At 46.0% G+C, this 144179-nt stretch overlaps 1 protein-coding gene across 1 annotated transcript; it reads left to right on the forward strand.

The window, feature by feature from the left end:
* Positions 1-20556: 20556 nt before the first annotated feature.
* Positions 20557-119729, forward strand: LOC147663738 (phospholipase A2 inhibitor and Ly6/PLAUR domain-containing protein-like). The gene is made up of 5 exons (XM_086950239.1): positions 20557-20644; positions 70899-71015; positions 71603-71758; positions 77013-77162; positions 119608-119729. The coding sequence occupies exons 1-5, from the start codon at positions 20593-20595 to the stop codon at positions 119727-119729; spliced, it is 597 nt and encodes a 198-aa protein (XP_086806365.1). The 5' UTR covers positions 20557-20592.
* Positions 119730-144179: the final 24450 nt, after the last annotated feature.

The following is a 144179-nucleotide window of genomic DNA, read 5'->3' on the forward strand; positions in this document are numbered from 1 at the left end:
TCAACTGTCTGCTCACAGAATACCTGGAGAAAAACAACCTGCTAGACCACTCCCAATTGATTTCTGAGCCAATCACTGCACAAAGACCGTTGCCACAGATGACATCCACACCCCACTTGACTGAGGAGAATTAACAACCTTGACCCTTCTTCACCTGTTGGCAGCCTTCAACATTGTGTACCACCACACCCTCATCAAATGACAGCACCAGATTGGAATCAAATGAGACGTACTCAGGTGGATAGCATGATTCCTTACTGGATGCACGCAACGAGTCCAACTCCCCCCCTTCACCACCCAACCCAAGAGCACGATCTATGGTGTCCCTGAAGGTTCATCCCTTAGCTACCCCCCGTTCAAAATCTACTTGACGCAGCTAACCAGCATCATCAGAACCCACAACATCAATATCATATCACAAATAGATGACACCCATCTCCTCCTTTCGCTCTCAGCGGAACGCAATAAAACAAAGTCCAACTTCCACAATTCCATGAATAATGTTGAAGCCTGGAAGAAGGACAACTGTCTAAAGCTCATCATAGAGAAGACCAAAGGTTTGCTCTTTGGCAACCATACATTGCCACTTCCCAGTAAAAAGACTGATATTCCAGGCTCTTGTCCTATCACGTCTTTATTACAGAAATGTGCTTTACTTTTGCTCCCCCTAATTGTGACCAATAGGCTTCAGATTATACAAAACCTGGCCGCCCAGATATTGATGAACCTTCCCAGGCATCAATCAGCAGAAAAGGCACTGCATACCCTTTGTTGCCTTTCTATGAGGCAACACATTCAATTCAACATACTTATGTATTTTGCATAAGTCACTCCAGAATCGAGGCCCCACTTTGTTAAGATTGTTGACGTCTCTGCATAGTACTGAAAGACTACTCGGATCCTCCTCTGCTCATTTGTAAAATGTTCCAAAAGTAAGAATATCTTTTTAAGGGGGTATGTTTTATCTATATTGCCGATAAACTTTGGAACACACTTCCTCTTGATCTACGCAATGTACATTCTGAACTCCTTTTTCACAAGTCCTTGAAAACCTGGCATTATTTAAGATAGCTCTTCAATGTATGTTGGTATACCGTTCTGTTCTAGTGCTGGGAAGCCTTTCGACAGCCATCCGCAGTGTAAAACCCCCTGAATTGAATTCAATTTTGATCTGGAATGACACCTGATGACCCTCTGAACTCGGACCCAGTCCCACATCAAAAGATCACACCTGCAACCTCGTCACCATCCTGAAGTGCAAACTCACCATGAAACAACAGATCAACACAGTCTCCTCAGTCTGTTTCCACAATGTCTGCATGCTCTGGAGACTCTTCATATAGCTCTCCAGGATGACCAGAAAACAGTCATGCAAGCCCTTATCACAAGCTGTCTGGACTACCACAAAGCAATGTAAGCAGCAACCACCAATAATTCATTAAAAGGCTCTAGATGATACAGACCTCAGTGGACAGAATGATCCTCCACCTGCCCAAATGGACCCACATCACTTGCACCTAAGGTACCTTCACTGGCTTCACACCCAGAAAAGAGGCCAATTTAATCTACTGACACGTGCCTGCAAAGTCCTCCATGATCAAAGACAAGCATTCATGAACCACTGCCCCAACTTGCCCCTACCTTCCAGAAACCTCCACTCTGCCTCCTTTGCCCTGGCACAGACGCCACGCATCCACCGGAGCCACAGCGGAGGACGCTCCTTCTGCCATCTCACTACCAAGACCTGGACCCCCCTCCTCCTCCACCTCCAAACAGCACCCTCCCTGATGGACTTCAGGAACAAAACTCTAGCTTTGCTCCTTAACCAAGTCTAGCAACCCAGCTCCTGGATATCCTCATGGGTGATAAGCCACGCTCTACAAATAGTGATTGATTGAATGATTGATTGATTGATTGATTGATTGATTTACAAAGGTAAACTTGCAGGTTGATGTAAGTGCGCTATTTTTGGGAATTCACAAACTGTGCACGTAATTTTTGAAAATGTATTGTTATGACTGCTTAGATGCTGCAGTTGTGGCAAAGAACTCGGCACATAAAAGGATAGGAGAGTTCAATCGGTATACGCTCTGAGTTTAGTAAAATTGAACTTGCAGTATGTGCTTATCAATCATAATGGGAAACTCAATCAAAAGTGTCATTTTACATTTGTGAATCTGGACCATAGTTGTGAAAACTGAGTAAATATGTAGGCGAGGACTGCTCTCTTCTCTTTCCTTGAATACTCCATCAGTTTGGCTGATGACAGCTGGGTGCAAAACCTTGAATCTCTTTGTATCTCTGTTGTTGGGGCTCTAGAAAAGCTGGAACTGTCCTGAATAAATGCAAATCAGGCCTGTTGAGAAGCGCCCATACGGTTCCGCATAGAACATCACAGCCTTGCCAAGGAGGCCTTCTTCTGGTCCAATTAAAGTACCATAAAAAGTGTCCAGTACAACTGGAGCACCTCTGACAGCTCTGATAGTTCTATCACATTCAAACTATGGGAGCGGGGCAGGAAGGTGAAAAAGCTTACCTTACTAAGCCACCAGTTCTGAAGTGGTGGTACTGTCCAGTTTAACTTCAAATGTAGGAAGGAGAAACCCTTATTGAAAAGGGAGGGGGTTCTGAACATACAAATAAAACACAAATTCCCTTTTCATGTGGTCTAGGAGAGGAGACTTGAGTCTCTGGGCGTTTGAAGGAGCTTGGGGTGAACCAACACACGTTTTAAAGTTGTTAGGGGATCGACAAATTCACAATCAAATTCAATATCCCTTAGAAAACATCATTTTACCTCTCTGAACATAGCATAAGATAATGAGGATGTAAACACTATTTGTATAAAAAGAGAAATTTTTGTTTATTGTTATATATAATGTTTTCTGTTCATACCATCTTATCGAACAAATGCATACATCTATTCATTTAAAAATATATATTAAAAACATTTAGTATAGCATTTTATTTCACAGAAGTCAAAATTACAGTTTAAAACAGTTCTTTCAATGTAGCAAATTTATCACACAAACAAAAAATGTCGACGCGGCGTTTCGGTGATATTATGTTGTCACCTTCTTCAGGACAGTGTGTAAGTTAACATCACTCCAATTAAGCTGTTGATTGATCACTTGCTTTTTAAAAAAAAAGAAATTGGCCATATGTGACCGTATCGGAGTTCTCGATTTCTTTCTCCGATAAGGTTTTCTCTCTAATGGAGTGGGGCAATATTATACCTCTGCTCCGTTGTTGTTTAAAATCATCATGCCTGGGATTCTTCACAGGCAGGTCTTTAGCATAGGATGGTATCACTTCTCGTCACCCGGTCTGTTGGTCAGATTTATTGTCTTAAAGAAGCTTGGCGCTTCGCAAGTGTGTCATAGGCAGAGGACGATCTTCCTTTTCTGTTGCCAGGTATTTTGGTCAGATTTTTGTTTTTAACCTTTGATCATTTTTTTATCGAAGCTCGCACTTGCTTTAGGGGCGAAGCTTGTCTTTAAAAACACGGGAGTAATTCTTATTTTCTTTGAAGTTTTCCTCCTCGCGTTTTCCGGGTGTCCACCTTAGCCGTCTTGCACCTCTGACAGCTCTGATAGTTCTATCACATTCAAAGTATGGGAGCTGTGCAGGAAGGTGAAAAAGATTACCTTACTAAGCCACCAGTTCTGAAGTGGTGGTACTGTCCAGTTTAATGCATAGTAGCACTGAAATGAAGCCATGTATTTATGTATATGCATATGTTGTTATCTTGATATAGCCTGAATCTAGTTAGGATCCAAAGTGTCATATTTTTCTTTTGTCTGTTCTCTTGCAGTCTTGATTTCTGGCTTTTAGATCTGGGGGTCCCTAGTTGGCATAGGTAGGTACCTGTGACAAATAGGGACCATTGTGTTTAATCAAGGTAAGGGGGCACACTCCTAAAATAACACCTTGGTAACTTGGCACAAGCATGCAGGCTTATCTCGGAGGCAGTGTGTAAAGCACTACAGAACCAAGTTGTATATTAAAAATAAGTATGTTTTTTATATATTTAATGCAATACCACAAACAACAAAAATCCACAATACTATACTTAAAATGGTGGAATTAGCTTTCTTTAGATCTTAAAATGTGACTCTTGTAGTCAATGTACTGCAATACAACAAAAGTGTTGCAGAAAAGGTGATGTGTTGGTTCCTTACGGCACTTCCGTGGCGATGTGGTGAGCAAAGCTCTGATGCGATGAAGTTTTGGTGCAAAGAGATAAAGTTATTGTCCTCTTCTTAGGGCGATACAATGCAAATCGCGACAGACCCTGCGACACGCTTCTCAGTGATGCGGCGGCGTCTGCTCCGATGTCGATCATCGATGCACGGTGCTTCAAAAACAATACGAGCCGCGACAAGGCCTGCGACACGCCTTCCGGTGATGTGGTGGCGTCTGCTGCGTGGTTGATCCTCTTCTCTGGCGATGCACAGTGCTTCAACAACAATGCGAGCCGTGACAGGCCCTAAGACATGCTTCCAGGTGATGTGGCGGCATCTGCTGAAACGTTGAACCTCTTATCCGGCAATGCGAGGTGCTTCATGGGCCCTGCAATGACTCAACTTTACTTATGGGCAACAACAGGTCCTACAACATGCTTCCTGGTGATGGCATGGTGAGCAAAAAAACGATGGAACTAAGCCCAGATTTCTGTACTGGGGTGAATGTATGACATAGTTCTGCACTCTGTCCATCAACTGCTGTTTTTGAAATCCCCCAAGCAACACTTCAGCTTAGGGATAGTCTCTCCTCAGTCTCCCTGGTTCCATTTCTCAGCAACGGTTCCTTCTTGTTGTCCAAAGTAATCTAAAGTTATGGGGTTTGGGTCCCCTATTTTATACACAGTTCTCTTTGTTTTGCCTAGTTCAAACTAGTTCTGGTCAGCCCTGGAGCCCTCCCCTTTGTTTACATGACTCCTTATTTCCTTTCACAGTGCAGTGCAGAGACACCAGACACACCACAGGAGGTGGAACCAACATTGTAGAGGGAAAGCAAAGCCCTATTCAGGTCCCAGGTGCAACTACTCCCTCCCATTTAGATGCAGATCTCTCTATTCAGCACTGGGCTGACTCACCCTGTCTCCTGGAACCCCCCAGCCCCTGTCACTCAAACTCCAGACAAGGAATACACAACCTAGCAGAGGCAGGCTTGGATAGTTAGACAAGAACATATCTACTTTCTAAAAGTGGTATTTTCAAATACAGAATGTTAAAACCAACTTTACTAAAATATGTATTTTATCATTCTGAGTTCAGGCATACTAAACTTGAATTTCTACCTAGTTCCCTGAGTCAGTTAGGATTATAAGATGTAATAATCAAACTGCCCATTGTGGCCTATGGGGAATAGGTAGCCTTGCAAAAGAGAAACACGAAAATGTCTGTAATTCACTATTAGGACATGCCACACACATCAGGGCTTATCCTACACTATACTTACAATGCACCCTGCCTTGGGCTACCATAGGGGTGTCTGACATGAAAAGAAGGGAAGGTTTAGTGACTGGCAGGTGGGTCAGGCAAATCCAAGCAATGTCCAGGCACAATAAAGACATGATTCAGGGTGGTTCTGGTACAGGCCAGGCACAGTTAAGACACAGTTATTTGGGAGAGTTTTGATAAAGTTCAAGCACATACTAATTTCAGTCCAGATGCTGCAAGTCAACTGTCATAGCCAGTTCTGCAGGGTAGGGTAGTTGGCCTAACAGCTAGGGTGGTTGACCTCGAATCTGGGGAACTGGGTTTGAGTCTTGGCTATGATGCTGAACATCATGTGATTCTGGGCAAATCACTTAATCTCCCTGTTCCTAACAAAAAAAAAATGATTATGTCTCCTTATGTAACGCAACTGGTGCTATGTAAAGCGCTCTGATACCCGATATCTTTGGGTCAAGTTCACATATATATAAAACTCTGTAAAATTAAAAAATATAAATGAATATTAAAAAAAAAAATAGAGAACATTATCCTGGAGTACCCAACGAAGCCTTGATTACAAGTCGGGTGAAGCAGAATCACACAGTGGAATTCCACTCTCCCTGAACACCACTAGCCATGTGCTCCACTTTTTACCAATTGGAAATTCCAGCTGGTAATATTTGTAAAATGTCTTAAGGCTTTAATAGAAATAGCAGCCAGGCCTTGAAACCCGCCTCGGCACAACTCTTTTTCTGCCATGCAATTCCCTTCCCTCCTCTCCTTACCCTCATTTATTTATTCCTGTCCCTCACAAAAGCCCCAGGACACATTTACCACATGCTCAAATCCATGGCCAAGTTGCTAACAGGCAAAATACGTGGTATCACAAGGACAACATGCATATTCATGTATTTGACAGAACTAGAAAAAGAAAACAATATACAAATTACTTAAGATTGTTAAGAGTCACATGATTTCCTGACATGAATTATGGATCAAATCTATTTCTGATGCTCTTACAATGAGCGACGTTGGGTTGCATTATTGAAGTGGAAAATAATGTCTTTAAAATAGAGTCCCTTAAAATAAATACCTTTTATTCAAACCATGGTTAGTAGATGGAAAACTGCAAGGAATTCTTAACTTCCTGCATCTGCCTGCCCCTGATTGAAAAAGGATCAAGAATGCTGGTGAAATAATGAGAATTCTTCCTTTCAGCCATTGTTAATCACTTGGGCTGCATCCCAGTCACTGTTCTTTTTGTCTACCATGCCCCTTCAGTTTCGATTCAGACCTTCACAAATCAGTCTTGGTCATGATCTCTTAGGAGCAGTCCAGACCGACCTTACACAAATCTGTATTGAATCAAGTGATCAGCCACTTAGCAATAGAAGATGAATGGATCTTGGGAGCTTGCACAAACTATGAACAGGCTGCAGAGCTTTCTTCAGCAGCTTGTTTAAATTAGTGAATTATGGGCACATCCTTTTAGTTGGGGCTTTGTGTACTACGGACAGTCACTACTCAAAAGTTTACACCTGAGGGGATGTGCATCAAGGACCAGCTGTCAGTGGCAAAATGTCCTTTAAATATTCTTCTTACATTCAATCGCATTTGTAGTCCCACGTCGTATTTAGCCTTTACCCCAATGCCTCACTAAGAGCACTCAAAGTACTAGTACAAGAAAGCAAATAAAAGAAAAATGCATTACTTCTATTGACTAATCCATTAGTCATGAATCAGGAATATTAGCTGTTAGGCAAAGATGGCTTCTTATTCTGTGAATTGAGCAAAATATCATTGGTGGTTGAATTTTTCAATTCCACCTGTGGAGATGGATGAGTTTAGTGATCCTGCGTTACTCCTGTAATGTAAAATTATTAATAAATTCTCTTGATCCACCAGTAAAATTTATCAGCTCTGTAATTGGTATTTCAACAGGGCTGGAAGAGGGAGCTGTCCCTCTTGGTTAAAAACCAATGCAGATTAAACTTTAATCTGAAGGTTTAAGCGTAAAGGGACGTTGCCCCCTCTTACAGCCCTGTTTAAAACAGTTCAATGCAGTACATAACCCTCGGTGATCCCAACCCCTGACAAATGAAATGTAATCTGTCACTAGAGTATTTCATAAAATTCTACAATCAGAATGTATTCACTCTCTGGAAGAGAGTAGCCCCTCTCTCTTGGGTCCAGTGGATGAAGGTGCCTGCACATTGAACAGCTGGGTTCAAAATGCCTGCAATTAACCATCTCTGATTTCCTCATGCACCCCTTCAAAAATAAAAATAATTCCCCTACTTTAAATATAATATCAGGAACCTGAAGAAACATTGTAAAACTCTAGAGAGGCAATGGCAAAAAAACTACATGGCTGATGCCCAAATCAACCATCTATAAAACAGCTCTAAAAAGGACAATATATGAAGGTTAGGACAGCAAAAAGCATACTTTGAGGAGAGGATAGAGGAGGCAGGTAATAAAAACAAGGAAATCTTCAAAGTCATCAAAAACGTCATGTCCTCTGAGGCCTGAATTATATTGCACAACCCCACTGTAGAACAGTGCAACCAGTCGGCCTCCTATTTTCAAGATAAGATCACAACTTTTCAAGCCAGCCTAGTGTCAGGAATCCTGTCAGAGGAGACAATTTGCTCCAACTTAATCCCTACCACTTGGTCTCACTTTTACATTTTCAGCCTAACCCTTTGGTGGAATAATTGCCAGCCTTACGTTCCCCAAAATCAGGATTGGTAGCTGGCCCCTGCCCCCCAATCTCAAAGCGATAGTTGCAGCTGCCATTAATCTACTGGCCAATAGGGAATAATGCATCATTGTCCTCATCAATAATTCCGGTATCCTGGAAGCAGGCTAAAGGTTTGCCCCTGTTAAAAAATCCAGCAACGGACCTCACAGAGCAGTCTAGCTATACGCCAATTTCCTAGGGCAAGCATTGGCCAAGGTCCTGGATAAAGCTGTTAATCAACAAAAGTCTCAGTATATTGTAACTAATGTAATAAGACAGAATTAATTGAGATCCCAAAACATATTGGAGATACTTCGGATGTTTGGGAAGGCCATCCTGATTATGTTGGAGGACAGAAGGTAGGTAGTGTGGCTTTCCCTTTATGCTTCTGGAGAATTTGAGTTGACAGTGGACGTGCCATAAGGGTCAGCCCTGAACCCCACGTTGTTTAATATTTACCTTACCACTTTAGCACAGCTGACCAGGCCTTGGGGGCTAGGGTGACTCTGACAATACCCAGCTCCATAAATATCTGCCTTTCTTCCGTCGTTCACTGGATGACCTCCCATCAATTAAAATGTAATGCAGATAAGACCAACATGTTATCATATGGCCTCAATACTTCAGATTTGCAGACTTTGTGGCCTAAAGATGGCCCACCTCTAGATCTTCAGGGGAAATAGTCAAGATCTTGGGTATTTCATTTGGCAATACTTTATCTTTTCAGCCACATATTATGTTGATAATTGAAACATGCTTTGGCCTTCTGCAGACATTGACAACATGTGTACATTTTATCTACTTGTCTACAAAGATGGTCATCCAGGCACTCATAACATCACAGCTGGACTACAGAAGTGCCCTATATCTAGGAATCCTGGAAAATCTGCTTAACAAACTTCAAGTGGCCCAAAAGATGGCAGCCCACATTTTACTTAGCCTGCCCCAAGGACACACTTGATTTCACACTTCGATTCTTCCACTGCCGTCTGATGAAAAAAATAATTATATCACAAATATTAGTCCTCGTCCTTAGAGCGCTGCACCATCCTGGTGCAAGTTGTCTTGGAGCTAGAATCAGTTTCTACGCCCACACCAAAAAATTGCAGTCAGCCTGTTACCTTCTGGTAAGCATCCATAAGATCCAATTAGTGAGAATGTGTGGAAGGACCTTCTCCTATCTTGGATCATTGATTTAGAATAAACTCCTATTGGAGCTATGCTCTATAACTGCTACTGCTTTGTTAAAATAAGATGAAGACATGGCTTTTTCAAAAAGAAAAGATAATCGCACTGCATATCGCTTATTATAAATGGGGTTTCTAGTTAACAGAGGTTTGCGCTGTGTCCAACTAGGGACCACCACCCTAATCAAAATAACTCAGATACATACTCTAAATTAAACTATTCTCACCCTGTGGTAGCTTGGCACAGAGCAGTTAGGCTCAACTTATGAGGCAATGTGTAAAGTATTTGAGTAAGACTTAAATTGCAGAAACTCTATGAAAACACCTCAAAAAGACTCCACACAAGTTTAGAAAAATAGATAATAAATATCTTAGAAAAAGAAGACTAAAACGACAGAAATCAGTTGAAGTTGAGAGATGAATTTCATAGGAATAAATACAAAAATACAGCTCAGAAGGCAATTGCGATAAAGGCTTACTTGAGTTCGCACTAGACAAGGGTAAATCTGAAAAGTCAAGCCAACATCGATGGTGTGCAGGCTGTATACAGTTCCAAACAGGTCCCTTAGAAGTTTTACTGTTTTACTAAGAGTAGAACTTACAGAAGGCAGAGTCCACCAGCTCCAGCAGAATTGTAGGAAGTTGTTTGTACCTCTGAGACCTAAAAAACAGAAAGCAAGTCGGCATTCCATTTGAGTTACTCTGGGTTCAGTCCTTATACTCAGCGGGACGATTAACAAGCAACAGGGCAGCTCATCAAAGCAGAGAAGCAGTTCCTCAGAAAAGCCAGTCACAGCAGAGTGGCAATCCTTCAGCACAGCAGGCTTTACTCCAAAAGGAGTTCTTCCTAGGTCCCGTAGTGTACTGATTTGATAGAGCCAGAGACCTGGTACGAATAGCGAAAAGTGTCTTTGATGTAGAGGGTGACTTCAAAGCAGTTTTCTGAAGTGCACAAGAATCCCTTTCAACCCAGCCCTGGCTCTAGACTACCAGTGAGGGGTAAATCAGTCCTTTGTGTGAGGGAATGACACAACATATTCAGGAGAGAGGATGCAGCTTAATAGCTAGAGCGGACAAGCTTAGAGCTGGGGAACTGGGTATGAGTCTCGATAAGGACGTTCAACATCTTGTAATTCTGGGCAAATATCAAAATACATGTGTCCGTCTGTAATGTAACTCGTGCACATGTAAAGCACTCTGATACCTTCCGGTCGAGATCTGCACATTATAAAAAAAAACTTCCAAAAAGAAAGATGTGAGCCACCTCTCCTGCTTCCTGCCTAGTAAGGCTATCAGTATGTTATGTTATGTTATGTTAACAGTATTTTGTAAAGCGCACGGACACACAGGGGCTTCATGGCGCTGACTACCAGAGTATCCTGATGGAAGAGGGAAAATGCTCAAGCCAATGAAAAGAGCCAGGTCTTAAGCATTTTCCTGAATGCCAGTAGGTCGGTGCAGGAACGCATCCCCAAAGGAAGGGAATTCCAAAGTTCAGATGCAAGAGTAGCAAACCTGCGCCCGCCCTGGCGTTGCAGTTTGAATGTTGGCCTTACCAGAAGATGAAGATTAGCAGATTGAAGGTTGCGGGAAGGGATATACCTGGGCAGGAGAATATTAATAAATTGAGGGCTACGGACATGGAGGGATTTGAAGACCATACTGGCTGCTTTAAATTTTACTCGCTGAGCGAGAGGGAGCCAGTGGAGTTGTTTTAGCAGGGGCCTAGCTGACTCCCAGCGGGGCTGCTGGTGAATCAGTCTGGCAACCTGATTCAGAGCCAGTTGGAGAAGTTTACTCAGAATAAGAGGGAGGCCCAGATAGATGGCATTGGCATAATCCAGGTGGGACAGTACAAGTGCTATCGCCACCAGGATCAGGGCTGGCTGGGTCAGCATCCGGCTGATTTTCCTTATTCTGCGGAGTTGGTAAAAGCAGGAAGATACCACCAAGCTCACCTGGGCCTTCAATGACAGTTCACTGTCGATGATTACTCCCAGGCTTTTAACCAATGCGGAGGGAGTAGGCGTGAGACCTTATTCAAGGGGCCAGTAGTGTGGGGCCCAGAATATTTGGCTTTTATCATTAGGAATGAATTCTGTCCTGCCCGGATTCAGTTTTAAATGATTCAAGTCCATCCAGAGACCTATATGTAACATGGTTTCTCGAAATTCCCTGAAAGAATTGCCTCTTTGAAGGCTTTAGGGACCACACCCTGTGAGAGGGAGGCATTGAGAAGGGTCAGGAAGGGAGCAGGAAAGGCCAAAAGGATTTCTTTTTGAATATACGGGGGCAGCAATCCCTAGGGGAACCAGATGTTACCCTTGTGGATAATGTACGTAAGGAGTCAACATTGAGGTGTGGAAAGTGATCAAAAATGTGAACACTAGAGCACGAAGTTATAGTATTCAATTTAGGGCGAGTAGCTAGTATGCTGGCCTTTATTACAGAAATGTTATCCCGAAAAAATAAATTAAGGTAGTTGCATAAATCTTGGGTCGCAGTAGGTTTTGGGAGAGCTCTCTCCATATTTGATAGTAAGTTAAGATAGTATTATATAGTTTGTTGGAGAAGATGTCTTTGAACTTTTTTCCAGAATGGGTTATTATGTCGGAAAAATAAGATGCCTTGGATTGAGTAATTAGCTACCTTGTAAGCAGTGCGGGCAGCTATGTAAATAATTTTTGCATGAGGATAATATTTGCTCCTCCATTTAGGTTCTTTTTGGCGGGTGTCAAGTTTTTTTGCCCTCAAGTCCTCGGAGAATCATTTCTGGGAGTCCGGATGGCGGCTAATTTTAAATTCCTTCAAAGGGGCTTGTGAGTTGCTTGCTGCTAACAGCCAGTGAGAGGTATTAATTTCAGCCTGCTCAAGGTCTAAATTATCGGCTGGGATCGTGCTCACCAAGCTGTAAATGTAAATGTAAATGTAAATGTAATGTACAAAGCTGTCTAAAAAGGTGGTTTATTAAGGGTGCTCCATTTCCAAATGAGACCTCATGCCATAGCACAGGGTTTACTATCTGTTACAATAGAGATGGTAAATTTTATCAAAAAGTGGTCTGACCATATGCAGGGGCTTATGTTGGGAGTAGAGATGGTAAGATTGTTGTTCCACACCTGATCAAGAATATGGCCCTTGATATGCGTAGCAGATGTAATGTGATGGCAGAAATTGAGGCCAGATATTAGTTCCATGAGTTCGGAGGCCTGCGGGCCGCCTAGCTCATCATTACACCAATAGTTAAAATCTCCAAAAAGCAGTACTTTGGCATAGTCTGTGACTATGGTAGCCAATTGTTCACACAGGGTCAGGGCGGAGGAGGCCATAAATTGAGGGGGTCTGTAGATTAAGACACAGATAAGTGGACCAGATTTAGATTCAAGTTTAATTACTAAATTATCCGCTCCCGGAAGGGTTACGGTGGACAAAGAAGTAAAAACATGCTCTTTTCGAATAATTGCGGCTACTCCACCACCCGTCTTTCCTGGAGCCCGATCGACATGTAAGATGTAATAAGAATCTGGGAGAGCTGCCAGGATGTCCGGGGGGAGTCAATGCTGAGCCAAGTTTCCGTGATGAAAAATATGTCGGGTTTCTCATCAAGGAGAAGCAAAAAGGTGTCCAGTTGGTGTTTGGCCAGGGAGCGGGTATTGAGATATAAAATGCGAAGTTTTCTGTTGGAAGCCATGGTAGATGTGAACCTATGGCTGTGGCAGGGGATGGCAGGCAAAGGCTCGAGTATATTAGAGGAATCACGAAGGATATGTAGCTGATTTAAGTGATCCGAGATAGTGGAACAAAATGGAAGTCTTGCTTGGTATAATCTTCGTAAGTCCTCCAAGGAGTACGTGATCATTTGGGCAGGGGGACAGGCCCCAGGGCTCGTCCAGGCGTGGACGGACGCAGACAGTCTTGCCTTTGGCGCCCCTTCGGGGCGCCCGCTGCTCTCGTCCCCTGAGCGTCAGGGAGGATATGGCCATTTTATGCAGGGGAGTGCGGGAGGACGGAGCAACTGGTCCACTCGCTGTCTTCCTCACCTAAGATGGCGGCTGAGTAAAAACCCCAGGACAGCGCCTAATTGGCTGCGGTTGGGGCGAGGGGCAAGCAATGAGTGCAAAAGATGGCTTTTAGAGATTGCAGGTCAGTGGTAGATAAAACAAAATGAAAAGTACAATTTTTAAAATAATAAACCTACTGCTATGTGGCATTCCCGGCTTCCGCCTCTGGAATGATCGCGCTCTCTGTTGGTCTGCGTGCCTAAGGGAAAGCAAAGCTTTTATGCCAGTCAGTGCGGGAGGGCTGAGCAACTGGTCCGCTTGCTGTCTTCCTCAACTAAGATGGCGGCTGAGGAAACCCCAGGACAGCGCCTAATCGGCTGTGGTGGGGGCGAGGGGCAAGCAATGAGTGCGAAAGATGGCTTTTAGAGATTGCAGGTCAGTGGCAGATAAAACAAAATGAAAAATTCAATTTTGTTTTTAAATAACACTAACGCTATGTGGCATTCCCGGCTTCTGCCTCAGGAATGATCGTGCTCTCTGTTGGTCTGCGCGCGTAAGGGAAAGTTCAGCTTTTATGCCAGTGAGTGCGGGAGGGCCAAGCAACTGGTCTGCTTGCCGACTTCCTCACCTAAGATGGCGGCTGAGGAAACCCCAGGACAGCACCTAATCGGCTGCGGTGGGGGTGAGGGGCAAGCAATGAGTATGCAGATGACTGCAGGTGAATCGACCTGCCACACCCAACACTTCCTATGTTGCGGCTGTCTAGAGGACTGCACACAATTTAGTTGTCACCCTACCCAGAAATGTATTGGAGACAGGCTGCAGGCACAGAGAGCAGAGTTAAGAGCAGCAGAATCTCCAATTTCTAAAACTGGCATTTCTAAAATGGTAATGTCAAATCCAACTTTACCATTAAAGAGGATATGACACCACTAGGCCTAGGGTATTAAGCATGAAGAAGCTATACCTTTCTAATCAGGAATCACAGCTTAAAAAATGCTTTCATAAATACCCAAAGACCACCCTAAGGATGATAGTTCTAACATCGCTGTTGAGTGAAAGCTCAGCACTGTGACACTCCATGGAATAGTCATGCACAGTCCCATTTCATTCATTCATTCATATCTACCACTTCAAATCACATCTAGGAGCTTCCTTAGACCAGATACAAAGCTCACCGGTTATACGTCATGAGTCGTAACCAATAGCATGGTCTGACATGGACATGGCGCCGTTCCCATTTCTACCTATAATGCTTATATCAGAGTTTTCTAGGGTAAACAAACATCTATGAAGGGCCAGCTAAACTCTGTAACCTATTGAACTGCCACACCAATCCCACCAATGTTTTTATTTGATGTCATCTAGCCCACTTACCCTCTATAATTGATCGGTTTGGTTTTCCAGTGCAGTGGCATACCTATCTTTGAATAATGGTACCACTTGTCTTTTTTGTCGGTGGTACAGACAGCAGAGCTGTGGGTCTGTGGCATCTATATGCTTGGCGTCGCCTGTGTTAGTTTGGCAGTTATGCAGCCCCTGCCAGGCCCCCCTACCTGTGACCCCAGTGACCATGGTGAGGCAGGAGCAGGTGCTGAGTGGGAGGACTATCTAAACAGAGCACTGCAGAGCAGATGAAAGCTGGAGCTACAGGAAACGTGGAAGCCACAAGGAAAGAGTGGAGGAGTGAAGCGTAGATTAGTGAACCGGTGAAGGACAGCTGCCATGAGTCTGGACAGATATTGGCAAGTACACCAGGTTACGGGGCTAATTATTACCTTTATTTATTAATCACGCAGCTCAGCAAAATTGCCAGCTCCACGCTGTGAAAAATTCAGGCATTACTTCATATTAGAGTCTACTTACATGAGCATGAAGGAGACACCAGTCCAGGTTTTGTAGCTGGCAGAAAAAGGCGAGAACATCTGATGCGGAGTAAGGTATGGCAAGGCGTGTGTGCACAGAAAGGGGGAAGGAGTGATCAAGGTGTAGAGCTCTGGAGCTACTTTTAATAACAAACAAGGAAACATCCCATAGGAGGCATTGGTTGCAGTCCTACTCTTTTGCAAACACGAGAGTCATTAAGAGGAGAAGACGGAGGTGTTGATCTTCGGGAGCTGTCAGGATATCTGGTCCAATGACTGGTGGCCGGCTTCTCTCGGGGATTGCCCTCCCACCCGTCAGTTCGCCAAGAACCTAGGGGTCTGATGGACTCCGCACTCTCCTTAGACCGTCAAGTCAGCAGAATTGTCTCCACCTGTTGTGGCATCATCAAGGTCCTCAGAAAAATTGCTCACTACCTGTCCCCCGAGGCCCGGAAACTGGCTTCGAGGCTTGACTACTGTAATGCCCTCTACGTAGGCATTAATAAGAGTCTTATCTATGGCCTTCTGATGGTTCAGAACTCGGCTGCACTAATGGTTCTTAACTTCCCTAGACGTGCCTCGGCATCTGCAGCCCGTAAAAGTCTACATTGGCTTCCTATTCAATATAGGATTTCCTTTAAGATTGTTTGTCTTGCCTACAGGGCTCTCTATGGTACAGGTGCTAAGGGTCTTAGGTCACTTATACATCAGTATACTCCTTGTCGATCTCTTTGCTCCTCTAGCAAAATGGTTACACCTAGATTATGGAACTCCCTTCCCCCTGAGCTCTTGAGGCAACCCTCTCTTGCACTGTTTCGCAGAGCATTGAAAGCTTGTTTTTTCTCTGAAGCGTATCTGTAAGATCTCCCCTAGTCTACTATTCTCTACCTGACCTGTTTATGCGCCTTGACGCCCTTGGGCTAAGTTGCGTGTTAGAAGACTCCATTCATTCAAGTAGAAGTAGGACAAGAAAGAATCCACCTCAATCCATGAAAAGGAAAAGGAAAACCAAATTGGATGTAAAAAGTGTAGCCTCCCCCCAGAGTAGCGCAACCAAACCTCAGCAAAACCAAGGGAACAAGCTTATACCATCTTTTTATTCAATCTTTGGTTTAATGAATTCAACTGGCAAATTCACATTCTTAAAAGATCCAATTACAGCAATCTATACAATGCCCGAAAGGGTAAACGGCCTCACAAAACCATTGAAGCAGCAGATACTAAATTCACCTCAGACGGATGGGAAAATAAAAAATATCATGGCCACAAGAATGGCACATCCAGCGAACAGTGCCCCATGCAAACTGAAAAACAAGCACTAAAACAGAATAAATCAACTGTATGTGTGGATGAAAAGCCGCTTTGTGAGGTCAATAATATACATTTAATTCAAACACAAGCACAAGTACACACGGAACTGGGAGATAATGGTTTCACGGGCAAACAAGTACAGTGTAAAGACCAAGACAGTATCTCAGATAGTACATTGAAAAACATTGATGTTGAGGAAAAAGAAGTACAAATCATGTTAGAACAATTTTAACATCAACCTCGATCTGTGAAACCGTCATGGACCAACTCGGGGCAATAAAACATCAAAATAACCAAGATATATTATATGACATAGGCACAATAGTCAACAGTAACATGAACTGTACCTGCAAGGAAAATCCCAAAAATTACTCAACACCAAGACAACAAAGGAAGCCTCTTAGAAAAAAAATTCTTTTAACACAGACAATTTGTTTGACTCATGGATCGAGTCCCGATCACCATTAAATAACAAAGAGACACTGCAAGCAAAAAATGCTAAATTTAAACTCATCAAAGAAATAAAGAATAAATCATCATCAATATCTCAACTAGGAACACAGAAATCCACAGAAGAATTAATATGCACCTCAGCAAAGGTAACCTCAGGCGGAAGACAGTCAGCCAACGGTCATGTTCAATCGAATGAATATATTTCTAGCAAAGATGAAGCAAATTTGATAAGAGAAAGAAAATTTCAGAAAAACAATTCAACCAGCACCAGTATAGTACCAGTAATTGGCACATTAGATAAAACTGCGGAGAGGTTTATCTGATGGATAAATTCCAAGGCAAAAAATAATCCATAATTGAAATATCAAGTTCACTGAAACAGATAGAACAAGAGTACGATGAACCATTCATTAAATCGAGTAACGAAAGGGACGTAAACCCAGAACAGAGGGCTCACACAGATGGGGACAACAAGGTGGAAAATAAAAAAAACACAGTCAGCCCGCAAAATCACAGGATCGAGAGGGGTCATAATAATAACATACAAAACATAACAGAGGGAACGCTGGATGCTGATCACAATCTGGAATCCCTTACAAAGCTACATGTTGCTCTGGTTAATATAATAAAAACATCAATTAAAACAGTGAACATTCAGTCAGATAAACTAGACATTCAAAAAAACGTAATGAATATAATTGCGAACACATCTCAGGTATAAATATTAAATTAGACATAATGATAAACCAATTAGGACATATTCAGGATGGAAATTAAATATGGGCACAAGCCTTCCGCTGCCCCTGTTGTCCCATATTAAAAAAATTAAGGGACTCACCAACCCAACTAACAAGCATTTTACACGAATGCAAACGCACAAACTGTTCACTTGAAAACAAAGCTCCGAATAGCAAAAACTGCACCCAGGGAGGACATAATCATAACTCCGCTCCAACTACTAACAAAAAAGAAGAAAACAATAAAGAGAAAAATTGAGAGAAAACAAATCCCAAAATGCCGTATCAAGTGATATAGAAAAGTCTACTGAACAGCACACAGTAAGAGATGCAGATGAGGATGCAAATAAAGTAGATAACCCTGCCCTGAAACCAACCATTAGTTTACAGGTCCCTTGTATAGAAGCAAATCACCAAATGCATAAGCAGATGAACATAATAAACAATTCTCCACCTGTCTTAACAAAACAACAAAAAAACGAGCAAGGAAGGCTAGAAATCATTTACACATCAGTTATTCATCAAACCAACATAGTTTGGACAACTACCCAATCTTCAATCGTCAGAGTAGATGTAGATCCTCACAGGAATTGGGGAAAGACCACAAACAAGAGGTGTAAGAGGTAGGAAACCTATCCATTCATTCAATATCAACAGAAACATTGTATCAAACAAACAAGGTTGAGCTGGTATAAAATAGGCCAGCAGGGATTCAGGGTCGTGTGGGTTGTGATTTTGTTTCACCGACAATGCACACACTAAAGGGGCGACATACTATTGGGAGCACCAAAAGAAAAGAAAGTATAATGTCGCAGTATTTGCGGCTCTTGTAAAATTGCAAAATATTTTTTAAACTTGATATTAATTGTTCACCTTTTCATCTTTTTTATAGCATGTGAAGGTAATATATTGCATGTCTTGGAATATTGTAATGGTTTTAATTAACCACACAATAAACTATTTACTTACTTACTTACTTATGTGTCTTTTTCGTATAGTTCATAGTTTTGACCGCTTAATTCCTTATCAGGTCCACTAATGTCTGACCGCCAAGCAGAAAACATCAGGCCTTATTAATTTTATTTACCGAGATAACTTTCCATTTAACAATCAATGCTACCTTATTAACTTTAGTCTACTTTTGAGGAGCTCTTAAAGTGCCCCTCTTTTCGAGCAGCTTACAAAGCTTACTCTTATAGTGGGTTATTGTCACAACTCTGTATTGGCTGTCCACTCCTCAGTGTGAATCTAAAGTGGATAATATGAACAAGATACCGGAGAACAAGGAACACTGAAGAGAATATATATAAAAAAAATGCATGATAGAAGAGTGTGTTGGTATCTTCATTATACGTGTTGAATGAATTATCAAACGGTGGAATTCGTATTCAAGATGTTGTATTCCACTTGGCATATTTACTTAAAAGTTAATAATGTATGAATGACATAATGCACAAAAGTCAATGAACATCTGCACCATATCTGTCAGGAATTAAAACACATAGGCGGATGTAGTGGTTTAAGGTATCTAGCACACCTAGTAAACCTCCACAAGGGAGATATTTTCTAGTTTGCGTACATATCGCTCATTATTATTATTCCAATTATTAAACAGCATTTGTTAAGCACATAGCCACTTGAAGGCATCCAAGCGCTAGCAGCAATACAGAGAGAAGTTAAGTGCTTTAAAGAGAAGTGTTGGGGAACAGCCATGTTTTGAGGAGCTTTTGAAAAGGGAGGTGACGGGACTCTGACCGAAGAAGTACAGGCAGAGTTTTCCAGAGTCTGGCTATGTTGTATGTGAAGGACTTTCCTCCACATTTAACCCTTTTAACTTTGGGGTTTATGGCCAAATTTAAATTAGCTGACTGTAGACATTTCATGGGGTGATAGAAGGTGATGAGACACTCTTTAATTGAAGAGTCATTCCCCTATATGGTTTTGTGGGCTATGCACAGAGATTTGAACTTTATTCTATCTGAGATTGGAAACCAATGTAAGGTCTTCATGGCTGGCTTAGCCAACTGATTTTTGGACGTGCCAAGTAGTAGCCCAGAGGCACAGTTCTGAACGACTAAAAGTCTCCTTATCTTTGAGTTTGGGGCTCTCAAATAAAGGGAGTTCCCGTAGTCCAATCGAGAGAGTACTAAGGCATGGACCATGAGTCTTCTTACTTTCATGGGAAAGAGGGGTAGGATTTTCTACAGGAATATGAAAATGCCATAGTAGGCCCCTGCCAACATCACAGCTTAGTGGTCAAATTTAAAAGATTTGTCCAGCCAAACACCTAGGCTTTTGATTTTAATAGTGGCCCTGGTAATGTGGGAAAGTATGGGGATGCAGTATTAACCACTACAAATTCTTCGCGTTTTGCTTATTTTCCCTGATAAATTTCAGCTTCATTGACCATTCAAAATGTGTCTGCGGAAAACTGCCAGAGATGAGGTAATTTTCCTATGCAGCCAATTCCGTTTGTGAGTGAATACCCTAAGAAGAAAATTAATGTTACTCATAATTAAGGTTCTTGCACACATTTGTATTTGTAAAGGAACTCAAATTCAGCCCTGCACTTACAGTTGTGACGTCAGTACATTTTGGTATGAAATAATTTCACATTACATCACATCAAAAGATTTTGTTAGTATATCTCCAAGTGCATCCGTTCAGAGGGCATTCATAAATAAAAAGTTTAGCCACATTATGTTTTTTCCTGTGTACAGAGCTCAGGTATCCTGTGCCCCTCCTCTTCTGTGACAGTATAAAAGAAATGCCCTGGGCATGAGACGTACAAAGGACACAGGAAGGTGATCAGGTGCAGAGACTCCATCACCCTACTCCTTACTCTCCTAGCACCATGAGGACCATACTTGCAGCTGTCGCCATGCTCCAGGCACTGATCACTGGGGGTAAGATGGTCATAACCTTCTGTATTTTTGAAGTGTGTCAACGCGCAAAGGTGCACATTGATATGAAGAAGGAGTGTTCAGGATAGGGCTTACCTCTCTCCAGAAATCTGCTGTAAAGTGACATGGTTCAAGCTAGCTCTTACTACTATCACATTATTGCCATTTTCTCTTCCCCCTTTATTTGTATTCTTTAGCTCACACTCTTTAATTGCAATGGATGTCTCCAAACTTAAATGTGTGTGTTCTCTAGGCTCACTCTTGAAGCACTCTGGAGTAGGCTATGACTCAACCTTGTCTCAATGACTTGAAGTTCTCACAAGTCGTCCCACTTTACAGATGTTCTGCCCAGTTAAACATTGCTAAGATTTTGAGTTGCAGTAGCTGTACCCAGGGACTATTCCTGTATCTCTCTGTGACATCAGAGTCTATTGACCTCAAATAACTGAGCACTGTTTGCTAATGAATGTAAATCATCAATAACACGATTATGATTGTGTTTTCAATAATGATCCTAAACTTTGCAATAGGTGCAATGGAAGTATGATCACAATCCCCTTCAGAGAACCAGTTGTCATTGTGACCATTAGATGATCACTAACACAGTTTTGTCTTAAAGTTGAGTGTAAGATGGAGGATGGCTGCTGCCAGCAGAGAAACAACAGATTATGTAGTTTCACAACAACGTATTCCTGCCTCGTGATTGTTTGTCCCCAATGTATGATAGAGGGAAATACACAAGGGTCCCTCTATATTTATAGTGCGCTCTAGGAAGCGGAGTAAACATGCTCAGGTAGGACAGTCTGCTCGGAGTACATTGTTGGATATTTTAACTATTAAAATGGAACTAAACTGATTAGTAAATAGTCAAAACAAGAGAGATGCTTAATTTCCACACTGCTGTCTCGGAATAAACAACCTGTTTGCCTTTATTTCATTGTTGTATACCTTCCATTAGCTTTTCATTTTAAAACAGTGAGCCTGTTTCAATAACACATTAAACATAGTAGCTACTTTTGTGCAGATTTCTGATTTATACAAATTCACAAATGTTTCCAACAATACTGTTATAAACATGTAACATTAATATAGTACAGAGAAATCAGTTTGTACATTCTAAGCATGGGCGAATTTTGCGAATCTCGCGTTCCCGAATTTTGCGGATTAGCGAATTCGCAATCTGCAAAATCCGCGAATTCTCGCGAATTTGCGTTTTTTTTTTTTTGTGTTCGCAAGTGTTTCTGCCAGTTCGCGAGGATTTGGTACTAGTTCGCAATTGCGAACTTACTTGTCGGCTCGCAACGGTCGCGACTATGTTGTTTCTACGTCTGGTTCATCATCACAGCCTCCCAGCACCCTCTGTTTCACCACTGGCACCCTCTCTTTGACCCATGCCACCCTCTGTTACATCAATGCCACCCTCTGGTTCATCATCACTGTAGAAGATGGGGGGGAAAAGCAAGCCCACCTGCCCTGCTTGAACTGACATGAATTAATTTGGAGTTAGTTTATTAACAACACCTGCCCTGCCCCAACTGACAATAATGAATTAGGGGCTAATTAATGTGTCACTGAAAGAATTTGAAGTTCCAGCCTGGCACCTGCTTGTCTGCTCCTTTAGCTGTAAATCAGGACCTTTGTGGCATACAGTTAAGGTCAGAGCAGGGTCACACAATAGTTGCAAGCAGGCAACCGAATTCTGGAGGGCCCCCTCAGGAAGCACTACAGGGAATCGTTACAAATCATGAGGTTGACCTTTTGCACCTGCTCATTGCTTTTGCTAAAATCGTTTTTCGGTTTTTTCGCGCTATTCGCGGGGCTCGGCGTCGTGCGAAACCGACCGCGGAAGCCGCCAATTCGTGCGAATTAGCTTTTTATTTTTTTTGCGGCTTGTTGTTTCGCGAGTTTTTTTGCAGTATTCGCGAGCCGCTTGCAGCGCAACACGCAAATTTACCCCAAGGTCGAGTATGGGCGCGGCCATTTTGTTTGCGTGACGTATTTCCGTTTCCGCCCGCTATGTATAATCTCGCGCAGAAAGCGCATTGCGAGTAGAGGTTCGCACGAGATCGCGAGGGAAATCTAGAGGTTCGCACGAGATCGCGAGGGAAATCTCGCGCGAACTTACTTTCGCGCTCGTGAACGGGCGCCGGCCATCTTGTTTTTCATTCATTTCCTGTGTCTGGGCATGGTGTTTAATCCTCTTGGTATCTTTGCCATCCTTTGCTTGTTTTCAGTTTTTTTTTTACGATTTTGCTTCTTATCTATCCCTCTCTTTTCCTAGCTGTATATTTTTGTCTTTTCTGCTATTTTTCTTTACTTTTAAACTACTTTTTTAAACTCTTTTCTTTTCTTCTTCCCTATCCTATTCTTTCTTAATTTTCTACTTCTTCCTACCTTACCTGCCCAGACCATGGTCAAGCCAGGCGCCGTGAAGCTGCCCAGGCACTTGAGGGCCGCAGCGGCGGCGGGGAGTAGTACTGGACCCAGTGCCAGGACAGCATGCGGGAGATTGAGGGGGGGGCAGGTGACGCGACGGGAGATATTCAGCCCGGAGGAAGTGGGCGCGCTGGTCTACTTCGTCCAGCGCCGCCTGCCCAGGACCATCGCGGGAGGCGGCAGGATCGCGGCCGGCAGCTACAACATGCGGGAGCGCCGGAAGCGGTGGGAGAAGGTGTGCTGGGCCATATCCCACCTCTACGGGGTCCAGCGCACCTACAGCCAGGTCACCCATCGCTGGACGGACCTCCTGGACCGGGAGCGCGACCTGCTGGACCAGCTCGGCTTGGAGATCCCCGGGCTTGGTGAGTAGTAGTAGCCATTTCATCACTCACTACTATGATGTTTTCTCCTGCTCTGTGTTGTTGTATTGCAAATATTTGTTTTTTACATGGAGCAAGCCAATAATGCCGCTGATGACGATTACATTGTAGTTAAATTATATTTCAAAATCTTCTGTGCATTTCAGGTGCACTGCCCTCCTTCTCAGTGGCGTTGCTACTATGCTTATTTGTTTTCTATTTCGTGGTCTCATTGGCCTGAGTAACTATTATGTATGAGTGTACTTTACAGAACTGCGTAATGCTAGACACTAGGGGGCAGATTACACTTACAAGCCCCTTGCGCCACGTTTACATTGCCTTGCGTGACGCAACAGCGGCGTAAACGTGCCGCATCCCTGCGAGTCATTTACAGCATGACGCATCTAGGGAGATGCGTCACGTTATAAAGCCATGGGCCTGCACCACAATGGGTGCGTTCCTAGTACGCAGGGTGGGCGGTCCGGCGGCTGTGCGCCTCGCAAAATTGCCTGCGTGAAATCTACAAGATTTAACGCAGGCACTTCTGCGACGCTGCTACGTCAATTCAATTCCTTATGCCTGCTTGAAGCAGGCGAAAGGACTGACACAGCATGTTAAGTATTGGGTGGCCCTGAGCATTACTGGAGTTGCATTGCGTTGGCGACGTGACTCCAGCGATGCGCCGCTCTTACGTGACGAGATGCGTCACGCAAGTGCCTACCCTTGCGCCAGGGCGCGCCGCATTGTAAATGAGGCGCATCTGCCGTGTCGCAAGGGTAGTTTTGCGTGACGCATTTGATCTGGCGCATCTCTGGAGATGCGCCAGAACGCGTAAGTATGTATGCCCCTAAGGGGCAGAATTGCAATTACCGTCGCATCCCTGCAAAGTAGCAGGGATGCGCCATTAATTGTGCGGCCCGCTACCACCACCAAACATGGTGCGCCGTATTTGCAATGCGGTGCACCATGGGCCCAAAACGTCACCGAAGCTTTACTGCTGGAGTTGCGTCGCAACGATGGCGCAGCTCCAGCAATGCTCTGGGGTACCCTATCTCCCCAATGCTGGGTCAAGCCGTACGTCTGCTTCAAGCAGGTGCAGGGTTTGTGTGACGCATCATTGTCCTAAAGGTGACTGATTGAAATTTTGTAGATTTCCCTCAGCCACTTTTAGGATGTGTTCCAGCGCAGGAATGCCCTCCCTTGCGCCGGATCGCCCCCTGATGGCGCAGGGCTTTATAACGGGATGCATCTTTCAAATGCGTCACGTTGTTATAATATTATACGCCGCACCATGGCGCCCTTTTTTGTTTAGCTGCTGCGTCACAAAAGTCACGCAAGAACGGAGCAAAAGAGCCGCAAGGGGCTTAAATCTGCCCCTTCCTTTGTACCCCTGACAATAAGAAAAATAGTGGCGGTGGATTGATAGTTTGACTATTTAAATGACTGGTAATGTAGCAGGCAACTGTTAGTGTTGTCACTGATCTGACTGAAATCACAATAGAGTTTGTCTGTCACTTTGCGTCTTGCCTGCGGACTGCTGCCTGCCAGTCCTAGGTGAACCTTTCAGTACTTTGTTTAGTGAGTTACGTGACTTTCGAAGTCACAGGTCCGCAAATAAATGAAAACTAACCCTAATCAATATAATTTCGCGGAAATATTTTGTTATTGTTCTTTTGAAATGTTTGATGTAGTTGACATTGACAAGCAACAATCATCCATGTTTTCTGTTCTTTCTTTCATGTTGTACGTCAGCTCCCCCCAGGGGCGAGAGGAGGACACAGGAGCAGCAGGCGGCGGATGCTGTTCAACAGGGCCAGGATCGGGCAGGCGAGGGCTCCTTTGCTGGCCCCAGTAAGTTTTCATTTTAGACTAGTACCTATTTTTCCTAGCGTTCCTCATTTGACTTTTTTCAAAATTGTCTTTGATCTTCTTGTAGACTGTATCTAAATTCTTATCCTGCCTCTACTATGACTCCCTGTGGTATTACTAGATTATTCTTATTAGTCTGTCTGTGTAGCTAACTAAGATTGCACGGTTGGCGAAACTCCCATCATTCTAGTCAGCAATAGCTCTATCAACTTAGTGCAGTCCTCTGGGATTGTCCATAATGTCTTTTGAAGTGTTCTATCTGGACTCATGCTTGCAAAAATTGCAAAACCTTTCGCTCAGTCACAATAAAACTAAACGTGTAACTGATAGTGGAAAAGTGGTTAGTGCTGACGATTAATTGAAGACATTTCTTGTGGTCGAGCCGAGCTCTCACCTGGTTTCAACTTGATCTTGTTGTTAGAAGTCCATCTTCTGTCTGTGTGGAGAAAAATGGTGCGTGTTAAAAAACCAGCCTTCATCAGTTGCGCCAAAAAGTGCAGCAAGACAACCTTCCCTGGAAAAAGGGACATTTTTTTTAACTTTAAAGTAGATAGTCACAAATTACATTGTTTTCACATGTCTTCATTCCTAGACCAAAGACTAGTGAGTGCTTTATTCTAACATTCTTCAATGTACTTTGTAGGTGGAACATCTGGTGGCGGGGCCAGCGTGGAGGTGGTGGTGCTCGACACGGAGGCGGAGGGCGATTCTTCAGGGGAGGAGGCGGCGGCTGTGAGAGTTGAGACGGTGGTGGTGGCGGCCAGAGGTAAGCTCTTATATATTCCTTACTTATTGAGATTGAAGACTAGCTGGGAAGGCAAGAATATGAGATGCATGGCTGTGTGAATGATGAAGCAATGATGGGTGGAAGGACAACAGCCTGGGTGGGTGACACAGAAACTGTATGTGTCCATATACCTGGATCATGCTACTATCTGACTCTTAGATAGCATATGTGTATCTAGAGCAGGGGTACTCATAGTATGGCCCGCGGGCCGGTGGTGGCCCGGTAAGCCTTCCTTGGCGGTGCGCATACCTTGCAGACAATCACTGCTCCCCCGGCCACCACAGAGCAGAGGCTTTTTTGTATTTCACCTGTTAGCGCCCCTGCATCTCCACTCTGACAATCACTGCTCCCCCGGCCCCCACAGAGCAGAGTGGAGATGCAAGGCCACAAAGAGGTGAAATAGAACAAAGCCTCTGCTCTGTGGGGCCGGGCAAGCAGTGATTGTCAGGGTGGAGATGCAGGGGCGCTACAACAAACAAAGCCTCAATAATATGTTAATGGTCTTTTAAAGACCTGTTAAGTACTTTGGTGTTGTCTGTGTGTGCGCGTTGAGGAAGCGGTCTCAACCCGGGCTGAAGGCTGACACAGATAGACACACACGCAGTGAGATGACAGAGGGGGAGGGAGAGGGAGGGCAGGAGGGAGAGAGAGATGGAGAGGGAGGGCAGGAGGGAGAGCAGGAGGGAGAGAGATGTATGTAAATGCTGGGTCTGGTGGCTCAGTGGATGAAGGCATCTGTTGCAGGGACCTGTGTGCAACCTCATGGTCACAAGTTTTCGTTTTGCTTTAGCCCCGCCCCCTCTGACTCCGCCCCCACCAGTGCGGCCCTCGGCCACAAACTACACTGTAAATTTAGCCCCTGAGAGAAAGTTTGTGAGTACCCATGATCTAGAGAGAGTAGACGGTCAGTGGATGAACTAAGTGTAACTTTGAAGAGCATGTAACACTGCACACGCACGTCCGTTCCAGTGTAGGAAAGGCAAGGAAAAGAAGTTTTAATTTTGTCCAAATACTACCATCAATAGTAGCAGTAGTTTGTATTGCAAGCACAGCATAGATCCGGTTATTACGGTGGCCACTCCCTACCTTTCTTAATAAGTTTAGTAGTACTCAGTCATTCATGTGTGGATGTATCACTGGTCACTCAATAAAAAGCAAAGCACCTAAAGTCATCCCATATATAAGCAAAAACATCCCATGTGAAGTGATAGATAATCAGATTATTTATCTTCTTCAATTTTCCATTTCTAGTACTCAATTCCACTGTAGGGTGAAAGTTAAATTAATTAAGCAGTAGCCCTTGAGTTGTAACAGAGTATTCTCAGTGCCACCCGTAATAGAAAAGTAAGAGCTTCACCACCTGCATGTACTGGACGGGTACAGTAACGCAACGCAAGTCTAGGTCACTCCTCATGGCATGCGTCTCTTTTTATCGGGTGCAAGTTTACTGCGCTGGCATTATGCCGGCTTGCAGAAGATAACGTACCAATTTTCCTAAACAAGAGACAAGAAGAAGAATAAGACTGGTGTACTTTCCTAGTCGACTCCAATGGAAGTCCATAGTGCTCGTAGGATTTGTTCCTTAAACTCCCACTAATGTTAGAGCAAGGATGAAGAAGTGTGAGGTTAGATAGATATTGGCCTCAATAGTTATGTAATGCGCTTGCAATTAGCTAGTTGTAGTGCAACACAAATTTCTGCTGAATGATTGAGTTAATCTTAAAGAGCATTGGTTACAGACTATGTCTTTCTTTCTTCATATAGGTTCTCCTTCCAAACGAACAAGGAGGAAGGAGCTGGCTAGAGCGGCCCGGCAACGGAGGATCGATGCCACTGTGGCCGAATATCGGCGGCTGGTGGCCCTGGAGGACGAAGAAAGTGTGCAGTCGACCACAACAACTACGTCGTCTGCATCGGCCTCCGTGCCCCCACGGGCTGCCAGTGCCACCCAGCACAGTGGTCCACCCAGACTGAGCCGGGCTGCCAAAGCCAAACGCCACCGCCGAGTAGCAAGGACAACAGCTTCCTCTCACAGCCGTTGCACCTGCAAGGCATTGAAGGCACGCCTGCGCCGCAGTACCCTGATGGTGTCCCGCCTCCAGCAGGAGCTCCACCACTTTTCCAACCAGTTGGAGGGGCTCCGCGTAGAGCACGCCTTGCTCCGCCAGGAGCATGATGCCCTGGCCCAAAAAGTAGACAGCATCCACCCATAGTGTCCCTTGCCCCTTTTTTAGAGACTTTTGGGGGGTGGGAATTGGGAGTTGGGTTTTTGGGGACTTTTGAAGGACAATCGTTGGGGTTAGGGAGGGTCTTGCAGGAGAATATTTTGTTAGGGATGTAAATATATTTTTTCAAACTTTATCTGAGCATACCCGTTTCTTACTGCTTGCCTGGTGGGTGGGGGTTTAACAGTGACTTTGTTTTCCTGAAAGTTTAGTTCCATTTTCTTCCTTTAAGTGTAAATGCCCAAATGTTTTCAACACTAAGTGCCTCTCACAGAGTACGTGAAGTGAATCCAAGAGTCCTAGGACTTTAGTAGTACTACCGTCAGTCTCTCGTCTCTCCTACTAATACTCCATTATACCCCCAAACCACCAAACGCTTATCTTACCTGTAATTTGTGTTTGAAAGTAGGGCTAGACCCAGGGCTGGCTCCACGGGAAACAGCAAATAAGGTTGGCAATCTTGGTCGGATAAAATTTCCTCATAGCGGTGGTACTAGTGGTGTGACACAGTGGCAGTTGCATGCCTATGAAAGAAAAGAAAATGAAATCTGGTTTGTCCTCCTGAGCAATTCAACGGTACAACTGAGAATATAGCAGGTGACAGAAGTACACTAGAACAGTGCCACATTGTAGCCTAACAAATGGTAAAGTATAACTACTAATTCGGTTGAAGTTCTTTGACATTAGCCATGGGTCTTTGTCAAGCAGAGTAAGAATATATCCTCGGATTTCTTCACCAGCCTGTTGCTATCACCTTATCCTCCCCAGCAAGTGTGTGGATTTATTGCTGTAATTTAGTCACACATCAATCAAAACCACACAGCCCGGGGGAAGAGGGTTAGGGTTTGAAAAATGGATGGGTACGGGGGTTTTTGGGAAAGGTTTTGGGAGACAAGAAAAAAAGCACAGCATAGACAAACAATTGAACATAAACAATTCTTTGGGTACAAACCTATCCATCAATCTTTGAAAGTGCATGCACTACTGCATGCATGTCAGTGAAAAGTAAGTAGTACTTTCGACAACTGTGGAAGAAAGAATGCGACAGTACAGGGCCTGTGTAGAATTATTGATAACGATATTCAACATAAGGTCTCTGTAGCCAGATACCCGAGAGCCTTGCTGGTCACTATAAATCCATTCACAACAACACTCAATGGGGTTGGTCTGGAAGGTATAGTAGATAGAAAAGGAGAAATTGCTTTTTTTCTAGGTGTCCCCTCACTCACCCGGGTTGCCCCTTGGTGACATGCTTCATCATTGGGGCCATCCCAGTCCTCTACAGGCTGGGGCGTGCTGCGACTTGTGAATTACGTAGGAGCACTTACAAATGACTATGTGTGGTGCAGATGTGATAGTGGAGTGGACTAAGTGATGTGTTAAGGGATCAATTTAGAAGCAGAGAGAGATCCAAGAAATGCAGTCACAGTCAGAGAAAAAGGCAAGGGATACTGTATCTATGTGGTTGTAGTTGTCCTGTTGGAAGTGGTAAGTAAGTTGCCTGCAGAAAAAAAATCCTCTTATTAGCGGCACTCCTCCATTGCAGCCGACGCTTCGTCCATCGATGTTGGTCACCAGAAAACACCCTGTAAAAAAAAGCACAGCATAGACAAACAATTGAACATAAACAATTCTTTGGGTACAAACCTATCCATCAATCTTTGAAAGTGCATGCACTACTGCATGCATGTCAGTGAAAAGTAAGTAGTACTTTCGACAACTGTGGAAGAAAGAATGCGACAGTACAGGGCCTGTGTGGAATTATTTATAACGATATTCAACATAAGGTCTCTGTAGCCAGATACCCGAGAGCCTTGCTGGTCACTATAAATCCATTCACAACAACACTCAATGGGGTTGGTCTGGAAGGTATAGTAGATAGAAAAGGAGAAATTGCTTTTTTTCTAGGTGTCCCCTCACTCACCAGGGTTTCCCCTTGGTGACATGCTTCATCATTGGGGCCATCCCAGTCCTCTACGGGCTGGGGCGTGCTGCGACTTGCGAATTACGTAGGAGCACTTACAAATGACTATGTGTGGTGCAGATGTGATAGTGGAGTGGACTAAGTGATGTGTTAAGGGATAAATTTAGAAGCAGAGAGAGATCCAAGAAATGCAGTCACAGTCAGAGAAAAAGGCAAGGGATACTGTATCTATGTGGTTGTAGTTGTCCTGTTGGAAGTGGTAAGTAAGTTGCCTGCAGAAAAAAAATCCTCTTATTAGCGGCACTCCTCCATTGCAGCCGACGCTTCATCCATCGATGTTGGTCACCAGAAGACACCCTGTAAAAAAAAGCACAGCATAGACAAACAATTGAACATTAACAATTCTTTGAGTACAAACCTATCCATCAATCTTTGAAAGTGCATGCACTACTGCATGCATGTCAGTGAAAAGTAAGTAGTACTTTCGACAACTGTGGAAGAAAAAATGCGACAGTACAGGACCTGTGTGGAATTATTGATAACGATATTCAACATAAGGTCTCTGTAGCCAGATACCCGAGAGCCTTGCTGGTCACTATAAATCCATTCACAACAACACTCAATGGGGTTGGTCTGGAAGGTATAGTAGATAGAAAAGGAGAAATTGCTTTTTTTCTAGGTGTCCACTCACTCACCAGGGTTGCCCCTTGGTGACATGCTTCATCATTGGGGCCATCCCAGTCCTCTACGGGCTGGGGCGTGCTGCGACTTGCGAATTACGTAGGAGCACTTACAAATGACTATGTGTGGTGCAGATGTGATAGTGGAGTGGACTAAGTGATGTGTTAAGGGATCAATTTAGAAGCAGAGAGAGATCCAAGAAATGCAGTCACAGTCAGAGAAAAAGGCAAGGGATACTGTATCTATGTGGTTGTAGTTGTCCTGTTGGAAGTGGTAAGTAAGTTGCCTGCAGAAAAAAAATCCTCTTATTAGCGGCACTCCTCCATTGCAGCCGACGCTTCGTCCATCGATGTTGGTCACCAGAAAACACCCTGTAAAAAAAAGCACAGCATAGACAAACAATTGAACATAAACAATTCTTTGGGTACAAACCTATCCATCAATCTTTGAAAGTGCATGCACTACTGCATGCATGTCAGTGAAAAGTAAGTAGTACTTTCGACAACTGTGGAAGAAAGAATGCGACAGTACAGGGCCTGTGTGGAATTATTTATAACGATATTCAACATAAGGTCTCTGTAGCCAGATACCCGAGAGCCTTGCTGGTCACTATAAATCCATTCACAACAACACTCAATGGGGTTGGTCTGGAAGGTATAGTAGATAGAAAAGGAGAAATTGCTTTTTTTCTAGGTGTCCCCTCACTCACCAGGGTTTCCCCTTGGTGACATGCTTCATCATTGGGGCCATCCCAGTCCTCTACGGGCTGGGGCGTGCTGCGACTTGCGAATTACGTAGGAGCACTTACAAATGACTATGTGTGGTGCAGATGTGATAGTGGAGTGGACTAAGTGATGTGTTAAGGGATAAATTTAGAAGCAGAGAGAGATCCAAGAAATGCAGTCACAGTCAGAGAAAAAGGCAAGGGATACTGTATCTATGTGGTTGTAGTTGTCCTGTTGGAAGTGGTAAGTAAGTTGCCTGCAGAAAAAAAATCCTCTTATTAGCGGCACTCCTCCATTGCAGCCGACGCTTCATCCATCGATGTTGGTCACCAGAAGACACCCTGTAAAAAAAAGCACAGCATAGACAAACAATTGAACATTAACAATTCTTTGAGTACAAACCTATCCATCAATCTTTGAAAGTGCATGCACTACTGCATGCATGTCAGTGAAAAGTAAGTAGTACTTTCGACAACTGTGGAAGAAAAAATGCGACAGTACAGGACCTGTGTGGAATTATTGATAACGATATTCAACATAAGGTCTCTGTAGCCAGATACCCGAGAGCCTTGCTGGTCACTATAAATCCATTCACAACAACACTCAATGGGGTTGGTCTGGAAGGTATAGTAGATAGAAAAGGAGAAATTGCTTTTTTTCTAGGTGTCCACTCACTCACCAGGGTTGCCCCTTGGTGACATGCTTCATCATTGGGGCCATCCCAGTCCTCTACGGGCTGGGGCGTGCTGCGACTTGCGAATTACGTAGGAGCACTTACAAATGACTATGTGTGGTGCAGATGTGATAGTGGAGTGGACTAAGTGATGTGTTAAGGGATCAATTTAGAAGCAGAGAGAGATCCAAGAAATGCAGTCACAGTCAGAGAAAAAGGCAAGGGATACTGTATCTATGTGGTTGTAGTTGTCCTGTTGGAAGTGGTAAGTAAGTTGCCTGCAGAAAAAAAATCCTCTTATTAGCGCCACTCCTCCATTGCAGCCAACGCTTCGTCCATCGATGTTGGTCACCAGAAGACACCCTGTCCACTGCCTGCCTGATGCTGAATTGTGGCTCGCTACTGTGAAGCCTGACTCCATCCTTTTTTCCCCATTGCAGAGAGTGAAACCCGGCCTGTAATTATTCAACGAAAAACAGGAAGTGATATAATATTACAACACCACTGATAAATAAATATAAGGTATGTAGGCTGTGGAGTGCAAAAAGTCACAATTTGATTTTCCTAGTAGACAGTACAATATTTTTGAAAGTGCGTACTCTGTCTGAGTCACCTTTTGAAGGATAAATAAGTATGGGCAAATTAATGTAGCGGATCTTTCCCCTCAAGCTAGGTGTACTGTAAACTGTGTTTTAGAACAAAATTAGATCTTCCTAGCAGTGCTCCCACCCAGACCCTTACTAAAGCCAGTCGCAAAAATGTAGAAGACCCCCAATCAAATCTCAAAAAACGAGGCCTAGCAGAAAACTGGTGACAAAACTTACTTTGAAAGTAAAAGTAGGCCGAAGTACCCCCTTCCTAATTACCCCTTACCCACCGTGGATTGCATTCAAACCACTTGCAAGCAAAAGTAGCCATAGCCAGCATCCCTCCAAGACTCGAAATCCCCCCCACTCAAACACATGCAATAGAAATACTGCTAACCCTAACGAACCCTAAGTTAAGAATAGTGGCAAAGGCTTTCTTTAACTATGCCAAATCCCCCCTTTCCCACCATGGATTTTCTTCAAATGACTTGCAACCAAAATTAAACATTCTCACGAGTGCTCTAAGACCCCAGAACTCAGTTGCAAAAATCTAGAACACCCCGAAACACATGCAATCCTGCTGCTAGGGCTAACCCTAACGAACCCTAAGTTACAAAAAGGGCCAAAAGGCTTTTCCCCGAGGATTTTGTCCCAACCACTTCTACCCGGTATTAGACCTTCCCACGAATGCCCCAAGACCCACCAACCCAACCCACCCGCCAAGAAGCATAACACCCCCAAACAGGCCAAAAGCAAAATCTCATACTTGCAATATTTCTCGGCCTTCGGTCCAAACGCGCTGCGTAGCTAGGCCATAAGTCGGGGTTGCCACGACGGATTTCCTGAAAAGCAAATGCAATCAAGATTAGAGTGTCCCAGCAGTGCTCCCAGACCACGAAACTCACCCACAAACAGACGGAACCCCCCTAAAAGCACCTCAAAGGCAAACAAGTCATCGAAAACACAAAAAAATTTCCGCCTGGGATTTGGCCCAAAACACTTGTATCCGGTATTAGAGCTTCCCAGCAATGGCCCCAGAGCCGTCAACCCAGGAGAAAACGAGTAGAAGACCCCCAAACAGCCAAAGAGCAAAAGTACAAAAATGGGGACTTAGTCAATTTTTCACAAATTTCCCAAATCACTCCGCGCGCGCTCTGCAGCTAGGCCCTAACTCCCCTCTGCCACCATGGATTTGCTTCAAACCTCTTGCAAAATAAAGTATATATAGCCAGCAGTGCGCCCAGACCCCAAAACCCACCCACAAACACCAGGAAGCCCCCCAAACAGGCCCCAGAAAACGCTACATTGAGCAAAGTGTCAGAAATAGCCAAAAAGAAATCGGCCTGGATTTTGTCCCAACCACTTCTACCCGGTATTAGACCTTCCCAGGAATGCCCCAAGACCCGCCAACCCACCCGCCAAGAAGCATAACACCCCCAAACAGGCCAAAAGCAAAATCTCATACTTGCAATGTTTCTCGGCCTTCGGTCCAAACGCGCTGCGTAGCTAGGCCATAAGTCGGGGTTGCCACGACGGATTTCCTGAAAAGCAAATGCAATCAAGATTAGAGTGTCCCAGCAGTGCTCCCAGACCACGAAACTCACCCTGAAACAGACGGAACCCCCCCAAAGAGCACCTCAAAGGCAAGCAAGTCAGCAAAAACACAAAAAAATTTCCGCCTGGGATTTGGTCCAAAACACTTTTATCCGGTATTAGAGCTTCCCAACAATGGTCCCAGAGCCGTCAACTCACCTGCAAAGAGGTACAACAACACCCCCACAAATGCTGAGTCTTTCTTCATTGGGCGTAAACCAGCCCTCTGGTTTGATGGAAATAGGAGTCTGGAGGAGAAGGATAGAGGAGCATGTTCTTCTGAACTTGTGAACCTGAGGAATGCAGACTGCGGCAACTTCAAATCAATTAGCAAACCAGTGAAGACAGTTCTGCTGATGGGCTTGATTTTGTGATTATCTGATTAAAGTTTGAAATATATTAACTGTGCACAACAAAGAAAGACAGACACACAGGAATAAAAGTGAATAAGGACGAAAAAGAAAGTTATTGATTCGTTGTCTCATTTTCAGGGCTCTGTATCACGGTCCAGGAATAAGAATAAGGCTTCGTCATCATACTCTGCGAATTCAGGCAGGGTGAGCTCAGTGTCACCTGACAGAGTAGAAATTCCCTCATCTATGTTGCTGGCCACCTCCTCTTCATCCGGCACGCTTTCTTGTACTCTGAAATCTGGTGGTATGAGGTGCTGATTCATCTTGATCATTGTTAACCTCTCCACATTTTTGGGCGAGAGGCGACTCCGTTTGGGAGTTACAATGCCACCAGCAGCACTGAAAACCCGTTCAGAAGACACGCTTGCGAGTGGGCAAGACAAATAGTTTAAAGCCAGGTTGGTGATCTGTGGCCACAATTCTTTTTTCCCATGCCAATACGCCAATGGGTCAGAATTAACATAGACCTCTGTTGAGTCATTCAGATAGTCCTTCACCATCGACTCAAGGTCCTCATCCAAGGTTCCTCCACTTTGCTTAGCTCTTGCTGTGCCTCTGACCTTTTGAGAACCAAACCCACGCAGAGCTAGCCAATCCTCTTCAGCCTCCAATGTTTCTGTTGTGTTTCGTGCAGATGATCCGGTTGCCGGTGTCTTTAACGGCTGAGAGGTCACTTGTGCCACAGCCACAGGTGCAGAAGTGGATTGTTTTGACTGGGGATGGCCTGCTGATGTACTGCCATTTCCTTCAATTTCCAGCCGTTCTCTTTCAAACCTCTTGGCTGACAAGGCTAGCCACCGTTTGTACTTTGGAACATGTTCATCATCAAAAGGAAAGAATGCTTGGCCTGCCAGCGACTTTTTGTAGCGTGGATCCAGAATAGTAGCACAAATGTAATGCTATTCTGAGTGGATCTTTTTAAGACGCTCATCACCTTGTAGGAGCTCTAATAATTTCTCAGCCAGAAGCAAAGAGTCTTGGTTTTTGTCATCATCTGCAAACACAGAACACACCTCCTTCAGTTGGTCCTCCAGCATGTACAACAATGGGATAGCTTTTCCCAAATTAGAGTCCTCCTTGCTGACTGCACGCGTGAAGAACTCAAAAGGACGAAGCATGCGTGTCAGGCTTTGAACTATGTTCCATTGCGCCGCACCCATCCTCAGCTCCTCTGTACCCTCTGTAAGGAAATATTGATCGAGTTCCTTATACTGCTCATACAGACGCTCAAGCATGTAGAAGGTTGAGTTTCAACGTGTTACCACCTCCTGGATGAGTGCTTTCACTGGCATTTGATGTTAATATAGCAGGCTCCTCAGCTGCTTCCGGGCCTTAAAAGAATGGCTGAAATGCTTGCACATTTTTCGGCAGGTGTCCAATACACTGTTCGCTGCACTGCCTTTATTACCCAAGAATTTTTGGACAACCAGGTTTATACAGTGCGCCAAACACGGCACTCTGAAATAGTCACCGTCCCTCATGGCCTTAACTATATTGGCGCCATTGTCCGTGGAAACATAACCAACCTGGCGTTTTAGTGGGGACAGCCACTTAAGGACCTTTGTCTTAAAGACATCCAAAATGTTTTCTGCTGTGTGACATTTCTCCAAACCAAACATGGCTAGTGTTGCATGTTTCCGAGCAGCTTTAAAAACAATGTCCGTGTCAACACCTGTGTTTAGCTTTGCTTTAGCCCCTGAAAAAGAGACCCAGTGTGCAGTGATGCACATGTAATCAGCGCCTGCGCCACTGGTCCACATGTCTGTTGTCAGATGTATAGTGTGAACAGCACTCTTCTGCAAAGCTGCCCCAATCACCTTCAGAACATCTTCATGTAGTGCTGGAACCGCAACTCGGGCAAAATAGAACCGGCTAGGAACCTTCCATTTAGGGCAGAGCGCTGCCACTAATTCTAGAAAACCAACCCCTTCTACAAAAGAAAAAGAGAGAAGGTCCAGAGCTAGCATTTTAGCCAGCTTAGTGTTATACAGACGCGTCAGTGGGTGGTTGCGTTCATATTGCGTTTCTGTAAACAACATCTTTTTAATGTTGCCCTGGACCAAGGATTTACGGGATGATGATGATATCTTCGACCCAGTTACGCTCGCTGATGAACTTTTCCGCATTGATGTCTCACTCTCTCCCACACTCTTAGTGTGCCTCACATGGGGTGTGCTGCTGACAGGGGTAGTGGGTGTAAGTGAAGTGTTTGAATCGTCTTCTTCCTCCTCGTCATCATCAGATGAAAAATCAACGTTTTCATTACGTGCAATTCTGGCTTGCTTAAACGCCTCTAGGTGCAGAAACCATTGGACAGGGTGCGCTCTCTTAAGATGACCTCTCTGGCCTCCGGTACCATAGTTAGAACCAAGCTTACCACGACCAACTCGAACCTTACAAAGGCTACAAATGGCTACGTTTTCCATTTTTGGGAAAACACTAAAGAAGTCCCAAACTGGAGACTTGAAATGTCTTTGGGGGCCGGAGGAGGCGGCGATACTGGTGGTGGTGGTCCTGCTGCTAATGCCAGATGAAGTGGAGGATGTGGATTGCCGAACTTCAGTACGTTTTGCACTTTCACCACCACATATTGAGGTCAAGGTGGGTACCTTCTTGCGAGGAAGAAATATGGAAGCGGTAGGTTTTGGTGTACTACTTAACTCCAAATATAATGATTCCATTTCCATTGCCTCCTCGTCGACATCATCATCACGCTCAGCAGCTTCTCGGGATAGGGTCAAAATGTCTCTTTGCTGCATGCCCGGTGGGGCTGCAGTGACCTTTGTGATGACTGTCTCGTCGTCATCGTGAGAGGCTTCATCACCAGCAGTATCTGTCACTTCTTGTTGAGCCTCATCACACTCCATAGCTATGAGTTTTTCGACGACCTTCCTTTTACGCTTAGGTACCTTTGTCAGATCATGGTGTGCCTCACTCTCAGGCTGCGGTGATGGTACCCAATCGTCATCCAGATCATCAGTAGGAGGTGAGCTTGAAGAAGATGTAGACACCCCCCTTGATCTTTTCCTTGCTGGGGATATGGAAGACAGTGAATGATCATCAGGAGGAGTGGCTTCCAATGATACCTCGGCTTCATTGTCGATTTCCTGATGTGCCCCTACTTCGGGAGGAACAACTATTGTGGGCACTTGTGAACCTCCATGCACCTTTGCTTGCGCATCTCCTTTTGCTGCCTCTCCTTCCACATGTACTTGGGCGTGTACTTGCACATGGTGTTGTTGTTGTGGCTGTGGTTGTTCAACACTTGTCAGATGAGTTACAACAACCTGTGTTGATTCAGGGACATTGCTGCTACTTTCTTGCGATGAGCCAACATCACTGGTCGAAGGTGATTGGAGAAGTACACTGACTGCCTCTGAAGCACTCAAGGGCTTTGACTTAAGTTGGCGTGGTGGTGGAGGCACTGAACCCAATGGAGCAGGGGTGCTGCTCCCAGCTTGGTCCCCAGCAGATCCTGCTGCTGCAGGCGTACTTTTTTTTTTGCTCCCAAAAAACATGGCGGGTGGCACACCAGCCTCCTTGGTAACTTGCTTCTTCTGCTCCTTACTAGCAACTTTCTTGCTAGAGGAGCTACGGAGACCTTTTTTTGGGGCCATCTTCTTCAGAGCAGGTCAGACAGCAGGACGCAGTTGCACAAATTGTAGAGTTGTCTGAGGCCAGACGTGACGTCGCGTGACGTTATGCTGCACACACACACCGCTGCAGGACTTCTTCCTGGCACTGGTGGTTCTCTTGAGTCTTGTGCACCTAAAAACAATGGAAGACAGAGGAACATCAGTTCAGTTATACAGCACAAAAAAAATCGAAAAACACTGCAAAATCAGCACAATCCCAATCCATCCATGCCCTCCATGATGTTTAAGTTCAAGACAGCCCACAGAAAGACTAGGCCCATGCTAGACTCAAATACCCCTGGTGAAAAGGCCACAAGTACAGCCCCAAAAAACGAAAATCACTGAAAAATCAGCACAATCCCAATCCATCCATGCCCTCCATGATGTTTAAATTCAAGACAACCCACAGAAAGACTAGGCCCATGCAAGACTCACTACCCCTGGGCATAAATAAAGGTAGAAAAGTAGGCAAAATGGTTGCAGGCCTAACAACAAAGCCTGCATTCAAAATGGCCACTTGCCTGCCAGCACATGGCCAGTGCCTGTAGCTGCACTCAAAATGGCCACCAGCCACATGGCCTGTCCCTCCCCATGAACACCCCCAAAAATCGAAAAACAAAGCAAAATCAGCACAATCCCAATCCATTCATGCCCTCCATGATGTTTAAATTCAAGACAACCCACAGAAAGACTAGGCCCATGCAAGACTCACTACCCCTGGGCATAAATAAAGGTTGAAAAGTAGGCAAAATGGTTGCAGGCCTAACAACAAAGCCTGCATTCAAAATGGCCACTTGCCTGCCAGCACATGGCCAGTGCCTGTAGCTGCACTCAAAATGGCCACCAGCCACATGGCCTGTCCCTCCCCATGAACACCCCCAAAAATCGAAAAACACTGCAAAATCAGCACAATCCCATTCCATCCATGGCCTCCATGATGTTTAAGTTCAAGACAGCCCACAGAAAGACTAGGCCCACGCTAGACTCAAATACCCCTGGTGAAAAGGCCACAAGTACAGCCCCAAAAAACGAAAATAACTGAAAAATCAGCACAATCCCAATCCATCCATGCCCTCCGTGATGTTTAAATTCAAGACAACCTACAGAAAGACTAGGCCCATGCTAGACTCAAATACCCCTGGTGAAAAGGCCACAAGTACAGGCCTAAAAAAATCGAAAAACACTGAAAAATCAGCACAATCCCAATCCATCCATGCCCTCCATGATGTTTAAATTCAAGACAGCCCACAGAAAGACTAGGCCCATGCTAGACTCAAATACCCCTGGTGAAAAGGCCACAAGTACATCCCCAAAAAACGAAAATCACTGAAAAATCAGCACAATCCCAATCCATCCAGGCCCTCCATGATGTTTAAATTCAAGACAACCCACAGAAAGACTAGGCCCATGCAAGACTCACTACCCCTGGGCATAAATAAAGGTTGAAAAGTAGGCAAAATGGTTGCAGGCCTAACAACAAAGCCTGCATTCAAAATGGCCACTTGCCTGCCAGCACATGGCCAGTGCCTGTAGCTGCACTCAAAATGGCCACCAGCCAAATGGCCTGTCCCTCCCCATGAACACCCCCAAAAATCGAAAAACACTGCAAAATCAGCACAATCCCATTACATCCATGGCCTCCATGATGTTTAAGTTCAAGACAGCCCACAGAAAGACTAGGCCCATGCTAGACTCAAATACCCCTGGTGAAAAGGCCACAAGTACAGCCCCAAAAAACGAAAATCACTGAAAAATCAGCACAATCCCAATCCATCCATGCCCTCCATGATGTTTAAATTCAAGACAACCTACAGAAAGACTAGGCCCATGCTAGACTCAAATACCCCTGGTGAAAAGGCCACAAGTACAGGCCCAAAAAACGAAAATCACTGAAAAATCAGCACAATCCCAATCCCTCCATGCCCTCCATGATGTTTAAATTCAAGACAACCCACAGATAGACTAGGCCCATGCAAGACTCACTACCCCTGGGCATAAATAAAGGTTGAAAAGTAGGCAAAATGGTTGCAGGCCTAACAACAAAGCCTGCATTCAAAATGGCCACTTGCCTGCCAGCACATGGCCAGTGCCTGTAGCTGCACTTAAAATGGCCACCAGCCACATGGCCTGTCCCTCCCCATGAACACCCCCAAAAATCGAAAAACACTGCAAAATCAGCACAATCCCAATCCATCCATGCCCTCCATGATGTTTAAATTCAAGACAACCCACAGAAAGACTAGGCCCATGCAAGACTCACTACCCCTGGGCATAAATAAAGGTTGAAAAGTAGGCAAAATGGTTGCAGGCCTAACAACAAAGCCTGCATTCAAAATGGCCACTTGCCTGCCAGCACATGGCCAGTGCCTGTAGCTGCACTCAAAATGGCCACCAGCCACATGGCCTGTCCCTCCCCATGAACACCCCCAAAAATCGAAAAACACTGCAAAATCAGCACAATCCCATTCCATCCATGCCCTCCATGATGATTAAGTTCAAGACAGCCCACAGAAAGACTAGGCCCATGCTAGACTCAAATACCCCTGGTGAAAAGGCCACAAGTACAGCCCTAAAAAACGAAAATCACTGAAAAATCAGCACAATCCCATTCCATCCATGGCCTCCATGATGTTTAAGTTCAAGACAGCCCACAGAAAGACTAGGCCCATGCTAGACTCAAATACCCCTGGTGAAAAGGCCACAAGTACAGCCCCAAAAAACGAAAATCACTGAAAAATCAGCACAATCCCAATCCATCCATGCCCTCCATGATGTTTAAGTTCAAGACAACCCACAGAAAGACTCAGTCCACCCACCACTGAGTACCCCTGGGCAAAAGGCCCCAAAACAGCCCAAAAATCGAAAATTCCAAAATTTTAGTTGCAGCAACTGTAATGCCCCAAACAAACTTACTTGTAAAATTTCTAATCCAACAGTGATCCAAAGAAAGTCAAAAAGGCCTCAAATCCAAAGATCCAGCAGCATCCACAAAAAGTAATCCTTCCAGCTCCAGATCCAAATGAAAAGTGACCAGGAGATGGACAAAGCACTGGGAGGAGCCTGCTGAACAGGAACAGGAAGTTGAAGACTGTGGGGCACTTCCTTCCTCCCACCCCCCTCCCCCCTCCCCCCCTCCCCAAAATGGACTCCTCGCTAAAAAAAGTGCAGGCAAATGTCAACCTAAGGAGTTATTCAGATAAAAATCATCATTTCAAGAAGGTTTATGCTGCTTGCTGGTGGATTTCTTGTGCAGAATTGCAAATTTTATATTTTCGCTTGTGCGAGATTCTTGCTGCTCGCCGCATCTCAAATCTCGCAATTGCGAAGTACCGCGAGACGTGATCTCGCCGTACTCGCGTTGACAAACTATCGCTGGCAAGCCGCGATGACGTAATCGCGCTCGCCAATTCCCGCGGGATCACACAGCAAGATCCAAAATGGCGCAGCGCACGCAAACTATCGAGAAAAACAACTCGGCAAACGATGATAAACGCCGCGCGCCGCAAAAATTGTATCACCAACGCCGCGCGCCGCAAAAAAAATCCGCTGCGTGCGAATTTGCGGATTTTGCGGGAAATTCGCAAATCTCGCAGATTGCGAATTTCCCAAAAATCCGCAAAATCCGCGAGCGAAACGGATTTTCCGCCCATACTTAGTACATTCCAATTTTTCATCAGAAGCTATACATTCTTACGCATCTTCATAAGAAATGGCATTTATTACATTAATGTTTTGTTTTCTACATGAGTAAAACAAACAAATTCCAGATTCAACATGGCCTTGCGCTACTCTAAAGCAGCAGATGCTACCTTGGATCAGATGATATTGTGTCCTTCCAGACATAACTGATACATTTCAGAGGATTAAGATAGAGGAATGTCTACTTTCCACTGGTGAAGTAGTTCTCATCTGGTGACCACAGCTTCTTCAGCACCTTTTATGATCTCCATCTTGACAGACATGTCAAGGGTGTACGCTGGCTTCACTGGCAGGTATGTTGGAGTGTTAGTGCGTGTCTAGTGAAACTAGCCAATGGATAGGGTCTCGGTCCCCTCAGGGTCAGGACACAGCTGCAAACAACTGTTTTCACAACCTTCTGTCAGGCATATATGAGTCAGTAATGTCTTCATCTGTCCCAGGTAGTTTTAAGCGGTAAAACCAGTCGGCTTTGGCTGATAATGTTGAATGGAAAATAATTACAATTGTCAGGCTTTTCCACACAGAACTTGCATCAGTTTGACTCAGTTTGTTTCTGGTGAAATAAATCATATTGTCTCAATTAGCCGAGTAGTGAGTTGGTTAAATTGTGTTCCTGATTTTGGCTATTCAAATAACAACGATACCCCTTGTTGTAAATATTTTTGTCCACCCTAAGCGTGGAAGGGTATACTCAGATGTGAGTCCCTTGATCATTGCACCATCAGGATTCAAGCAAGCCGGGCCGAAGACGGCTGAAATGCCAGAAACCGGTCCCCGGTAGCTTGTTTCCTTCCCAGTGTAAGAATTGGCTTTTGTAGTTTGGTTTGCCCTGTTCCCATCATGCACTGGGACAGGAACAGACTAATTTGCATACAGCCAGGTTCCGAAAACTGGGATGGTGCAGTGAGCTAAAAAACGGTGTTGGATCTAGCCCTGATCTCTTGACTGGGTGAGAGTATTCTGTTTAATTCAGAGACTCTGTCCCTCACCACCCCTTGTTGTAAATATTTTTGTCCACCCTAAGCGTGGAAGGGTATACTCAGATGTGAGTCCCTTGCTCATTGCACCATCAGGATTCAAGCAAGCCGGGCCGAAGACGGCTGAAATGCCAGAAACCGGTCCCCGGTAGCTTGTTTCCTTCCCAGTGTAAGAATTGGCTTTTGTAGTTTGGTTTGCCCTGTTCCCATCATGCACTGGGACAGGAACAGACTAATTTGCATACAGCCAGGTTCCGAAAACTGGGATGGTGCAGTGAGCTAAAAAACGGTGTTGGATCTAGCCCTGATCTCTTGACTGGGTGAGAGTATTCTGTTTAATTCAGAGACTCTGTCCCTCACCACCCCTTGTTGTAAATATTTGTGTCCACCCTAAGCGTGGAAGGGTATACTCAGATGTGAGTCCCTTGCTCATTGCACCATCAGGATTCAAGCAAGCCGGGCCGAAGACGGCTGAAATGCCAGAAACCGGTCCCCGGTAGCTTGTTTCCTTCCCAGTGTAAGAATTGGCTTTTGTAGTTTGGTTTGCCCTGTTCCCATCATGCACTGGGACAGGAACAGACTAATTTGCATACAGCCAGGTTCCGAAAACTGGGATGGTGCAGTGAGCTAAAAAACGGTGTTGGATCTAGCCCTGATCTCTTGACTGGGTGAGAGTATTCTGTTTAATTCAGAGACTCTGTCCCTCACCACCCCTTGTTGTAAATATTTGTGTCCACCCTAAGCGTGGAAGGGTATACTCAGATGTGAGTCCCTTGCTCATTGCACCATCAGGATTCAAGCAAGCCGGGCCGAAGACGGCTGAAATGCCAGAAACCGGTCCCCGGTAGCTTGTTTCCTTCCCAGTGTAAGAATTGGCTTTTGTAGTTTGGTTTGCCCTGTTCCCATCATGCACTGGGACAGGAACAGACTAATTTGCATACAGCCAGGTTCCGAAAACTGGGATGGTGCAGTGAGCTAAAAAACAGTGTTGGATCTAGCCCTGATCTCTTGACTGGGTGAGAGTATTCTGTTTAATTCAGAGACTCTGTCCCTCACCACCCCTTGTTGTAAATATTTTTGTCCACCCTAAGCGTGGAAGGGTATACTCAGATGTGAGTCCCTTGCTCATTGCACCATCAGGATTCAAGCAAGCCGGGCCGAAGACGGCTGAAATGCCAGAAACCGGTCCCCGGTAGCTTGTTTCCTTCCCAGTGTAAGAATTGGCTTTTGTAGTTTGGTTTGCCCTGTTCCCATCATGCACTGGGACAGGAACAGACTAATTTGCATACAGCCAGGTTCCGAAAACTGGGATGGTGCAGTGAGCTAAAAAACGGTGTTGAATCTAGCCCTGATCTCTTGACTGGGTGAGAGTATTCTGTTTAATTCAGAGACTCTGTCCCTCACCACCCCTTGTTGTAAATATTTTTGTCCACCCTAAGCGTGGAAGGGTATACTCAGATGTGAGTCCCTTGCTCATTGCACCATCAGGTTCAAGCAAGCCGGGCCGAAGACGGCTGAAATGCCAGAAACCGGTCCCCGGTAGCTTGTTTCCTTCCCAGTGTAAGAATTTGCTTTTGTAGTTTGGTTTGCCCTGTTCCCATCATGCACTGGGACAGGAACAGACTAATTTGCATACAGCCAGGTTCCGAAAACTGGGATGGTGCAGTGAGCTAAAAAACGGTGTTGGATCTAGCCCTGATCTCTTGACTGGGTGAGAGTATTCTGTTTATTTCAGAGACTCTGTCCCTCACCACCCCTTGTTGTAAATATTTTTGTCCACCCTAAGCGTGGAAGGGTATACTCAGATGTGAGTCCCTTGCTCATTGCACCATCAGGATTCAAGCAAGCCGGGCCGAAGACGGCTGAAATGCCAGAAACCGGTCCCCGGTAGCTTGTTTCCTTCCCAGTGTAAGAATTGGCTTTTGTAGTTTGGTTTGCCCTGTTCCCATCATGCACTGGGACAGGAACAGACTAATTTGCATACAGCCAGGTTCCGAAAACTGGGATGGTGCAATGAGCTAAAAAACGGTGTTGGATCTAGCCCTGATCTCTTGACTGGGTGAGAGTATTCTGTTTAATTCAGAGACTCTGTCCCTCACCACCCCTTGTTGTAAATATTTGTGTCCACCCTAAACGTGGAAGGGTATACTCAGATGTGAGTCCCTTGCTCATTGCACCATCAGGATTCAAGCAAGCCGGGCCGAAGACGGCTGAAATGCCAGAAACCGGTCCCCGGTAGCTTGTTTCCTTCCCAGTGTAAGAATTGGCTTTTGTAGTTTGGTTTGCCCTGTTCCCATCATGCACTGGGACAGGAACAGACTAATTTGCATACAGCCAGGTTCCGAAAACAGGGATGGTGCAGTGAGCTAAAAAACGGTGTTGGATCTAGCCCTGATCTCTTGACTGGGTGAGAGTATTCTGTTTAATTCAGAGATTCTGTCCCTCACCACCCCTTGTTGTAAATATTTTTGTCCACCCTAAGCGTGGAAGGGTATACTCAGATGTGAGTCCCTTGCTCATTGCACCATCAGGATTCAAGCAAGCCGGGCCGAAGACGGCTGAAATGCCAGAAACCGGTCCCCGGTAGCTTGTTTGCTTCCCAGTGTAAGAATTGGCTTTTGTAGTTTGGTTTGCCCTGTTCCCATTGAGGAAATATAAATTTTATGGTCAAGAAATGTTCCCTAGCGTGTACCCCACCGTCTCCATGTACGAGCTTAAAGTGCATGTAACTTCCCTCCTGTGCCAGCTATGAAGACGCAAATACATTTGCGTCCAACGTTAACATGTCCTCTTTCAGATCCACCCTGAATGGGTTGAATATTCCGTTCCTAAGTATGCCTTGCCAACGTCTTTATGTGGTGTACTTTACACGTTTTTCAGCTCTGGCGAAGTAGGCCCTGAATTCTGCCATCAAGCCTTTTTCCTGCCTTCTGACTCTGAATGCCTCAGCCTGGGCCTGCCTCTGTACCCGTGACCTCTACCTTACTCCCTGCGCGGCTAACGGCGCTTAGCTCAGCCTGTTGCCTGCCAAGACTGTATTCAACCTTCGAATTATCTGTTCCGCTCCTCAGAAATACGTTCCTGCCTACTAGTTCAAGTAAACATCCTTCCAGCTGCAGAGCAAAGGGCCCGGCCGCACTGTCTCCGTGCAAGTAATTCATAGCTCCTGTTACCATGGTAGGCCCATGCCCCTCGCATCTCATGCAGACACGTAGACGCTTATACACGCACTCACAGTCAGTATAGAATAGCCTCTGCCCAAGAGACCTTTCCCTCTAGATAATATGGTTCCCAAACAACAGATATCAGATATGATATAGGAACGAGTTGATCTGACATGCCAGACTTCTGTCTCTTTCCTCTAGTGTAAATGTCAAGTCCCCTGCATCCTCCAGCTTCACGTCAATCACACGTCATGCAGCTGCGCGCGCATCCAGATCTCAGATTTCTGCTGACATTGCCAGATTCTGCTATGTACCTACCCACTTGTGACACTTTCATGTGACGTTTCTAGCACACACCTCTATGTTCACGCCTAGTTCACGCCTTTTGATTACGTATTGCTAACACGTGTGTGCTCTTATCTTGTTTCTCTCAGCTGTTACGCCTACTGTATTGGTTTCCATTATATGATTTGAGTATAAAAGTTATGTATTATCAATAAAGCATTGCTCTATCCCTTCCTGAACCCCAGTGGTGTCAGAAACCCGATATCCGGTTCAAGAACCATTCCTTTTTAAGGAATAAAACCCCTAAGAACTCTAACACCACGGACTCTGCGTCTTTCTTTCCGATTGAGTTATTTTATTTTTAGTACTTACCTGCATAGAAATTAGGACGGTAATTAAATATTTACCACATTATTTTGGCGCCCGAACAGGGACCCCTCCCCCACCTCACGCGCCGGTTGGTGCGTTGCAACCTTTGCCCCCTGCCATAAGTCAAGACGGACAATTACGCGTACCCGCAGGATTTCCTGTATCTCCCTCAGGCCTACGGAGGTGACGGAGACTGCGATCAGCACCCAGACGAGGCGGTGAGGAGTGCGGAGGATCCCGACCAGAGCCTAGTCGAAAGAAGCAAGGTCCGAGGTGTCAAGAGGCCCACCAGTTCCGAAGTAGTCACGTATCGAGCCGAGTCGAGTCCAGTCTGGTCCAGTCCAGTCGAATTTTCCGAGGCCTTCTGTTCCGTGCTTCCCGGTGAGTACCATTGCTGGGGACGCATCTAGACGGGTGCATTATTATGTATCCGGTAAAGACGGGTTTGGGTACACAAACACGGTCTGCACTGTTTTAGACAGTGTATCTGTACTGTTTAGCAGTACATCAGGCATTTAAGTTCTTGCACTGTTCTCAACAGTGTATCTTGCACTGTTCTTAACAGTACATCCAGTATCAAGGGTAGTCATATGTGTTCAAAATGTTTTCATGTGATTAATGTCGTGGTATGAGTGATTGTTTGATGTACATTACTGTGTTTTTGTGTAACTAGCTGTGTTCAGAGTAAGTAACAAGTATCGAGTATCCAGTACTAAGTAACAAGATGCCGTTTTTCAATAAATTAAGACAGATAGGAACTAGGAAAGGGATACTAGAGGAAGAAATTCCTATCCCACCTAGGGACACTACTGGAAATTTTATGTACCATAAGCATGGCTTAGATGCCATACTGTACCTAGATTTATGGGCCGATTATACCAAGCACCTAGAAGAGAGACACAGATGGCCCGTTACAGGAACGTGGGATGCCGAGTGCATCTTGAGAGTAGAAGAAGCGCTATGGAAAAAGAAAGCCAGACAATCCCAGAAAGATGCCATAGAATTGTGGCGTAAAGAATCACATAAACGTGCTGAAAAAGCACTCCGAAAAGAAGATAAACATAGAGAAGAGTCAGATGAAGTCCGAGAAAACGAATTAGTTAATGAAGGGATCCGAGTAAAAGCAGAACAAGTAGACCGCATGCGAAACACTCTTGCAAATGGCATGTACTTTGTGGCCGAGGGTTTGCCTAAAGCCACTTCAGAAATACCGAAAGATCTGCCGCCACCATTGGTTCCAACTAAAGTAAATCACAGGACCACCAAAGACATATTCCTTGCTTCCTATCTAGACGATGTAGCTCCCGCTTACACCAATCCACGTGCCCACGTACCGCCTACTGACGGTGACGGAGGTGGCAACCTACTCCAAGACAATGTCCAGTCATTACTGCAACAAAGTTCACCCGTTCGACAGTCTGCTCCACCTGCTCCTCCACCTCCACCACTTCCCACATCTAAGATTAATATTCTAAATCCGTTTGCGCCTGATCCTAGTAAGAGACAAGTTCAGGTACAGATACCGACTCCACAGACACACAATCTTCAAGTCTCCGCCTCAGGAGGTGCGACAGGAGGTCCCCAGACTCCGCCATCGACACACAGATTGAACCTTAGGGACATAATGAAGCAACGTACACCCCAAACACCACGTTTCGACATGCTTAAAGATCCCCTTCCAATTTGCAGATATGATCCAGTACCCGGTAAAGACGATAGAATGTTGTTAGCATCGCTACGCTTACGAAAAGTTGCAGATTACCTAGTGTTATTTCCAGGAATGACTGAACACCTAGATAGAATATATCATTTTGTTCAGACATGGGAGAATCCTGAAAGTATTAAAGAGGCCCTGGCCCACCAGAAAGTTGACACTCAAGGTTGTATATTACATTTCTTTATAAATTGCTTAATAAGAGAACGAGACAGGCCTGGAGTAGACCAGGAAGTGATGGAAGCACTAAACAAGTGGGGTCAAAATATAGCCGAGGGAAAACATGATAAACTGAATTGTATAGCAAGCATGTACAAGAAAATCAGAAAAGCAGTAATAGAAATACACGAAAAAGAACAAGAAAAAGAAAAAGAAAGTGACAGGAATGACTCCTCCGAGGAGGACGGACCTGAAGAACCTGACACGGCTAAAGAAATGATAGCGTATGTGGGTAAGGGAAATTACCTTAGGAAAGGCATTCGCCCAGAAAGCAAGAGAGTTTTTCTCTCTGGCATATCAAAACCGAGTTCTCCTGAATATCTGTTTCAAGGTACCGATAAAAGTCTTCAAGAACAAATGGGGTACCATGTACTCAATTCTATGGATGAACAAGAACTAGCCCGGTCAGCAGTACTATGGGCTGACAATACTAGCATATACAATGATGATACAGTAGCACAGACATTTCTGAACCTTTCCCCAGACGAGCAGAAACTAGCTGGTGTGTACATGATTCAGCATCTCATCATGTTATACAGACAACAACATTCTGATCCAGGTCCCTTACCTGATACATTGGAAGCATTACTTATGAATAGATGGAGAGGCCTAAGTACCAAGTTAATTCAAATAATTCTAGAACAACGACGCAGATATAACGCTTTCTTAGGCCCACAATATGTTTCCGCTCCGCCCCCAGAAAGAAAAATGTTTCATTTTGACAGGCAGAATCCTTTACGAGAAGTACACCCAGTTATGAATGCCGATAATGCCTTGGAACGTGTGTTTGTGTACACACCTTTAACAAAGTTGGAATTGTTATAAATGAAGAAACTAGTACCCTGTCATGATAAAGACCCTGCAGGTTTTCACCGAGAACTTAAGGACATGTTACTCATGGGAGATTACACGTATACGGATATTATGAAATTGTTAAAAGTACTGCTGCCCACCGGCATTTACGAGAAACTGAAGGAAAAAGAATGGGAGGTGGGAGATAAAAAGATTATTTGGACTGAAATAGAAGACGAGGAAAAAGCTCGTACCCCCGGGCTAGGCCTTGGGGACAAAGCTAAAGCATTACCAGGTCTAATAGTACAGGTTTTGCCAAGATTATTGACAACTAAGAAGGAAGACTGGGACGCAATCTCAGCCTGTAAACAGAAACCGACTCCAATATCTGTAATTCCCCTATCATTCCGATTCTTAAACGTACTGATCCCAATGCACCGCCAGTATATCGGCTGGTGATTGATTTACGAGAACTGAATAAATGCATTGTTCCACAGTATCCTGTGGTTCCCGACATCTCATCCTTATTGACTGCTATTGATTCAGAAGCGACGTTCTTCACTGTAATTGACCTCAAGAACGCCTTCTTCAGTGTACCCATTGATCCGGAGAGCCAATATCTCTTCGGATTCAGTTTAAATGGCCGAAGTTTCAAATTTTCACGCGCACCTCAAGGATTCACAGAAAGCCCCAGCATCTATAGCCAAGCACTGAAAAGACAACTTGACTGTATCCAAATGCCAGTTAACACTGCCTTATTACAGTACGTCGATGATCTGCTGATCACCGCACAAAGTGAACACGAATGCGAACAAGCATCACTGACAGTTCTACATTTTCTGGCTGACAAGGGACACAATGTGTCTCCTTCGAAGCTACAATTCTGTGTTCAGCAAGTTGTGTACCTGGGTCACTTGCTGTCCAAAGTGGGGAGACAGCTCACTCCTGACCGCATCCAGTTAATTGTAAATATGCCACAACCCCAGACACAAAAGGAAGTGCGGGCCTTTATAGGCCTCACCTCGTACTGCAGACAATGGATTCCTCAGTATGCATTTCTAGCTAAACCACTCATTCAGTTGACAACACAGGAGGCAGCGACTTCGACTGCCCTCCCTTGGACTCAGGAACATACACAGGTTTTTGAGGAATTAAAGAAAGCTTTATGTCAAGCACCAGTTTTAGCGACACCATGTTACAGCAAACCTTTTACACTTTTTGTTACAGAACGTGATGGTACAGCGTTGTCTGTCCTCACACAAGATCAAGCAGGTTCACATAAGCCTTGTGCTTATTTTTCAAGTACATTGGATTCAGTGGCCCAGGCTCTGCCTGCGTGCTTAAAATCAGTTGCAGCGACAGCCCTAGCAATCAGACAAAGCGACTCAATAGTATTAGGACATCCATTGACAGTACAAGTTCCACATTCTGTAGAGGTCCTTCTAAACCGAACACAGACTCAACACCTGACTATAGCACGACTGACAGGTTATGAATTAACGTTATTCCAGCCACACATAGAAATCAGACGCTGTAACATTCTAAATCCAGCAACATTGCTACCTTCGATTATGACAGATTCAGCTCAGCATGATTGTATAGAGATCATTAATGCAGTAACAAAGCCCCGACGAGACTTAACAGACGTTCCATTGACAAATCCGGACCTGACACTTTACGTGGACGGTTCATGTATGAGAACAAACACAGGAGAATTAGTAGCCGCATATGCAGTGACCACTGAAACTGAAGTCAAAGAAACACATCGTATTGATACACTGTCCGCTCAAGCAGCAGAGCTTATCGCTCTGACCCGAGCCTGTATACTAGCCAAAAACAGAAATGTTAACATATACACCGATTCACGTTATGCTTTCGGAGTCGTACACGACTTCGGAGTGTTATGGCAAGAACGAGGTTTCTTGACCTCTCACGGTGCCAAGATCCAACATGGTCCCCTTATTCAAGCACTGTTAGAAGCAATACATTTGCCTTCAGGCATATCCATCATGGAGTGTAAAGCACATACTAAAGTTACAGACTCTATTTCCCAGGGTAATGACCTGGCAGACCAAACAGCAAAACATACAGCATTGACTCATACCCAGACAACTGATGTAACAAAGATCATAGTGCCGACACATTGTATGACAGTGAGGGATCCCACACTAGATGTAATCGATATTCAGACACATGCTACTTCAGATGAAATAAAGAAATGGACTGAACTAGGAGGGATCCAGACAGATCAGGGATGGATGACGAAGGGAAAATCTACATGGTTTCTCCCCGACTCTATGGTTCAAGTCATAATAAATACAGCACATAGTCCAGCACACCTAGGAGAAAAAGCTATGTTAGACAGTTTACAGAATCTCTGGTACAACAAACATTTACGAGCAGCAGCAAAGCAGAAAGTGCGTACTTGCATGATCTGTTGTCAGTTCAATCCAGGTAAAAGTGTCCCTGTAGAGCAAGGTGGATTTCATCCCCCCGATCACCCTTTTGAAGTCCTCCAGATGGATTATATCCAGATGGAACGTTGTCGAGGATTCAAGTACGTCCTCGTAGTTGTTTGTGCACTTTCCCGTTGGACCGAAGCATATCCAGTCCCAGATTACTCTGCCCGACCACTGCCAAGCAGCTGGTTCGAGAATTTTTCCCACGGTACGGCTTGCCTCGTATCGTGTACTCAGATAACGGACAGCCATTCTCATCCGAGCTCATGAAGCAGGTTTTACTTCTGTTAGGTTACCAGTGGAAATTCCATTGCGTCCGACATCCCGAGGCAGCTGGCCTTGTAGAAAGGCACAATCAGACACTGAAAACACGTCTTGCTAAAATATGTAAAGAGAAAGGGGTCGACTGGATAGTCGCCCTGCCAGTTGCACTATTCTACATGAGAATGGTCCCGCATTCGAGATCAGGACTATCCCCGTATGAGGTGGTCTTTGGCCGACCACCAAATATGTGGGGGACGCCCATGCCTAAGAAAATAACCGATGTTGACTGTAATATGCTGACAGATTACCTTGCCTCCTTGATGTCTGCACTCCAATCATGTCGTTCACAGGTTGCCGCAGCCTTTCCCGACAACACTGATGTAAAGCCACACGATGTCCGTCCTGGAGATACTGTCCTGATACGAAATTTCGATAGGAGGAGTCCGCTGGAGCCCCGTTGGCAGGAGCCGAAGCTCGTCCTTCTGACCACGAGGACTGCAATCAAGGTTGAGGGCCGAAAGGGGTGGATCCATACGAGTCATATTAAAAAGTGTAATGAACTGTTGCCAGAGGCTGACTCTTCCACCCCCTCAAAGGACTGCCCCGATTCTAGTGACTTTAAAGTTTCCAAGAGAGAGAAAACTCCGCAAGAGGAGTATAAATTAAAATTGCGGTCTAGCAAGTCAGACAGTTTAATTGTTTAAGTCCTCCCCTAGGTGAATCGGTTAAATTAGTTTCTGACATGTATCCCCTAGACCGAGATAGAGAGAGAGAGAGACAACTCAAGAAACGTGCATATTGTAAATCACTTCGTAGTCACTGTATAGTGACATTATTGGTTATGTTTTTTCTAAGCCTCCTGATTATTGCTGCCAGTATATTGTTGCATATATATTACCCTATCTTCAAGCGTGCCCAATCTGCTTACAATGTCACTGCCGAACATTCTTTTAGTGAATTACCCCCACATGAGCTATCTTACAGACTTGCGCTGCGCAACAACACATTCATTAGTATGTTACATCACTCCCATCAGACTAATAATGCTACAAACTGTTGGATATGTGGCCGACTCCCTTCCTATCAGAAATACAAGGGGGTTCTGCCTCTCTTTCCATACCCGTTCACTCACAATGGCTCATGCGGAGCATGGTTTAGATTAATTATTTCTTTAGATTCTGATATTGCTGTTTTCGAAGGAAATTGGGTTTGGGGAAACCTGAACTTAGTTCTGCTTAACGCCTGTTACCCTGACAAGAAGGGACTTCCCACTAGGACAGGAACTGATCTAGAAAATGAAGTATATGGATTAGGTAATTATACAATTAACCTCATGATTCTTACTGTTGAATCCGAAGCTGCGCCAGTTCTCCCTGCTATGTCAGTATTACCAGTCACGGGTGACTTATGTGTTAGAAAGAAGGGTTCAGTACACTTAGGTCATAGTAAATGCACTACTGTGGTCGAATTCAGTGATCAAGGCAGGTCTACATTTAGAGCTACTCGTCATTCCTACTTTGTTTGTGACCATACCGCATACATACGCTTACCTCCAGATTGGGATGGTACCTGTTACATTGCATTCCTTCTGCCACCTGTTTTCCTAGCCCCTCCTGATTATCACAGGAATACAAATCTAGTAAACAATAGACTCCGAAGAGATCTCCCGATTGTCGACTATACTGAAACGGCATAGGAGCAATACACAGACTTCAATAAAGGTTTCTTCCCCTACTTAGGTACTGTTTTTAATAGTAAACTGATACGAAAATTAACTAGAACCCTCGAAGCAGTAGTGAATGAAACTACTTCCGCTCTAGGCAACTTAACTGAGGAGCAATCTGCCATGCGGGTTGTTGTTCTTCAAAATCGTCTTGTTATTGACGTCATCCTAGCAGATAGGGGCGGAGCCTGTAAGGTCATCGGGTCGAGTTGCTGTGTTTTCATTCCAGAAAACGCGCCAACAGTATATAAGGCTATCACACGTCTTCATAAGATTGCAAGTTTGATACATCAGACTCCAGGCACTTGGACTTGGTCCGGTTGGTTCTGGACAACGTTGACCGCTTGGGGATGGAAGATCCTATCCTTCCTAGGCATTGCCCTTCTCGTAGTATTCAGTTGTTGCCTGTGCCTACAATGTGGGCCAGCGATTTGTGGTCTGTGCGCCACATCATGTATTCCGCATTCAAGTTTCCACTCGAAACACGAAAGGAAGAAAGAAGAGCAAATGATGTTACATGAACAGACTGATCGATTCATGAGGATCGATATATCATGAAGGGTCCGTAGGGAACAAGGAGGGAATGAGGAAATATAAATTTTATGGTCAAGAAATGTTCCCTAGCGTGTACCCCACCGTCTCCATGTTCGAGCTTAAAGTGCATGTAACCCTGAATGGGTTGAATATTCCGTTCCTAAGTATGCCTTGCCAACGTCTTTATGTGGTGTACTTTACACGTTTTTCAGCTCTGGCGAAGTAGGCCCTGAATTCTGCCATCAAGCCTTTTTCCTGCCTTCTGACTCTGAATGCCTCAGCCTGGGCCTGCCTCTGTACCCGTGACCTCTACCTTACTCCCTGCGCGGCTAACGGCGCTTAGCTCAGCCTGTTGCCTGCCAAGACTGTATTCAACCTTCGAATTATCTGTTCCGCTCCTCAGAAATACATTCCTGCCTACTAGTTCAAGTAAACATCCTTCCAGCTGCAGAGCAAAGGGCCCGGCCTCACTGTCTCCGTGCAATTAATTCATAGCTCCTGTTACCATGGTAGGCCCATGCCCCTCGCATCTCATGCAGACACGTAGACGCTTATACACACACTCACAGTCAGTATAGAATAGCCTCTGCCCAAGAGACCTTTCCCTCTAGATAATATGGTTCCCAAACAACAGATATCAGATATGATATAGGAACGAGTTGATCTGACATGCCAGACTTCTGTCTCTTTCCTCTAGTGTAAATGTCAAGTCCCCTGCATCCTCCAGCTTCACGTCAATCACACGTCATGCAGCTGCGCGCGCATCCAGATCTCAGATTTCTGCTGACATTGCCAGATTCTGCTATGTACCTACCCACTTGTGACACTTTCATGTGACGTTTCTAGCACACACCTCTATGTTCACGCCTAGTTCACGCCTTTTGATTACGTATTGCTAACACGTGTGTGCTCTTATCTTGTTTCTCTCAGCTGTTACGCCTACTGTATTGGTTTCCATTATATGATTTGAGTATAAAAGTTATGTATTATCAATAAAGCATTGCTCTATCCCTTCCTGAACCCCAGTGGTGTCAGGAACCCGATATCCGGTTCAAGAACCATTCCTTTTTAAGGAATAAAACCCCTAAGAACTCTAACACCACGGACTCTGCGTCTTTCTTTCCGATTGAGTTATTTTATTTTTAGTACTTACCTGCATAGAAATTAGGACGGTAATTAAATATTTACCACACCATCATGCACTGGGACAGGAACAGACTAATTTGCATACAGCCAGGTTCCGAAAAACTGGGATGGTGCAGTGAGCTAAAAAATGGTGTTGGATCTAGCCCTGATTTCTTGACTGGGTGAGAGTATTCTGTTTAATTCAGAGACTCTGTCCCTCACCACCCCTTGTTGTAAATATTTTTGTCCACCCTAAGCGTGGAAGGGTATACTCAGATGTGAGTCCCTTGCTCATTGCATCATCAGGATTCAAGCAAGCTGGGCCGAAGACGGCTGAAATGCCAGAAACCGGTCCCCGGTAGCTTGTTTCCTTCCCAGTGTAAGAACTGGCTTTTGTAGTTTGGTTTGCCCTGTTCCCATCATGCACTGGGACAGGAACAGACTAATTTGCATACAGCCAGGTTCCGAAAACTGGGATGGTGCAGTGAGCTAAAAAACGGTGTTGGATCTAGCCCTGATCTCTTGACTGGGTGAGAGTATTCTGTTTAATTCAGAGACTCTGTCCCTCACCACCCCTTGTTGTAAATATTTTTGTCCACCCTAAGCGTGGAAGGGTATACTCAGATGTGAGTCCCTTGCTCATTGCACCATCAGGATTCAAGCAAGCCGGGCCGAAGACGGCTGAAATGCCAGAAACCGGTCCCCGGTAGCTTGTTTCCTTCCCAGTGTAAGAATTGGCTTTTGTAGTTTGGTTTGCCCTGTTCCCATCATGCACTGGGACAGGAACAGACTAATTTGCATACAGCCAGGTTCCGAAAACTGGGATGGTGCAGTGAGCTAAAAAACGGTGTTGGATCTAGCCCTGATCTCTTGACTGGGTGAGAGTATTCTGTTTATTTCAGAGACTCTGTCCCTCACCACCCCTTGTTGTAAATATTTTTGTCCACCCTAAGCGTGGAAGGGTATACTCAGATGTGAGTCCCTTGCTCATTGCACCATCAGGATTCAAGCAAGCAGGGCCGAACACGGCTGAAATGCCAGAAACCGGTCCCCGGTAGCTTGTTTCCTTCCCAGTGTAAGAATTGGCTTTTGTAGTTTGGTTTGCCCTGTTCCCATCATGCACTGGGACAGGAACAGACTAATTTGCATACAACCAGGTTCCGAAAACTGGGATGGTGCAGTGAGCTAAAAAACGGTGTTGGATCTAGCCCTGATCTCTTGACTGGGTGAGAGTATTCTGTTTAATTCAGAGACTCTGTCCCTCACCACCCCTTGTTGTAAATATTTTTGTCCACCCTAAGCGTGGAAGGGTATACTCAGATGTGAGTCCCTTGCTCATTGCACCATCAGGATTCAAGCAAGCTGGGCCGAAGACGGCTGAAATGCCAGAAACCGGTCCCCGGTAGCTTGTTTCCTTCCCAGTGTAAGAATTGGCTTTTGTAGTTTGGTTTGCCCTGTTCCCATCATGCACTGGGACAGGAACAGACTAATTTGCATACAGCCAGGTTCCGAAAACTGGGATGGTGCAGTGAGCTAAAAAACAGTGTTGGATCTAGCCCTGATCTCTTGACTGGGTGAGAGTATTCTGTTTAATTCAGAGACTCTGTCCCTCACCACCCCTTGTTGTAAATATTTTTGTCCACCCTAAGCGTGGAAGGGTATACTCAGATGTGAGTCCCTTGCTCATTGCACCATCAGGATTCAAGCAAGCCGGGCCGAAGACGGCTGAAATGCCAGAAGCCGGTCCCCGGTAGCTTGTTTCCTTCCCAGTGTAAGAATTGGCTTTTGTAGTTTGGTTTGCCCTGTTCCCATCATGCACTGGGACAGGAACAGACTAATTTGCATACAGCCAGGTTCCGAAAACTGGGATGGTGCAGTGAGCTAAAAAACGGTGTTGGATCTAGCCCTGATCTCTTGACTGGGTGAGAGTATTCTGTTTAATTCAGAGACTCTGTCCCTCACCACCCCTTGTTGTAAATATTTTTGTCCACCCTAAGCGTGGAAGGGTATACTCAGATGTGAGTCCCTTGCTCATTGCACCATCAGGATTCAAGCAAGCCGGGCCGAAGACGGCTGAAGTGCCAGAAACCGGTCCCCGGTAGCTTGTTTCCTTCCCAGTGTAAGAATTGGCTTTTGTAGTTTGGTTTGCCCTGTTCCCATCATGCACTGGGACAGGAACAGACTAATTTGCATACAGCCAGGTTCCGAAAACTGGGATGGTGCAGTGAGCTAAAAAAACGGTGTTGGATCTAGCCCTGATCTCTTGACTGGGTGAGAGTATTCTGTTTAATTCAGAGACTCTGTCCCTCACCACCCCTTGTTGTAAATATTTTTGTCCACCCTAAGCGTGGAAGGGTATACTCAGATGTGAGTCCCTTGCTCATTGCACCATCAGGATTCAAGCAAGCCGGGCCGAAGACGGCTGAAATGCCAGAAACCGGTCCCTGGTAGCTTGTTTCCTTCCCAGTGTAAGAATTGGCTTTTGTAGTTTGGTTTGCCCTGTTCCCATCATGCACTGGGACAGGAACAGACTAATTTGCATACAGACAGGTTCCGAAAACTGGGATGGTGCAGTGAGCTAAAAAACGGTGTTGGATCTAGCCCTGATCTCTTGACTGGGTGAGAGTATTCTGTTTAATTCAGAGACTCTGTCCCTCACCACCCCTTGTTGTAAATATTTTTGTCCACCCTAAGCGTGGAAGGGTATACTCAGATGTGAGTCCCTTGCTAATTGCACCATCAGGATTCAAGCAAGCCGGGCCGAAGACGGCTGAAATGCCAGAAACCGGTCCCCGGTAGCTTGTTTCCTTCCCAGTGTAAGAATTGGCTTTTGTAGTTTGGTTTGCCCTGTTCCCATCATGCACTGGGACAGGAACAGACTAATTTGCATACAGCCAGGTTCCGAAAACTGGGATGGTGCAGTGAGCTAAAAAATGGTGTTGGATCTAGCCCTGATCTCTTGACTGGGTGAGAGTATTCTGTTTAATTCAGAGACTCTGTCCCTCACCACCCCTTGTTGTAAATATTTTTGTCCACCCTAAGCGTTGAAGGGTATACTCAGATGTGAATCCCTTGCTCATTGCACAATCAGGATTCAAGCAAGCCGGGCCGAAGACGGCTGAAATGCCAGAAACCGGTCCCCGGTAGCTTGTTTCCTTCCCAGTGTAAGAATTGGCTTTTGTAGTTTGGTTTGCCCTGTCTCCATCATGCACTGGGACAGGAACAGACTAATTTGCATACAGCCAGGTTCCGAAAACTGGGATGGTGCAGTGAGCTAAAAAACGGTGTTGGATCTAGCCCTGATCTCTTGACTGGGTGAGAGTATTCTGTTTAATTCAGAGACTCTGTCCCTCACCACCCCTTGTTGTAAATATTTTTGTCCACCCTAAGCGTGGAAGGGTATACTCAGATGTGAGTCCCTTGCTCATTGCACCATCAGGATTCAAGCAAGCCGGGCCGAAGACGGCTGAAATGCCAGAAACCGGTCCCCGGTAGCTTGTTTCCTTCCCAGTGTAAGAATTGGCTTTTGTAGTTTGGTTTGCCCTGTTCCCATCATGCACTGGGACAGGAACAGACTAATTTGCATACAGCCAGGTTCCGAAAACTGGGATGGTGCAGTGAGCTAAAAAACGGTGTTGGATCTAGCCCTGATCTCTTGACTGGGTGAGAGTATTCTGTTTAATTCAGAGACTCTGTCCCTCACCACCCCTTGTTGTAAATATTTTTGTCCACCCTAAGCGTGGAAGGGTATACTCAGATGTGAGTCCCTTGCTCATTGCGCCATCAGGATTCAAGCAAGCCGGGCCGAAGACGGCTGAAATGCCAGAAACCGGTCCCCGGTAGCTTGTTTCCTTCCCAGTGTAAGAATTGGCTTCTGTAGTTTGGTTTGCCCTGTTCCCATCATGCACTGGGACAGGAACAGACTAATTTGCATACAGCCAGGTTCCGAAAACTGGGATGGTGCAGTGAGCTAAAAAACGGTGTTGGATCTAGCCCTGATCTCTTGACTGGGTGAGAGTATTCTGTTTAATTCAGAGACTCTGTCCCTCACCACCCCTTGTTGTAAATTTTTTTGTCCACCCTAAGCGTGGAAGGGTATACTCAGATGTGAGTCCCTTGCTCATTGCACCATCAGGATTCAAGCAAGCCGGGCCAAAGACGGCTGAAATGCCAGAAGCCGGTCCCCGGTAGCTTGTTTCCTTCCCAGTGTAAGAATTGGCTTTTGTAGTTTGGTTTGCCCTGTTCCCATCATGCACTGGGACAGGAACAGACTAATTTGCATACAGCCAGGTTCCGAAAACTGGGATGGTGCAGTAAGCTAAAAAACGGTGTTGGATCTAGCCCTGATCTCTTGACTGGGTGAGAGTATTCTGTTTAATTCAGAGACTCTGTCCCTCACCACCCCTTGTTGTAAATATTTTTGTCCACCCTAAGCGTGGAAGGGTATACTCAGATGTGAGTCCCTTGCTCATTGCACCATCAGGATTCAAGCAAGCCGGGCCAAAGACGGCTGAAATGCCAGAACCCGGTCCCCGGTAGCTTGTTTCCTTCCCAGTGTAAGAATTGGCTTTTGTAGTTTGGTTTGCCCTGTTCCCATCATGCACTGGGACAGGAAAAGACTAATTTGCATACAGCCAGGTTCCGAAAACTGGGATGGTGCAGTGAGCTAAAAAACGGTGTTGGATCTAGCCCTGATCTCTTGACTGGGTGAGAGTATTCTGTTTAATTCAGAGACTCTGTCCCTCACCACCCCTTGTTGTAAATATTTTTGTCCACCCTAAGCGTGGAAGGGTATACTCAGATGTGAGTCCCTTGCTCATTGCACCATCAGGATTCAAGCAAGCCGGGCCGAAGACGGCTGAAATGCCAGAAACCGGTCCCCGGTAGCTTGTTTCCTTCCCAGTGTAAGAATTGGCTTTTGTAGTTTGGTTTGCCCTGTTCCCATCATGCACTGGGACAGGAACAGACTAATTTGCATACAGCCAGGTTCCGAAAACTGGGATGGTGCAGTGAGCTAAAAAACGGTGTTGGATCTAGCCCTGATCTCTTGACTGGGTGAGAGTATTCTGTTTAATTCAGAGACTCTGTCCCTCACCACCCCTAGTTGTAAATATTTTTGTCCACCCTAAGCGTGGAAGGGTATACTCAGATGTGAGTCCCTTGCTCATTGCACCATCAGGATTCAAGCAAGCCGGGCCGAAGACGGCTGAAATGCCAGAAACCGGTCCCCGGTAGCTTGTTTCCTTCCCAGTGTAAGAATTGGCTTTTGTAGTTTGGTTTGCCCTGTTCCCATCATGCACTGGGACAGGAACAGGCTAATTTGCATACAGCCAGGTTCCGAAAACTGGGATGGTGCAGTGAGCTAAAAAACGGTGTTGGATCTAGCCCTGATCTCTTGACTGGGTGAGAGTATTCTGTTTAATTCAGAGACTCTGTCCCTCACCACCCCTTGTTGTAAATATATTCAAATAACAAAGCAACTCATTTTGATTTAAAAGTCACTCTCATGAAGTTTGAAACACAATCTGTTCCAATACCCAGAATTATACATTCTTGGACTGTTTTTATGCTTGTTGGCTATTGAGCTGATGCCTAGCTTGATATCTTTTGCTCTGTCTTTTTTGCATATTCAGGGCCTCATGTATGAAAAGTGTTGCATCGCTGGGGGAAACAGAGACACAACCCTTTTTAGTGCATGCTCCTTGTGACACCATGGATGAGCCATATTTACTGTACGGCGCTCCATGTGGCAACGATTGACAGATGCGTCAGGAATCCTTACGTATCTGTTGACTCAAAACCCAGGTATTGCTGGAGTTGAGCTGTAAGCATGACGCCACTCCAGCAATACATGCGGGAGGCCAATATATTTTGCACTGCATCTCCCCTATGCCTGCTGTGGGACATAAGTTTTTGACGCAGAGGCGTCCTAGAAGTGGTGCTGTGAAATCTGATATGAGGCTTTCTTGAGTTGGAACGCCCACCATGCATTCATTATACCTGACAAAGGTATAATGTATCCTGGGGTTAACAAAGTGACACATCTGCACTTTGTAAATATGGCGCAACATGGCACATTATTAACAATGCCACAGCATCAAAAAAAGTGATGCAACAGCGATGCAAAAGTGTTTCAAAAGTGTTGCAGGGGACTCATAAATAAGCCCTTTACTTTGTTCATGTCCTAGGACTAGTTTCTTATGAATCTAAAAAAGGAATGTTTTTATTGATCTCTTTTATCAGTGTGACTCTGTTATGGATAGTGTTGAACCAAATAAAGATTTATTGATTGATTGCGAAAAGTATAAGGCTTGTCTCCAAACTAAACTTCAAATAGTTTTAAGGTGTGTTTATCCCTTGTTTACTTAGAATGAAACGCCCAGTAGCCAGTCCAGGCGTGGCGTCTTCCAAAGCAGAGACGCCTTTCATTTCAGCATAGAAACATGGGTTATTGAACATGCAGCAAGGGATGAACTGTTATTCCGTCAAATGCACGTTCATAACATATTCTTCTGTTTTGTAAATTTGTCATGAAATTATGATAATCCAGAATATGCAAAAACACAATCACTGATTGTTTAGTTCAGAAATCATTCTAAGCTATCATAAACACTATATCTGTGCCTCTTTATAATTCTATTATTTCATTTATTTTACTCATTTGCTTTTCAGCCTTCTTTCTTTTTATTTTGGTAGAACGTTTGAAGTTTGTAAACACATGCAGCCCAATGTATCAAAGTCGGTGGAGGGTAGATCATATCGAAAGGCGGACAGAAATTCTCTCCACTTGCAGAGTTTTGCCCTTTCTGTGTTACACTTGTGATTCAGAGTTGTGGCAGAGTTTTTTTTCACATGCATTTTGGCAATTTAAAATTGTCTAGTGCAAGCAAGACTTTGTGTCCCCTAGCATGATTTTATGAGGCTAAAAAAGCCACCTGGCGAGAATTTCTTAAAGTTGGGATTTGCTGTAGGTCGCAACCGTTAGTGTTGAGAAAGCTGCCTCTCGAGTATGAACACTACTTGAATGAATGAATTTGTTATTTGTACCGCGCTATATGGAACTTAACCCAATTAAGGATGGAGAGGAAGCAAAGTCATACATTACCAGGTCAACAGTTCAAGAAGAATGAAACAGGGCTCAAAATGAATGGTCTAATACGCTAACGAGAACAGCCAAGTTTTAATGAGTTTACGAAAAACCGTTTTTGACGGCTGGTTGGCGATTTCTGGGGGAAGTGAATTCCAGAGTTTCGGCCCTAGTAGTGAAAAAGCTCTCCCACCCCATATCGCTTTCCTAATTCTGGGAACCGTCAGCAGATTTTTAGAAGATGATCTAAGGGATCTACTGGGGGCATAAGGTGTTAGACGTGCTTTGATCTCTTCAGAGCCTGAGTTAAAGACCGCACTGTGAGTCAGACAGAGAATTTTGAATGATATTCTGGCCTGAATGGGTAGCCAGTGCAACTCTCTTCTCGCCGCCGTTGCAGAAGATAGTCTCGGTAGGTTGAGGACCAACTTGGCCACCGCGTTCTGTGTCACTTGAAGTTGTTGGATTGCTTTCTTATTGATGCCCCCATAGAGGGCGTTGCAGTAGTTGACCCTGACAAACAGAAAACCATTGATGGGAATCCCCTGCCGAAAGGGAACCACAAATGTGGTAACTGCCATGCACGCAATCAGATAATCCCTGGCGAGAAATGGACATATGGCCAGAAACACGGAAATCTAAAAGAAATGACCAATTGTAGAACTACAAATGTCATATACCTTATCAAGTGCCCGTGTGATATAGGGTACATAGGTGAGACGTCCAGGGAATTTAGCACTAGATTCTCCGAACATAAGTCTGCAATCAGAACGCAAAAGACAAATGCGCCTATGGTACCCCATTTTCTCCAATACGGTCATACGGAGAAAGACATGCGATGGCAGATTTTGGAACATGTCTATGTACCACCAGGTAAGGACTCATCAAATTTCCGCAAAAAACGTGAAACATTTTGGATTCACCACCTGGACACAGTCCGATTTGGACATAATGAAGAAATCTCCTGGATAGTAACATTATAATGATGTTACTGTGTTTTCTATCTGATATTGATCAGTTTACCACCTAAAAATACCCCACACCCGGCGTGCTATGTGCAAGACCATCTATGCAAAAGGAAACTATGAATCTCCATAAATTTCTTTTTCTCCTTACAAAAATTATATAATAACACTTTCCAAGTGTACCTAATTCCTGTTCATTTGCTATTAAGAAATCATTACCAAAACCCATTCTAACATGGCCGCCACAGCCTTAGTCCGTCATCCATATCTAGTTTGAGGCAATGCTTCAGTCCTATTTTCATGTTCATAGTTACCCACCTGTCCGAAATTCTTACCTCATTAAGGCTGTATTTAAACCCTCCACAAACACTTGCAAATCTTTCACATTGGGCTCAGTCCCTTGAACCCCCGGTCGCGGCACCAGCCCTCTCATAGTCAGGTAAGAGGACAACTACGGTACGCTTCGTTTGTGTCTGCCTAACCTTAGCAGATCGCATTTAGTGACTGTAAACCCTTCGCAGCCTTACATTAATTTGTACTATTTGTAGCTTTTAATTTAAAGCACAACACAGAGAAATCCCCTGTGTGTTTTAGTTGTGTTTCACAAAATATTGTTCTCAGACCTTTAACATCAATGTACCCAGCAAAAGCAGCAACGTTTATTTGAAAGCATGATTAATGTCACCTGATTCGTAATTCCATTTCCCACATATCCTACGAACGTTTGTTCCCATATCCAATGTCCTGCAAAAGGAGAGTATAATGAACCATATACCTAGCTCCCACTTTTCTAAGGCAAGCAGGTTTAGTGGTTTATTCACCGCACAGTGATAATGGCAATGCCGCATTATTTTCGGGCATTTTTTATGCAATCTCTTGTAACTTTCTATGCCATAAATTTGACACGCAATATTACGTGCAGTAATGTACACTGTTCCTTTTAATGAGGATGACTCCATAGAGTACTATACTACCGTGGCATGCTCATATATGTTTATCTTGAATGCCAATAAGTAATACAGCAAACTCCTTGTAACAGGCATATTATACCCTGTTATTTCATCACAGATATAGAGGCTGGCTGAACTGTACTACCCAAATATTTGAACACTACAAAGTAAAAGCGATCAGGTATTTTTCATTATCATTTTCTTTAAAATCTTCGCTCTTTTGGCTGCCAACATTCATATACGTATTAGACTTGTCACCTTCTCCTATACAGAAGGAATGCATGACATATAGAGGCCCTCCGCCCTTCATTTCTAACGGACTCTCAACTTTTGAAAAAACCCTATGCAATTAACGTAATATGGCGCGATTTGTATACCACTTAAGACTTCAACTTCATTCTAATGTAATTATATATTTACATATATCCCTATATCTTTTACAGTATACGCCTAAAACAACAGCCAGGTCTTCAGTGCCTTCTATTCACTGATCATCTACCCAATAGGTATAAACATCATCATTCTCATTCCATTAAAACAGAACACCACCTAGAAAAATGTTTCTTGCACACTGGGTGAACAACTTTGGTGGAACCTGTCTTCTAAATCACTACTCCTCTTTCCTGTCTATAAAGCTCTTTACCCTATTTAGATTCAACACTGATAAGATTGTTTTGTTGCTTTATATGAGCAGTTAAAAACCCTACAAGTGATGTAAAATTATGTATATAGTTGATGCCACTGAATTACAATGTCAGATAACGAATGAGTATAAAGAAAGATTATATTTACAAACGTTTCTCTTTATTTTCAGAAAACTGTACCATGCCCTCGCTCTTTTAAAAATAAGTAGAGAATTTGTATCTATGTTATATATATATCTTCTTACATGTTGTCCTTGGCCCTTAGGAAGGTGACATTCACCGAAACGTACGTCGGCCCAACATCTACTGTTTGGATATGAACTGGTCAACCCCATCTAGACCAAAAAGTTAATTGACAGAACTGTTCCATCTTAGTTCTTACTGTATTCCATCAAGTACACCTTCGGGTTGTCATTTTTCTATGTCTTGTGAGATCTAGTCTATGTGTTTATGTTGTTAGGTATGTTTTTTAAGAAAAGAAAAGGTATGATTGGTATGCGAGCATGTATGTATGAATGTTAGGATTACATGTTATTAGAGGGCACATTTGTTCTTATGCTTTACTGTTTTGCATTTGCACTTTATAGATTTTTTTGAAAATACTTGTGTAACAGTCATGAATTTGTTGAGCATGATATATGATGAAATGATATGTACAGCTGCACAAATGTCTCAAAATATATTTATCTGAAAAAAGGAAAAAAGAAAAAGAAAATGTATATGTTTTGATAATACTTTGAAGTTTCCACTTTCCTCTTTGGCATCCTGTTATAAAAATAGCTTGGATTTATTCAATGTTAAAGTAATATAGGTCCCTATAGAGGTATTTCGTATTTTTTGCTAGTCGACCCTGGACAGCACCAGGGCGACCGTCGACTGCTTACGGGCCTCAAGGGACAGAAAGGGAGCAATCTTTTTTAAGGTCCGGATGATGGAACAGCAGGTGCCAATGGTTCTATTCACCTGAAGGTCGAAAGACAGTTTTGAATCCATAATTACTCCCAGATTTCTGGCAGATTTTGCTGGGAGAGGGCAATCGCCCAAGGAGGTAGGCCACCATTCCTCACTCCACTGGTCCTGACTTCCTCCAAAGACCAGTACCTCAGTTTTGTCTCCATTAAGCTTGAGGTATTTCCTGATCATCCAGGAGGATACTGCCTCCATGCAAAGTTTGAATTTTGCCGCATCGTCTTGTCCAGATTGGGTTGAGGAGACAATAATTTGTGTATCGTCAGCGTAAGATAACACTTGGAACCCAAAAGTTCTGATGAGTCTGGCCAAGGGGGTCTCATAAATGTTGAATAGTACAGGGCTCAACGCCAAGCCCTGTGGGACCCCACACTGCACCGCTTGAGGAGGTGATAGGTAGTCGCCGAGCTTCACTTGTTGTTGTCTTTGGTGCAGAAAGGAGGATAATAGGCCCAGGGCACTTCCTCCGACCCCTATCTCCCTCAGTCTTTCGACCAGAATCGAGGGGGACAGGTATCAAAGGCTGCTGTTAAGTCCAACAAGACCAGGAAAATGGTCCGGCCTTTGTCCACCTCCAATCTGATCTTGTCCACTACGACCGCAAGAGCAGTCTCCATGCTGTGGGCAGCTCGAAATCCATGTTGAGAGAAATCTAGGCAGTTCTCTTTTACCAGGAATACTGTCAAATGACAGTTTAGGTGGGCTTCGAGTATTTTAGCAGGTGCCGGGAGCAGAGATATCGGGCGGAAATTTTTAAGAACCTCCGGGTTCAGTGATGCCTTCTTTAGCAGAGGTTTAACAACCGCACGTTTCCAGATTTGCGGGAAGATTCCTTCCGAGATTGCTCCATTTAGAATCTCCAGGAGAGGAGGTAAAAGAGTCTTTCTGCATGCCTTTAAGATCTTTAAAGGACATGGGTCCAGGGGGGAGCAGGATTTAATAGAATCAAGAATCCGGTTGAGTTCCTCCAATGATAAGTCTGGGAATTCAAGAAGGTGAGGAATGGAAATACTCATTTCATCGGGATTCGTATCTGGCGGCTGACTTGCTGGCTTCATAGAATTATTGTTCAATTTCTGATTAAGGGTTTCAAGGGAAGAGTGGATGTCTGCAATTTTGGTAAAAAAGAAGTCTTCTATGTTATTACATAGCAGCTGGGTGTCTGTCACAGGGTTAGCAGAGCTGGTGATGGTCAGAGAATTGATAATTTTGAACAGTTCCCTTGATGAGTTTAGTTCAGATGTCATGTTATTAAAATAGGTTCTTTTCTCCTCTGTAATGGCTATTTTATATTCTTTCAAAGCAAGTTTGTGTTGGACTTTCTCCTGTGCTTTGGGGTTGGCCATCCAGGCCCTTTTCTTTTGCCTGCAGATCTGTCTCAGTGCCCTGAGTCGCTCTGTGTACCATGGGGCTGAGGGAGTCTTTCTGGCAGAGTAGTGTTTTTTGATAGGTGCTAGAATGTCCATTGCCCTTCCGATGCTATTTGACCAGTTCAGAGCCTCCTTATTCGGGTCAGATCTTAAAGAGGAGGTAGCGCTATGTATCAAGGGGGCTAAGGTGTCATTATTTATGTTTCTGAAATTTCTTCTAGTTCCCCAGGAGTTTCCTTCGATTGGGGATACCATGGGCACTGTTAAGTTGAAAGGCAAAGCTGAATGGTCCGACCAGGTGAGCGGGATCCGTGCTCCTATGCTCAGTCGGTCATCATTGGTGAAAATGCCATCTAGTGTGTGGCCTGCAAGATGAGTGGCGCTCGTGACTTGCTGAGTAAACCCGTAAGCCTTAGCGCGGACTTGAGTAGCAGAAAGAAGCAGCACCCTCTGGCGCACAGTGTGGTGCCAGTCACGCTAAATTCAAAGTGCTGAACAAGCTCCGGTGCTAAAAATCAGTGCAATCAGTGCAATGTGCTAAATTCTGCCAACTCGCAGAACTCTGAGGAATCTTGCAGAGTTTATATATCTCTGCCCAATTCCAGAATGTAACTCTGCGTTTTCGACCCACCCTTAATCATATCTTAGTGGATATGGCCCAGTTCTGTTCTCTTCCTTAGACACAAAGCAGCACATCAACTTTGATTGCTGCTCTTTGTTGAGTCAAATGTTAGTACTTCTACCCGTCGGTGTTTCCCTGTCTGTTAAGTCTGTCTGTCTTTGTCTCAGTCTATTTGTATCTCTTACTATCTGTGTCAGGGACTGTCTGGGACTATGTGAGGAACACAGTCTGGGACTTGTGCAAGGACTGGGCACTGGGTAGAAAACTTACACAGGAAGAGGAGTACAGTGCTGCCCAGTGGGAGGAGAAAGAGGGATCCAAAGGGGAAGCCTGTACAAGTGAACAAGATGGATAAGACTTAAAAAGGAAGGGCACTCAAGAGACAATTTAGCATTCAGAATAACTACACCCAAGAGGAATGTGCAAGACATATATATGAAAGAACATTAACAATAAAGGGGAAGGTGTGGGATAAAAGCAGGTTGGAGCTCCACACGTGAAGACTAACGCTCAGTAAGTTTCTTACCCACAATTGCTGTTACAGATACTGACTCCAAATACCCAAATGTAGGATATAGATGCAAAGGCAGGGTCTGTGGAGCTTATACCTATGGTTATGTTATAAATGTAACTCAAAGAAAATACTCACAGTGAACATGAAACACCAGCTAGGTAGTCAGCTGTGCCCACAGATCCTGGCGATCAACCAGGAATATGCAAGGCAGTAATAGCAAAGGGGTAGAACTAAACACAAGCACAATAGACAAGGAGGAGTGCTTAAAAGGAAAGGAGGGAAATGACAGGGCAAACTTGGCAGAACGCAGGTAACAAACATACAAGGTAACAGAAGTAAATCAGCAGAATAGAAAGAAAGCAAACTAGAACTGGAACTAAGGAAATGGGGAGAAAGGCAGCAAATGGAAATGGATATACAGAAGGGGAGGCTACAAGAGTCTACTAGAATAGTGCAGATTAAGGAATCAGGAAAACAAAGAAGCATAGAAGGCAGTATTGGGGCAGGAACAAGAAGTGAGCTAAAGCTCAGCAGTCAAGGCAGCACTGCAGGCAGTGCTAGTACAGTAACAATGCATTAGCTACAGCTCAGGTAACAAGGAGTCAAGAGAGCACTGAAAGCAATGCAAATTAGGTACAAGAAATAGCTGAAGCCCAGGAACAAAGAATAACTATAGCTCAGGAACTCAGGAAACCAGCTCACTGCAAGAAGTGCTAATTCAGGTACAAGGAATAGCTATAGCTCAGGAACTCAGGAAACCAGAGCACTGCAGGCAGTGCTAATTCAGCTATAGCTCAGAAACTCACGAAATCAGAGCACTGCAGGCAGTGCTAATTCAGGCACAAGGAATAGCTATAGCTCAGGAACACAGGAAACAAGGTAGCACTGAAGCAGTGCTACTTCAGGAGAAGGGAAACTGCTGCAGTTCAGGAACAAGGAATACTAAGGCTCTGGGGTCAGGATAGCACTGCAGGCAGTGCTAATTCAAGAACAGGGAAAACAGCAGCAGGTAAGGAACAAAGCATAATTAAAGCTCAGGAAACAAAAATAGCAAAAGCTCAGGATCACTGGAAACAAGGATCGGTCTCACTGGTAAACAGCTACAATGACCAACCTTGGCCTGAAGGGAGCTGGGGCTTAAAAGAGCTCACAGTATTCACATGCATCAGGTGTGAGCAGGCTAGCAGCAGCCAGCCACAGGTGAGCTGAATTCCTCCACCCATCCTTGGCCTGCAAGGGTGGAGACAAAGCAGTGAACAGGGAATTCTGGGTATTGGAGTTTCAGGCATGAGTAGGCTGGCTTCATGTATAAGCAGGCTGGCTTTCATAAATCCCGGCATGGATTGGGAATGGATGTCAATTCCCAATAAGTATCCACATGCCTGGAAGTCAGGATATGCATACAGGTGAGTGTATGGAGGCATACTAGAACACTGGAAGGTCCCACAATTTGGCCCCCTGGTGGAGGGCACGAGAGCACAGGGAGCGAATCCTGACAATCTGCCTCTGTCTACCCATTTCTCGGTGTCTGCCTGACAATTTCTTTCTGTTGTAATCTTCATTCTGCCTCAGTTGTTGCTTGTCTCTAGTCTTTATTTGCCATTTGGGGTTTACACTCCATCACTTTTCTATGCCCCAAAGAATAGAACTCTCTGCTACATTCAATTTCCATCATCTCACCACTAGTTGTTGGTGCATTTGTTTTGTGTTTATTTTTGTATTATGCTTTGCACCAGAACTTTCTTATCTTCTCCTTATCCTCAAAACATTTCACCCTAACAAGTGAAAGTCCCCCACTCCAGGCCCCCAGACTCATTTTTGCACCTGCATTGTTTTGTTCTTTTTTTTAAAACAAAAAAAAGTGATGTACAGAACTTGCCATTGAATTTCTCTTTCCTGCAGATTGCCTAATTTGCGAGCAGTGTTTCGCTCTCCACAACAGCAGCTGCTCGGGTATCTTCATGCAGTGCCCTCCTGACGTCACTCACTGCGTCGCAGGACTAGAGAACAACACAATGGGTGAGTGCAACGTGTCATGTATTTGTAACAAGTGACCCCATTGGAAACATTGCGGCCATTTATGAAGGTGCCTGAAAGCTTCCAATCTGACCTCCAGAATGCCCCTCTCTTGTGTCCCCATGGTACCAACTTCTATTTGGCTAATATGTTCTGTCTGGTCTAAATTCCTCAATCCTCACACCCAGAGCTCTTTCTTGCCTGATTTCAAACTCATAATGTGCAAACAATCTATGGAAAAAAAACAGCTCAGGAAGAGCAGAATTGTGAAAATGGATATAGAAGGACATGACAGAAAGCTCAGTGGCAGAATGCCATTGAGTTAGCAGCATTGTGGGAGGAGGGAAGTGTGACACCCAATTCATAAAATGTTCGGTTATGCTTAATTAAAATTCTCATGTGATGAATAAGATAGATCTATGTTTTTTTCAAAAAAAATTAACACATGAACTCTTAATGATGAACAAGTAGTGGCTGTACCTGTTTCACCAACAGTAAATCACCAGACTCCTTCAAGATGACCATGTATGTGCTGCAACTTATGTTCAGATCTGTTTTATGTTACATCAAAGTATACATTTTTCCAACAGGGAGTGATATTATTCTAACTGCATTCAAGGACTGTCTGGATTCTTCTCAAAAAGCAGCCTGTGGCAGAGAGATCTCCTTTAAAACCTCAGTGATTTTGTTCCAGTTCGGCAGAACGTGCTGCGACTATGATTTCTGCAATAGCGGGGATGTGCAAGGTATGTACTGTTTGTGACTCTGAAAACTGTAACTCAGGGATGGACATGGTACATGCAATCTGTGACTCCTACATCAGTAACGCAGGAGATGAGCATTGTATGTGCATTCTGTGACTCCGACATCTGTAACAGAGGAGTTGTGTATGACACATACAGTTGGTGACTCTGAAAACTTTAAAACAGGGGAAGTGTAGGGTATGTGCAGTCTGTGACTCCCACGTCTGCAATGGAGGAGAGGCGCGGGGTACATACAGTCTATGACTCTAACATATGTAACAGAAGGAATATTCTGTCTGTGACTCAGATATCTGTAACAGAGGAAATGTGTATGGTATGTGCAGTCTGTGACTCCCACATTTGTAACAGAGGGTTTGTGCAAGGTACATGCAAACTGTGACTCTGGTATATGTAACAGAGGAGTTGTGTATGGTATATACTGTTGATGACTATATAAACTGTAACACAGGGGATGTGTAGGGTTCATGCAGACTGGGACTCCGACATCTGTAACAGAGGGAATGTGCAGGGTACATGAATCTGTGACTCCAACAACTGTAACTGAAGGGATGTTCAGGGTGCGTGTAGTATGTGATCTCAAAATTTGTAACAGAGGGTGTGTGCTGGATACATGTAACCTGTGACTCAGATATCTATATCATTTTAGATGTGCAAGGTACATGCAATCTGTGACTCTGGCCTATGTAGCAGGGAGAATGTGCAGTGTGGGCAGTGTAACAGAGGAGGTATGCAAGGCACAAACAGTCTGTGACTCCGATATCTATAACAGATCAGATGTGTATGGACCATAATGTTTGTTACTCTGTAAACTGAGACACAGGAGATGTGCAGGGTGCATGCAGACAGTGACTCTGAGTGTGCTGCATAGGCACCACAACAGATGGGGTATGTAAGGTACAAACAGTTTGTGCCACCTATATTAATAACAGATCAGATGTGTATGGTACGTACAGTTTGTGACTCTGGAAACTGTAACAGAGGGGATTTGTAGGGTATGTCCAGTCTGTGAATCTGACATCTGTAACAGAAGGGATATGCAGGGAACACACAGTCTGTGACACCATCTGTAACAGAAGGCAAGTAAAGGGTGAATATACTTTGTCCCTCTGACTTCTACAGCAGAGGGAGTAGCAGAGTATATACAGTAACAGAGGGAATGTGCAGGGTAAATGCAGTATGTAAAGGTGAGTGAGGGTATGTTTGGAAGGACGCAGCACAGGGGAGCAGTGGGGCTTGTGTGAGGGTAGTCAGGTGTTTGGTGTTTGCAGTTGTGTTATGTGTGGTGCATGCTGAGGTTGTCAGAGTTTGCAAGAGACATAGTAGAAAGATCCTATGGTGTTGTCTGGTGGGCCTTGGCCATAATTCAGGGACAAGCAGCTGGGCTGAGGTGCATTGGATGAGTGGATGACCTCAACAGGGACTCTTGAGACAAGTGCTGTGACTAGTACCTTGGGATGCCTCACAGAAGGAACTCTTGACACAAGTGCCTCAACAAGGTCCTCGGGATGCTTGCTGGCAGGGAAGCTCTAGACAAGTTCCCGGACAAGGTCTTTGGGATGCCTAATGGCAGGGACACTTGTGACAAGAGGCCAAACTAGATCCTTAGGATGCCTCAACACTTGGACTCTTGAGAAGTGTCTGGACAAGGTCCTTGAGATGCCCCATGGTTAGGACTCTCGAGAAAAGTGCCCCAACAAGGTCCTTGGGATTACTTACAGCTGTGACTGTTGAGACAAGGGCTCGGACAAGATCCTTGGGTTGCCTCATGAAAGGGACACTTGTGAAAAGTGCCCAGACAAGGTCCTTGGGATGCCTAATGGCTGATACTCGAGGGACAAATGCTCGGAAAAGGTCCATGAGATGCCTTACGACAGGGACTCTTGAGACAAGTGCCCGGAAAAAGTCCTTGGGATGCCTTATGAGAGGGGCACTTGAGACAAGTGAATTGCCCAAGCAAGCTCCTGGGGATACTCCACATCAGTTTTTGGTTATGTTTATACCCTGGTATCTGATCAGACGGTCTTCATATGGTGCCAATGTCTTTTCAAAAAGTGTTGTTTTTTATGAACCGCAGTGTTTGTGAAATTCAGTCCAATGCTCCTGGGATGTGTGTGTCTTGGTACTTCCTTCCTACCCCTTGATAGATGTCGCTGCACTTCAACAGTTCCATCAGACTCCTATATCAGCTTGGCCTTTACTGCATTGGTTGGCGCATGTCAATGTCTCCCAGTAAAGACTAAGTGCCTGGTAGAGTTCCTTGGGATACCTCACGTTTGAGACTCTTGCGAGAAGTTCCCGGAGATGGTCCTGAGAATGCTTCATGGTAGGGACGCTTGAGACAAGTGCCAAGACAGGGTCCTAGAGATGCCTTATGACAGGTACTCTTGAGACAAGGACCTTGGGATGCCTTACGGGAGGGACACTTGTGACAAGTGCCTGGACAAGGGCTTGGGATGCCTCACTGCAGGGATTCTTGGAAGAAGTGCCTGGACAAGGCCCTTGTGATGTTCCATGGCTAAGACTCTTGAGTCAAGTGCCTGAACAAGGTACTTGGGATGCCTCACGGCAGTGACTCCTGAGACAAGTGCCCGGACCAGGTCCTTAGGATGCCTTACAGCAGTCCTTTAGACAAGTGCTTGGACAAGGCCCTTGGGATGCCTCACAGCTGGGACTCTTGAGAATTACCCAAACAGGAAGGGACTCTGGAGACAAGTGCCCAAAAAAGGTCATGGGATGCCTCACACCCGAGACTTTTAAGACAAGTGCCCAGATATGGACCTTGGGATGCCTCATGACAGGGACTATTGAGACAAGTTCCCAGACAAGGACCTTGGGATGCATGACGGCAGGGACACTTTTGACAAGTGCCCGGAAAGGTACTTGGGATGCCTCATGACGGGGACTATTGAGACAAATGCCCAGACAAGGACCTTAGGATGCCTGACAACAGGGACACGTGTGACAAGTGCCTGAACAAGGTCCTTGGGATGCCTCACATCAGCGACTCTTGAGATAAGTGACCAGACAAGGTCCTTGAGATGCCTCACACCCGGGATACTTGAAACAAGTGCCTCATGGCAGGGACTCTTGAAATAAGTGAATTGCCCAAACAAGGTCCTTGGGATGCCCCTCATCATGGACTCTGGATACAAGTGCCTGGATACCGTCCTTTCGATGCCTCAAGACAGGGACACTTGAAACAAGTGCACAGAAAAGGACCTTGTATGGGCACTCTTGATACAAGTGCCCGTATAAGGTCCTGAAAATGCCTTACATCAGGGATTATTTCAACTAGTGCCTAGAAAAGGCCCTTTGGATGCCTCAAGACAGGGACACTTGAGACAAGTGCCCTGACCTGGTCCTTGGGATACCCCACGGCAGCGACTCTTGAGATAGGTGCCTGGACCAAGTACTTTGGATGCCTTAAGGGCAGGGACACTTGATACAAGTGCCCGGACACGATTCTTGGGATGCCTCACAGCATGGACTCCAGAGACAAGTGCCCTCACAATTTCCTTTGGATGCATTACAGCCGGTATTCTTTAGAAAAGTTCCCGGACAAGGTCCTTGGGATGCCTCACAGCAGGTTCTCTTGAGACATGTGCCCGGACAAGGTCCTTTTGGATGCCTTATGGCTGTGACTCTTGAGAGAAGTATCCAGACAAGGTCCTTCTGGATGCCTTACAACACAGACTCCTGAGATACATGACAAGACAACTTCTTTGGTATGCCTCCAGGAAGGGACTTTTGAGAAACGTGCACAGACAAGACCCTGGGATGCCTCATGGCAGGGATACTTGAGGGCACACAAAAGGATAAGAAATGGTCACCGCTAGGCAGACACAGTACTTGTCGCCTAGGCAAGGCCACGGGGAAATGAACGCCTCACATTTGGTAGCAAAGTTGAAGCCCTGAAGCTGCGACCCTGTGGACTCAGTGACAGAAACAGAGCTGTCACAGCAATTGAAAGTGATTTATGACAACCTTGAAGGGACATCATGACTGTTATGTTGATGCATTGCCGGATTATGCAGTTTATAGTGATTAATATAGAATAAAGTATAGAATTTCCTGTTTATAACCTGTTATGAGATGACTTGCGTTGCAATCCAAAAAAGCCAGAAATGAGCATGTTGATGACCAATACCACCATAACAAGTGTGTACCAACTAATGATATGAATAAACTGTGGCAGTTCTAATGCCGGAAAGGTCTTGGTCTCCAGAATTGATGGGAAAGAAGGAAGGGCTGGAAGGGCCGTGAGATGTTCGCACAGCTGGTGGGGGAGAGTGTGTTAGTGGAAAGAAGCCACCACACAGCAGCATCAAAAGGTGGCAAAGAAAGACTTGGAAAAGCAGTGCAGAAGTAAAAAAGAGAGCTAAACCTTAGAGCAAGTAAGCAGCAAAGAGTGAGGGTGATGAGAAACTGTTAAAAAGACTAGAAAATAAGGAAAAATAGGAGTTCAGAGGGTAATGAGAGTGGAGAAACAAAAGGGAGCAAGGGAATGAGGGAAGATGAAGTAGAAGGTGAGAAAGAAAAGGAGAATAAGCTGGGGCCTTGAACAACACTGGAGCTGGGCACAAAAGGGTGAAGGCCCCAAGGGTCCGGATGCAAGCCAGGAGGGGGTGAAGTGTCATCTGCTTTAATGGCTGCTTCCCTCTGTGGCTGGGAGTAAGTAGATATAAGGGGGGGGGCTTAGAACATGGTGGAAACCACCTGTGGGGTGGAAGTAAGAATGAATAGAGTGTGTAAGAGAATATAGATGGTGAAACAAATTTGAAGAAACATCAATGAAAATGGAACATTAGATGGGCAAGTCGTCATTGGCCAGATTCACAAAGGTAAATTACATTATAAGTAACTGTACAATCTTTAACTGTCACACGATCTGAGTGGAAGTTACTAATGAAAATCAAAAAATTAAAACGTTAGTAAGTGCAGCACCACACAACCACTGCTACTAAAACACCCTCCAATAACTCATAATGGAGGTAGGAGATTAAGATAAAACCCAGTAGAAAATAAAGTTAATTCAATTATTGAATGTTCAATAGTTCAAAACGCAAATAAATATAGATGAAGTTTGGTGTTACCTCAATTTCTAAGTTACAAATGAGTGCATTAAATCTTCCTATAATTACATGTTTATATTTATTATTTGTCTATATTTTTAGAATCAATTGATATTTTTATGAACAAAAATATGCTTCTCAATTCCAGTCCTTGGTTGTTTCAGTGCCTCCTTCAGACAACACACCCAACGGATACATATGTGAAGATTGTTTCAATGACCAGTCCACTGAACCTTGTACAGCAACTGGAGTAGTTCAGTGCACCGGGAAGCAGAACGCTTGTTCCCACTTCTCTGGAATTGTCTCCAGGCCTGGTGAGATTAATTAATTCTTGCACTTAAGAGTTCTATATCCCCCAGCACTACTGTAGTATCGGGTTCCCTAGGCCTACATGCTCCAAAGATAACCCACTTACATTGAAAGAACTGTTGGCACGGAAGCTGAAAAATTCAAAGAACAAGTTTATTAAGACCCCATGGGGTGGTGGTACATTCCTACAGCACCCTTCGGTAATGCAAGAAGTATCACACCGAACATCGGTGTGACCCGTTCTTTTATACAATTTACAGGTAATAAAAATAGGCGGCACAGAGTTACAGAGCGTTATGTACATATATGGTCATTTTGTGGAACACAGCCAGCTCATTGGAGGGGTTACAACCCCGCTGGTCAGTTTGGCGGCACATTCCTGAGGGACGACTGGTCAGTTGGGACTGCGCATGCACAGGTTTGACCGTTACTAAAAATAGCCTGTTGCTGGGCAAACTCCAGTGGTACAGACAACGGACTAAAGGGCACGCTGGCCACGAGGCCGCTCATGATCTAAGATGGCCGCCGTAACACACAAGATAGTACATGTAAAGGGGGGGGGTCCCCGTCTGAAGGAAGGTTATATTGCACAACCTACGCAAAATGGTTCAAAACATATTGGAAAGAAAAAAATACAAGAAATTCTTCACTTTTGAGAAGTGTGTATTGTTAATTATTCACAATACATTGATGAACAACTTCAAGCAATTTCATATAATTATCACAGAATAGTTGTGCCCCGATAGGAAAAAGGGGGAAAGGGGAGAGAAGGGGGTGCTCGGGGGAAGGGTTAGTGGGGGATGAATGAACACAGTTGTGGGTGATGAGTACACACAGTATAGATACGGTCAAAACAAATACAACAACAAAGGCCAATTGATTACTAAAGGCATAAATTGATAAATAATTTTCACAAAAAAACTTTCGACGGACACTAAGTCAGTGCTAGACTGTAAACCAGTCAGGGGGGACATGGTCCTATACATCTATCACACAATTAAAAACCACACCTAAAGCTGAAGAAGCCTGTTGGAGTGAAAGGTGGAGCACCTTAAAGGTGCCAATGTACGGCTCTAGTTGGAATGTGCATCACTAGTAGCTGTGGCAATGATGTAACTAAGTCGAAAAATAGAGGTGAGCATCATGCAATTAAAAGAGGGGGAGCCTGTGTGTGAACGGAGGATCAATATTGGATTAAAGTGCCCAGCGTGACGCAATTGTCAATAGGCCAGCTTATATATGAAAGCGATGCAAAAGGGGCGTCACTAATGAATATCGGTCGCCAGCTGCTAGGGCATCATGTCTGTTGGAGAATGGAAGATTACCTGTACATAAGAAGTAGTGGCCCACAGGTTAGGATGTTTGATCGTCACTTGCTGGCAGCATATATATATAGAGTGAAGGGTCTTTAAAAGGAAACAGATGAAATCACGTATGTAATCGCACTCTCTAATGATGAATAATAAAAAGCAAATATGGTAAAGAGCACAAGCAGCGCTAGGGCTGCATCTCATACCTAAATAGAGACCATGTCCCCCCTGACTGGTTTCTTTGTCTCTGATACTCCTCTGTAGTTACAGGTGAGATTGACTCTCCCGGCGTGTGACTTGTGACTCTCAACAGCCGGCCGTTTGTTCCACAACGTGAGCCCTACAGGCCACGAATCCATGGTAATTCCTTATGGCCCTCCATCATAGTCTGAATGCATTGACTAAGCTGCTGCTTTACCTAAATCATTGATTTATAGATTTCCTACTTTATTCAACAGGACCGCCCCACTCTCCCCCCACCCTCCTAGTCCTGATGAAGACCCCATTTAAGGACTGAACCGAGCCTACTCATAGGGGTCGAAACGTCGACGGTGTCTACCACTCAACTTCCGGCACATGTCCTTTACAGTCTAGCACTGACTTAGTGTCCGTCGAAAGTTTTTTTGTGAAAATTATTTATCAATTTATGCCTTTAGTAATCAATTGGCCTTTGTTGTTGTATTTGTTTTGACCGTATCTATACTGTGTGTACTCATCACCCACAACTGTGTTCATTCATCCCCCACTAACCCTTCCCCCGAGCACCCCCTTCTCTCCCCTTTCCCCCTTTTTCCTATCGGGGCACAACTATTCTGTGATAATTATATGAAATTGCTTGAAGTTGTTCATCAATGTATTGTGAATAATTAACAATACACACTTCTCAAAAGTGAAGAATTTCTTGTATTTTTTTCTTTCCAATATGTTTTGAACCATTTTGCGTAGGTTGTGCAATATAACCTTCCTTCAGACGGGGACCCCCCCCCTTTACATGTACTACTTACCGCCCAGGTCCCCGTGACTGCTTGGGTAAAACCCTCCTCTCTTGTAATGTAACACACAAGATGGCGTTTCCAAGTATAGCCAAGTTAAGCGGGAAAACGTGTAGCACAGCTAAGCGCTAACCCGGCCATTGTCAAATTACGACAGACGACCCTTTTAGCGTTTAGCTGAAGCTACCTCATAGTGAACATAATCAGGGTGTTCATCTTCAATATCAATTAGCATTATTTGAGCTAGGCATGGGCGGAAAATCCGTTCCGCTCGCGGATTTTGCGGATTTTCGGGAAATTCGCAATCCGCGAGATTCGCGAATCTCCCGCAAAATCCGCAAATCCGCGAGCAGCGGATTTTGCTCGCACTGTTCGCGTGAGTTCGCGCCCCGCGAATAAGTGCAAAATTGCAGAAATACGATCTTAGCAAAACTGAAAGTAACTACTTACCAGGTTCAAAAGTTCAGGCTCATCATTAGTAGCCATTTCCTGTAGTGCTTCCTGAGGGGCCCCTCCAGAGTTCAGTTGCCAGTTGAAACTATTATGTGACCCTGCTCTGAACCTCAGAATAGTTACACATATGCCACAAAGGTCCTGAATTACAGCTAAGGGAGACAAGCAGGAGCCAGGCTGGAAGTTAAAATCCATTAATCAGCCCCTAATTCATTATTGTCAGTTGGGGCAGGGCAGGTGTTGTAACTAATTTTGCAACAATGAAAGCACTTAGCAAGTGCAAAAGATCACTAATCAGGGCGCACTAAGGAAGCAGGTGCCAGCTAAAAAAATATTCTGTGACACATTAATCAGCCCCAAATTAATTCAGGTCACTTGAGGCAGGGAAGGTGTGCTTTGCTTTGCCGAAAATAATGTACACTGGACAACCAGAGGGTGTGGTGATGAAACAGAGGGTGGCATGGGTGGGCCAGAGGGTGGCATGAGTAGTCAGAGAGTGGCAGTGGTGACAGAGATGAAGAAGAGTGTCCCAAACAGGCTGGACACGTAGAAACAACAAGTTCGCAAAACTTGCGACCCGACAGGTAAGTTCGCAAATTGCGAAATTGTAAAAACCCTCGCGAACTGGCAGAAACACGGGCGAACACAAAAAAAAAAAATCCGCAAATTCGCGGGAATTCGCGGATTTTGCGGATTGCGAATCCGCAAATCCGCAAAATTCGCGAACGCGAGATCCGCAAAATTCGCTCATGCTTACGATGCACCCACCACACAGCTCCAGTGACACAGCTCCACCGATGCACCCACCACACAGCTCCACTGATGCACCCACCACACAGCTCCACCGATGCACCCACCACACAGCTCCACCGATGCTCCAACTAAGCTCCACCAATGCACCCACCACACAGCTCCACCAATGCACCCACTAAGCTCCACCGATGCACCCACCACACAGCTTCACTGATGCACCCACCACAGAGCTCCACGATGGAACCCACTACAGAGCTCCACCGAGGCACCCACCACACAGCTCCACCGATGCACCCACCACACAGCTCCACCGATGCACCCACCACACAGCTCCACCAATGCACCCACCACACAGCTCCACTAATGCACCCACCACACAGCTCCACCGATGCAGCCATCACACAGCTCCACCGACACAGTTCCACCAATGCACCCACCACCCAGCTCCACCGATGCACCCACCACACAGCTCCACTGACACAGCTCCACTGATGCACCCACCACAGAGCTCCGCCGATGCACCCACCACAGAGCTCAACCTATGCCCCCACCACAGAGCTCCACCTATGCCCCCACCACAGAGCTCCACCTATGCCCCCACCACAGAGCTCCACCTATGCCCCCACCACAGAGCTCCACTGATGCACCCACCATAGAGCTCCACCGATGCCCCCACCACACAGCTCCACCGATGTACCCACCACACAGCTCCACCGAGGCACCCACTACACAGCTCCACCGAGGCACCTACCACACAGCTCCACCTATGCACCCACCACACAGCTCCACCTATGCACCCACCACACAGCTCCACCAAGGCACCCACCACACAGCTCAACAGATGCACTCACCACACAGCTCCACAGAGGCACCCACCACGCAGCTCCACCGAAGCACCCACCACACAGCTCCACCGATGCACCCACCACACAGCTCCACCGATGCACCCACCATGCAGCTTTACCGATGCACCCACCACACAGCTCTACCGATGGACCCACCACACAGCTCTACTGATGCACCCACCACACAGCTCCACCGATGCACCCACCACACAGCTCAACGATGCACACACCACACAGCTCAACTGATGCACCCACCACACAGCTCTACCGATGCACCCACCACACAGCTCCACTGATGCACCCACCACACAGCTCCACTGATGCACCCACCACACAGCTCCACAGATGCACCCACCACACAGCTCCACCGAGGCACCCACCACACAGCTCCACTGATGCACCCACCACACAGCTCCACCGGTGCACCCACCACACAGCTCCACCGATGCACCCACCATACAGCTCCACTGATGCACCCACCACACAGCTCCACTGACGCACCCACCACACAGCTCCAACTATGCTCCACCAATGCACCCACCACACAGCTCCACCAATGCACCCACTAAGCTCCACCGATGCACCCACCACACAGCTTCACTGATGCACCCACCACAGAGCTCCACCGAGGCACCCACCACAGAGCCCCACCGAGGCACCCACCACACAGCTCCACCAATACACCCACCACATAGCTCCACCGATGCACCCACCACACAGCTCCACCAATGCACCCACCACACAGCTCCACCTACACAGCTCCACCTATGCACCCAGCTCCACCGATGCACCCACCACACAGCTCCAGCGACACAGCTCCACCGATGCACCCACCACACAGCTCCACTGATGCACCAACCACACAGCTCCACCGATGCACCCACCACACAGCTCCACCGATGCTCCAACTAAGCTCCACCAATGCACCCACCACACAGCTCCACCAATGCACCCACTAAGCTCCACAAATGCACCCACCACACAGCTTCACTGATGCACCCACCACAGAGCTCTACGATGGAACCCACCACAGAGCTCCACCGAGGCACCCACCACACAGCTCCACCGATGCACCCACCACACAGCTCCACCAATGCACACACCACACAGCTCCACCAATGCACCCACCACACAGCTCCACTAATGCACCCACCACACAGCTCCACCGATGCAGCCACCACACAGCTCCACCAACACAGGTCCACCGATGCACCCACCACCCATCTCCACCGATGCACCCACCACACAGCTCTACTGACACAGCTCCACTGATGCACCCACCACAGAGCTCCACCGATGCACCCACCACAGAGCTCCACCTATGCCCCCACCACAGAGCTCCACCTATGCCCCCACCACAGAGCTCCACCTATGCCCCCACCACAGAGCTCCACCGATGCACCCACCACAGAGCTCCACCGATGCCCCCACCACACAGCTCCACCGATGCACCCACCACACAGCTCCACCGAGGCACCCACCACACAGCTCCACTGAGGCACCTACCACACAGCTCCACCTATGCACCCACCACACAGCTCCACCAAGGCACCCACCACACAGCTAAACAGATGCACCCACCACACAGCTCCACAGAGGCACCCACCACGCAGCTCCACCGAAGCACCCACCACACAGCTCCACCGATGCACCCACCACACAGCTCCACCGATGCACCCACCACGCAGCTTTACCGATGCACCCACCACACAGCTCTACCGATGCACCCACCACACAGCTCTACCGATGCACCCACCACACAGCTCTACCGATGCACCCAATACACAGCTCCACCGATGCACCCACCACACAGCTCAACGATGCACACACCACACAGCTTAACCGATGCACCCACCACACAGCTCCACTGATGCACCCACCACACAGCTCCACTGATGCACCCACCACACAGCTCCACCGATGCACCCACCACACAGCTCCATCGAGGCACCCACCACACAGCTCCACTGATGCACCCACCACACAGCTCCACCGATGCACCCAGCTCCACTGATGCACCCACCACACAGCTCCACCGACACAGCTCCACCGATGCACCTACCACACAGCTCCACCTACACAGCTCCACCGATGCACCCACCACCCAGCTCCACGGTGCACCCACCACACAGCTCCACCGACACAGCTCCACCGATGCACCCACCATACAGCTCCACTGATGCACCCACCACACAGCTCCACCGATGCACCCACCACACAGCTCCACCGATGCTCCAACTATGCTCCACCAATGCACCCACCACACAGCTCCACCAATGCACCCACTAAGCTCCACTGATGCACCCACCACACAGCTTCACTGATGCACCCACCACAGAGCTCCACCGAGGCACCCACCACAGAGCTCCACGAGGCACCCACCACAGAGCTCCACCGATGCACCCACCACACAGCTCCACTGATGCACCCACCACACAGCTCCACCGATGCACCCACCACACAGCTCCACTAATGCACCCACCACACAGCTCCACCGATGCAGCCACCACACAGCTCCACCGACACAGCTCCACTCATGCACCCACCACCCAGCTCCACCAATGCACCCACCACACAGCTTCACCGAGGCACCCACCACACAGCTCTACCGATGCACCCACCACACAGCTCTACCGATGCACCCACCACACAGCTCTACCAATGCACCCACCACACAGCTCCACTGAGGCACCCACCACACAGCTTCGCCGAGGCACCCACCACACAGCTGAACCGATGCACCCACCACACAGCTCAACCGATGCACCCACTACACAGCTCTACCGATGCACCCACCACACAGCTCTGCCGAGGCACCCACCACACAGCTCAACCAATGCACCCACCACACAGCTCTACTGATGCACACACCACACAGCTCCACCGATGCACCAAATAAGCTCCACCGATGCACCCACCACACAGCTCCACCAACGCACCCACTAAGCTCCACCGATGCACCCACCACACAGCTCCACCGATGCACCCACCACACAGCTCCACCGATGCACCCACCACACAGCTCCACCTACACAGCTCCACCGATGCACCCAGCTCCACCGATGCACCCATCATACACAGCTCCACCGACACAGCTCCACCGATGCACCCACTACACACCTCCACTGATGCACCCACCACACAGTTCCACGATGCACCCACCAGAGAGCTCCACCGATACACCCACCACAAAGCTCCACCTATGCCCCACCACAGAGCTCCACCTATGCCCCCACCACAGAGCTCCACCGATGCACCCACCACAGAGCTCCACCGATGCCCCCACCACACAGCTCCACCGATGCAACCACCACACAGCTCCACCGATGCACCCACCACACAGCTCTGCCGAGGCACCCACCACACAGCTCCAGCAATTCACCCACTAAGCTCCACCGATGCACCCACCACACAGCTTCACTGATGCACCCACCACAGAGCTCGACCGAGGCACCCACCACAGAGCTCCACCGAGGCACCCACCACACAGCTCCACCAATGCACCCACCACACAGCTCCACCGATGCACCCACCACACAGCTCCACCGATGCACCCACCACACAGCTCCACTAATGCACCCACCACATAGCTCCACCGATGAAGCCACCACACAGCTCCACCGACACAGCTCCACCAATGCACCCACCACACAGCTCCACCGATGCACCCACCACACAGCTCCACCAACACAGCTCCACTGATGCACCCACCACAGAGCTCCACCGATGCACCCACCAGAGAGCTCCACCGATACACCCACCACAAAGCTCTACCTATGCCCCCACCACAGAGCTCCACCTATGCCCCCACCACAGAGCTCCACCGATGCATCCACCACAGAGCTCCACCGATGCATCCACCACAGAGCTCCACCGATGCAACCACCACACAGCTCCACCGAGGCACCCACCACACAGCTCCACCGAGGCACCCACCACACAGCTCCACCTATGCACCCACCACACAGCCTCAACAGATGCACCCACCACACAGCTCCACAGAGGCACCCACCACACAGCTCCACAGATGCACCCACCACACAGACCCACCGAAGCACCCACCACACAGCTCCACCGATGCACCCACCACACAGCTTTACTGATGCACCCCCACACAGCTCTACCGATGCACCCACCACACAGCTCTACCGATGCACCCACCACACAGCTCTACCGATGCACCCACCACACAGCTCCACCGATGCACCCACCACACAGCTCAACGATGCACCCACCACACAGCTCAACGATGCACCCACCACACAGCTCAACCGATGCACCCACCACACAGCTCCACCCATGCACCCACCACGCAGCTTTACCGATGCACCCACCACACAGCTCCGCCGAGGCACCCACCACACAGCTCTACCGATGCACCCACCACACAGCTCTACCGATGCACCCACCACACAGCTCTACCGATGCACCCACATCACAGCTCTGCCGAGGCACCCACCACACAGCTCCGCCGAGGCACCCACCACACAGCTCAACCGATGCACCCACCACACAGCTCTACCGATGCACCCACCACAGAGCCCTGCCGAGGCACCCACCACACAGCTCCGCCGAGGCACCCACCACACAGCTCAACCAATGCACCCACCACACAGCTCTACCAATGCACCCACCACACAGCTCCGCCGAGGCACCCACCACAAAGCTCAACCAATGCACCCACCACACAGCTCTACCGATGCACCTACCACATAGCTCCACCGATGCACCAATTAGGCTCCACCGATGCACCCACCACACAGCTCCATCAATGCACCAATTAGGCTCCACCGATGCACCCACCACACAGCTCCATCAATGCACCCACTAAGCTCCACCGATGCACCCACCACACAGCTCTACCAATGCACCCACCACACAGCTCCACCGATGCACCCACCACACAGCTCCACCGATGCACCCACCACACAGCTCCACTAATGCACCCACCACACAGCTCCACCGATGCAGCCACCACACAGCTCCACCGACACAGCTCCACTCATGCACCCACCACCCAGCTCCACCAATGCACCCACCACACAGCTTCACCGAGGCACCCACCACACAGCTCTACCGATGCACCCACCACACAGCTCTACCGATGCACCCACCACACAGCTCTACCAATGCACCCACCACACAGCTCCACTGAGGCACCCACCACACAGCTTCGCCGAGGCACCCACCACACAGCTGAACCGATGCACCCACCACACAGCTCAACCGATGCACCCACTACACAGCTCTACCGATGCACCCACCACACAGCTCTGCCGAGGCACCCACCACACAGCTCAACCAATGCACCCACCACACAGCTCTACTGATGCACACACCACACAGCTCCACCGATGCACCAAATAAGCTCCACCGATGCACCCACCACACAGCTCCACCAACGCACCCACTAAGCTCCACCGATGCACCCACCACACAGCTCCACCGATGCACCCACCACACAGCTCCACCGATGCACCCACCACACAGCTCCACCTACACAGCTCCACCGATGCACCCAGCTCCACCGATGCACCCATCATACACAGCTCCACCGACACAGCTCCACCGATGCACCCACTACACACCTCCACTGATGCACCCACCACACAGTTCCACGATGCACCCACCAGAGAGCTCCACCGATACACCCACCACAAAGCTCCACCTATGCCCCACCACAGAGCTCCACCTATGCCCCCACCACAGAGCTCCACCGATGCACCCACCACAGAGCTCCACCGATGCCCCCACCACACAGCTCCACCGATGCAACCACCACACAGCTCCACCGATGCACCCACCACACAGCTCTGCCGAGGCACCCACCACACAGCTCCAGCAATTCACCCACTAAGCTCCACCGATGCACCCACCACACAGCTTCACTGATGCACCCACCACAGAGCTCGACCGAGGCACCCACCACAGAGCTCCACCGAGGCACCCACCACACAGCTCCACCAATGCACCCACCACACAGCTCCACCGATGCACCCACCACACAGCTCCACCGATGCACCCACCACACAGCTCCACTAATGCACCCACCACATAGCTCCACCGATGAAGCCACCACACAGCTCCACCGACACAGCTCCACCAATGCACCCACCACACAGCTCCACCGATGCACCCACCACACAGCTCCACCAACACAGCTCCACTGATGCACCCACCACAGAGCTCCACCGATGCACCCACCAGAGAGCTCCACCGATACACCCACCACAAAGCTCTACCTATGCCCCCACCACAGAGCTCCACCTATGCCCCCACCACAGAGCTCCACCGATGCATCCACCACAGAGCTCCACCGATGCATCCACCACAGAGCTCCACCGATGCAACCACCACACAGCTCCACCGAGGCACCCACCACACAGCTCCACCGAGGCACCCACCACACAGCTCCACCTATGCACCCACCACACAGCCTCAACAGATGCACCCACCACACAGCTCCACAGAGGCACCCACCACACAGCTCCACAGATGCACCCACCACACAGACCCACCGAAGCACCCACCACACAGCTCCACCGATGCACCCACCACACAGCTTTACTGATGCACCCCCACACAGCTCTACCGATGCACCCACCACACAGCTCTACCGATGCACCCACCACACAGCTCTACCGATGCACCCACCACACAGCTCCACCGATGCACCCACCACACAGCTCAACGATGCACCCACCACACAGCTCAACGATGCACCCACCACACAGCTCAACCGATGCACCCACCACACAGCTCCACCCATGCACCCACCACGCAGCTTTACCGATGCACCCACCACACAGCTCCGCCGAGGCACCCACCACACAGCTCTACCGATGCACCCACCACACAGCTCTACCGATGCACCCACCACACAGCTCTACCGATGCACCCACATCACAGCTCTGCCGAGGCACCCACCACACAGCTCCGCCGAGGCACCCACCACACAGCTCAACCGATGCACCCACCACACAGCTCTACCGATGCACCCACCACAGAGCCCTGCCGAGGCACCCACCACACAGCTCCGCCGAGGCACCCACCACACAGCTCAACCAATGCACCCACCACACAGCTCTACCAATGCACCCACCACACAGCTCCGCCGAGGCACCCACCACAAAGCTCAACCAATGCACCCACCACACAGCTCTACCGATGCACCTACCACATAGCTCCACCGATGCACCAATTAGGCTCCACCGATGCACCCACCACACAGCTCCATCAATGCACCAATTAGGCTCCACCGATGCACCCACCACACAGCTCCATCAATGCACCCACTAAGCTCCACCGATGCACCCACCACACAGCTCTACCAATGCACCCACCACACAGCTCCACCGATGCAACCACCACACAGCTCCACCTACACAGCTCCACCGATGCACCCAGCTCCACCGATGCACCCACCACACAGCTCCAGTGACACAGCTCCACCGATGCACCCACCACACAGCTCCACTGATGCACCCACCACACAGCTCCACCGATGCACCCACCACACAGCTCCACCGATGCTCCAACTAAGCTCCACCAATGCACCCACCACACAGCCCCACCAATGCACCCACTAAGCTCCACCGATGCACCCACCACACAGGTTCACTGATGCACCCACCACAGAGCTCCACGATGGAACCCACTACAGAGCGCCACCGAGGCACCCACCACACAGCTCCACCGATGCACCCACCACACAGCTCCACCGATGCACCCACCACACAGCTCCACCAATGCACCCACCACACAGCTCCACTAATGCACCCACCACACAGCTCCACCGATGCAGCCACCACACAGCTCCACCGACACAGTTCCACCGATGCACCCACCACCCAGCTCCACCGATGCAGCCACCACACAGCTCCACCGACACAGTTCCACCGATGCACCCACCACCCAGCTCCACCGATGCACCCACCACACAGCTCCACTGAGACAGCTCCACTGATGCACCCACCACAGAGCTCCACCGATGCACCCACCAGAGAGCTCCGCCGATGCACCCACCACAGAGCTCAACCTATGCCCCACCACAGAGCTCCACCTATGCCCCACCACAGAGCTCCACCTATGCCCCCACCACAGAGCTCCACTGATGCACCCACCATAGAGCTCCACCGATGCCCCCACCACACAGCTCCACCGATGCACCCACCACACAGCTCCACCGAGGCACCCACTACACAGCTCCACCGAGGCACCTACCACACAGCTCCACCTATGCACCCACCACACAGCTCCACCAAGGCACCCACCACACAGCTCAACAGATGCACTCACCACACAGCTCAACAGAGGCACCCACCACGCAGCTCCACCGAAGCACCCACCACACAGCTCCACCGATGCACCCACCACACAGCTCCACCGATGCACCCACCACGCAGCTTTACCGATGCACCCACCACACAGCTCTACCGATGGACCCAACACACAGCTCTACTGATGCACCCACCACACAGCTCCACCGATGCACCCACCACACAGCTCCACTGATGCACCCACCACACAGCTCCACCTACATAGCTCCACCGATGCACCCAGCTCCTCCGATGCACCCACCACACAGCTCCACCGACACAGCTCCACCGATGCACCCACCACTCAGCTCCACCTACACAGCTCCACCGATGCACCCACCACCCAGCTCCACCGGTACACCCACCACACAGCTCCACCGGCACAGCTCCACCGATGCACCCACCATACAGCTCCACTGATGCACCCACCACACAGCTCCACTGATGCACCCACCACACAGCTCCACCGATGCTCCAACTATGCTCCACCAATGCACCCACCACACAGCTCCACCAATGCACCCACTAAGCTCCACCGATGCACCCACCACACAGCTTCACTGATGCACCCACCACAGAGCTCCACCAAGGCACCCACCACAGAGCTCCACCAAGGCACCCACCACACAGCTCCACCGATGCACCCACCACACAGCTCCACCAATGCACCCACCACACAGCTCCACCAATGCACCCAACACACAGCTCCACCTACACAGCTCCACCGATGCACCCAGCTCCACCGATGCACCCACCACACAGCTCCAGCGACACAGCTCCACCGATGCACCCACCACACAGCTCCACTGATGCACCAACCACACAGCTCCACCGATGCACCCACCACACAGCTCCACCGATGCTCCAACTAAGCTCCACCAATGCACCCACCACACAGCTCCACCAATGCACCCACTAAGCTCCACCGATGCACCCACCACACAGCTTCACTGATGCACCCACCACAGAGCTCCACGATGGAACCCACTACAGAGCTCCACCGAGGCACCCACCACACAGCTCCACCGATGCACCCACCACACAGCTCCACCGATGCACCCACCACACAGCTCCACCAATGCACCCACCACACAGCTCCACTAATGCACCCACCACACAGCTCCACCGATGCAGCCATCACACAGCTCCACCGACACAGTTCCACCAATGCACCCACCACCCAGCTCCACCGATGCACCCACCACACAGCTCCACTGACACAGCTCCACTGATGCACCCACCACAGAGCTCCACCGATGCACCCACCAGAGAGCTCCGCCGATGCACCCACCACAGAGCTCAACCTATGCCCCCACCACAGAGCTCCACCTATGCCCCCACCACAGAGCTCCACCTATGCCCCCACCACAGAGCTCCACCTATGCCCCCACCAGAGAGCTCCACTGATGCACCCACCATAGAGCTCCACCGATGCCCCCACCACACAGCTCCACTGATGCACCCACCACACAGCTCCACCGAGGCACCCACTACACAGCTCCACCGAGGCACCTACCACACAGCTCCACCTATGCACCCACCACACAGCTCCACCTATGCACCCACCACACAGCTCCACCAAGGCACCCACCACACAGCTCAACAGATGCACTCACCACACAGCTCCACAGAGGCACCCACCACGCAGCTCCACCGAAGCACCCACCACACAGCTCCACCGATGCACCCACCACACAGCTCCACCGATGCACCCACCATGCAGCTTTACCGATGCACCCACCACACAGCTCTACCGATGGACCCACCACACAGCTCTACTGATGCACCCACCACACAGCTCCACCGATCCACCCACCACACAGCTCAACGATGCACACACCACACAGCTCAACTGATGCACCCACCACACAGCTCTACCGATGCACCCACCACACAGCTCCACTGATGCACCCACCACACAGCTCCACTGATGCACCCACCACACAGCTCCACAGATGCACCCACCACACAGCTCCACCGAGGCACCCACCACACAGCTCCACTGATGCACCCACCACACAGCTCCACCGAGGCACCCACCACACAGCTCCACCGAGGCACCCACCACACAGCTCCACTGATGCACCCACCACACAGCTCCACCTACACAGCTCCACCGATGCACCCAGCTCCACCGATGCACCCACCACACAGCTCCACCGACACAGCTCCACCGATGCACCTACCACACAGCTCCACCTACACAGCTCCACCGATGCACCCACCACCCAGCTCCACGGTGCACCCACCACACAGCTCCACGGACACAGCTCCACCGATGCACCCACCATACAGCTCCACTGATGCACCCACCACACAGCTCCACCGATGCACCCACCACACAGCTCAACCGATGCTCCAACTATGCTCCACCAATGCACCCACTAAGCTCCACTGATGCACCCACCAAACAGCTTCACTAATGCACCCACCACAGAGCTCCATAGAGGCACCCACCACAGAGCTCCACGAGGCACCCACCACACAGCTCCACCGATGCACCCACCACACAGCTCCACCAATGCACCCACCACACAGCTCCACCTATGCACCCACCACACAACTCCACCGATGCACCCACCACACAGCTCCACTAATGCACCCACCACACAGCTCCACCGATGCAGCCACCACACAGCTCCACCGACACAGCTCCACCCATGCACCCACCACCCAGCTCCACCGATGCACCCACCACACAGCTCCACCGAGGCACCCACCACACAGCTCTACCGATGCACCCACCACACAGCTCTACCGATGCACCCACCACACAGCTCTACCGATGCACCCACCACACAGCTCTGCCGAGGCACCCACCACACAGCTCTACCGATGCACCCACAACACAGCTCTACCGATGCACCCACAACACAGCTCTGCCGAGGCACCCACCACACAGCTCAACCAATGCACCCACCACACAGCTCAACCGATGCACCCACCACACAGCTCTACCGATGCACCCACAACACAGCTCTGCCGAGGCACCCACCACACAGCTCAACCAATGCACCCACCACACAGCTCTACTGATGCACCCACCACACAGCTCCACCGATGCACCAAATAAGCTCCACCGATGCACCCACCACACAGCTCCACCAATGCACCCACTAAGCTCCACCGATGCACCCACCACACAGCTCCACCAATGCACCCACCACACAGCTCCACCAATGCACCCACCACACAGCTCCACCTACACTGCTCCACCGATGCACCCAGCTCCACCGATGCACCCACCACACAGCTCCACCGACACAGCTCCACCGATGCACCCACTACACACCTCCACTGATGCACCCACCACACAGCTCCACCGATGCACCCACCACACAGCTCCACCGATGCTCCAACTAAGCTCCACCAATGCACCCACCACACAGCTCCACCAATGCACCCCCTAAGCTCCACCGTTGCACCCACTACACAGCTTCACTGATCCACCCACCACAGAGCTCGACCGAGGCACCCACCACAGAGCTCCACCGAGGCACCCACCACACAGCTCCACCAATGCACCCAACACACAGCTCCACCGATGCACCCACCACACAGCTCCACCGATGCACCCACCACACAGCTCCACTAATGCACCCACCACACAGCTCCACCGATGAAGCCACCACACAGCTCCACCGACACAGCTCCACCGATGCACCCACCACACAGCTCCACCGATGCACCCACCACACAGCTCCACCAACACAGCTCCACTGATGCACCCACCACAGAGCTCCATCGATGCACCCACCAGAGAGCTCCACCGATACACCCACCACAAAGCTCCACCTACGCCCCCACCACAGAGCTCCACCTATGCCCCCACCACAGAGCTCCACCGATGCACCCACCACATAGCTCCACCGATGCCCCCACCACACAGCTCCACCGATGCAACCACCACACAGCTCCACCGAGGCACCCACCACACAGCTCCACCGAGGCACCCACCACACAGCTCCACCTATGCACCCACCACACAGCTCCACCAAGGCACCCACCACACAGCTCAACAGATGCACCCACCAAACAGCTCCACAGAGGCACCCACCACACAGCTCCACAGATGCACCCACCACACAGACCCACCGAAGCACCCACCACACAGCTCCACCGATGCACCCACCACGCAGCTTTACTGATGCACCCCCACACAGCTCTGCCGATGCACCCACCACACAGCTCTACCGATGCACCCACCACACAGCTCAACGATGCACCCACCACACAGCTCAACCAATGCACCCACCACACAGCTCCACCCATGCACCCACCACGCAGCTTTACCGATGCACCCACCACACAGCTCCGCCAAGGCACCCACCACACAGCTCTACCGATGCACCCACCACACAGCTCTACCGATGCACCCACCACACAGCTCCACCGATGCACCCACATCACAGCTCTGCCGAGGCACCCACCACACAGCTCCGCCGAGGCACCCACCACACAGCTCAACCGATGCACCCACCACACAGCTCCGCCGAGGCACCCACCACACAGCTCCGCCGAGGCACCCACCACACAGCTCCGCCGAGGCACCCACCACACAGCTCCGCCGAGGCACCCACCACACAGCTCAACCGATGCACCCACCACACAGCTCTACCAATGCACCCACCACACAGCTCCGCCGAGGCACCCATCACAAAGCTCAACCAATGCACCCACCACACAGCTCTACCGATGCACCTACCACATAGCTCCACCGATGCACCAATTAGGCTCCACCGATGCACCCACCACACAGCTCCATCAATGCACCCACTAAGCTCCACCGATGCACCCACCACACAGCTCCACCAATGCACCCACCACACAGCTCCACCGATGCAACCACCACACAGCTCCACCGATGCACCCAGCTCCACCGATGCACTAGGCATGGGCGGAAAATCCGTTCCGCTCGCGGATTTTGCGGATTTTCGGGAAATTCGCAATCCGCGAGATTCGCGAATCTCCCGCAAAATCCGCCAATCCGCGAGCAGCGGATTTTGCTCGCACTGCTCGCACTGTTCGCGTGAGTTCGCGCCCCGCGAATAAGTGCAAAATTGCAGAAATACGATCTTAGCAAAACTGAAAGTAACTACTTACCAGGTTCAAAAGTTCAGGCTCATCATTAGTAGCCATTTCCTGTAGTGCTTCCTGAGGGGCCCCTCCAGAGTTCAGTTGCCAGTTGAAACTATTATGTGACCCTGCTCTGAACCTCAGAATAGTTACACATATGCCACAAAGGTCCTGAATTACAGCTAAGGGAGACAAGCAGGAGCCAGGCTGGAAGTTAAAATCCATTAATCAGCCCCTAATTCATTATTGTCAGTTGGGGCAGGGCAGGTGTTGTAACTAATTTTGCAACAATGAAAGCACTTAGCAAGTGCAAAAGATCACTAATCAGGGCGCACTAAGGAAGCAGGTGCCAGCTAAAAAAATATTCTGTGACACATTAATCAGCCCCAAATTAATTCAGGTCACTTGAGGCAGGGAAGATGTGCTTTGCTTTGCCGAAAATAATGTACACTGGACAACCAGAGGGTGTGGTGATGAAACAGAGGGTGGCATGGGTGGGCCAGAGGGTGGCATGAGTAGTCAGAGAGTGGCAGTGGTGACAGAGATGAAGAAGAGTGTCCCAAACAGGCTGGACACGTAGAAACAACAAGTTCGCAAAACTTGCGACCCGACAGGTAAGTTCGCAAATTGCGAAATTGTAAAAACCCTCGCGAACTGGCAGAAACACGGGCGAACACAAAAAAAAAAAAAATCCGCAAATTCGCGGGAATTCGCGGATTTTGCGGATTGCGAATCCGCAAATCCGCAAAATTCGCGAAAGCGAGATCCGCAAAATTCGCTCATGCTTAATTTGAGCTACTTCTTTGTGAAGCATCATTTTATCGTGAGCAAGAGCTCGTCTTGATGGTATGCAAGCCGATAAGCACATGGAACATAAAGCTGGGCCACATTGTATATAGAGACTTACAGAAAACAGTATCCCAACAATAATACATAGAATCGTTAGCAGTTTCCAACCCCAAGTGGTAAGCATTGACCAGAACCACCCTGAAAGAGTCCAAGTTCCATTGTCCGGGTGTATTTCGGCAGCTATCTTGTGCAATTTCGAAATAGCATCATAAACAGATGGTGAATTGTCTGGTACGTATACACAGCAGCTACTTCCGATGATTCTACATGCCCCCCCACGGTCAGATAGAACCACATCTAGAACCATTCGGTTCTGGAGCGTAACAATCCTAGAAATCTGAAGTTCTTCGGTAATATTTCCTAGTGCAACAGCAGTATCATTGGCTACAGCCTCAACAACACGGGTCAGTCGTCGTATTTTCCGACTATTCAAAGCAGCCCCCACAAAGGAAAACAGTCCCAAATTGAAGTCCACATATTGTTGTAAAGCAGTATCAGTCTGATCTATGTCATCCAAAACGACAGTACGCTTAACACGATTCAACACGAAATCGTGATAAAGGACATAATCATTATGATACATTGGCGGGGCGATGAATACAGGGGGCAATACAAAGGATACATACCAAGTACCTAACCATCCCAACGGGAGCTGGTGATAACCCTTCGTTCCACAAATAAAATAAGTATTGCGAGATGCTACAAACGATATGCCATTTGGGCTGTCAAATGTAAGTGTAGTGTTGCATTCACTTTTCCCCACCGGAATTGTACCTTTATTGCGTATACACAAATCAGTCTTAGTGGCAATAACATTGATAACATGTGAGCTGGATACATTGATGTTCCTCTGGTTGCTGTAAACACGTGGGGCAGATGCATTATCGGGGCGGTACTCTTCCCATTCAAATCGAGTACCCTCAGCTCGTGGATACCCATCCCGGTCATGGTAGCAAATTTTATTCAAACGGAAAAGCACCCCCCCCTTTTGTTGGCCATCTCTAAGTGAAGAGAAGAGTGTACCAGGCATTGCAGGATCCGTTATGTGAAAACGGGAGTGGAATGAGTGGAGTGCCCCCTTTCTTCTGGTGCCCAGGTAACATCCCACACACCCAACAATTAGACGTATTTGTCATGTTATGCGTATGATGCAGGATCTGAATAAAACTATTGTTCAAATAAGTCTGTCGGTGCCGTTCTTCATGATAGGGCAGGGTGAAGTGAAAATGTTCAGATGGAGCCGGGGTAGTCGGCAGCAAATGTTCACGTGCGGGCACCACGAGTTCAACTACCCAAGCTATCACTGCTATCACCACAATTGTCAAAACGAAAAGGATGCACCAAGTATTCTTTTATCTTGTGATGCAGAAGACGCCATAGTTCAAAAGTTCTTAATGTCTCAAATAGTTCAAAAGTTCACAAAGTCTCAAATGTACATATGTATATACCTAAAAAGGAAAAAGACGGTGCTGAACTCCGAGGTAGCCGTTGTTTTCTTCTCCGGGGTCAAGACGGGTGTCGCTACTCTTGGTAGAACTGGCCCCCCCCCCCTTGAGATTCCCGGCTTCCGTTTCACAAACCCCAGAGCGGTAACCAACCAGTCTCGAAAACCAAAAAAAATCTTCTTATCGTGGCCGCAGATTATAGCGCTCTCGTCCAGAAACAGTGTGGTCCGGGAAGGCTCCCTCAACTTCGGCCGATGTCACAGCTGGGCTCTTTTCTTTCTCCAAAATCTCCTTGTAGTCGGTCAACACAGCAGGATTCACCAGATCAGGAGAGACACGACGGCAGTGGGTTGAGTGCACCCACCGCCTTCTATTGGTCACTCGTACAGCTGTTCGAGTCGCCAGGAAGACCTGCTCGGGGCCACGCCACCTCGGTTCCAAGCTGTTCGTCCTCTCAAACGACTTTATCATCACAAGGTCACCAGGGTGAAGATTGTGGGCCTCTCCAGCAGAGTTGTCAGGGAGCGCTTCTCAAACCTGTTGATGAATAGAAAGAAAATCATTTGTTAATCGTGCCAAATAATCATTCATCATTATACAAGGCACATCATGTATCAATCGCGGCTTGGGCACTCCCCAAATATTCATAGGCCGTCCAAACACCACCTCATACGGTGTGAGGCCAGTTCTCGAGTGGGGCACTGATCTGAGAGAGAGCAATGCTAGCGGTAAGGCATCCGGCCACTTCAATGTCGCGGACGCCACAATTTTAGGCAGTTTAAGTTTCAACGTGGCATTGTACCGCTCAACAAGACCTGCCGACTGAGGGTGGAATACAGCATGAAACTTCTGCTGAATTCCCAAGCCCTTCAACACATACTCCACAATTTTTCCAACAAAATGAGGCCCATTATCGCTCCACAAAAATTTGCAAACTCCAAATCGAGGGAAAAACTCCTTAAGCAACACCTTAGCTGTTGTCAGAGCGGTATTGTCTTTCGTGGGGAAAGCCTCAACCCATTTGCTAAAAGCACATACCACCACTAAGACATACTTCAGGTTGTTGCAACGCTCAAGCTGGATATAATCCATTTGGAGTACCTCGAATGGTGCAGAAGGTGGAACGAACCCTCCTTTCGGAGTATGGGTCCCCTTTGCAGGATTGTGCTGCAAACATATCAGGCAGGTCTGCACTACTCTCTTGGCAGTATTTCCGATCTCGGGATGCTTCCAAACTCGTGTTAACAGTCGAGTGATTGCAAGAGCCCCTACGTGCGCCAACCCATGTGTCATCTGGACCATCGCTTGCAAGTAAGCTGAAGGTAATTTCCATCTCTCCATGTCCTTACTTCTCCAACAACCTTCATCATCTAGCACCCCATCTGCCGCCCATGCCGCAAGTTCTGATTCAGTAGCTGATTTCTGAATATCTAGTATCTCTGCTCTAGCATCATACCATCGCTCTGCCTGTGATTGTGTCACGTACATCGGGGAGTCAGTTCGAGACATAGCCGTTTGTCTTGCTCTGCTGTCCGCAAAAGCATTTCCCTGACCCACTTTATCAGTGATCTTTTTATGGGCACTACATTTTATGATCGCTACTTTTTTTGGACAAAGCAACGAGTTTAGGAGGTCAGGCACTAGTTCTCCGTGCATAATGTGTACTCCATGGGAAGTCAGAAACCCACGTTCTCTCCAGAGCAGCCCGAAGTCATGTGCTACTCCGAAGGCGTACCGGCTGTCTGTGTATATATTCACACATAGGCCAGCACTCAATTCGCAAGCTCTTGTCAAGGCTATCAGCTCTGCTGCCTGAGCCGATTTCTGTGGTATTCTAGCTGTTTCTACCACTGTCTTAAGTGTCGTGATCGCATAGGCTGCGGAAGTCGTACCATCTGGCAGCCTCAAACACGATCCATCAACCCACAGTTCCCCATCCACATCTGGAAGTGGCATATCCTGTAAGTCGACACGACCCTTTGTCTGTTCCTCGGTCAGAAAAACACAGTCATGATGTTTTTCTTCCTGACCCTCCTCAACCGGATAGGGCAATAAAGTGGCAGGGTTCAGGGTAGCGCATCTTTTCAGTGTGATATGTGGCGCCAAAAGTGTAAGCTCATATCCTGTTAACCGTGCACTCGTGAGATATTGGGTCTTTGTTTGATTTAACAGGGCATCTACTGCGTGGGGGACTAGCACCAACAATTTGTGCGATAACACTATTCCCTCACTCTGCCGTATAGCTACTGCTGTTGCTGCAACTGCTCGAAAACACTCAGGTAACCCTCGTGCTACAGGATCAAGAACCGCCGAGAAGTATGCACATGGCCTCTGTTTATCCCCGTGTGCTTGCACTAATACTGATAACGCGCACCCATCTTTCTCGTGGACATACAACGTGAAAACCTTCGTGTAATCTGGTGTACCTAACACGGGTGCAGAACAGAGGGCTTGTCTCAATTGTTCAAAAGCATTTTGACATTCATCTGTCCATTCAAGAGGCATTGGTGTAGCTTTGGACAGTAACGCTAACAAGGGTTTTATAATGTGCGAAAACCCCATGATCCACTGTCTACAAAAGGACGTTAAACCTATGAAGGCACGTACATCTCTCTGCGTGCGGGGGACTGGTGTATCTAAAATCGCCTGAATTCGATCTGATGTTAATGCACGCCCCTCCTTAGACAAAAGATGACCGAGGTAGGTCACCTTGGGTCTACAGTATTGGAGCTTTTTCTTAGAAACCTTGTGATTATTCTGTGCCAGAAAAGAAAGCAACGCAATCGTACTTTCCTCACATTGTGCATAAGAGTCTGCAGCAAGTAAAAGGTCATCCACATACTGGATAAGGACAACCCCAGACTGTAACTCAAAGGAATCAAGCTGTCTTTTCAGAGCCTGGCTGTAGATACTCGGGCTCTCAGTGTAACCTTGAGGAACACGACAAAATCTATACGATTTATTATTTAACGTGAAGCCAAACAAATATCTGCTATCAGGATGGACAGGGATAGAAAAGAACGCATTTTTCAAGTCAATAACACTAAAGGTCGTTGCCGTCGGTGGCACCAGTGTCAGCAAAGTCGTAATGTCGGACACCACCGGATATTGGGGAATGACAATTTTGTTAATTTCTCTCAAGTCAATAATAAACCGATAGACTTTGTCGTCAGTATCTCTCTTAAGGATCGGAAGAATAGGGCTGTTACAAACATTAAAAGGAACCTCCTCCACCACTCCTGCAGTTATCAAATCCTGGGCAATATGTGTCAGGGCAATTTCACCTTCCCTGGAAATCTTATACTGTGGCACCCGTGGCAGAGAGGCTCCCTCCTTTACAGTAATGTGAATAGGTGGAATACGCATCTCTCCCACATCCGTGTCCGAGGTCGCCCATAACGTGTGCGGGAGAGAGGCCAAAGCTGGAATGTCTAATATAGTGTAAAACCTATCTGATTCAGGATAATTGTCATTCAGGATAACCTGCACCCCCTCAGGAGCGCACCGTATCGTTGCTCGACAAATATTTAAGCAAATCGATGCCCAGGATATTATCTGGTGCATGGGGCGATAGCAAAAATTGACCAAAACTGAAAAATTTGTCAAGACACAGTGCAAGGGGTTTTGACAATGGGCTAGGGGAGGATGTGCCATCAAACCCTACACATGTTATCATTTCACCAGACAGGGGAGCCCTCGGAACCAAGTTTTTTGACAAAGCGCTACGAGTAGCTCCTGTGTCGACTAGAAATTGATCAGTAGAACCCAAAATGCCCGCTGTTACATATGGCCCTTTCTGATCTACCGGCACTTCAATTGATTCCGTACCCCATCCTACGCAGTCCTATGCGTGCACATAATCTTGATGTTCCACATTCTCACCCTCCGATATCTGATATTGATTTCGTCTATCAAAAGCATTTCGTTCATCCTGGCCACGGCCCCTCTCTTCAGTCCTTCCACGATCACCTCCACCACCTCTCGCTCCCGTGTAACTGCCCCTCGACCTACCACCTCCTCGACCACGCTTACTACGTTGTTCACGAAGTACCGGACAATCTTCAGCCCAATGCCCGAACTCTTTACAATACGCACATTGATCCTCCGCTATATCCGTACGACCATACGACGTATTGCCTCCACCTCGTCTACCTCTCTCATTCCCTCTATTTTGTGTTCCACGAACCTGTGCCAACATCACCTTCATTTTCAATTCTTTCGCTTTTTTATCAACACTTTCTTTAGCCTCCAATTCCTGCCGCTCATAATACTGAGCCATAGTTAACAAAGACGCAGGGGTCGCCGTGGCCCAGGAACTTTCACTCGATTTCAGTCGTCTTGCAATCTCCGGTAGGAGATTAGCCACATACTTATCTACAAACAAATGCCTACCCGTATCGTCTGTTAACAATTGACCACTGTAATCATGAAACGCTTCTTCGAAGCGTGTAAAGAAATCCGAAACCGTTTCATCTGGCTTTTGTTTGCACGAAGCTAACATAGTCCAATCGATTTTTTTAGAAGGGACGAGCGTTTTTAATTTAATCAGAATAGCCGCCGGGAGGTCTAAAATCAACTGGCATGGCTTACATGCCGGTTCCCTATCTAAATCAGCTGCATTAATCTCTTTCCATGTTCCCCCAAGTATTGTTTCATCATTATTTTTACGAATTAATCTCCACATATCATGTGGAAGAATTAACCCAAAAAACAAATTTATGTCGACAAGAGTCATCACACAGGACGAAATAGCTCCTTCCACCCCTTCATAGAATGCTGCCGGATTTTTACGAAGGTCAGGTAAAGAATTTTTCAACGCCATAACATCTGCTCTATTCCAAGGCGTATACACCCAGTTATATATAAACTACCCCTTCGCATCCTTTGACATTTTATCATCATCTGTACCTTCCCCTTTTGGCGGAACATACAAAGGTGCGGCTTCACGCATAGGCATAACATGCATTGTAGAACTCTTATCTGAACCCCGGAGAGAACACTCCTTAGATAGCCCAGTAGACTCCGGCCCGGACTCCTTATTCTTTTTCCGCTCGTCCCGCAATCTGGAAGTCTCATCCCGCAGCTGGATCAGTTGCTTGTAAAAGGCATCTACATCTGAAAGATCAAATACACCTTTTTCCAAATTCTCACGGTGAACTGACACAACCTTAGGTTCTAACGTATCCGAGTATTGACGGTATGCAGTAACAACTTCATCTGCCAAAGTAGCCAAAAAATACAGTAATTATTGGTCTGTCCATTTACCCCTTTCAACAACAACTTCAGCCTGAGTAACAAAACTCGTATTCACTTTACGAGCCCAACTACGCAAATTTGTGGATTTCTCCGCAGAAAACCTGACACCAGAGATATCCCTTTTTCCTGGCTTGTCCTGTCCTTCGTCATCCGATTCTGCAGTTGGAGCCGTAGGCGAGACGTACGGAGGCGGCGATCGATCTAGTAATGAAAAATCATCAATTTCATTATTAAGGACAGGATAAAGTGGTCGACGAATAGGGAATTGACCAGTCGTTTGCAATTTATGCTCCCGTTCCTCCCTCTCTTTCTTTTCCTGAGCCTCCTTTTCCTCAAGCTGTAAAGCCTTATCACGAGCAGCCTTACGCTGCTCTTTGTCCGCCAAGGCATCTTCACGCTTCATACGTTCACGCACCGCTTTCTCCCACATTCGCACACAATCAAACATATTTTGTCTAGACCTTCGTTGAAACAAACGTTTGCTCCACAAACTGAACCTTACGCAAATCGAACGACCCATGTAGTGGCCATTGCAATTCAGAATCTGATTTAGTATATTTATGCCATAGTTTACTATACATTATAGGGGGAAGGCCAAATTTAATATACATCTCGCGGTTTGGTGTTCCTTCTGGGGGAGCCGGCTGTGATTCCGCTAACCTAATCGTGGTACCATTCCCAAGACAGCACATCCCTCGGAGTGTGCTTAAAACAGGCATGTTCAAAAAGTATCACGAAAGCGTGATACCGTAAAATGACACTTACAGTACTTCACACAAATGTGCCGCTCAGAGGAAAAAAACAAAATTAGAGAAACATCTCTACATGCCTGCCTATGTGAAGTGCACTACACATATAGATTCAAAGTTCACAAATTCACAAATGTTAGCTAACTCAAATCAAAGTCATAGGTCATAGAACTTCGGCAAGCGTCCGAGGACTACCTTACCGATCACAAATCATAGAACTTCAGTAAGCGTCCGCAGACTACCTTACCGATCACAAATCTTACCCAAAGTCTCAAAGGTCCAGATTCCAACTGCCAAGGTCTTTAATCGAATCAGCCAAACGGCACTTTATCCAGCAACGCAGACGATCAAGAACTCAGTCGGAGACCGTGCCACCTGGAAGGTCAGATCAGAAGGAAAGGAAGAAACACCGCGGGTGCCAAGACTCGGGTCACTCAGTGGCAGCGTACGCGTCCATGGCGAGTTTCCAAACCTTCGTCACGAACTCTCCTTCGGGCATCCGAGTCGCCGATGAGTCCCTTCGTGGTCGCCAATTTGTAGTATCGGGTTCCCTAGGCCTACATGCTCCAAAGATAACCACTTACATTGAAAGAACTGTTGGCACGGAAGCTGAAAAATTCAAAGAACAAGTTTATTAAGACCCCATTGGGTGGTGGTACATTCCTACAGCACCCTTCGGTAATGCAAGAAGTATCACACCGAACATCGGTGTGACCCGTTCTTTTATACAATTTACAGGTAATAAAAATAGGCGGCACAGAGTTACAGAGCGTTATGTACATATATGGTCATTTTGTGGAACACAGCCAGCTCATTGGAGGGGTTACAACCCCGCTGGTCAGTTTGGCGGCACATTCCTGAGGGACGACTGGTCAGTTGGGACTGCCATGCACAGGTTTGACCGTTACTAAAAATAGCCTGTTGCTGGGCAAACTCGAGTGGTCAGTGGTACGGACAACGGACTAAAGGGCACGCTGGCCACGAGGCCGCTCATGATCTAAGATGGCCGCCGTAACACACAAGATGGCGTTTCCAAGTATAGCCAAGTTAAGCGGAAAAACGTGTAGCACAGCTAAGCGCTAACCCGGCCATTGTCAAATTACGACACTACTCGTCATGATTTCCAACTATTTCTTTAGATTGTAGTTCAAGGATAATTATTTGCAACTCATAGAAAATCACTGAATATCTTCAGCAAGCATCATCATTCTACAAAGCACAAAGCACACATCATGTGGATCTACCTTAAGTTTTTGGTTATGTTTATACCCTGGTATCTGATCAGACTGTCTTCATATGGTGCCAATGTCTTTTCAAAAAGTGTTGTTTTTATGAACAGCAGTGTTTGTGAAATTTAGTCTAATGCTCCCGGGATGTGTGTGTCTTGGTACTTCGTTCCTACCCCTTGATAGATGTTGCTGCACTTCAACAGTTCCATCAGACTCCTATATGAGCTTGGCCTTTACTGCATTGGTTGGCGCATATCAATGTCTCCCAGCAAAGACTATGTGCATAGTTGATAAAGCATTTAAACGGACATGGATAACCCTTGCTTAGAATACAACATAATCTACACATCACCACTGTCAGTTTTGTTCTTTTAACATTTGTCCTGCAGGTTTAATCTAAGTAAGTCACCTGTTGAACTAGGAAAGCTCCGTTCCTACTGCCAGAAGGCCACCTATTGTAACATTCTCATATAACATCCCTGTGAAACGTTTGCCTAGTATATGCTGCCCACAAATTAATGTGGGCACCTTGCACCAGTTCAAATGAGCTTTATTGATGATTAGGTTAAAGACAACCTTAATTGAAAGTTATCCCTGTGGTAGCCATGATAGCAGCCTGCAGGGTAAGTCTTGAAAAAATGTAAAGCAGCTTGTTTTACCAGATCATAACCTCCTGAATGACCAAATGAAAAGAAAACCACACAAATTCAAATTCAATTAATATAAAAATATGTATTTATTACTAAACAATCTCGACTAATCTCTTTATGAGATTAGAGCACACCATACACATTATTAAATCACTAGAACAACAGTAAATAGCACAATACACAGTGGGCTCCAGGGGGAGAACAAACCATATGCGAAGAAAGTGGTATAACAACCACAACTTAACTAGACACAGTGCCTAGAGCACGTAGAATCACTGGGACCCCAAGGAACCACCCAAGATAGTGACACACGTAACCCACAGAGGACGTGTGCAGTGTGAGAACACAGGCGCATGTCCTGTACAACTCTATGAGAAAGTCAAGGTTGGAACTTTATAGATTAAGGACACTTGGGAGAGGACTTTAAGCAAACCCTTTCAAACTTAGTAGGTTCTAGGCCATTACCCTTGACAATACCAGAGTACCCATGTTACCTCACCCAGAGAAGCCGGGTGCATAGATCTCAAGTGGAGTTGGGAATCTTCGTTGTTTTCTATGGAGTGTTGCTGAAAAGTGCTGCTGCCATCAAGAGGAAAAGTGTCCTGTGTGATCCAAGCCTGGACCGGAGCAGAGAAGAACCTGAAAGCAGAGGGGACAACAGAGTCTGGGTCACTTCAGGGTGACCAGGGGCTCAGTAGACGAATGCCCACTGATGAAAGGTGTTCAGGTGAGAAGTGGTGAAGCTTGACTCTGAAGCCACAGACACCAGGAGATGCCTAGGATGTCCAAAGTCTGTAGTCAAGCTGTCCCCTGAAGAATGAAGAGTGCTGGGGGGTCAGTGTCCGGACTGAACACCAACAAGCTGTGGCAACTGCAACCCAAGCAGTCAGAGGAAAGATGCTTCAGTGAAGACCAGGAAGGTCCTGGGACTCTGCAAGCAATGGACAGTCAGGGCACTTCTGGAGCAACCAGAAAAGTGCAATGAATGTCAGAGTTACCTTCACAGGGACCCACAGGCCAACGGACCAGTGATCACAAAGGGACCTGGAGAGGAATCACAAAATACCAGCCCACGGAACACTTGTGGAGTATAGGCCAATAATCTTCAGTGGAAACACTGCTTGGGGTCAGGACTACAAGCAGCCCAGAGCAGAGCCTCAGGGATCGCCGAAAAGCATATGATGCTTCAAACTGACACGTTTTTGAGGGCTCCTAGGTGCAGGGTCCCCACAAGGGCTACCGGGTATCAGGTTTGCTGAGCGCACTATTTGACCTTGGGGACAAGTGGAAACCCACCTCTGTGTTTCAGAAATCAGGAGCTTCGGAGAGGCAAACTGGTCAAATGTGTCTTTGGTGCCTGCTTAGGAGTAACTCCTTTACACCAAGGGAGATTCTTCATCCAGCATAGTGTAGATACTCAAAGGTACTTGGTTTCTGTAGTGAGTTTCATACAGGTAACCCTCCCTACTTTATACCCAAGGAAGGGGTGGGACAAACTCTGGGGACCCACCTATGGGAGGGTAGGGACAGAGGTGTGGCAACACTCATGTCCTTTGTCCAGTTTCACGTCAGAGCAGGAGCAAATGGCTCCTGTAACTTGTTTGAGATGGACTGTGCACAGGGACACCAAATGTGCCCCCACTTCAGACATCAAAGCACTCTCAGAATGCACCCACACAGCCCCAATACACTAAAGCCTGTTTGGGAGGTGGTTACACCGCCCTGTGACAGGAAGCTTATTGTCATGCCTTCCCCTGCTTAAGCTTGGCTCAGTAGCAGGAGGGCGGACACCAGTCTGTGGCTGGCAGCATCCATCTTGTGATGCCAGGGTTGAGAAAGCTGGTACCGGGTGTACTGGTGTAGTCATATTTCTCCCACTAGGAGGGTGGAATCAGACCTCTCACACCAGTTACTGGTGTGGAGGTATGATTCCATGGAATTTGACACCAAACACAGGTTTCCGTGCCGCCGTTTTAAAGTTAGCATTTACTGCAAGGTTATATTGCACTTAAGAGTAAATGTTTGGCTGCATCACAGAACAACCCCAGAGAATTGATTCTGAAGGCTGCAGAGGGGCTCTGCTCATGCATGGGCACCCTCTCCCATAAAAACCAGTACCCTACATTCAGGATTGACAAGGCCTGCCATAGGGGTGACTGAGAGGTGTATATGTGTAGTGATATAAGGTATATATAGTGAACCTATATCTAAGTAAGGGGTGCGTGCACCACCTTACATAGATTGCAGTAGCAAACCTGTGGTGTCAGTTTGGGGGTGGCACAATACATGATGTAGCCCCTGGGAGGTCTCTGGGATACCTATGCCCTAGGTACATAGTATACTATATACCAGAATCTGATCTGGAGTATACCTAAAGTACATGCAATCAATTTAGAGAAGAAAGCATCTAGGCTGGGGTTCTGGATAGCAGGATCCCAGCCAGAAGATGTAGAAAACAGTGAAACATCAACAAAAACTGGAGGTAACTATAAAAAGCAGATCCTACGCTCCTACAATCCAAATTACATTCAATTACATGTTAAAACATACCATGACAAGATTGACTGATGCAGTTCAATGAGTTATGAGATACACATAGGGGCGTGGCTTGGACGGCAATTGTGGCAGCTTGCCTAAATCCGGAGGTCCGCATCTCCCTGAGAGAGACCATACCTAAAAAACCCGGACACCGCGGCAGTACGCTCATGAAAACCTCACGTGGGCAAAGCAGAACGGCGGGGGCAGAGAATGAGCGAGGAACAGACGCTGCTTGCTGAAGCAGAAGAACTAAAAACGCTCAAAATAACATCCTGGAGATCGGCGCTCCTCGAGACCAAGATGGTGACCGTAATGTGAAGAGGGGATCCCCAGAGAAATCCAAAACGCGCAGAGGATAGCATTGGAGAGAAAAGATCACATAACACTACTAGGCAAGGTCAGTTCACCAAATAGCAAAAATATGCCCCTGCACCCCCCCACTACCCCTCCTGACATACAATCGGTCTGGCAGAGAGCGGCGGTGTATAGCAAGGGAAAAACAAAACTGATACTCCTAATAGGGGGCCGCCATCAGTGGCGTGTAAAAAAATTAACACGTGATTGGTAAATCATATACAAAATAGTACACTGGTGAGGAGTCGCATGGCAGTGGAGCAGTGAAGTAGCGAAAAACATAAGAGGGTGCCCTCAAGGAGAAGAAGAGAGGAGAGGAGGGCACCAGGGGACATTTTTCCTGCCGCATCACGGCAAGAACCAACGGGCACAGAGCGAACAGAGTCACTACGGAGAAGGTCAGAGCTTCTAACGTATCCCCGCTTCCCCGCCGGCGCACTCCCATACAACCTTACCCCGACACCAGGGTGCATGGAAGGAAATACACGGCCTACAGGAGGCCTGGGGGAATCACAACAGGGAAGACCACCCTCACGCCTAAATCGTCCATCAACAGCTCATAAAGAGGGAGAAGAGGCTGGAGAACCAACGCAAGTAGTAGCTCTAACCAACACGAAAACCGAAACGGTAATGTGCAGGAGGCCGAGTGGTTTGTACACCCAACAACACACCGCAGCAAGCAAACGGTAGCAGCAGCACACGCATGCGGGTGAGAAACGAGCAAGCCAACACTCGCTAGTAGCAAAAGAAGAGACAATTGGGAAAAAGTGGCACCGCCAAGAGCAACAAGGGCTTCCCTGATCACACGACCCCAGGGGGTGGAACACAAAGCGCTCATTGATAAGCCTGTCAGAGAGAAAATAACATCAGGCCCAAAATCTGGTCAATCCAACCCAGACCTCAAAGAGGGTTTACAGATCAAGGCATCCAAGGGTCACAATAGCAGCCCATCTACGCAGAAAGCTGATAAAGGATACCAGTTAGTACAAGCAAAGAGAGGGCTCCCAACAATGGCAGGTCAACAACCCAAAAGAAAGAGGACTCCCCCACGGGCTCACCCATAAAGCAAAGAGCAGACGTGAATGCAACTCTCAATACGATTCTAAAAAAACTAGCTAAAATGCATGACCTGGCCAAATCAATCACACAGACCACTGACAGAATCCAGCTTGAACTAGCAGCGACCAGGAACGACATCCATGTGGCAAACAACAGGATCACAGCGGTGGAAAAGAGGGTCAGCGACATTGAAGATGCTGATCACCACAACAACCAAATCATCGCTACGGCAGCACTGCTGAAGCAGACAGCAGAGTTAGATGATCTAACAGGAAAGGCCATATAAGAATCCTGGGTGTTCTGGAGGGGGAAGAAGACAAAGCTGGATCATGCATGGATCATGCATGGCCCTCATCGAACAACTGATTCCCAAAATCATGAACGTCAAACTTGACCAACCATTTGAACTAGCAAGGCGTATAGGGTCCCAGCATTCAAATCACCAAACAGGTCAGGCCCACGCTCGATCATATGCAAACCCCTACGATTGCAACACACGGAAGCCATCTTCGGGATAGCACAGAAAAACCAGAGCATGCAATGGAACGGCCACAAAATCATCCTAACTCAAGACTACTCCAAGAGTACATTAGACATAAAAAAGGGATTCCTGGCCCAGCGCAACAAATTAACAAAGGAAAATATCCTGTTCTCTTTTGTGGAAGCCACCAGGTTCAAAATAACCAACAAGGACAGATCAATAGTCTTTGATGAACCTAATGAACTCAGCAGATACCTACAGACACCAACACAACAAGACATGGAAACAGCACAACCGGGATCAAGTAAGAGAAGAGCATCGCCAGAGCCAAGAACAGATTTAACCTGCTGGTCACAAAGAAGTTAAAGAACTCAACAATGACTTTCAACCGCATCTACCTCAGTACAACAATACTATTGCAATGTAGCTACCTCAAGCCTGCTGCCATATATCCTTTTGCCTTAGAAGCGACCACCAGAGGGCCAGCACGGGCGGACTAAGGACAGAGGGAATAAAGTGAGGATAGACACCGTTATCTAGAAATGCATAAGTAATGAACACCAATATGGGATACCTTTATAAACTATCTATGGCTACCCTAGGGAGGGTAGAAGGGGGGTCTCTGAACGTGACACTCTCAGGAGGCAGAACGGGGATCTTGCCGTCGCACGTTCAGCGTGCAAAGAATGGGGATGGCGAGGTTAGGGAGAGGGTGGGAGCGGGAGGAGGGAGGTTGGGGGGAGGGGGAGGAGAATGGTATTGTCCGTCTGTCTTGCCCATCTAGTTCGTCTAGATCATTCAGTCTGTCGCACACAAACTCTCTATGTCTCTTGACTACTCAGACACACCCTACTACATTCGTCCCCTTTTACATCCTGCTCTCCAACAATCTGCACAAAACCAAGGATACAGGAGCAAAGACTTACGTGGCGTCATAGCCATCCATAGAGTGGGCTCCTAGAGGGAAGACTACTTTGGCACACGGCTCACTAGCAGAACTAAAGAGCAAAGCGCGCAACCCACATTGGGGAGCGTGGAGGAATCGCGACACTCACACAGCCTAAGTTATGACACACAATAATTATCCCTCACTGGCAACTAACCTGAAGATAGTCTCCCTCAACATTAAGGGCCTCAACCACCCGGTTAAGAGGAAGAAGATCCTAGACCGAAGGGGACGTCATACTGCTACAGGAAAACAAACTATCTCTAGAAGATACGACTAGAAACAAGGCAAGATGGTTAGGACAGGTTGCATGCTCACCAGCGACAGGAAAAAAAAGAGTAGTGATTACACTCACAAGCAAGAAATCTAGAATAACCATAGTAGACCAACAACACAATGCTGAAGGTAGGATACTAGTAACATAGTTAAAAAGAGGCCGGGAATCAATCCAAGTTGTGAACCTATACGCCCCAAACACAGATGACACCGCTTACTGGGAGGATGTTGCCAAGAGCCTGGAAGCGAGCCCACAAAATGACTCGACACTGCTGGCTGGGGACTTCAATCTGGCACTCGACCACATCCTAGACAGACAATCACAGTCGCACAATCTCCCCCCAGCCTCACACAACATTTTAAAGAACATATGCAACAGATTCAACCTCAGGGACCTTTGGAGACAACAACACCAAGACACCAGAGATTATACATTTTACTCCAACCCACACAACTCCTACAGTAGGACAGACTATATACTAATATCAGGCACTCACACCCACCTAACAGATCACATGGAGATAGCAGCTAGAACTATCTCAGACCACTCCTGCATCAGCCTGCAATTGTCAGGCCGACACAACGAACACATCACACACAGGTGGAGGTTTTACAACGCTGTCCTCAACAACCAATCAGACAGGACTAGATTTGAGCTAGCCATTAACAAATACACAAAACATAATGACACGCTAGACATGGACCCCACAGTAATGTGGGATGCATTAAAAGCTACAGTCAGAGGTACACTAATAGACATCATGGCAAACTGAAACAAGACAGCGAGATTACACCTAGACTGAGTAGAATTAGACACCAAAACTCTAGAGGGAACTCATAGTAATGATACAAAGAACGCAAATGCATTAAATGAGCTGACAAAAAAGAAATACGAATACAACCGATTTCTGAGTGAAAGAGCGGGTCTGTGGATTAACAAATACAAACAGATCAAACTATGTGAGGCGACCAAGGCAGGGAAAGCAGTGGCGGCATACCTGAAATAAAAACAGAGACAACATACCTTATCTTCCATCACGGACTCGAACGATAACATGCACACTAACACAAAGACATCCTTCGCATGTTCTGTGAGTTTTAAGATCTCTACAGAAGTGATGACTCAATAGACCAGAACGGAGCCACAGAGTACCTAAACCGACTAAACCTGCTTAAGATAACTAACAAAGAAGCATTCACACTAGGTAGGGAGATAAGTGCTACCGAAATTGAGATGGCAATCAATTCACTTAAAGATAACAAAGTCCATGGGTCCGGACGGATATACAGCCTCCTTCTACAAAACCTTCTAGCCTCAACTACTCCCACCATGAAAAAGATCTTCAACCACTGCTAGAGGGAGGGCATGGTGTCAAACTCTATGGAGGAAGCAAACATTATAGTTATCCCTAAGGAAGGCAAGGATTTGCAACGCCCCCAGAACTATTGTCCCATATTTTTCATCAATTTAGATTGCAAAATCTATACCAAAATACTAGCTACAAGACTCAACGCGATACTCCCAAAACTAATAGGTAACTCACAAGTAGGCTTCCTTCAGACGCGCATGCGACATGACAACACAAGACTCCTCTGCCACGTCCTCGAACAGTCCGCAAGTTCTAACAAACCTGTTATGGCAATCACCCTAGATGCAGAGAAATCCGTTGACAGAGTGTCCTGGCACTTCCTAGAACAGTGCATGAGGTCATACAACCTGGGAGATAACTACACGTTGAAAGTTTTAGCACTTTACGCAAACCATAAGGCGCAGATAATTATTAACTGGGGGGTCTCAGAACAATTCACCCTACATCGAGGGACAAGACAGGGCTGCCCACTGTCCCCAGCGCTATTCCTGCTGACTCTCGAACCATTGATCAGGGAAATCTCAGCCAATAGAGATGTGGCAGGGGTCAATATAAATGAAACTACTGCCAAAATAGCCGCTTACACGGACAACATCCTCATAATTACAGAGCACCCCAAGACATCCATCCCTGCCCTCATGGACCCCATAGGTAAATACTCGACCCACTCAGGTAACAGACTCAACAGAGACAAATTGGATTGCATGCCACTCAATATCCACACCACCAGAGAGGTGCTTGACAATTCAGGTCTCGTTTGGCAACCAGGGTTCATCAAACATTTAGAAATCCAATTCGGCAAAAATCGCAAATCCACATTCCACCAAAATGAGAAGATAACCTTAGGAAACATAAAAAAGATCCCAGAGGTTTGGTCCCCTACGTTTGTATAATGGTGGGGGAGAGTAGACACAGTTAGGATGATGATCACGCCAGTGATCAATTACCTCACAGGTATGATCCCATTTACATAACTGACGACTTCCAGCACAAGACTGACAAAATGCTAAACAAGTTCATTTGGAAAGACACAAAACCGAGAATGAGCCCAAAGAAACTAAGAGTAGATAAGAAACTAGGATTCCTAAACCTGGCAGACTTCAGAACGTTTCAAACTGCATCTATTGCAAGACAGGGGATCTACTGGGTCATGCCCAACCAGAACTACACACCGGTTTGTCTCAAGATAGAGAAAGCCATACTCAACAATCTTGAACCACTATCACTACTCACCACAAACAAACAATCACAAAACAATGGCCTTATACTCAAAAACACCAGACTCGCTCTGCTCAAAGTGGATCAAAAACTAAAACACAGAATCAAAGACTCGAAATGGGAATCGCTGTCGGGAAACTCAAAAAATATATAGAGGGAAACTCCTAACCATAGATCACATGGAAAAAATTAGGGCTTTTGTTCCCTGCCCAGGATCACCCCTTACCTTCAACATATTACATAAATTACCTGACATAGAACTCTACAACTTTCTTAAAATCAGAACTGCCCTAATCAAATCAAGTATAGACAGACATGTACAAATTTCTCCGACCCAACACTTCCACGCTCAATAGCAAAACAACCAACTACTTGGAGGCAAACCTAGACTCTGCACTGACCAAACAAGAAAGACACGCCCTCTTTTCAGCCCCCTCGAAGAATATGGTCTCCCCAGTCCTCGCCCAGACAAAATTCTGGCTGCTACACAAAATATATTGGACTTCAGCCCGCAAGAACACGACCGTTGCTGGAACTGTGACATAGGATCTCGCACACCTCATCTTCCAGTGCACGAAAGTCAAAACATTTTCGAAAGTTTTTTCCTTCATAAACACCACCACCGCATTTATAACATCTAAACTAGATATACAACACAACTGAAGCCTGCTCAACCTCCTTTTAACACCAGCAACTAAAATAGTCCTCACCAACTGGAAGGACACATCCAAGGCCACCTTCAAGGGGTGGCTGAATTGGGTAACGTTCTTGAGGGGAGCCGATATCACAACCCTATGCAATCAGCCATTGAGAAACCCTAATAGGGGATCGTGGACCTCTCTGGACAGATTCCTAGACCCATATGATCCACCATGAAGGTGCAGGCCAACACCAATGATATATCCCAGCACGGCCCTGTTAGTCAGAGCAGGACACCCTCACCCCTATTTTCCCCTTGAACCCTCTTTACTCACTCTCTTTCTCTCTCTCCCTCCATTTCTACTCCCCAGAGAGTAGCCCATGGGACAGGGACCTGTCTAAGCCCAAGGTCCATTGAATTCAGCCCGACCCTGAGGACACCCCTGACACAAAACGCCACAGTGTTTATGTTCTATGTTAAATGTCATATGTTATGTGTTTGACTATAGTGTAACAGGGATCTCAAGCCTTTTTATCCCAGGCTACCAACACCTAACCCTAAATGGAACACCACCCTTTATGGTCAACAAAAAATGTCTAAATGTTAACTGCTTTATATGTCTGTAAAAAAAAACAATAAAAAGATTTTTAAAAATAAATGAGATTCACATACTAATGAATTCTTACTGATAATTAAATAAGGGCTTTGAAAATGTTTTTGATGTGATTAAGCAAAGTCAGTAAAAACACAGTCAAGTGAGATCATTTCAAACAAAATCATAGATTATAAATCATTTTGGCCAAGCTGCCTGTTCAGGACACATATTGTGTTAGATTTCTCAGGACCAGGAGACAAAAAGTGTGTCCAGTCCTACCAATGCTTGGAAAGAACCATTGTGGTCTATATGACAAAATCGAGCAGGGCTTGGTCTGCACTTTGCTATTGAAGTAAGCATAATGCTGATGGGGTGAACAATCACATCCAGTGCTTCCATTTGAGACCCAAATGGCAGGTGTGCTTTACTAACATGAAGATGGTGGGTAGAAGGGTGGTTCCTTTTCTTGACAATAGCTGGTAACCTTCAAATGAAATAAAGGTGATGCATGTCATAATTTCAGATAATCTTAATCTGCAAAATCATGCATATGACTAATTCAACTGGAATGAGACAAAAACATTTTTATGATGTACTGGTCCAAAATCTGAGTGTATCATTCCAAGGAGAGTGTCTACTGGATTTGAAAATATTACTATCATGGTTGTCATAAGTAGAGCTAGTAAAAAATGTGAGCACATTTTTAAAAGTTAGAAGCCCATTTGTAAAATTTCCATGAATGCGTTATCCCTCCACATGTGAATTTTGGTGCATATTATACTGTATCACAAGTATTAATGTAAAACATGTAACAACTAATTCCACTGATTGAAAAAATAAGTCTACACAACCCTGCTCATAATGTATTCATCCACTGCCATGATCTGCAGAACTGAAGGTGACTGAAAGGGTGAATACAATAGGTGCAGCTGTCAAATACTGTTTACAACCAAGAGAGTGGATCACATTCATGCCAAATTCAGAACTAGGTCTCAAATCCTCATCATGTGAAAAGATACATTAATGTGTTTGATATGTCTTATATTTTCCCAAAACTCCAAAATGCCAGTTGATGCACAACCCTATAACTACAAAAACTAAGCACAATAAATCCACAAGATTACTTTTGGTTGTCCTGCCTGTTGGGGGAAGAGATGATAGGATGCATACGTAGATGTCAAACAATACCCTCCCCTCATTCTCTGCAATTCTTACCTTTGTGCTATGACTATTTACCCATCATATGGGTCATCCCCAGGGATGCCTCCATAATACCCTCTTACATAATGAGAGGATATGGCAGTTAGTGAGTAACAAGTCAGAAAGGTGATAATCCAACAATACAACATTTCCCACTCTCTCTCCAATACCCACAATGTAAATGCTCAGTAATTCACTTCTGGTGTCAGACCCAGCCATAACACACCTGGCATCTTGGCATGTGTACACGTCGAGGATATCTGAGAGAACTCACACTCATTAACACACCACTCAGGTACAGTGTTTTTTTAAGTTGTATGCTGGAACTACGTCCACCATAAGAGTTTTCACAAAGAGATAATTAAATAAAAATAAGACCTACTTTCTGCCATGAAGGTGGTACACCCCATGGCTGCACTTTTAAATAATAACAACTGAGTAGTCTTGGTTTTCAGTCATATGACATGTGTGAAGTGTCCAACATTCTTTGCAAAAGACAAAGTATAAAAGGAGTCCAATAACCGTATAACATGACATGATTTCTCACATAATCTCTATCAAATAATATGATGATAATAATATTATGGACATCATAAGAGGCGGAATCAACCAAGTTGCCTCACTGATTGCGACATGGTCAATTCTCTGCTCTCACCTGACCAACCTTTTTCCAGCAAAACAGCAGGCCCAAAGGCCAATCCAGCATCGCAAGTTCACACTGTCAATACAGACAAAGTTACTTAAGAAAGCCAGAAACAACGCCTTGCGGTTACTTGCAAAATCTCAGGGGAACAGCGAATGCTTAAACCATTACCAAGCTGCCCAAAAGTCTTCAGGCTGGCGATGATTAAAGATAAACAGTCGCATGAAAACCAATTCTGGTGCAAATTGGTGTGGGAGAGTAAGAGCAAAAACTCAAGAAAATGTTGGGCCCTAATTAACCACACAAACCCGAGCACATCGAGCTTTGGATCAGTAAATATCCACGAATCAGATTGGGCAACATTCCTCACTGACCACTTCAGGTCTCCAGAACACCCAGGACCAACAGGATAGAGCCCCCAAGAAAGTCTGAGTGCTTATATTCTGTTAACGAGGACTTTGAGGTGACTCAAGAAAGGGTTGCCACAGCAGTGACAAAAGCAAGATCTGACAGAGCTCTGGGCCCAAATGGCCTGCCACAGAGTCTTTTTAAATCTGACATAGCCTTCTGGTGAGGAATACTAACAAACCTTTTTAATTATGCTTTGAAAACTGCTACAATCCCTGACTCATGGCGGGGAGCCATAATCCACCCAATCCATAAATAAGGATCCCGCGCCTCGCTGAACAATTACAGACTCATTGCCCTCCTGGACATTGAGGCTAAGCATTACGCAGGCCTCCTCTTGGAGGACCTGAGGATATGTGCAAAGGAATACAACTTGATACCGATGAACCAGATGGAGTTTGTTGCTAACTCAGGGACCATGACCAATCTACTAGCAGTGTCAACTGTTGTCGACAAAGCACTTTCAACATCTAGGTCAGTGCTTTGCTGCTTTGTCGATTTCAAAGCAGCATTTGACAGGGTCCCTATGGGGCTCTTTGGGAAAAACTAAGGAAGTGGGGGATCCCGGATAAACTACTGGAGACAATCATTCAACTTCACTCCCGTACCTGGGTTTGGGTGAAGCTGGGGTCCTGCACACATCTCTCGTGGAAAATTATGACAACTGGAGGTGTGAAGCAGGGATGCGTGCTGGCCCATCTTCTCTTTACCCTGTTTATATCAGATCTGTCAAGCACTCTGGACGATACAAACAGTCATCCCCCAAAGGTGGGAGGCACAGCTTTAAGTAACCTTTAGTATGCCGATGACCTGGTTCTCTTTAGCCTCACCAGAGTCGGGCTGCAAAGGCTCCTCGATACACTGCTTAATTACACAACCACAAACCAATTAGAGGTCAACATTAAGAAAACAAAAGTTGTCCTCTTTGGTAAAAAACGATACGCCGGTGGCGGGTAGTCATTTAACAATACAAGTCTCTCTATAGGCCAGTCGTACAAATATCTAGGTGTCATCCTGGACTCCAGATGTAATCTTATAAAACAGCGCAATGAGATCACAGTTAATCCTACGACCCGTGCGGTGTCATTAGGTAAGCTCTCCAAAAATCTCTCAGGCTCAACACTAATGCCTCTTTTGGAAGTCATGAGAGCGAAAATTGGCCCTACCCTATCATACGGCATAGAGATATTCAGGGGCAAATTGAACATTGCTTTAAATCAACACACAACCAGAATACAGAAAAGAGTTCTCCAGCTGCTAAATTCTGCATCTGCAGCACAGATAAGATTAGAGATGGGGTTACTAAACTATGAGGCTTCCAACGTTGGCACATACCTAAACCTCTGTCATGAACTGAGACAAGCGGACCCAGGCACATTAGAATCTTTAGTGTGGCTAGAAATCACCCAGAAAAATCCAGGTGGAACGTTTGGTCGCCTTTTTAAGGACGCCATACATCAAATGTCAGCGAGTGACCTATGTGTCCTTAACCCAAGTCAGACAGCATTTGTGCTGCAAAGTAAGTTATACCATTGTTCATGACGAGCTCAGCTCGTCATAAGCACAGTTCCAATGTGCCTCATGTTGAGCTGAGCTCGTCATGAGCAGGGAAAGGGTTAAAAAATGTGTGAGAATGAGATCACTCATCACAGATAAAGCACTTTTTGCGAAACGTAGCCACGCTTGGGCTCTCATAAATTCGTATAGACTGCTAGCCACCGCCACTTACCTGACTTATACATACTCACTGTACCTATAACATAGCCTTATAGCTATTAGAATGGGTGACTGGCGATTTCTGCAAGATCTGCCTTCCTGGCGACGCACAGGGGAAGACCCAACCTGTAGATGGTGTGGTAAAACGGCTGAAACTCTGTTGCATGTGGTCTGCCTTTGCCCACTTTTTAATTACCAACGCAGGTGCAAACTGAAAGCTGAATGGAATAGGCTGGCTGCCCGGACCTGTAGGCAAACCATTATTGTGGCTTTAAACCCTGAAAATACAGTCTTAAATATAAGACTAGCAAATTTCATTCAGCAAGCATACTGTACTTTTAAGCAAAAGAGGTCCCATAAATCTTCCCCTTTATCCCTTTTAACGATTTAATACACCTTCAATATAGCCCAACTTCTAAGGAGGACAAAATGAAAAGAGCATGAGCAGTATCCCTAAGAATATTGGGTTGTTTTTATATGTATGATACAACTGACTCTGAGAGTAACATAAAAGGGGTGAAGAGTTTTGTATATTACGTGTTAACCTACCCTCCCTTTGGTTCATTACATATTTGTGTTTTAATATCCTATTTTAAAATGTTACGGAACAAGGAGGCTCAAGATGTGGATGATCTCTATTTTTATTACGATTGTCAATAACTGATCGCTTTTCTGTACTCATTTTAACATTTGGTACACAATGTGAATAATGTATTCTTCTTTTAAAGATATATGTGTTATATCTAAATAAAGATATTTGATTTGATTTTGATGATGATCATTGTGAGCAGCAAAAAGCTGAGACCATAACGGTCAAAACAGGCCGACATTGTCCTTGTCCCATGCAGCGCTCCGAATTCCCAACATGAGGACATGTATGGACCGTCTGTAACCCTTACAATCCAACAATAATTCCCAGGCCCTCAAACCTGGGCCAGGTGGACTCCAACAATTACTGTTATGGGTGGTGGCCAATCTGAGACCTGGGGGGATGGGATGGAAGTGATTTCATTCCTAAATGCATACAACCTTGATCTGACAGCAATGAAATTGAGGGATTATTGTTTGTGTTTTTCAACAGGGGTAGCTGGGAGACCATATAGCAGTAAAGGATGCACTGCGCAAGATTTCTGTAAACTTGGAATTTTTAACCTGGCAGGAACGCAAGCCTACGATTATGGTGTAAAGTGTTCCCCCCCATGAAAGTTTGAAACCTTCGTTCATGCCTCATAGGAACTCCTACTCCAGCTTAGTAATTGTTGGAAGACACATTCTTAAAGTTCAAAAAGTATGTGGAATGCAGTGTCTGGTCCTGTAAAAAAGAAGCATTTGAACTCATGTCAGCCTCTCTGAGACACAGTATACAATTAGCCGATGTGCTCAGTACAATCCTGGCTGGCATGGGGTTTAACCACCAGCTTCTCTATTCAGCCATCTTAAACACCTGGGAATCTCAGAGGTTTATCTCAGATTTATGCATTGTGTGGTTCAAGCCCAGCTTTGCAATCACTCATCAATACTGTCCTATGGTTGAAGAAAAAGCTTTTCCTGATGTGCTATTAATGCTGACTTCATGAGTAGCCATGAACAACTATTCCTGTTTTTATTCGGCTTCTTGGTTTTAGAGCTGAATACCTCTTCTCACATAAAGTAATGGAGAATATGTGTTGATGAGGTCAAAATACAAAAGTTCAGGGTTAATGGTTCATATCTCCAGTTTTAATGTGTAGTGTAATCCAGCTATCGGCATGCTTTGTTCTACTAACTCATAAAAGAAAGAAAATGTACACCTGCTTTATATAGCACTTTGAAAAAATGAATAAATATTAGTTCACACCACTTCATCTATGATGGGTCTGTGTCTTTAATGGCTAGCTAGGGGTTGGGTGCTTAATGACAGAGCAACACAGACCAGTTACTTCAGTCAGGATGAAGCATCAAAGAAAGACCTTCAATGCAATGCAGGCAACAGAATGAAGACCCAGATTCTGATATTATCAGTTAGACCCTGATGAAAGCCTCACTGTTGTCATTCTTTGGTGGATGCCTTGACTGATATTACTGTGGTAAATAAAGTATTACCCTGTCATAATTTCTATACTTAAACAAAGGATCATGCATATAATGAGAGGCAGAGTCCGTGGTGTCCGATTCAAAAGGGCTTTATTTCAGTAACTTGAGTTAAGGGAGAATCGGGTTCCATCACCACTAAGGTTCAGGAAGGGTCTTCTAAACTTTATTCACACAGTACAATATTTATACATTAAATTGCATAGAGAAGGAGGAGCGCTCCAAGCAGAGCAAGAGAAGGAAAGATATAAGAGTATGTGGGCGTGCATGAGGGCGTACATGTGGGCATTCACTTGAGGAGTCATAGGTGTGTCATAGGTGGGTGGATACATGGAGGGGGTCTGCATGGCCAGCTGGAACCTTTGCCCTACTTGTGTGCGCAACTTGGTCATGACGTGCTGTTGACGTGTAACTGGGGGAAGCTGGGGGGAGCTGACTTTCGGTCTAGTAGAGAAGCCTTCAGTGTCAGGACGACCTGCACGTCTGGTATTATCTGATATCTTAGGTCCGGGGATGTATTATCTGAAGCAAAAGGTCGCTCAAGCAAAGGTTGCTCATCACCAAGAGCCAGTGTGGGCATATATTTCTTCGTTCATTGCGTGGGGGCTTTGGGCTTTCTATGGATGCGAGCAGTGCAAATCACTTAAACGGAGACAGAAAGGCTAGACACTATCTCTGCAGACGAGTTCTGTTTACCTTCTTCACTAGGCAGGAATGTGATTCTGTAGAGCAAGCAGATAACTGTGTGCAAAATACTGTCTTGGCACCCCGGGCTGGGCCCCTCTCGGCTGAGCCAAAAGTGTGCGAGAGGTCAGGGATACGTAGCTGCAGCTTTCAGAGTGTCTGGAGGCATGAAAACCTTAATTCGGGTCCTGGCTCAGGCTGAGCCACAAAATGGGTTCATCTCGATTTTAAAAGTGCACAATGCAAACACATGGGCAACATGGGCCTCAGTGAAGAATTAACGTTTCTTTCATAAAAGACTTGGTGACTGACGTTCTAATGTGGGACGGAAATGCAGAGGCCTCATTATTCAGGCCACAAAGGGAAAATGCATGGGTGACATGCACATACACTAAACGTGGGGTACACGCAGGGGACACATTGGCCATGTAAAATTTCATTTTCCTCATTACAATGGAGTCCAATGGAGGACAGGTTGCACCAGAGTGAAGTTCAAGACTATGAACCTGATTAAGATCTTGATGGACAGGTGACTCTATCACTACCAAGATGGATATCCCGTCCACTGAAAAATAAATTCCATTATATGCTCTGGGATTTATCTTTTTGGTGGATAGGATGCCTGTAATTATTGTGACGGAGTAACCTGTCCACCAAGATCTCAATCAGACCCTGTGTCTAGCAAATGGTGAACTTTAGGTTTGCCATGAATTTCACTTCATGAAAGTCCAAGAAATCATTGGGGGTTGTGACAACTGAGTCTAACCTAACTGGAGATAAAAGAAGAAAGTGTTAGGTCTAATGACAACTTAGATAACTGTCAACCTTTGAAAAGTTGTCAGTTTACTTGTTCAGAAACCTCGCTTGAGTTTAAATATTTTTAAAAACATGAAGGAAGGGAGTCATATAGATAATACAGAACATATGTGGCATCAGAATATCAGTGAATATGAGGGAATGAGATGTAGTGTATGATGTGGTTGAGTGTCCTCAACATGTAATACACTATCAATCTATATATGGGAATTCAGGTTTTGTTTGTTAAACCTTAGCTCTTCCCCTCTGTAAAGCATTTAAAGCATCAACATAATTGAAGAAGAAAGAAACTCGGCACAAGAAATTTGAATTTTTTTAAAAATAGAGTATATTTTTATGAATCTATAAATAACTAATCAATACTTTTTATTTCACAATGAACAAGCGTCGGAAATGTGTCAAATTTTACACTTTAGGACTTTTTCAAGAAAAACTTTATCTCAGTGGAATGTGGTAGGTCGAGTTACTCTTGGAGACCAACTCCAGCAGGGAGCCAAAAACGGGGATCAACAAGGCAAGCAGACTCAGTCTTGTTGTTAATTGCAGAGGCTCCTTTCCATTCACTTCAATGTATTAGTCCTAATGCAAGGGATACAGGATGCAGAATAGGCTCAAGAATGCTGAAGATGCTGTGCAGTCGACCGGGGTCATCCGGGTGCTACCTCTGGATCCACCTCCCTAGTTATTCTTGCCACAGGGTCCCCCACAAAGTCTCCTCTGGGTCACCAGAAGTCGAGGTACCTCTGGAATAGAAGTAGCCTGGCTTCTTGTGACAATAGCTCTCCTACTGGGTTACTAAGCTTCACTCTGATGACTCTTCCAGATCCAGCAGACACTGGTGGCCCTTTGAGCATTGATTTCCGATCTCTTGGGCTGCACAGCAGCGATGGGAGATGATGCAGCAATCTGGGCAGAAATACGCCAGAGAGGCTTCTTTAGATATTTTACCCTGTGCTTTGCACAGGAAATCATCCAACTGACTTTTTGAGTCTATACTTCCAGCAGGGCTTTTGGGACTACTTCTTCATGAGCAGGACACCGCAGGAACAGTCCTTTCCTTCAATAGCTCAAGGAGCAGCAGGTGCAGTCTTACTTTGGTGCAGCCTCTTCTTTGCCGGGTCAAGGGTCAGCAGAGCTTTCCTTCTTTGGCCCTTTTCTTCCAATAAAGTAAGTTGCTAGGGGTGCACTTAATATGTCCAGAAACTACCCTTAGGAGAGGTCACCCTCATGAGCCAATGAGCTACTAGGGTCTCTCTTGTCTGATGACAACATCCTGTGATGTATCGCATCTAGCTATGCCAGAAGACTCTGTACTGTTATGATGACAGAACCCCTCTCTCAACATCAATAGCTCAGTAGCCCACCCTGGAGGCGTGGCTACCTGTGGGCCACAGGCCCACTGCAAAGCTGCGTTAGTCAGTGTTTAACTCTCTCTGTCCCTGATTCAAGCCTGTCTTCCCAAACTAAGGAGCAGCCAACATCGAGTGTGTTACCTTTTGCCCATCAACAGCTTCCTCCCCATTGAAGCTTGACTTTTGGGCTAACACCTTATGTGGCTTCTTTCTAGGAAGAGGCAACTCCTCTTCCAATGACAGGCCTCTATTTTTAACTGACCCAGGAGCTATTTACATGACTTCCCAGGCGGGCGTAAGGCTGTTCCATAGTAAATGGCCACTCAAATATTTGGTACATTTTCTAAATATTTGTTGCATGTACCTACAAGTTACATTAAATTTCACTTGAGCATCAAGTCAGGGTTAATCTAGCCATTTGTTTGATACTAGATATACCAACTTTGGTAGTCCCATTCAGAAGTTAGCACAGCTGAGATGTCAGTGTGTAACTCTGTATTTGCAATAGGGCTACCAATCTCTTTTGCAGCAAAACTACAATTCCAGCTTTTTGCTGCTAGAACGTGATTAACAGGTTTGGAGTGTGTTGCACCTGCCTTAGGACTGGATAGGCCTGCTGTGAGGGTAACTTACACACATTAAATAGGGAGTTAATATTTTTAAACTGCCCTTCTACTCTGCAGTGGATATTACAACAAGCCACCTTTCTGAACTATTCAGCATGGTTGTCGGGCTCCCCCTTGGACTAGGCCCCCTCCACATCTTAGAACATGGGTTGGGGAACATCTTCCATTTCCTGCTGGATTTTCTGAACCTGTCTTTAACCAGTGGGTTGTTTCTTCCTCAATGGAAACATGCAGTGGAGAAGCCGCTATTCAAAATTCCCAGTCTGGACCAACTATTACTGGGAAACTTCAGGCCCAGCTCCCTGTTTCAGGGAGAGTCTAACTCCTGGAGAATTGTGTAAATGAACACCTTTCCTTTTTTGGAGTTAAACAAAATCCACCATCCCACCCAAATGGGGTTTATACCACAGCACAGACGGCTCATATATCAAGAAGGCTCCACAGCAATTATCATTTGGGATCTCACTGCCACCTTTGAGACTGTTGAACATTCAGTACTTATCCAGAGAATCTCAGAAGTGCGTATAGAAGACAGGGAGGGGTAATGGCTAACAACCTTTCTTGAGGGTAGGACCTTTCAAGTGCTTTATCAAACATGCTACTGAGAGACAACATCCTGTTGTATTCTGGGGCATATCAGGACTTGGCTTTGAACCCTACTCTCCTCAATATCTATATGCATACCCTGGAGGAGATAGGTTGTTCTTTTGGTCTGTTAATAGTCTCCTATGGCTTACGGAGACAACACCAAAATAGTCATAAATTTCTCGCCATAACATAGTTCGAATTCACAACAACTGGCCCCCGGCCTATTGTAGTGTAGTTCCTATTTTCCCAATAGGCCCTGCGCATTGGAATAACATAAACAGTAGTATCGACGTAGAAGTGCGGATCTTCCAGGCCTCCACTGACTATGCTAAACTTAATTGGGTTTGTTACCAACTAGCTCAGAGGTCACTGGAAACTTTCTTGACTGAATAGGAAGTGATCAGCTTCCCTGGCACAGCCAAGAAGGGATTCAGTTTTCCAACAACCGTGCAACATGACAACTTTGCTCCTCAGATCAGAGTCAGTCTCTAGGGTCGTGTGAAACAATAGACAGTTATTTTACTCAGTCAGTGGTTGTGCAGTTTACTTTCACAATATGTAGAGAATAGAGAGACGGGTGTTTTCAATAAAAGGTAACATTTATTGAACAGTCTTTCTTCTCGTACAAGAGAAATGAATTGCCACAATTGCAAGACTTGTTATTATAAAAAGTACGTACAGTAAGATGAGTATTGCGAAATAATACTGTAAAAGCATCAATATGGTTTCTTAGCCATATAATTGTTTAAAATGAATAAAACATATATACATTCATATATACATTAGGCTAAAATACTCAACTGGTGCTTCTAACTACGCCTACCCCAGTGTACCTGACCTAAGCCTAATACTTGGGAGGGGAGGAAGTAAGTAGCTTTAAGTTAAGTTGGTTTTGCCAAGGTTTGCTTCAAGAATTCTCTCTAAGGGTTTACCATACCTCTGGAATAGAATGATGGAGGTCTGGTATAAGCATGGGCGGAAAATCCGTTTCGCTCGCGGATTTTGCGGATTTTCGGTAAATTCGCAATCCGCGAGATTCGCTAATCTCCCGCAAAATCTGCAAATCCGCGAGCAGCGGATTTCGCTCGCACTGCTCGCACTGTTCGCGTGAGTTCGCGGCTTCCCAGTACAACTTCGCGCCCCGCGAATAAGTGCAAAATTGCAGAAATACGATCTTAGCAAAACTGAAACTACTTACCAGGTTCAAAAGTTCAGGCTCATCATTAGTAGCCATTTCCTGTAGTGCTTCCTGAAAAGGCCCCTCCAGAGTTCAGTTGCCAGTTGCAACTATTATGTGACCCTGCTCTGAACCTCAGAATAGTTACACATATGCCACAAAGGTCCTGAATTACAGCTAAGGGAGACAAGCAGGAGCCAGGCTGGAGGTTCAAATCCATTAATCAGCCCCTAATTCATTATTGTCAGTTGGGGCAGGGCAGGTGTTGTAACTAATTTTGCAACAATGAAAGCACTTAGCAAGTGCAAAAGATCACTAATCAGGAAGCACTAAGGAAGCAGGTGCCAGCTAAAAAAATATTCTGTGACACATTAATCAGCCCCAAATTAATTCAGGTCACTTGAGGCAGGGAAGGTGTGCTTGCGTTGCCACAATAATGTACACTGACTGGACAACCAGAGGGTGCTGTGATGTAAACAGAGGGTGGCATGGGTGGGCCAGAGGGTGGCATGAGTAGTCAGAGAGTGGCAGTGGTGACAGAGAGTGGCAGTGATGAAGAAGAGTGTCCCAAACAGGCTGGACACGTAGAAACAACAAGTTCGCGAAACTTGCGACCCGACAGGTAAGTTCGCAATTTGCGACATTGTACAAAACCCTCGCGAACTGGCAGAAACCCGCGCAAACACACAAAAAAAAAATCCGCAAATTCGCGAGAATTCGCGGATTTTGCGGATTGCGAGTTCGCAAATCCGCAAAATTCGCGAACGCGAGATTCGCAAAATTCGCCCATGCTTAGTCTGGTATCTCCTTCAGGGGGTCGATATCCCAGTCACCCGAAAGGGTAGACTAGAAACGCCAGAGCTGGATTTCTCTGCAGGAGAAAAGACAGCGTCTCTCTCAGCGCGTCGAGGAGGAGGAGGAGGGGCAGCGTCCGTGGGCAGCTTGCATCTGCTGGGCTCTTGCAGGGGACGGCAGTTCAGCTCCTAGGTTCACCACACCATCGTTCGCTAGTTAGCAGCGATAGCAGTAGCGATAGCAGCTATGGTATCATCAGCATAACAGCAACTTCAGCAGCAGCGAGACAGCAGCAACATCAGCGTTTGCTTAAGGCAACGTTGGTAATATTTATACCTGAAAGGTGACTTGTTTGACTTAAGTTTTTGGACATAAGACGTCAATAAAGATGTCACTAGGAAGTGATCGTCTATCAGTGCTCATTAGAGTTCTATTACTAATCAAAACATAGCAAGCAGGGATTTCCAGGTTGCTGAGTTTTTATCTTGTTGAAGAACTCGGAGTGTTAATCTAGGAATCTTAGATAGTAACTTCTGCTATGTCATTGCACTAATTGGTTGCAAAGGAAGTGGCAGAGAAAGCGATTCTGAAATGTGGCTCTGTTCGTGTGAGGCCTGAGACGAGTTTCTGAATATTGCACTTGAACGGTTATGCCAATATAGGGATTAAATGGATTTATAGCCGAATAGGGGCATAAGGTCACAGTATCGATCAGGGTCCTAGATTAGAACGCTACACTATAAGAGGTGGCTAGCTGGATGGCAAACTGCTACCTTTAATTCAAGTGTGACTAGACTGAGGTCATGATTTTGGGTAATAATATCAAAAACAAGGCACTGATACTCTGGCCTTACTGTCTTGGGAACTCACTCAGCCCAAAAAACTCTAAACTAGGGATTCGCAAGCCAACAATCTTGCAGCGAGCTCCTATGGCATTCTTTGAATGCTCAGAATAGGGTTTGAAAATATCTCTTTTGGATTACAGGAATTCTTTGTATTTTTGGCATCCTTCCCTGTGGGTAGACATAGCCTCCTTTAGGTGTGACTTATATGTATGAAACAGGAAGGTTTAGGCCTGGCAATAAATTAATTTGACTGTGTAGAGAAAAGCAAATTTACTGCTGCTGTAACAGTTCTTACATTTCTTGAAGGCTGTCCATATATGGTTTTTGTGTAAATCAAACATGTTGGGGGGCTGAGACAGGTGATGTTGCAACCAGTTTGTCCTTATATCACCAAAGTTAACATGACTTAGTGCCAATGATACGTACGGTCTACGAACCTACAAACTGGGATATAGGTATATACAATTGTCTAAATTGCAAACATTTCCTTTTCACAGCATCCTCCAAATTGGAATTAATGTTGGTTGCTTTAATGTAAAATCAGACTAGGGGCCACATGTAAAAAACTTATGAATTGCAGTTTCCTAATTGCGATTCTTACCAAATTAGGAAGCTACATTCATAATGTAAGCAAACATACACATTTTCAGTAGTGATTCCTAATGGTATGCAAATTGCCCTACCTCATGAATATCAATGTGGTTGGTTGTGCCTTGCGACCAATTAGGACTGGTAGCCATCACAGGTATGGTGGCTGGCTGGGGGCAGCAGACCACCATGTTGGTGATGAATTTTTATTAAAGCAAACATATTTTTTCTGAAATGCATCCAGTTATTTTTAAAGAAACTTTGAAATTTAATTTTTTAAGAGTAGGCGTGGGACCACTGCCTGCTCTTAATTTCTTTATTTTTATTTACATTCTCAAAGGTGAACAAGTCCCATGCAAATGATTACCACCCCCTTTTAGTAGTTGGTAAACATTAGGGGCATTATTTATCAAGGGTTGTGTCACCTTTGCACCATACAACGGTGTGTAAAAGCGACACAACCCTTGAAATGAGATTGATCAAGTCACGCAAGGCTGTGCTGAGTAACGGAACGCAGCACAAATCACTGTGTTACGGTTACTCTGCCCCCAGCGAGGCATTCCATGGGGGTACATTAAGGTTTCCACACAAAACCCATGGATGTAGATTTACTGTAAGTGGTAGACCTTGAAAAGCACCAAAACTCCCCAAGTAAGGCGTAACGAAGAGACAATCTTTATTTCTCCTTATTATATCCTCTTTATGCATTCTGCAGCACAAAAAGAAAAAAGAAAATGCCTCAGGGAATTGTTTTTCTACAGGAGGTTTCCCTTAGAACTCAAGCACCATTGTGCTGGGGCTCCTGCAGTGGTGCTTGGCAGCACATTGTGCACCTGCGCAAGGACAAAAGGCATGAATGTGAAGTACAATATTAAGCATGGTACAATCCTACCCTTTCCCTATCATACAGCACGGCAGAGCACAGCGCAGCACAGCACGGCAGAGCACAGCGCAGCACAGCGCAGCACAGCTCCATGATATTATGATAAATATGCCCCTGAATGTTTTGCAGCTGTACTTTGGTTGCAAAACATTCATACATAGCACTGCAGTTTGGCTTTAAGAAGGAATAACATAAACACACCCCTTTCAAATACCAAATTGCTAAATTAAAAATATGATTCAGTAACAATCAATTTGCTGTTCGCGCATGTGAAAAAGCATTTTTGTGGTTGTATTTGTAGATATGGCTCTAGGTCACTAGTTCAGAGTGTTTATAAAAGATAATATTAGATCTTTTCTGCAGCTATTTCCCAACAACATTTTCTTGGTTAGTTTTTTTATGAGTATTCCTTGGCAGTTGAACTAGAATTGTGACAATGTGTGTGTTTTAGTATCCTGGCAGACATCTTTGAAGGGATTGTAGCAATAATTATTGCAATGAAAATCCTTCCTCCCTAGGGTTTGTGAGAGGCAATAACCAACACAAAACTCATTACACACAAAGGGAATTCGAAATTCAATGTAACAAAATACATATCTGTAGGCTTTAATGCTGAGAAATAAATGTCCATTCTTAACACCTTGGCTGCTAGGGAGATTTTTCTCCTGTGCTGACCATCATTATTTCCCATTGTTCATGACGAGCTCAGCACACGACCAGTGTACTGCATGACGAGCTGAGCTCATCATGAGCAGGGAAGGGGTGACTCTTTATATGTTTTGACCTTGATCTTTTTAGAGTATGTCACTCCGAGTTTGATATGTGTTTGAATTTTCATTCTCCTGATGTTTCCATTTTGAATGTGTTTAATAAGTCACAACATAATCTCCCTGTTAACATGTAGTCATACCATTCCTGGGCCCTAGGCCCACTGAATGGTTCAATGGAAAATGAGTTGTGGGTGGTTATGAAGTTTGTTCCCAGAGAAAGTTTGTGGGTTTCCTCTTGTCATGCCTCCTACAAGAGAATCTTGAAATGGCGCAGGAAGTTCTTATGTGAGGAGTTCTGGGGTCAGCTGGTGGGCAACAGAAGATTAAAAACCAGTCCAAAATTCTGGAAAATTGCTAATCAGCCATTCTTCAATCCTGCTGTGGTATCTGCTTAACTTTCCACTATTTCACCTGAGCTCCAGGCAAGACCAATTTATGAGTAGCTTGCATCGCGTTTGCACCACACAGCTTTGTATATGTGCAACACAAACCCTAAGTTACTTTTATAAAGCCGTACAGGGCTCATTTATGAAAAAATCATGCAGTGCAGCACAAGTCGCTCTGTTGTACTGTGTGACAGGGAATTAGCAGGATTATGATGTATTTAAGGCAATACAGCAAATTCCTTTATTTTCCCCTGCTCTGGTGCTGTTTTGGCAGACTAGTGCTAACACAGGTACCCTCGCACCTTGGTACAAAGCTGCCTGTGTTGCATGCAGGGTTGTTTTTGTGCAAGAAGAGGCACCTTCATGCACAGAAACAATCCTGAGAAGCATAATGATCATAATGTATCACACATAACACAAGGAAGTAACAAGGAGAAATAACAGTATTTCTCCTTGTTACGTTTCTACTTGGAAGCTTTATCTTTTTGATGCAGTCTTGGGTCACTAGTTCTGGTAAATCTGTAAACGCTTGAAAAACCACAAGCCATGGTCATGGAACGCCTTCCCAGGGCAGAGTAATGCAACAGAATGATTTCAGCTGCATCGCGTTACTCCAGATTTATGAAGCCACTCAGGGTCACGCAAGGTGCCTCGCATGAGTTCATGAATCTCCTTTTGGATTTGCACCACGCCTGCACCACAAGAGCAACAAAATCCTTTCATAAATATGCCCCGTAATGTATGTCTATGGCTCATTATTCTGCAGCGTTGTGGTGTTTAAGGGTAACCTCCACAGTTTTTATTTTGTCCCATGTTACTCTTTTCCAGGAGTCTTGAGCCAATGACTTTCTGAGCCCAGATATGAAGGGTTTTCACATCTGTTGATGTTTTTAATTATCAACTCTTGGGGCTTGCGATCACTTTCACTCATATATTAAAGCTGATCATTTTGTGAAAGGAGGAGGCAGAAGAATTTTCATTGACCATGTGGGACTTCACAATTTAGTACCCTGAGGCCCAGAGCCTTGATGACAGAGGGAAACGAGGGGTCTAAATGAGCTTATTTTTTCATTGTTTTGCCTCATGTGTTTGGAATTTTCCAGTTGTAATCTATGACACATCAAATGCTGCCTCAGTGGATGTCTCCTTGAGTGCTTCTTAGCTCTATAAAACTTTCCTATAATTGCTGGTGATCTCTTCTTTCAGGGGTCTGGATTGATCTATACATTTATTATGATCAGGAGGCCAGTTTTGTTTCCAAAATCTCAATTATCTATCTTTACGGCAGGAGCCACCCATGGAGGTAAGAGCGGGGGGCGGGGTGTGGGGGTTTCAACAGGGGACAAAAAAGGGAAAATTAAATAAATAAAAAAGAAAAACACTTACCTTGCACTCGGCACATCACCAAATCAAATCTATTGTTGATCCACATCAACAGATAACAGCCTCCTTTCTCCACAGACTATAAGTCCGACTGTAAGGTGACACCCAACTTTCACAACATTAGCAGCACACGTAAGGATAATGAAAAGTGACAGCCATTTTTCAAGCATTTTCTTTATACAAAGGCATTATTTTGGAAAATGTTTTGCTCTGCAAACACTAATGTGTCACTCAAAGTGTCACACATTAACATTTGAATGTCACACATAAGTACACAGTTGTGAAACATAAGGACAGTAGAAACTTAGCAGTTGTGTCCAATCCTATTCACAACCCAAATCTCATAATATTGTTGCAGAAGCGCAGTCAAATATAAACAATCTTTCACTGTTAGAAGTTACCATTGGAAGCATGTGCTTCTAGGAACAGTTGCCCTCACTCACCAGTAGGTGAAATGCTTCATCATTGGGCAATGCTCCTCACCAGACCAGCACTGCATTGCCTGATGAGCCCCGTGTGAAGGCACTTTACAGGAGAGATTTTTATCAAAATATGCAGAATGAGCTAAGTAGGACAGAAGATGTTATGTCCACAAATGTGAGATTATTAGTGAGAGTGTAAATATAAAATCAATTTTTGACGAAGTGTCGCAATATATTTAATGTGATCTTACTGGTTGATGTTGAGATTAAAAAAACATATTGACATAGAATTTGGAAATTAATGATCCCTGTCTCTCTTAGTCAAAAAATGTTGGTCACCTATAGACCTGCTGGTAGGCTAAAGCAGATACTTCCAAAGGTATCTGCTATCAGTGAGATATAGTTTCTCCCTGACTGATCTTACAAAACAGTATACTGAGATTTCGTTTTGTTATATATGAGGGGAGTGCATACTGGACTGTTATCCTCCTTTTCCTCCTATGTGACATTAATCCTATTCACAGACATGCTTTCTATTGGAAGGTGGGCTATAAGTGGGGTAAGTTGGTACCAGCCACTAGTAATGAGGACAAAATCACAACACCATGCCCAATCAAGGTCTCAATAAATGATTCTCCTGCTCTACTCTTGGTAGCTGGCTGCAAGCTGGAAGGCTTAATTTAGGAGAATGGTTTGTAATGCTTTTAAAAAAATGGCGATAGAAGGGCGCAGGCACCAGATCTGAGATGCAAGCTGCTTGTGACTGAGCAGTATGGGTCAAATACAGCTTGGCCATTTCATGAGGCCTAAGCCACGTTTGGTGAAGTCATCATGTTGGTTCGTGGGAAAAATACAGCAACTAACAATTTAAAGGACACTTCAAAAGAAGTAAAAATTAAGACAAGGGCACCCTAGTTTTCGGCGACGTGAGGATGACTCTGCACAAAATTGAACTGTAAAATGATGAGTTGATGCTCATCCGATCCTACATTGACCAATCACAGACGTTCGCTTTTTACCTGATCATTGCACCCCGAGATGCTGTCGGTCGGCACTATTTTTCCTATGTCAGTCAAAGATTAACTTTATTTGGTTTATCACAACCCTAAAGTGTACACAATAAGAAAGAGAATGGCAATCTAGATTATAAAAAATAAAAATACATTTTCTTAAAATTTTGCGGTTAAAAAAAAAAATCATCTTTCCAGTCCCAGCTTTGACTATTCATTTTTTAAGAGTAAAGTCTCTACTAATGTCATGAATATTACACCACGGCATATTAGAATGTTCAAAGTGGCACCCATCCAAGTTGTTACTGCCTTTCTGCAGGTACGATTTTTAGGTTATTCAGAACTTGATTCAGCAGTTTTCTTCTTTCCTTTTACTGCCTCACACGTGCACATTAGATGAAGCAAGCTTTCCGTGTGGTACCCGCATAGGCGGTATGTGTTGGCTTGCTGTTTGATTTTCCAGGAAGGAATCAGGACTTTTGAGCAGTGGTCCCCCAATCAGTATGCCATGAATTTCGCTTTTAACGATAACCGAAAGTGAGCTTCTAGATAAAATTGGGGTTTTAGTCTTTTATACGAATTAATTACGATCCATGCATGGCGGCGTTTGGCTAATCTCCTTTTATCCTCTGCCAGGGATAGCAATTTTGCATTTAAATTACAAATTTTATTAAATGATGTTCATTCCAATTGGCTATTCCAAACTTCCTTGATGTTTAGTGTTTCCAATGCAAGTCGCAAGTAATTGCCCCAAGTGTTTGGTTCTTTTTGCTCATTGTGTGTCTTGATTTCTAACCAACATAAGTATTTTTCCTATGGTGCAGGGACTTTGAAATTTTCCTGAACTTTAACTTTTGAATGGGTGCAAAGTCTTTGGAGAGGGAGAGAGAAAAACAGAGAGGATTACATTCTATGCTGATGTTTTCTTCTCTATATCTGGGTAATATGACTCTGACCTATTTTTCAAAGCTGTCATGCTAATAAACAAATGTTATTGAAATGTAACTTTTCTTTCAGGATTTATTGCATAGCTGAATTATTTTCATTTTTAGTAAAATGTAGAGATCATGGTAGGTGACTAAATCTCTAAATAAAAATTAGATAAATGGAGATTTAAGCAGGTCTTGTTGTCCTTTAGTTAACTTTTACTAGCAGATCCTTTAAATCAATGAATAGTGGGGTGTTTTAAAATTCTTCTTTTAGAAAACCATGTTCTAACTATGTTCAGCTTAATTTTAACCTTGTAGACGCCCTCCAAAGCTCTCTCTACATTGGTCCAGAAAAGATATAAGCTGGGACATTCATAGAATATATGGATATCGTTGGCCTCTAATAATCCGCATCTAGGGCAACAGCATGGTGGAGAAGCAAACTTAGCTATCTTTTTGGGGTTGTAATACAGCCTATTCAAGGCGAAGAATTTTTTTTTCTTGAGAGAGGTGGACCTATCAAATCTGTACAGATAGTGGAGAGATGTTTCGTATAATGTACTTGAAGCAACCTCTAATGGAGATGAGTTCCAAACAGTATGCAGCGATGGTGTATGCCCTTCCTCAACCTCAAGCATACTTCTGTACCAATAACCCACTTCTTTTTTTCTTATACCCCGGTGTTAAAAGGGCGGATTCAATGTCCCAGTTACCGCAAATGTTGACCTTCTCTGCAGAGAACCAGGAGCAAAGTTGTATGTATTTAAATCCGGAGAAGGAATCTCCAATTCTCAGCCTCAGCACCTCCCAGGGAAGGACCACTTCCGATGTTACCAGGTCGGACCACACTGTTATACCTGCCCTCCTGATTGAAATAGAGAGACTATATTTAAGGCATATTGGTAAGCCAGGGGAATCCCAAATTGGTGCTAAGTCAGAATAGTATTTTATGCCCCATCTTACCTTTACTCTGGTCCAAACTAAAAAAGCCAGTTTCAAAACCTTTAGACGTACCTTTTTAGAGAACTTTTGAGCCCCAAACTTATACAAAAAAACGGGCCCTCCCCCTTCCTGACGGGCCATGATCTCCAACATCTATCCCCAGTTGGATTCGTCTGGGTTAGAGGGGAGACTGCGGATGTTTTTCAGTTGGAAAGCAAGAGCATACCCCAGGACATCTGGAAGCAAAGACCCCCCTTTAACAATCTTCTTTTTAATTTCTTCCATGATAGCCTGGAGTTCTTATTGGCCCAGATAAAACTTCCAATTTTTCACTGTATTCTAGCGAGATTTTTTTCAAGGAAAACCAAGGGTATCATATTAAAAAGGTATGTTAACTTGGGCAAAATCACCATATTAACCAAATTGACTCGACCATATATTGTCAGATGAAGGTTCTGCCATCTCAAAAAAAGCTGATCAATATCTTTGACCACCCTCTTTATATTAATCTGGGGTATGTTGCTTATGTCAGGAGTTATTAGTATGCCCAGATATCTAAACTAACTACTTTGGACTCCTTGCCAGTTGTTAATCCCCCAACACATTGTTTCAGTTTTTAAAGTGTTGATAAGATAGCCTGAGTGTTGACCAAAATCAGACATTATCTCCTTTACTCTGGGTAATACCTCTGCCGGATTGCTTGTGTAGACCATCAGATCATCCGCGTACAACGCGAACTTACAGCTGTACTCATCCACTTTGAATGGTGTTATCCGATCGTCCAACCTCAGTGCTTGCACCAGAGGCTCAATATAAAGGTTGAACAGGAGGGGCGAAATAGGGCACCCCTGCCTTGTTCCCCTACTGATGTTAAATCGGGATGTCAATAGACCGTTCAACAAAATATTAGCCGAAGCACCTTCATAGCAGCCTCTCAGTACATGGGGGAAGATTGTCCCGAACCCCATAACGTTTAAGACATCCCATAGATAACCCCAGTTGACAAGGTCGAAGGCCTGCGCAGCATCGTATGCAGATACTGCCAGGGGCTCCGACCGTGCCACAGGCAGATAAATGCTGCCAATCAGCTGTGAGGTCAACTCATGGATGTGCCTGCCAGGCATGAAGCCCTTTTGGTCGGGATTGATGAGTAGGGGAGCCAGTTTGGCCAATCTCCCTGCCAGAATGCTGGCAAAGATCTCATAATCCGCATTTAACAGGGAGATTGGCCGAAAAGAGTCTGCCTTAAGAGTGTCCTTCCCTGGTTTTAGTATAAGAACAATTGTAGCCTCCTTCCACGATGGTGGGGCTCTACCCTCCAGGCTATATACGTAGTTAAAAAGTTCACAGAGTCTTGGGAGTAAAGCCTGCTGGAGAACTTTATATACTTCACCAGGGAGGGCGTCAGGACCGGCTGCTTTGTTATTTTTGACCTTTTTTATGTATTCAAGATCTCGCGCCCTACATCAGTCAATTTAGGTAGGGCCGTGCTCTCTAGCCACCGAAGTGTGTTTGTAGCACGTGGAGACTGTTCTTCCTTGTATAATTCTGAGAACATGGTGAGGAGGCAATCTTCCATGTCCTCTTGTTTGGAAGACACAGTGCCCTGATCATCGATGATTAATTTGTTGATATTATTTCTCACCCGGTCTGCCCTGATCTTACTGGCCAGTGTTGCCCCTGCTTTTTCTCTGTACTCATAGTTTTCCAGGCGGCCCACTGGGCTTTGACCTTCTGGTCCAACAATCCTCGATATTCAGATTGGAGGCACTCTAGATCTTCCAGGATCTGTGGTAAGTTATCTACATGTGATTTCTGCCTTAAACTCTCCAGACTAGAGATTTTGTCTTCTAAGATTTTAAACTTTAATTTTTGTTTCCTATTATTAGAACAGATCAGGCTGTGGAACTGGCCTCGGATATTCATCAACAGTTCTCTTCAACAAGGCTGCATCCCGGACTCCCTAAAGATAGGGCAAATGTCTCCCCTCCTTAAGAAACCCACAGCTGACCCCATGGACCACAACAACTACCGCCCTATCTCCAATATTCCCACCCTGGCCAAACTTCTGGAAAAATCTGTTCATCACCAACTGACAAAACATATCAACCACTTCAACGTCCTAAATAAACACCAATCTGGCTTCAGTGGAAATCACAGCACGGAATCAGCCATGACACAAATCATAGATGATGCACTTCAACTACTTCATCGTAACGAAGCATGTCTCCTCATCCTATTAGACCTCTCCTCAGCATTCAAAATGGTGAAACACGAACACTTGATAGATCTGTTTAAACACAGAATGGGTCTTTCAGGACCAGTGCTTGACTGGTTCACCTCCTTTCTGCAAAACCGGACTAAAAAATTCAAGATCAACAACACACTGTCCAAACCAGTTCCTGTCACGCTAGGAGTCCCACAAGGTTCCTTCCTATCTCCTACACTCTTCAACCTCTTGATGGAACCACTCACCGATCTGTTACAAAAATCAAACGTGCAATTCCACATGTATGCTGAAGATACCCAACTCTACCTCAAGATCAATACCTTGGACGACATTACTTTGCTCAACAATACTCCTACACCCAAACCTGGCTGGCAGTGAATCGCCTCAAACTGAATGCCTTAAAAATTTAATTCCTCCTCATTGCTGCTCCCGCCAAAGTCCCCACTATGCACAATTTGATAAAACACCTTACAGCACTTGATGTTCAACCAACCGTTGTGTACACGGCGAAATCACTGGGTATAACCTTGGACTGTAACCTCAATATGCAGAAGCATATCAGTAATGCAACGAAGGGAGCAAACTTTCAGATCAACACACTAAGGAAGCTTAAGCCCTTCCTACCCCCAAACGACTTCAAGTTAGCAGTTCAGGCCTTAGTTCTACCGCGGCTGGACTATGGCAGTGTATCGTTATGAGGTCTCCCCAAAGCCACCGCAGCTCCTCTTAGAGCCTCCACCAACGCGGCAGCGAGACTCATCACTGGCTCGAAAAAAAGGGCCCACATCTCCCCGGATTTGAAATCTTTAAACTGGCTGCCATTTGATGCCAAAATCCACCTGAAAATAGCTTGCATGACACACAAGGCCCTACATCATAGTGCACCCAGCTATATCACTAAAAAACTTACAATATCTGGAGGATCAAGATCAACAAGAAGTGCCCAAAACCTCCTTCTGAAACCACAAAAATTCAATAAGAAAAAAACCTATATTTGTTCCTTTTCAGGAATGGCACCCAGGATATGGAATGCCCTGCCACCAGAAATTAGACGGAACCCCTCCACCTCTTCCTTCAAACTGGAAGTAAAGGGCATCCTTATGGCTAAATTTCCGTGAACATTGCCTCGCTTAACAGTGAAGAACCTGTATTCCATTTACCTTACCTACCAATCTAATGCTTGACTTTTCATATGTTCAGCTTTGCTCCACTAATTGTGACATTTTCACCATCAATGTTCTACCATCATTCTTCATTACCGACCGGTCCCGTCTTGCACCTTATCTGACTTGTGCTTCTATCTGTGATTGTCTTTTCTGCCAATATATTTGGTCCTCTTTTTCCTTATTGTTTGATCTGCCCTTTGTTCATTTATTAAGCTTTTTGACTTTATTCTTACGATCCTGCTTATATTTACTGTTTTGTTATCCCTATACACATGTATTGTAATGCGCTGTGATGTATCCATAATGTTTGATCTGTGCTTTGTTCTTTTATTAAGATGTATGATTTTATTCTTACGGTCCTGCTTACTTTTATTGTTTCGTTATACCTATACAAATTTATTGTAAAGCGCTCTGATACCCGTAAGGGTCTCGTTTGCACTATATAAAACTTTTAAATAAATAAATAGGAAAACTTCTGTTCGCTCCCCCAAAATCAGGGTAGGCAAGAAAGATGATTCATTAGCTTTTCTGACAGCTCATCCTACTCTGGGACATTCATCAAAAACGGTGTTAAAATTATCGCCGGTTTAGTGGCAGAAAACTGCTGCTAATGCGGAGACATTGGGCTTGATAATATGCCCTTGAGAATTCCAATAGAAGCCCATGTTCACACCAAAACATGGACTTCTATTGGAATTCTCTTGGACATATTATCAATCCCATTATCACCGCTTTAGCAGCCGTTATCTGCCGCTAAACCGGCGATAATTTTAATGCCGTTCTTGATAATATGCCCCTTAGACACCAAAACAAGCGATTCTGAACAACCAACTAGTGCCTCTGCAGGTCCCTCAAGTGACCATTTTTTAAGACGAGGATGGAGAAAGCAAGTGGAAGTGGATGGAGATGGTTCACCCCCAAACAGGGGAGCAGAGAGATATATAACAAGGCCACTAGTTTCCAGGTGGGGGATTGACAACTAATACCCCTCTACAATTTATCAAAAAGGCCTTTGTGTGGACATCAACAATGTGTAGAATTGAAGGGTTTGTCAATTGTTCCCTCTGGAAAGCGTGGTTATACATGAATATGTTTTGACGCAATACAACGTTTTCGTAAAATGAGGCTGAGATGTCTCTTCTCTAAGACAAGTTTCTCCCAATTAAGTGGATTCTCCGGTCTAAGGAAATGTTCAAGTTTCTTTCCCCCTACAAATAAATTTCCCTTTGAAATTATCTCCTTTGAGAACTTCAGGAACTGAATCAGATTAAATCAAAACACAAAAACTTTAGACACAACCTACAGCAGGAAGAGTGCTCAGCTTTTAACATATCAATGGATGATGATAATCAATAAACCAGCTGATAGAGGCAAGGCTTTAGTTTTGAAGTACAGAAAAAACTATACAAATGAAATATCAGCAACTCCAGTAGAAACCCAATTAAGAAAACTGTCGGAGATCTCTCACTTGCAATCATGGGTGAAATAAACAGATCCATAAAAAAAGTAACCCCCACAGACTCCCGCAACAGCAACCAAGCCGAGCATCAGGAATTATCTACCCAAGACTATCAGGGGCCCTGTCAGTAAGTGAAAAATATTGTGGTGACTACTGTGCTTGCTGGAGATAGATCAGCGTTTTGTCTAGTGCAAGTATTGACTCACCAGTAGCACAGAGGGTTTATATGCCTGCTGCAAATAACACATATTCAGCATATCAGAGAACAGTATTTTATGTGGGTAGCTCAGGGGTTATTGCTTTTGTCAGAGAGATGCCTTGTTGCTTGCAGTTCGTGAATGTCAATCCTCATCCACGCAATGACCTAAGAACTGTTATCAAAGACATCAACTGCTTGTAAAGTGCATAGTATGACTGGCTGCTGTTGGAGTCATTTGGTTGACCTGGCTCATACTGTGGTGGCACTTGCTTTGCCACTCACACTAGTGCTAATTTATTTATCTCCTATTTTATCGAGTCAGAGCTGCATCATCATTCTGAGCCTGTAACTCCAGCTCTGCTCACAGCTCTGTACTAGATTGTGCTCAGCAGTCTAGAACTTTGGCTGGTCGTTAGTTGGGGTCCAGGGCCTGCAGCTATGGTGCAATTCTGGACAAGCCCTTTTACTTAAATAAACCAGTCAAAACTTACTAGCAATTTGGCATTCATTTATCTCTACGAGGCCAAAGCTGCAAATTTAGTGACCTTTCATTTTTGGTGCTTGATGCAGTTTTAAGATCTTCTCAGAGTTTCCTGTTGCTCAAATGGGTGTTATTTCTGATATTTACATGTTTCCCTTATCTTCATTGCTTGATTTTGATTGTGAGAAAGTGTCACTCATAGTTTTGAATGTCACTCAAAAGTAGACTGAAATTATGAAAATGTCACACTTAACCAATCTGAAACCTTGGCAGCCATGTTAAGGCTTCTGGTTGCAAGAAGATACATCAAGCCTTGCAGCACTAATTGTCAATAGTCTTGTGGTTTTGCCTGAGGCAAAACTACAGGAACCATTTTTAGAAGATCATTAGCGATCAGCAACAGATTCAATCAAACAAAATTTGAATGCTCTTTTGAAATCATAAATATTGCACAGTGAAATATTCTATTTTTATTCATGCTGTTGGCCCCCTCTTAAATGTGCTCCACATGAAAACACCCTGCAGAGCTGGTGCTCTCATTTTTAGGGTGCTGCGCATATATGACATGAATGCCAACAGAACATATTTAGGTAGGAGACTGCTGATTTTAAACCCAAATGGCTCAGGTATGGGTGTCTCCTACATAAAATCTCTCCTCTTCAATATACGTCAATGAGGAAAATCAATTACCCCAATTTTTTTCCTTCAGCATTTACCTTGTCGGACCTTCGAAATGTTGGCTTCTATGAAATGATAAGGAAACAACGATGTATAGGCCAACATTTTGAAATTAGAAAGAGAGAGATTTTGAGAAAGAAATTGGGATGCAACGTATCAAAGGCAATTTTAGGTCTGTGACTGCAACAATAAAGTCATTTTTGGCTTACGAAAATCAGGAGTTTCCCATCTGAATGGGTCTGTTGAAATCCATGAAATGCCGTTACTCACAGTGCAAGTCATGCTGTATGCTGTGGTGGGTAGAAACAAAAGGTGAAAGACACTTGAACAGACCAATGGATGAAGAAAGTGACTGAAAACTCCTCTATGTAAGTATATATTTTTATTATCATTTATTGGGGAAACAAGTGGCTGACACAACAGCTAAACATACCACTTTCAGCTGGATATAATGCTGCTGGTTCACACTGAATATTAAAGAGAGAAAGTGTGAGAAACCAGTGCCCTCCAACTTTTTGCCCCCATTTTGACTACTAGAGGCTGGCTTTCTGAATCAGATTTTCCCTGGGCTCTGCTAACCAGACAAAGAGCCTGCGGTCTGATTAAAATGTCACGGTAATTAGTTATTATCCAATTTGGAACTGACAGGCCTACATGTAAGCTCCTAGTAGGGTATGTAGGTATAGAGGCTCAGTTGATTTAATGCACTTAAGTGTGCACAGTTGTGTTGCCTGCTGTCATTTTAAAAGTCAGCCCTGTCTTGCAGGCTGCTTTTAAACTTAAAATTTATGCACATTCTATGTTGGTCTTAAAGGTACTTCCAAAGTCTCAAACTACCTTATTCTTACATATAAGTCACCCCTAAGGTCTCCCCTAGGTGTCCCAGGGATAGGTTGCCTTGTAACTAGGAGCAGGGATATTATAACATATGTGTTACATGTACTGGTCAGGGACAAACTGCAAATGTAGTTTTTCCCCATTGTAGCACAATAACTCCATCGACTAAGATAGGAATACTGTATTAAAATATAACTAATGAAAGAGAGCAGGTAAAAAATATACTTCAAAGTATTAAATTCATAAGTAGAATACAACTTGCCTCTCTTTATGAAAACTATCACAGGACTTTCTTTTCTGTGTACCAAATTCCAGCCTTCCATCAGCACCCCCCTGATTGGATGGCCTCTGCCAGGATAATTCAAGCTGCCTTTATGAGATGTGAAGTGGCCTGACTAGAGATGGTGCAGTGCGGCTCAGAAAAATCTTCATAAACCATCACCTTAACCCGCAGAGCTCACAGACTGCACATACCCTCAACAGCCCTTCTGTTACAGATGTTGTAGTCATAGACTGCATGTATCTTATGCATATCCTCCGCTACTGATGTGGGAGTCACATAATGCATGTACCCTGAACAGCCCTTCTGTTACAGATGTTGTAGTCACAGACTGCAAGTACCCTGAACAGCCCTCCTGTTACAGATGTTGTGATCTTAGATTGCAGGTACCCTGAACAGCCCTCCTGCTACAGATGTTGTAGTCACAGACTGAACGTACCCTGAACAGCCCTCCTGTTACAGATGTTGTAGTCACAGACTGCATGTTACGTATGCGTATCTTGCGCTACTGACGTGGGAGTCACAGACTGCACATACCCTGAACATCCCTTCAGTTACAGATGTTGTAGTCACAGACTGCATGTACCCTGAACAGCCCTTCTGTTACAGATGTTGTAGCCACAGACTGCACATATCCTGACCAACCCTCCTGTACAGATGTTGTAGTCACAGACTGCACAAACCCTGAAATGCCCTTCTGTTACAGATGTTGTAGTCACAGACTGCACATTTCTTACGCATATTCTTCACTAGAGATTTGGGAGTCACGGACTACACGTACCCTGAACATCCTTTTTGTTACAGATGTTGTAGTCACAGATTGCACGTACCCTGAACAGCCCTTCTGTTACAGATGTTGTAGTCACAGACTGCACGTACCCTGAACAGCCCTCCTGTTACAGATGTTGTAGTCAGAGACTGCAAGTCCCCTGAACATCCCTCCTGTTTCAGATGTTGTAGTCACAGATTGCACGTAGCGTGAACAGCCCTCCTGCTGCAGATGTTGTAGTCACAGACTGGACATACCCTGTACATCCTTTTTGTTACAGATGTTGTAGTCACTGTCTGCACATACCCTGAACAGCCTTTTTGTTACAGATGTTGTAGTCACAGACTGAACGTACCCTGAACAGCCCTCCTGTTACAGATGTTGTAGTCACAGACTGCATGTACCTTATGCATATCTTGCGCTACTGATGTGAGAGTCACAGACTGCACACACCCTGAATATCCCTTCAGATACAGATGTTGTTGTCACAGACTGCACGCACCCTGAACAGCCCTTCTGTTACAGATCTTATAGCCAAAGACTGCACATATCTTGAACAACCCTCCTGTTACAGATGTTGTAGTCACAGACTGCACAAACCCTGAACAGCCCTTCTGTTACAGATGTTGTAGTCACAGACTGCACACATCTTACCCATATCCTTCGCTACTGATTTGGGAGTCACAGACTGCACGTACCCTGAACATCCTTTTTGTTACAGATGTTGTAGTCACAGACTGCACGTACCCTGAACAGCCCTTCTGTTACAGATGTTGTAGTCACAGACTTCAAGTACCCTGAAAAGCCCTCCTGTTACAGATGTTGTAGTCACAGATTGCAGGTACCCTGAACAGCCCTCCTGCTACAGATGTTGTAGTCACAGACTGGACATACCCTGTACAGCCTTTTTTGTTACAAATGTTTTGGTCACAGTCTGCACATACCCTGAACAGCCTTTCTTTTACAGATGTTGTAGTCACAGATTGCACGTACACTGAACAGCCCTCCTGTTACAGATGTTGTAGTCATAGACTGCACATACCTTATGCATATCTTGCACTACTGATGTAGGAGTCACAGACTGCACATACCCTGAACAGCCCTTCGGTTACAGATGTTGTAGTCACAGACTGCATGTACCCTGAACAGCCCTTCTGTTACAGATGTTGAAGCCACAGACTGTACATATCCTGAACAACCCTCCTGTTACAGATGTTGTAGTCACAGATTGCAGGTACCCTGAACAGCCCTCCTGCTACAGATGTTGTAGTCACAGACTAGACATACC

The sequence above is a fragment of the Lissotriton vulgaris genome, unplaced genomic scaffold (genome assembly GCF_964263255.1).
Source record: "Lissotriton vulgaris unplaced genomic scaffold, aLisVul1.2 SCAFFOLD_1366, whole genome shotgun sequence".
Classification (NCBI taxonomy): Eukaryota; Metazoa; Chordata; class Amphibia; order Caudata; family Salamandridae; genus Lissotriton; species Lissotriton vulgaris.

What these genes read in the sequence shown, in the direction of transcription:
- LOC147663738 (XM_086950239.1), top strand. Translation starts at nt 20,593, where the DNA reads ATGAGGACCATACTTGCAGCTGTCGCCATGCTCCAGGCACTGATCACT. An exon ending in ACTAGAGAACAACACAATGG is followed by an intron (nt 71,016 to 71,602) that starts GTGAGTGCAACG and finishes TTTTTCCAACAG; the next exon opens with GGAGTGATATTATTCTAACT. An exon ending in TGGAATTGTCTCCAGGCCTG is followed by an intron (nt 77,163 to 119,607) that starts GTGAGATTAATT and finishes GTTTTTCAACAG; the next exon opens with GGGTAGCTGGGAGACCATAT.